Source organism: Medicago truncatula, chromosome 6, assembly GCF_003473485.1.
Source record: "Medicago truncatula cultivar Jemalong A17 chromosome 6, MtrunA17r5.0-ANR, whole genome shotgun sequence".
NCBI classification, from domain to species: domain Eukaryota; kingdom Viridiplantae; phylum Streptophyta; class Magnoliopsida; order Fabales; family Fabaceae; genus Medicago; species Medicago truncatula.
In genome coordinates this window covers 15,248,064-15,392,242 of record NC_053047.1, presented here as the reverse complement: position 1 = coordinate 15,392,242, position 144,179 = coordinate 15,248,064, and the positions used below count along the sequence as shown (strand labels likewise).

At 33.4% G+C, this 144,179-nt stretch overlaps 10 protein-coding genes, 3 long non-coding RNA genes and 1 other non-coding gene across 16 annotated transcripts in view; 5 read left to right on the top strand and 9 right to left on the bottom strand.

Annotated features, from left to right (window-relative positions):
• LOC120580841 (uncharacterized) overlaps positions 1-1,437 on the bottom strand; it is a 1,871-nt gene extending 434 nt beyond the window's left edge. The window contains exon 1 of the mRNA XM_039834995.1: positions 1,164-1,437. Coding sequence (XP_039690929.1) covers positions 1,164-1,248 — 85 coding nt within the window. The 5' untranslated portion in view covers positions 1,249-1,437. The remainder of the gene's footprint in view (positions 1-1,163) is intronic.
• A 434-nt stretch (positions 1,438-1,871) lies between these two features.
• LOC25481606 (uncharacterized) lies at positions 1,872-2,803 on the bottom strand. The gene is made up of 3 exons (XM_039826941.1): positions 2,747-2,803; positions 2,350-2,629; positions 1,872-1,921 (listed from the first exon to the last, which is right to left on the bottom strand). Exons 1-3 carry the CDS (start codon positions 2,801-2,803, stop codon positions 1,872-1,874), a joined length of 387 nt encoding a protein of 128 aa, XP_039682875.1.
• Positions 2,804-8,325: 5,522 nt separating this feature from the next.
• Positions 8,326-9,550, top strand: LOC25481575 (F-box protein At4g09920). Its single transcript, XM_024774035.2, has 2 exons — positions 8,326-9,030; positions 9,266-9,550. The coding sequence occupies exons 1-2, from the start codon at positions 8,326-8,328 to the stop codon at positions 9,548-9,550; spliced, it is 990 nt and encodes a 329-aa protein (XP_024629803.2).
• An 11,817-nt stretch (positions 9,551-21,367) lies between these two features.
• Positions 21,368-21,441, bottom strand: TRNAV-AAC (transfer RNA valine (anticodon AAC)). Its single transcript has one exon. It is a non-coding gene; the product is annotated as a tRNA-Val (tRNA).
• Positions 21,442-23,593: 2,152 nt separating this feature from the next.
• Positions 23,594-29,352, bottom strand: LOC120580863 (polyadenylate-binding protein 3). Its single transcript, XM_039835056.1, has 8 exons — positions 29,178-29,352; positions 28,820-29,074; positions 25,635-26,410; positions 25,430-25,507; positions 25,241-25,330; positions 24,582-24,875; positions 24,320-24,493; positions 23,594-24,152 (listed from the first exon to the last, which is right to left on the bottom strand). Exons 2-8 carry the CDS (start codon positions 29,052-29,054, stop codon positions 23,952-23,954), a joined length of 1,848 nt encoding a protein of 615 aa, XP_039690990.1. The 5' UTR covers positions 29,055-29,074; positions 29,178-29,352; the 3' UTR covers positions 23,594-23,951.
• A 21,349-nt stretch (positions 29,353-50,701) lies between these two features.
• On the top strand, positions 50,702-57,429 carry LOC120580833 (ras-related protein Rab7). The gene is made up of 7 exons (XM_039834980.1): positions 50,702-50,903; positions 50,977-51,003; positions 51,855-51,954; positions 52,029-52,175; positions 54,178-54,258; positions 54,334-54,476; positions 56,993-57,429. The coding sequence occupies exons 1-7, from the start codon at positions 50,851-50,853 to the stop codon at positions 57,123-57,125; spliced, it is 684 nt and encodes a 227-aa protein (XP_039690914.1). The 5' UTR covers positions 50,702-50,850; the 3' UTR covers positions 57,126-57,429.
• A 9,783-nt stretch (positions 57,430-67,212) lies between these two features.
• On the top strand, positions 67,213-67,848 carry LOC120580814 (uncharacterized). Its single transcript, XR_005646574.1, has 3 exons — positions 67,213-67,417; positions 67,536-67,614; positions 67,720-67,848. It is a non-coding gene; the product is annotated as an uncharacterized lncRNA (long non-coding RNA).
• A 10,689-nt stretch (positions 67,849-78,537) lies between these two features.
• LOC120580822 (uncharacterized) lies at positions 78,538-79,034 on the bottom strand. The gene is made up of 2 exons (XR_005646581.1): positions 78,874-79,034; positions 78,538-78,801 (listed from the first exon to the last, which is right to left on the bottom strand). It is a non-coding gene; the product is annotated as an uncharacterized lncRNA (long non-coding RNA).
• A 7,713-nt stretch (positions 79,035-86,747) lies between these two features.
• LOC120575993 (uncharacterized) lies at positions 86,748-87,664 on the bottom strand. The gene is made up of 2 exons (XM_039826940.1): positions 87,575-87,664; positions 86,748-87,380 (listed from the first exon to the last, which is right to left on the bottom strand). The coding sequence occupies exons 1-2, from the start codon at positions 87,662-87,664 to the stop codon at positions 86,748-86,750; spliced, it is 723 nt and encodes a 240-aa protein (XP_039682874.1).
• A 1,704-nt stretch (positions 87,665-89,368) lies between these two features.
• Positions 89,369-91,676, top strand: LOC25496266 (methylsterol monooxygenase 2-2). Of its 2 annotated transcripts, none has more exons than XM_013596541.3 (7): positions 89,369-89,398; positions 89,526-89,663; positions 90,349-90,494; positions 90,620-90,739; positions 90,833-91,045; positions 91,144-91,224; positions 91,550-91,676. In XM_013596541.3, the coding sequence occupies exons 1-7, from the start codon at positions 89,369-89,371 to the stop codon at positions 91,635-91,637; spliced, it is 816 nt and encodes a 271-aa protein (XP_013451995.2). In that variant the 3' UTR covers positions 91,638-91,676. The 2 variants fall into 2 exon arrangements, with proteins under 2 accessions (XP_013451995.2, XP_039682763.1); XM_039826829.1 differs by having other exon boundaries at positions 91,090-91,224.
• Positions 91,677-100,713: 9,037 nt separating this feature from the next.
• Positions 100,714-102,671, bottom strand: LOC120580869 (uncharacterized). Its single transcript, XR_005646641.1, has 4 exons — positions 102,433-102,671; positions 102,174-102,231; positions 101,090-101,261; positions 100,714-100,940 (listed from the first exon to the last, which is right to left on the bottom strand). It is a non-coding gene; the product is annotated as an uncharacterized lncRNA (long non-coding RNA).
• Positions 102,672-112,028: 9,357 nt separating this feature from the next.
• Positions 112,029-113,954, top strand: LOC120576136 (cytochrome P450 71D11). The gene is made up of 2 exons (XM_039827150.1): positions 112,029-112,928; positions 113,156-113,954. The coding sequence occupies exons 1-2, from the start codon at positions 112,029-112,031 to the stop codon at positions 113,777-113,779; spliced, it is 1,524 nt and encodes a 507-aa protein (XP_039683084.1). The 3' UTR covers positions 113,780-113,954.
• Positions 113,955-119,188: 5,234 nt separating this feature from the next.
• Positions 119,189-124,481, bottom strand: LOC120575844 (2-methylene-furan-3-one reductase). Its single transcript, XM_039834926.1, has 4 exons — positions 124,171-124,481; positions 122,209-122,532; positions 120,699-120,858; positions 119,189-119,728 (listed from the first exon to the last, which is right to left on the bottom strand). Exons 1-4 carry the CDS (start codon positions 124,405-124,407, stop codon positions 119,463-119,465), a joined length of 987 nt encoding a protein of 328 aa, XP_039690860.1. The 5' UTR covers positions 124,408-124,481; the 3' UTR covers positions 119,189-119,462.
• Positions 124,482-133,585: 9,104 nt separating this feature from the next.
• Positions 133,586-140,228, bottom strand: LOC25481755 (ras-related protein Rab7). 2 transcript variants are annotated; one of them, XM_039826735.1, is made up of 7 exons: positions 139,934-140,228; positions 139,824-139,850; positions 138,073-138,172; positions 137,813-137,959; positions 135,708-135,788; positions 135,500-135,632; positions 133,586-133,981 (listed from the first exon to the last, which is right to left on the bottom strand). In XM_039826735.1, exons 1-7 carry the CDS (start codon positions 139,984-139,986, stop codon positions 133,857-133,859), a joined length of 666 nt encoding a protein of 221 aa, XP_039682669.1. In that variant the 5' UTR covers positions 139,987-140,228; the 3' UTR covers positions 133,586-133,856. The 2 variants fall into 2 exon arrangements, with proteins under 2 accessions (XP_039682669.1, XP_039682668.1); XM_039826734.1 differs by having other exon boundaries at positions 135,487-135,632; positions 139,934-140,221.
• Positions 140,229-144,179: the final 3,951 nt, after the last annotated feature.

Here is a 144,179-nt window from a genome sequence, read left to right as displayed (position 1 = left end):
TACTGTTAATTCAGATCAGCCCATATATAATGTAAGATCTTATCTCTTAGTATAGTTTCTGCTATTACATATATCACAGATATATGTATTTTATAAAAGAAAATAATTTGGAAGCAAAATAATGTAGCAATACTGTGAAGATGATTACAGCTCTCAATGCACATAAAAAAATGAAAGCTAAACCAGAGAATGAAGATGAAGATTCATATGTAAATGACATCAAAGCAATGTTGTCAGTCGCGGATCACGGATAATAGTGGTTTGTTCAAATTGTGCTATGCTACAATGATCTAGAGCCGCTATAGGCGCTATTTGACAACAATTTGTACTAAATAGCTATCCCAGAACAATAGAGGTTTGTTTAAATTGTGCTACACTATACCACCTCTATTTGACAACACTGTCGAACAAAGTAATTGGCAAGATCAAGTTCCAAAGTTTGAAGGAAGTTCAGATATAGGTAGGAACTTGTTTGTAAAGATCATAAAATATGTGGAACACAATGGTTTTTCAATATATAACAATTTGTTTAACAAAGTTGCTGAATTAGATATTATGATCTAATCTTCAAGGATTTTGAAATGAGTTAGAGTTGTTTGAATCGATTATGGAAGAATTATAATCAATTATGCCCTTTCAATAATCAATTAATTAGCTTTAGGTAATAATTTATTATTGCAAGCTACTCGATCAATAATTATGTTTAAATCTGTTTGTTGAAAGTTCCCTTTTACTTCTGAGCTTCAGGGGCATATTTACGTGTCTCGGTATTGCGTGGGACAGTGGTGTCAACTGTGTATCGGCAAAAATTGCGGTTTATTCAAATTTGGAGATGCTATAGTGCTATAGCACCTCTACATCTGTTATTTGACGACACTGATTGGGACAAGAAATTCCAAATTGTGTGGAAGTGGGTGATAGTTCAATATGTTGTGGATGAGTGTTTGAATAATCATCCGTGTGCAACAAGAGTAATCTCTATTAAAGCTGTCTGTACGAGTATATTAGCCAAATAGATTTGTGTCATTTGTTTTGTATCTCTCTTTAACTAACTACAATTGGTAAAATCTGTTGTGTTCAATTCTTAGTATCATCAAAAACTAATCGAATAACTTGAATTATTGATTACCACCACATACACATAAGCAATAAGGAATATTCACCTTGAGAGTTTTGGAACAGTGGGCTTTTAAAACGCCTGCCACATCTTGAAGTTGAATTATCCACCGATTTGCGCTTCTTGAGCATGTTATTGGGCAACTCAGTCACTACCAAAGGCTCAAAGTCGTCTTCTGTTCAATTCAATCGATCCAAAATGCATCGAAACCAGCACTACTTATCAAAATGAAAGCAACCTAAAGCTGTGAAAATGAACTACTTCTGCTATATGCTACATGATTATAGTGTAACCCTTTTTCATACAGTATATATAATTACCCTAAACTGATAAACTAAAGTCTAAGACCATTCTATACCATCTTCTGTTCAGCTCAATCCATGGCTACGTCATACACTTCATGTTCAGGAAAATAATTTATTCCAGTCAAAGATTAACCCAATCACTTCACTTTACTTCATAAATCAAAACAGTTTGGTGAAATCAGGTGATCACATTCCAACATCAGCTAATAAAATTCCAAACACTTCCAACAACTTTGATTTACTATTTCATGTGTTCAGCATAACAAACCAGGGTCCTATATGCTTCTACAGTTCTATGTATATTGTATAATTGATCCTAAAATTAAACCATCATGCTCAACTAAACTCAACTCACATGACGTGATAACCAATATCCACACCCAATCAATCTACAATTTTTAAAATAACAAACTACGTGATCATGTTATAACCAATTCATGTGTATAAATCTATGTTGCACCGACACTACAAATCGAAGGTGTATCTGACACGTGCAAATCTAATATTGACACAACAGTTATGCACACAGTTATATTCAATCACTTCAATTTTCACAAATTAGTACCGATGTCTACATGTGAATGTTTGTGTCGTGTGAGGTGCCTGCTATGTAGCACCAAAATTACAAATTGAAGCCATGTTTGGTGTCTGACTCTGACACATGTTAGTGTCCAATAATAACACATTGTTATACTCACTGATAATTATTTGAAAAAATAAATAATTGAATGTAATCATATGTGTTAGTGTTGTGGCATGCCAGTGTCGGACATGCCTTCTATCAGAAATGTGGGTGTGTATGTATATGTGTCAATCATTCACAGATGCATACTTCAAGGTTTTACCTCAATTTAATTATTATCAAACATTAAAATTCTATAACAATAGATTCTATAATTGAAATTAAAAGAGTAAAAAGTAAATAACCATGTTGCTGTTGTCCGTCTCTCTCGGTAGCGCGATGAACGTCATTATCGAGATACAAACTCCAATCAGTTTTACACTTCTTCTTATTGGATAAATCAGCTGGAAAGTCAGAATCTCCGGGAACGTATTCCTCCTGTGCAGGATTTAGGGTTCCGGTGAGGAGCCACTGCTGTTGATCATCTTGTTCAATGGATTTTCTGGACATATTGACGGATTGAACGAAAGTGCGAATGTCTTTAGCTTTGTAACCTTGAGCGAATACTTTGCGAAGTGATTGTTTCTGATTACAAACAACGCAATTCCATTTGTTGCTGCTTTTCTTCTTTTGCTTTACCTGAATTTAATGAATTAGGGATTGGAAGAGAGAGAAAGGGAAAAAGAGAGAGAGAGTGATTACCTGCATGGTGGAGCAATTGAAGCATTGAAGAGCGATGAAAAGTGTTGATGTCGCCATTGTTGTGCAAGGAAGGAAAATTTTGGGGAAAGTGAGAAACTCTTTTGCGAAAGAAAGGTTTTTATGTTTAGCGCTTAACTTTTCAAATATGAAAATTAGGGAGGGAATTGAATTTTTTTAGGGAAAAAAATATATGTTTTTTGGAAAAAAAATCTAAAAGAAACGACCCAAAATTATCATATCGTCGTTTTTGTAACGTTTGGTTAAGACAATGACTAAATTGAAAACGTTTATAAACTTAAAAGGCATATGTGTGACTAAGTCTAATCGGTTACAAACATCTAATTTGAAGAACTTATATGTGACTAAAATAACTAAAAAGACGAATATATTATAAACCTCAAACTTAAAAGGACTCTAGTGTAATTTAGCCTATTCTTTATTCCAAGAAGTCGGTTATCATTATGTGTTTGATTTAGCGACCATTAAAACTGATTTATAACTTAAAAGGACCAAATGAAGAGAAAAAAACATAAAGGGCCAAAGTGAAATTTATAATTAACTTCGGGTTAACTATGTTTCTGGTCCCTATAAAATTGGAAATTTTTAAGTTTAGTCCTTACTTAATTTTAATAGTTTTTTAGTCCCTACAAAAAAAGTTACTTCTAATTTTAGTCCCTCTTACAAAAAAGTTTGTTTGATTATTCTTAAACTCTTAAATTTTTGAACGATTTTTTTTTAGATAAGTTTAGAACACTATAAAAGGTTCATTTACTAAAATTTAGAATTTTTTAAGATGAAACGAATTAAATATGAATTTTTTAAAATGAAAAAAGTTAAAGATAAAATTAACAAATTCTGGACTCAAAAATCAAATTTTGCGACAATTTGTGCAGATGAACTTTTAGTAATGTTCTTATCACGTCTGCAAAAAATTGTTCAAAAACTCAAGAGTTTAAACATAAATTAAACAAATTTGAATTGAAGAGGGACTAATACTGAGTGCAGAAAAAAAAATTAAGGACTAAAAGAACTATTAAAATTAAGTAAGGTCTAAATTTTAAAGATCTCAATTTTATATAGATCAAAAACATATTTAACCCATTAACTTAAGGGACCAAATATATAATTTTTAGCCTATATTATTTCACTTACAATAATTCATTTCAAGAGTCTCATATCTTCTTTTTTAAGGGGGTCTCATATCTTCTTATTAACAAGTTTTTTTTTTTTTTTCACAAGTTCTTATTAACAAGTTAAAAATGAATACATTTTTCTTTTAAGAAAAATGGTTCGTACATTTTCTGAAAAGAAAAAATTGATGAAAAAGGGGAGTGTAAAATAAGTATAACGGGTCTAAATAACATTTCAAGTGTAATTCCCATGGAATTCATGTTGTCCAATCAAACAAATCCAACACAAGCAAACTTAAAAACATAAAAAATAAATAGAAAGACATGAACCTTTCTTTGCAGCACCGAAACCTGAAACCAAAAATCACAAAGAGAAGCCATGAAAAGATTGTTTACTTAGTGTTTGTTTGGTTATGCGGTGACAAAAATTGATTTTGAATGGATTGGTCTTGTAAAGTTGATTTTAGTTTTAAGTGGGTTAGAATGTATATTCTCTTAAGCACGTACACTTTTGATTGAAAGCGTCTTTGGTGTTCGACATGTGTACTAACACATGTGATTGCATTAAATTATGTCATTTTCTCAAATTATTATCAGTGTCAATGTTTGAGTGTCAGTGTCGTGTCCAGTATTTGTATATGTTAAGAGTCCCACATCGGTTAGGAGTTGGCCTGACAATTTGTTTATAAGTGGGGGAAATCCTCACCTCACAAGCCGGTTTTGTGGGGTTGTGTTAGGCCCAACCACGATTTCTAATAGTATACATGTCTGTGTTAAACGCAATAAATCATAGTTTTAAGTTAGAATCGATTCTAGTTGCAAAATCAAATCTAATACTCATTGTCCTGACATGTCAAACTTAATTCGACATCTCTAGAATCTATTTTGTCTCCTCCAAGAGTGGAACCAAACATACACTTAAAAAACCATTTATATTTTTCATTTTCTGAAATTTGTGTCGATTTTAAAGTGATAATAAGGAGATGGAAGACTTGTTTGACGAATAATTATTATAGAGGCAATATAGAATAATAGCTTGGGAGAATGCATATCCAGAAAAAATGACAACAATGTTTTGACATGTAAAAATTTCTTAAATAAAAACAAAAAGCATTGTATCATGTTTTTTAGTTGAAGAGAAAGTGAAAACAGAAAACATGGAAAACAGATCCTGAATAAAGGTTTACGCCGGTGTTTTAAATTATGGTTCATGTCCATGGTTCGGAGTTTGAACTGTGACATAATAGTTTTTTATATTGCTAAAAATGCAGCAATGTAACGGCAATTAAACCTTAAACTACTACATGATTGCAAAATTAACATGATTTTTCCATTTAGTTGTATGAAATTGGGAATCAAAGAAGTTTAGGAGTAGAAACCATACTCATTTTACTTTGTTTGGAAAATTAAGCAGATTGTGTAAGGAAACAAAAGCTAAAGTTGGCACTTAGATGTTGCACTTTGATTATTCTAATGTCATTCTCTATGAAGCGGATTGAACGCGGGAATAAATTACAAAATAAGCTTCAATAATTAAGCTTTTATGAATTAGTCTGCGAAAACAAGACATACAGTACTGTCAGTGTAAATTAGTTTTACACTGACATCATATGTAAACTAATTAAATTGCCATGTCTGCCAGTTTTGTTCCTTCTACGTTCATTATTTCCTTGTCTAAAGATGGATTAAATCCGTTTACTTTTATAGCTGCTAAGATGGGATAGAGAGTTGCTTGGTTCGAATTCAAAGCATCCTCGAGCCGTTGTTCTTTGTGCTTTAGAGGAGAGAGTTGAACAGGTAACTCTATCCCTCTAAATACTATCATGATCTTGTCTGATTAGTTCTCTAGAGTATGCATTTAGAAGTTTTTAAGTGATTTTGATTTTTACTATTTTTTTGTTGGCATTGTAGTGCTTTAATGCTGCAAGATATATCATCGAAAATGCAGAATTGAAGTCTGCAAAGAATTCTACTTCATCAGAATTGAAGTCTCTGGATGTTCTTAAGAAAAAACTGGAAGAGGCCATGAATTCACTTTGGAAATAACACTTACATTTTGGTCTACAATTTCTCTAGGTTTGTGTACATGTTGTTAAAGGTAAAATAGATATGTATCTGTTACTTGTATAGCAAGTAACTATGTGTAATTGATCTAGCTTAACAAATGTAACTGAGTTAGTTATTCATGTCAGTTAGTTAAAGTTAGTTAAGTAACTATAGTTGAGTTAGTGTTGTGATTCTACACTCTATATATAGCTATAGTGATCCATTGTATCAGTTACACTTTCCACTAATAAATTTCCTTTTTCTCATTTTCTTTTCTTCTTCATAGTTTTGCACATTGCAAGCCTATTTGCTTGCTTTCACGGAGTTTGAGATTGCCTCTTAACACATGTGTTAAATTTAAATATTTAACTTAAAACTACGAGTAATATTTTACTCACATTGATATCGCGTCCAAAGTTGTTCAACACGGTGTGATGTATTTTAGTTTTGCACCTCTACCTAAATTACATGAGTGGCTCTAGCAAGTTTGTACAAGCTTTCATCTAGACGACCCCACCTCCAACACTCATAAAGGTAAATCCATAAAATCTACACTGCAATAAAGCACACCCGTACTCATTCATGAGCTATAGATTTGTTAAACGTATGCACACAACCTCCAATGCTGCAGTGTACACTATCCTACACAATAGGATGAACTGTCATAAATAATGGATAGTGTCTCAACAAATTGACAAGTGACTTGTTTTTACGAAGATAGCTTTGCAAATTTTCACAATTTGTTGGGTTATCATCACTTAATTTTTTATTAGACATGAATCCATCTTTTTGATGTGTTTGTGTACATATATTCATAATACAACTATATCACAAATAATACATTAACTAAGATCTCTCTTGATTTGTAAATCATATATATTGTCAAACCAACATTAATGATATAAAGGGAAAATTAAATATAGATTTAGATTTAGCAGACCTTTCTTTTATTCAAGTAGGAATTATAGGCAAGCTAGCAATTCTTCAAGTGAGAGTTTACATCCAGTGCTACATTTAGAGTTCCAATTCCAGGAAAGGGAAAGAGACTTAGAAGAGCCAGCAGGCGCCAGCAAGCTTGGTTTTAAATGAGCAATCTTGTGATTTCCTTGCCATCCAATTACAATTACAGTTGCTATCTAGTTTCAGTGCCTGTGAGTAAACCTGTTCAAGCAAGGGTAAAAGCATATTCCGATTCCGACTAGCTGATTATAGAGTCATATGCTAGGCCAGTTTCCAATCATCCATCCTGTTTTTAGTTTGTCGTGCCAGGCGAGCAAATGGGTTCCCTAGGCAGTAATTGGTTGCAGGGCATTTTCCTTGGATGTTTTTTCTGTCCTATAGATATAGAACAACAGGTAAAGCCTTAATGAAACCTTTGGGTGATCAAAGAAGAGAATCAAGGCTACTCTCCTTTTCCAGGAATCTACAACTCTCTTTACTGAGCGAGACTCTACCCAGATCTAAAGAATTCGCCAAAGAGCCTTCTTCTAACTAGGAGAGTAAGCAAGCTACTGGAAGCGAAGCTTCTGGCTCCCCTTTTTTTTTATTTCCAATTCCTTCTTTTCGTTCTACTTCCCCCTTTTTTTATAGATACATGTTGATTTAGAAATACTTCCAAGTGACAACTCCACCCACACCATGTAGAAATAAGTTCCTGTTTGGATTTTTATTGAAGTCAACTTGAATGATTTTCAAGTGGAGAACCCCTTCAATTCGAATAATGTGATTCTTCTCTGATCTTTTACTGGTTTCTGTGCATCTGTATGAATCAAGATACCGTTAATTAAAATCAACCTATAGATCAAGTAATGTCTTATCTCTTAGTATATTTTCTTCACTTGCATTTATCACAAAGATATATGTATTTTTTAAAAGAAAAATCTTTTTTTTTTTTTGTGTAAAGCTATGTTTGAACATCCTAAAGATTCCTAAAAAAAAAAAATCATCAAAAAAATTCAATCTTTAGATCACTTTTTTGGACAAATGTGTAAATTATGGGTCAAAAATAAGAAGAATTTCAAATTACAAGGTTAAAATATATATTTTTTTATTTTACAATGTCATTTTGTAGACATCACGTATTTTACATGGTCAATTTAAACAATTAGCCTTTTTTTATTTCTCATCGTTCGTTTAGCACGAGTTTGTTGATAGTTTTAATTGAAACCAATTTTTTTTTGGGTTTCTCAAAAAATTTGTGCTGTTTTTTTCATTTTGAAGGAAAAAAAAAATTGATGTTAATTTATTAATTTTTTTAAAGAAAAATTGGTGAACAAAATTTGTTAGCGGCTTTTACGAGTAAAATAAAATAAAAACGATAACCCTACTTTTGGTAAAGGACAAAAGTTATCTCCACCAACGCTCCACAAACCCTACTTTGCAACTTCTCTCTCTCTCTCAACGATGGAAGACTCAAAGAAGATGGATAGAATCAGTAACTTACCTGATGAATTATTATGTCACATACTCTCTTTTCTTCCCACCAAAATCGCTTTCACTACCACAGTTCTTTCGAAGCGGTGGACCCCACTTTTCCACTCACTCACCATTCTCCGCTTTGATGATGAAACCGTGCACAACTACGCAGCCTTTAATAGTGTATGTGGATTTATTGATACATTCATGCTCCCTCCTCGTCTCCCAAACCAATTCATCAAAACTTTTAGCCTTAAGTGTCGTTTTGTATTCAGTGATTCTAATTGCCATATCTTGGACGCATGGGTAGAAGCTGCTAAACAACGTTGTATTGAGGAATTTCATCTCTCCATGATTGCCAGAATCTCGAATGACACAATTTTCACATGTCAAACCCTAGTTGTTCTCAAACTTGAATGGTTACAAGTTGAAGTTGAAAATTTGTGTCGTGATCTTCCGTCCCTCAAAACCCTACAATTGAGATTTGTTCGTTTTAAAAATAAGAATGTTCTGCAACAACTTCTTAATGCTTCTCCTAACCTAGAGGATTTGAATGCTTATGGTACTTCCAAACATGATAAAAACAGTGCACCTGTAGGGGTTAAATCCTTGTCCCTGGCTAAGTTAGTTAGAGCTGAAATGCGGGCAATAGATGTTCCTTATAATGTAGTTAATAATGTTGAGTTTCTATGCGTATACCAAGCAGAAGATATTATTTTTAAAAGCTTTCCGGTGTTTCGAAACTTAATTCACATTAAACTACAGTTTTATTGCTTCTTTCATGGCTGGGATGGCATAGTACAATTGCTCCAACAATGTCCCAAGCTTCAAATTGTTTTTATTAGAAAGGTTTGTTGAGTAATATATTTGTTTGCTTGTTCTGTTTCAAATATATTTTGATAAATGTTGCTTTTCATCCCTTTGACAGTGGAGGTCCAGCTCATCCAAGGAATGGAAATGGCCAAATTCGGTTCTTGAATGTGTTTCGTCTCACCTCAGATCATGTACAATTTTAAACTTTGAAGGATCGGCTAATAACCTTCAATTTGCAACATATATTCTGCAGAATGCTAGGTTTTTACAAGATATGACAATCGACGTTACTACTCGCTCCTCAAATGAAATGCTTTTAGAAAGGAGTGAAATTATAGAAGAATTGTCCTCTTGTCCAAGGATTTCTCCAGCATGTAAACTTACATTTGAATATAAGTAGTAATTAGAAGTTTCAATTAAATTCTGTTTGGATGCTCTTAATTTTATTTTGCTCTATTGCATTGTCAGTGAGAATTGTTCCAAGTAATTTTATTATTTACTTCTTTACATCAGTGTAGGTTTACTCAACGAGTAGCTCTTCCATCGATGCATAAGAAATTCATGATTCCTGTTTTTGCATTTAGTATTATGTTTTTATGATTGTGTCATAAACTTCAACATAACTCTTATAGTTTTCTATGGTTTGCTTCCAATCTAGATTTAGAACTGCACAAACAATGTAACATATATGTCTGAATAGTTTTAATTTTCAGTTCCTGTTAACTTGCTTTTAATAATTGATTTTGAAACATAAAAACTGGAATCGTGCTTTAGAGTTGAAGAATTTTACTCTCTTTAAAAGAGAACAAATAATGTAACATATAAGTAGCAACATTTGAACACTCATGATCATGGTTTCCTGTATTGGTTGGTTTTTTTCATATTTAATTGGCTATGGTTCCTTAGGCCTTTGGATTCTTAGAATATGCGGTTGGTCCTAACACAATCCCACAAAACCAATGTGCCAGGTCGCTTCCATCTAAAAATCAATTATGTGCCTCTTGAATCAATTTTGGCTCATCTAAAAGTGGAATCAAACATACATGTAGCATTTGGAGCTGACTTGGACTTATCCATTATGTAGCTAAGAGGATCACATATCTTTTTCGAACACTCATTAACAATAAATTGAACTATCACCCACTTTCCACACAATTTGGAGTTTCTTTTGTTCGAAGCAAACTCCGAAGTAAAAGGGCACACTAACTTTGTACTAGACACTTTGTAGCATTTCCCAGACATTTCAATTTATTTTTATTTTTCAACCGAAACGTGCGAATTTCTTTATTTTTTTTCCGAGTAAACTCATACTCACGGATCAAATTACGTTCTCTAAATTTGTAAGCTTGGTTAGAACATCATAAGAACCTTCACCATGAAATATTGGAGTTTTGAAATGAGATACAAATTAATTATGAGTTGATTAAGAAATTCATAATTTTGAGGAATAAAAAGTCATAATAAATTCGTCTTAGTCGGAAATACATAATTCTTTGTGTAAAGCTATATGTTTGAACATGCTAAAGATTCCTAAAAAAATCATGAAAAATTCAATTTGTAGATCTCTTTTTTGAACCACATGTAAATTATATAGGGTCAAAAATAAGAAAAATTTCAAATTACAGGATTAAAATATGTATATTTTATTTTACGAAATCATTTTTTAGGGGGTCAATTTAAACAATTAACCTTTTTATTTTGATTTCTAATCGTTCGTTTAGCACATGTTTGTTGGTAGGTGTAGTTGAAAAAAAAAATATTCGGTTTCTCAAAATTAGTGTTTTTTTTTTTTTAAGAAAAAAAATTGGTGTTAATTGACAAGAAAATTTGTTTCCGGGTTTGTTGGTTAAAATAAAATAAAAGAGATAACCCTACTTTCGGTATAGGACAAAAGTTACCTCCACCACGCTTCGCAAACCCTACTTTGCAACTTCTCTCTCTCTCTCTCAGCGATGGAAGACAAGACGAAGATGGATAGGATCAGTGACTTACCTGATGAATTGCTATGTCACATACTTTCTTTTCTTCCCATCAAAATCGCTCTCACTACCACCGTTCTTTCGAAGCGGTGGATCCCACTTTGCCACTCACTCACTATTCTCCGCTTCGATGATGAAACCGTGTACTACGCAGCCTTTAATAGTGTATGTGGATTTATTGATACATTCATGCTCCCTCCTCGTCTTGCAAACCAATTCATCAAAACTTTTAGCATGCCTTAAGTGTCGTTTTGTATTAAGTGATCACATCTTGGATGCATGGATAGAAGCCGCTAAACGAGGTTGTATCGAGGAATTTCATTTCTTCATGAATAATCATATCTTGAATGATACAATTTTCACATGTGAAACCAGGGGTGGATCTAGACATTTCATATTAGTGTGGCAAAATTTCAAGTAAGCTTTACGTACCTCATCTTGGATGTCAGGATGATAGCTTGAAATTGGAGGCCTAAAATCCTAAAAAAGCAATTGTAGAATGAATGAGAAAGTAGAGAATCAATTGACTATTTGACTTACCTTGGTTTAGACTTAGAGTGAGAACTGAGAGATACACTAGATTTGAAGGAGTGAAGAGAGAAAATGATGCTGCTGACTCATGAGAGTGGAAGAAGGAGAGGTTTGTTTGTTTGTTGTGAGAAGAAAGACGATTGTGAATTGTATTTGTGAGAAGAGAAGAAGAAACCGATTGTTTGTGAGAGTAGAGAAGAGGAGAAGAAACAACGCGGTTTGTTTTGTTTTGTTTGTGTTGTGTGTGTTTTCCAATTTCCACTTTCCTTCCCGTGCCTTATGTTTATGCATATAAAAAAAAAATATAAAAAAAAATTGGCTAGAATCTGGTGTGGCAGCTGCCACACAATGTTTCACTCTACATCCACCCCTGTGTGAAACCCTAGTTGTTCTCAAACTTGAGATGTTACTAGTTGAAGCTGAAAATTTGTGTGGTGATCTTCCAGTCGCTCAAAACCCTACATTTGACATTTGTTCGTTTTAAAAATAAGAATGTTCTCCAACAACTTCTTAATGCTTCTCCTAACCTAGAGGATTTGAATGCTTATCGTACTTTCTATACCAAACATGATGAAAACAGTTCACCTGTAGGGGTTAAATCCTTGTCCCTGGCTAAGTTAGTTAGAGCTGAAATGGGTGCAATAGATGTTCCTTGTAATGTAGTTAGTAATGTTGAGTTTCTATGCATAGCAGACGCACAAAAGGCTAATTTGACAAGCATTCCAGTGTTTCCGAACTTAATTCACATTAAGTTATGGTTTTATGACTTCTTTCACGGCTGGGATGGCATAGTACAATTGCTCCAACATTGTCCCAAGCTTCAAACTCTTTTTATTATTAGAAAGGTTTGTTGAGTAATATATCTGTTCAATCACTTGTTCTATTTTACATATATTTTAAATGTTTATTTTCTTCTTTGACAGAGGAGCTCCAGGTTCTCCGAGGAATGGAAATACCTAAATTCGGTTCCTGAATGTGTTTCCTCTCACCTCAGATCCTGTACAATTTTAAACTTTGAAGGCTCGGCCAATAATCTTCGATTTGCAACATATATTTTGCAGAATGCGAGGCTTTTACAAGATATGACAATCGACCTAACTACTAAGTCCTCAATAAACATGCTTTAGGAAAGGAGTCAAATTAGTTTCATTGAAGTAAAAGTAGTAACTAGAAGTATCATTATTTTTCATTAGTTTCTATTCTTATGATATGCAACCATTTAGTTTGAAGAACATTTAGTTTTCTAGTAAAATTAATGAGGATGATGGTCTTTAGTATTGATGTATTCTAGGATGGACTACAATTGTGGATTGATAACAATTCGGTTTGGATGCTTTTATTTTTGTTATTTTTCTGTTTTGCATTGAAAATGAGAATTGTTCCAAGTAATTTTATTAGTTACTTCAGTACATCAGTGTAGGTTTACTCAATGAGTAGCTCTTTCATTGATGCATAAGAAATTCATGATTATGTGTCAGTTTGTGGTATAATATTGATATATCAAAGCTTCAACATAACTCTTATTGTTTTCTATGGTTTGCTACAAAACTAGATATAGAACTGCACAAATAATGTAACATACAAGTAGCAACATTTGAACACTCATGACCATGGTTTACTCTGTTTCCTGTATTGGTTAGTTTTATCATATTTAATTTGGCTTCTTAGAATTTGCGGTTGGGCCTAGCACAAGCCTACAATACCGACTTGTTGAAGCCATTTCGCTTCCAATGTAGAACTCTTAACAGTTTGTATCACTTGTCATCTGTCATGTTTTTAGTACTACTGGTCATACATCAGTTCGACTAAGTGAGGAATATTGCTTTATAAGCATGGATTTAAATATATAGTTTGTGATTTTTTATTTTTTATTTTCATGATTATTTTCTGATATTAAGCTTATTATTTTCCGATATTTTCACCACCAAGAGAAAACTCAATAAAAAAACCCCTCAAAACTAAGCCTATAAGAATGAAGACTTAAACAACAAAACCACCAACAGTACTACATCAAAAACTGGCCGGTCTCCTAGGACACCCCTGTTCCGCACCAAAGAGAAACCAGCATTGTTGGAATTACAAGTTTTTCAACTTGATGTCAAATCAGCCTTTTTGAATGGAGAACTAGAAGAAGAAGTTTATGTGAAGTAGCCACAAGGTTTTGAAGTTGAAGGAAAGGAAGGAAAAGTCTATAAGATACACAAGGCTCTTTACGGTTTAAAACAAGCGCTGAGAGCGCGGAACAGCAAAATTGATGCTTACTTTCTGCAAAATGGATTTGTTAAAAGTCCATCTGAACCAAGTAAGCTTCATTTTGCAGCAGCAAAGAGGATTTTTCACTATCTCCAAGGAACAAAGAAGCTTGGGATCAAGTATGTAAAGGAAGAAAACAATGAGTTGGTTGGCTATACCGATAGCGATTGGGCTGGTAGTTTCGATGACAGAAAAAGCACTTCAGCCTATGTTTTTTGTCTAGGATCCAAAGCTATTTCATGGAGTTCTAATAAGCAATACTTGGTTGCATTATCTTCGGTAGAGGCTGAATATATCTCAGCGAATGAAGCTACACGTGAAGTTGTTTGGTTGAGGAGAATTTTGATTGACTTGCAGCAAAAGGTAGAAGATCCAACTCCTATTTTCTGTGACATCCAATCAGCAATTTCAATGTCCAAGAATCCAGTTTTTCATGGAAGGTCAAAGAATATTGAGCTGCGCCACAACTACATTCCTGATATGGTTCAAAGGAAGGAAATCAACTTAGAATACATCAAGACCACGGAGCAGCCAGCAGATGTTCTCACCAAAGCAGTGCCCATTGAGAAGCTTGAAAAGTTCAAAGATAATATGAAAGTTACAAATTAAGAAAGGGTGTTAAATGATAATTTGTAATTTTCCATATTCCTAGGTTCCTTAATATATCTAAAAGTCTATTCATGTATCAGTAAGTTCCAGAGAATGTCATTTAATATTCCTAGGTGCATTCACTTATTTACTAGAACTTTCTATGCATCAATATAACTAGAGGTTCTATGTATTGACAAGGCACTGCAATGTCATAATTCTCACGTTTCTCTTCATTTCTTTCCCCAAGTGAATTCATTTGTGACCAGCTTCAAAATCCTTATGTTTCTTGTCATAAGAGACTCTTTGGAGTGTTGTTATTGCTGAAGGTCTCATGCAATTATACCATGTATCCATTTGTGAGCAGCTACAGCGACATGAGAATCACTGTGACTACAGCTACAGATACAATAATTAGAGCAAGCATTTAGCCGAGTATACAAAAATAAATAATTCTAGAATCTGTCATGAGTCCCAATATAACCTTCCAAACTAAACAAAGCTATATATCATGGTCAGGTGTTAGTTGTCTGGTAACTCGTCATCTGATAAACATACTCAATTGGGAGTCTCATCCGTAATAATAGATTCACTGCTAACATTCGTAACCAATTGAGAAGAAACAACGTTATCATTGCGATGAAACAAAAAATACATACTCTAGATCACGGACCTCCTGATGACTCGAATTGAGTTGCAGCAGTTGACCGTCATTTATCCTTTAATGTCCTTAAAGGATCTCATTGTATTGGTAACCTGCAGTTAAAAGGCCGTAAACAGAGGTGGATATTAAGATCCTCTAGGATAGTGGAATAGGAATAACTCGGTGCAAGATTTCAAGTTCATGCAATAGGAATTCTTGATGACTTATAGGTCATGTGTTTCATTTTCAGGTTTATATGCTTCCCATTTTAGGTGCCGACACTCTATTTGGTGCACCTTGTTGAAATTTTTATGTCCAAAGGGAGACTTAAAATGTTGAGCTGTGATCGTTTGCAAACAGTTTCTGCCACCGCTGAGAATGAATTCAAACCTACGTATCCTATCTGATTTGAGTATGGCTCTAAATGTCTCAGTGTTTTGTATACTGGGACGGCCAGTTGAGTGCTCATCTTTTCACCAGTTATTTACAATGTTTTTATGTATTTTTAGTCAACCAGTTTATAGTAGTATTTAATAACAATTATTTCAACTCCCCTAAAAATAAAATATTTCAATATCTATTATCATTAAATCATCTTTACCATTAGTATTTTTTTTATTTCTCGTCGTTTGTTTAACACAAGTTTCATGCGAATCATCTTTACCTAAATTGAAAACAATTATTTTTGTGTTAATTGAAAACAAAATTTGCTAGCGGCTTTGTTAGGATTTTTTCCACCAAACACCCCAAAAATATCCGGTTTCATCCGAATCTCTCTCAAATTTAACTATAATACCAATATTACCCTTTTTTACAACAATATCAATATTACCCTTGTTCATATATTTTTTCAGCTTTTAACTAGATCTTCATATGTCTCATAAACATTCATGAATGAGGATCAAGTTTGATGGAAGAGATGAAATTAAAGGAAAAGGTCTTCCAATAAAGTGATTTTCACCAAGGTTGTCAAAATTGCATTTTGCTTAAGGTCGAAAGGGAATAACAAAATCACAAATAGTAAAATTTCAATTAAAATTGAAGGACTTTAATTTACTCAAGGACTTTTGTAGAATAGATATAGGATAGCAAAATCGCAATTAAAATCGAGTGATGTTACTCGAGGACTTTTGTAGAATTGATATAGGATAGCGATCGCGAATCGTAAAATCGCAATCAAAATCGAGGATTCTACCAAAACAAAAATAATGCTAAATATATGATATAAATTGCATATAGTCATAAATGACTCAAAGTTCAAAGTGCACAAAATGCATATACATAAATGACTTCAAATATTCTTTGGTAGTCATAATAATGCTAAACAACCTAGACAAAATACTTAAAGTCAAAACCTATGTCTGACAACTTGATCATAAGTGAGTAAGTGGCTATAAAGATTTAAGGTAAAGACTAGATGCCTAACAAAATTCTTAAAGGCAACTGCTATATGCAATCATAAATCACAAAGAAATCGCCAATTATATGGATTATCCTCCGTCATATCAACACATTCATTTTCAACAATCTCTTCATTTCTCCATCGTCAATAGATGAACCTTGATGAGGAAGTGTGGTGTGTGAAGTGAAAAGATTGAAAAACTTTGTATTTTTTGTATTTATGGAACCGACGCATGGGTACAAATCAGGTCATTTGAAGAATCATGTAAAAAATTAACCTGTATAAAAAAATGGATAAAATCCTTCAATATCCTGTGATTTTGAACATTCACGATTTTGTGCGATTTTGCTATGATTTTTCCTATTTTGGGATTCTGCTATCGATTTGAGTTGTTGAAGATAAGTAAAGTCGCAAAATCATTCTTTGACAAAATGATTTTCACTTTAAGTGATTTTTTTTTTTTTTACAAACCTTTAAGTGATTTTTAGTGTTTCAACTTTTTCAAAATTACCTACTTTTTTTATGATCACGTATCAAAGGATGAGGGAGACGAGCCTTTGCAAAATAAAAAAAAATAAAAAAGGAATTTGGAATTTTCACTTTAAGTGATTTGGAATTTTCTTAGAGGCCATTACTTAATTTTGGTTGATATTTGTTTTTTAATGGAATGATTTGAATCTCTTCAAATCATTCCAAGCCCACTATCTCTTGAGGGTTTTCATGCTATGATTTTCTACTTTAAATATTATTTATCAATTTTTTTTGTTAAGTCCAAATTTTAGATCTTGTTCATGGTTTTTGAACCTGTATTTTTTAAATACATATTCAAACCTGTATTTGTCAACAAGAAATTACTCCATTCACCATTGTCTCAGAGAAGGGAACCAATGGGCTGATTTTTTAGCTAAACTCTGTGCCACATCGAATGAAATGATACTTCTCCAAGTCATCATAACTATATATTGCATTATTTCATGTATTCCTTTTATACATTTGGGAAATATTCAGTTGAATCCTAATTTAATTTTCATAGCAGGCTAAGAAAAAAGCAACAAAAGATGAGAAACAAATAGTTAAATAACAATGATGAATTTTGCATCAAGAAAATATTCAGTGATATTTTATTAATTAACAAAAACCCGCAATGAGTTACATACATGTGAACAAAAAGAATAGATTCACATTCATAAAAAAAAATAAAAAAAGAGCTTATGAGAAGTTGAACCAGTACAACCATAGCAATTACAAAGGTGACGAAGAGTTTTTTTTTCTAATCAATATATTTCCATATACTAGTCATGGTATAATTGTGTGCGAATTAATCAAGGAAATCACAGTTGTTGCGTCATATAAAATAAGGTTGATGAACGACCAATCTGAGATATCCGGAGTGATCTAACCATAAAGTATAAAGCCAATTAGTTCCATTAATGTATGAAATACTCTTGTAGGGAGCAGCTTCAATATCCTTATGATACAATTATACTATCAATCCGTTTGTCTGGTAACTCATCATCCGATAAACATACTAAATTCGGAGATGCAGCTAGATGCGACAAGTTAGCCACTACGTTACTGCTATTGGATCCAAATCTGGATAAGTTATTGGGAGCCACATCCGACAAACGTGAAATAACATTCGGTGGTGTTAAAGTAGATTGACTGCTAACATTCCCAAACCAGTGACAGGTAATAAGTTAGGAGTGGCTGAACTGCCTACATTGTCAAGCCGGCATCCCAATTGTACATCAGACCGATAGTTTGGCGGTCTTTGCTAGTGTGAGACAAGAGCATATGAGGAAGAAGTTGATCAAAGGTTACTAGGTTCCAGTGTGAGATCTTGAGCGTCTTGAAGAACAGAGGTGTGGTGTTCAAAACCTTAATGTTACCGCTAATAGTAATAAAAATGGCACCAATAATACTGATTTGAATGAGGATGATATAGAGATTAATCAAGGAAATTACACTCGGTGGAGACTGCAGACAGAAATTTAGCAGAGGTTAAAAGAAATAGACAAATCAAATTAACGAATAGATGCATCTACGTTTAAATTTGAAACAGATTGAAATTAATCAAATTAGAGAAACAAATCAAAGAATTTTCATACCTGTAGTCATGCCATCCAAGGTTATCAAAATCGGGACTTTACTTCAAGTCAAAAGGGAGTAGCAAAATCGGGACTCGTAAAATTGTAATTAAAATCGAAGGATTTTACTCAAGGACTTTGTAAAATTGATGTAGGATAGCAAAGTCGGGACTCGTAAAGTCGCAATCAAAATAGAGGATTCTACCAAAACAAAAATAATGTTAAATATATGTTATAAATTGCATAATGTCATAAATGACTAAAGTTCAAAGTCCAAAAAATACATATACATAGGGGAATTGAAGGAATGAAATTTTTTGGCCTTTTGGGTATTTATAGAACGGGTCATGGATTCAAATCGGGGCAATTTACGAACCGGTTCAAAAAGTGACCCTTTTAAAAAAAACAAAATCCATCAAAATCCTGCGATTTTGAATGGATTTCACGATTTTGTGCGATTTTGATAGGATTTTGCCTGTTTTTGGGACTTTGCTATGAATTTGAGTGGTTGAAGCTAGCCATGAGTCGCAAAAACCAGATTTTAAGACTTAAGTCGGGTTTTTGATAACATCAATACCATCTAAGTCTGAATTTAAAAGAGCGGCTCGATCGATTCTTTGGGAACGAAAGCATAAGGACCAAGGAGCACTGGCAACAGCTTAAAAATAGAACTTTGAACCCTAATTTTGACATTTAATTCAATGTTTAACGGCATCCCTTTTTCTTCCTCTTATATATAATATACTATAATAAATATAATAATATAATAATATTTCCTTAAAAAGAAAATAATATAATAATTTTTTATACATAATATATTTATAATATAATGAGACTAAAGATGCTTTTTTAGCTCATATCTTTGTTTTATTTGTTTTGTTTATATTCTAAAAGTTTTTAAAATATTTGTTTTATTTTATTTTAAGGTGTAAATATTTGGAATAAAAATAATTATCAATAAGGTTTGTTTTTGTTTTATTTATTTATTTAATATTCAAAAACTTCAAAAAGGTTCCTTTAAAAATTAAAAAAATAATAACTTCAAGAACATTTATGTGATATTTTAGTTAGTTTTTTTATTTTTCCATCGTATTTTTGTTTTGGTTGTATCCTCAAAATTTCTAAAAAGATTTTGCTTAGTTCTTTTAAGTCAAATATAGTTAAAATACCAAAAATTTATTTTGTTCTCTTTTAGTCAAATATTCTAAAACTTAAAAATAATGGTTTTTTTTTTGTTTTGTTTTTATTTCTCGGTCAAATGTTCTTAAAACCCCAAAGAAAATAGTTTTATCATATTAAAAAAAACAAAAACAATTACCCTCTTTCACTTTTAGATTAATCAATGCTATTAAGGTATTTTGTTTGTTGCGTATTCCAAGTTATGTCTAGGAAAACTTCGTGCTATGCATCCATATAATTGTTATCCTAGTGCCTACCCTCAAATGTGGGCGAGTTATTCTAACCCTTAGTATCCGGTGTGAGATGATCGGTCTCACTTCTAATGGAGGAGCAATCAAGGAATTTTTCACTAAGTTCTTGAAAGTGTTGTAAGAAAACATCGAGGCGTTGATATAAATTCAAGGAGATGTAAACCGGAACACTGGAGAAATTATCAAGGTCCTTGAAACAAATCTTGGACAACTCGTAACACAAGTAGCTAACTTGGCTAGAGATGGATTTTTAGGTAATATACTTGATAACCCCAACAATCATAGTTTTAAATAGAAGTAGTTGGGGAAGAAGTTGAAAATGAGTATGAATTTGAGAACAGAGGAGACACGGTATTGGAACTTATCGATATACACTTCATTTTCAGGATAACCAAACATCAACTACGAGATAGTGATAAACCTCAAGTACTTCCATACTATCTGTAGCTTCCTTATTTACCTTTGATAATGATTGAGGGAAATAAAAATGAGAACAATGACCGATTAAACAGAGAATAGGATTTAAATATTGAAGTTCTTTCAAAATGACGAATCATGTTTTAAAACTAGTTACTGTCATACCAGGACTGCTTTGAAGATAATCAATTATGCTCTAATCCACTGGAAAAGCTTTGGTAAGAACTTTTTCAGAAATAGGCGGATTAGATTTAAGAAAAGCATTTGCATTTGTGAACTTCTTCAGGTTTAACAAGTGCATGGTCTTTACAAAATTTTCCATTTACATATACTGCAAATTACCAAATCATGCTACGCTATTCTACTGAGTATTATTTTGCAATTTTTTTTCTGTGTTTAAGTAAACATAGGCTATTATTTTGTGAATGGCTTCTTCTCTGTGTATTTGGAATACTTTCAAATACAATTTATTAGATTAATTTGCAATGACGATAGTATATATAGTCCTTTATATATATTTTTCAAAATTTGGATTGATGTCAGAAAACAACTCGCATAAACGAATTAGAGGTGGGAAATGGAGTTGTGGCTAGAGATTTAATTAGTGTGGAATTGAGAAGAAGCAAGGAGGAAATCTAACTTAGAAAAGGTTGACTAATCCAATGATAGATATGGAATCATTCTACTCTTTCTTCACGCGTCCACTCTTGTTGCCCACACGGACATTTAAACCAATTGTTACTTCAACAGAAATGTAATGACAGTGTCTTGTTGTTAAGAAAAGACAATGACCAAAACAAGATCCATGAATAATTTCTTTCGACGGACAAAATAACTACGATACATAGCAATTATAAAAACAGAGAACAAAAACAAAACGAAAAATCTGGCTTCGCCCGGGTTCAAACTGGAGACCTTCAGTGTGTTAGACTGACGTGATAACCAACTACACCACAAAACCATCTTACTGCAATTATTCATCAAACATCACATGTACTAAATAGCTTAAAACAGTTCTTTTTTTATCAATTAATAGGTTAAGTTAAGTTTGCAAAAGGAATTTATATAAGGCTAATGCTATATACCATGAAACAAAAGGCCACGAATTCACACAGCATGCGGCAGTTTTTCTTTGATTAAATAATGGAATAAATATTAAATTGGTTTCTGGTGGAAAATATGGGTGGTGATAATCGAAATTCTTGGTTTTCGTGGATATATGGTTTGTAGGAAAAAGTATTTCCCTTTATATAATGGTGTGATATTACTTGCATAAAACAACAAGCTTGTTAAGTTCAGTTTGCAAAAGGAATTAATTGGTCTTTTTTGTTTTATATATATGTCTTTGTGTAAATGACTATAAATGTCAAGAAAATTACTCTTGCAGAAATGTAGTTGAGACGATATAGAAGGAACAACGTTATCATTGCGACGAGACAAGAACTACTTACTTTTTCAGGTAGAGGAAGATGAGTCACATACTCAGATCTCGGGCCTCTTGACGACTCATCATTTATCCTTAAAGGATCTCTCATGCCATGGAACAATGTTATCATTGCGACGAGACAAGAACTACTTATCCTGCGGGCTAGTAATTTCCTTCAAGCTTCTTATTCAACCTGCAAGATTTCAAGTTTCTTGTAAAAGGATTTCTTGATGACTTATAGGTGTTTGTGCAAGGTCACGTCTTGCACTTTCAAGTTTATATGCTTCCCATATTAGGTGCTGACATGCTATTGCGTTCTAAGTCCAAAGGAAGACTTAAAATGTTAAGGTCACGTCTTTACTTTCTCTATTTGATACAATCATATAATTTATCTCTTTCAAAAGCATGAGATAGTTTGGTGCTTTGACAGAAAAGGTATGTATACTACTAAGAATACATACCATCAGTGCGTTGATCGTATTATTAATAGAGATGAATGATGTGTTAAAGGTGATTTGAATAAACTTCGGTCTATACATTCTTCCAAAGGTAAAACATTTTATTTGGCATCTTGGGAGAGATTGTTTACTAAGTAGATCAAGGCTGCACAGAAAGCAAGTTGACTATCCATCTGATTTTGTCGTTTTTCAATCATACGTAGAATTGAATTAGCATTTATTTTTTGTATGTGCTGCAGGTGTGGAACGTTGGAGGAAATATGATCTTTGGCCTATTTTGGAGAATATTATGCATAATGCAGAAGGTTTTGGTGACTTTTTTATGCAAATTTTGCAGCATTTGACACAAGATCGGTTGATAAATTCTGCTATGGTTTCTTGAAGCATTTCGATGAAACGAAATGTGCACTAATGGGGCAGCAAAGATAGGTTTTGATCAAATAATGCAGCGTACCAGTGCAGTGTTTCAGGTAGCATCATCAGGCCCGCGGAGCACGAGTAACTTAGATGCTGCAATGTTTCCTGGCCAGCAATATGTAGTGATCAGTATGTGTGAGGGATGAATATGACAATTTCGTATTTGCTAAACAAGATTGGTGTTCTCCAGATATGAGTATTGTTGAAGTTGAGTCTTGGCGTTTACCACACGCTACAGCTTGGATTGTATGTTTGGGGTCCAAAAAGTTACTTCTGAGATAAACAAGATTGTCTTTGCCTTGTAGTGTTTGTTTACCTCGTAGTGTTTGTTAAGTTTTGCGGTGATAAAAATTGATTTGGTAAAATTGGTTGTTTAAAAGTGAGATGAATGTAAAAAAAAGTAAGAAATTATAGTTGAATACATTCATGGCTAACAATCAATAGTGACAAAAACTTCAACTTGTAACTTCAACTTAGAATCAATTGTAAAGGAAACATCCATTATAGCTGAGAACATTAAAACATGTCAAAATCAATTGTGCACCTCTTGAATCAATTTTGCCTCATCTAAAAGTAAAATCAAACATACATGTAGTATTTTAAGCACTTAAAAAAAACAAATAAAAAAAAAAATGATGTGACGGCAAATGATTGGATATATATGATTCACTGTTCTTTCTTATTGTCATATAATTCCTGCCTTTGATGAAATGGCACATGCTGCTAGTTTTCATAATCATAAAAGACACTATTCAATCAAATGCATGGCAGAAAGAATAGAGAAAATGCTGATAAAAAGAAAGCGAGCAATAAACAATAGTGTGCATTTACCTCACACATTTTGGAAGCAAATGAACTTGGGTTGAATTACCCAAAATAGATCAAATGGACCTTCAGAAAGCAAAAATAATTACAATCAACGGAAGGAATGCCAACAAAAATCCCAATCCAAATAATATATCTAAACAAAACGAAGGATTGTCGACAAAAATACCGTTTCAAAATCATGAACGTAAACCAACCCAAAATGAAATAAATTTATCAAACACATAAAAATTCTCAATACCCCTCTCTATTGGCTAACAAGTCAAAATCCTAACAGAAAGGGGAAAAAAATCCTGATCAATCTAAAGTTAAGGCTCCATAAACAATGATTAGGAGCCAAGCTGATCATGATCTGCAGGCAGGACCCGATGAAACAAAACGAAGGGCTTCCATTGCCTCGGACACTTTCATCTTCAATTCTTCAGGTGACTTAATCAGATGGATAACCTCTGACTTGTCCAATTCCAACAACATTCCTGTCACCTTGGCTGTCTGATTGTTTGGTGTAAGACAACCCACAAGAGGATATAATTGTTCACCCAACATCTGTTCAACCAACAAACTAAGGAAAGTTAGATTTAACATACCATGATAGGTTTAATTTTTTTTAAGGTCATGATATTGGCAATAATAAATTACAGAAATCCACACAGTATTGCAATTCTTAAAAGAAAATTCAAAGATGAACATATAACAAGCAAACTTTTACATACCCGGTTTTGATTTTCCAGAGTAACAGAAGCCAAAGTTGAGGGAAGTGAATTATTAGACAAGGCACCATGATTTTGTATGGATGGATCTATCATTTGACCTTCAGAAACAGCAGATGGATCCACACTATTTCGACCATTATATCTAAACCCTTGGTCCGAGTTGCGAGGTAGCACCTAGATTCAAAATGAATTTTTTTCAAGTGACGAATCAGCTCGTAATATTATTTACAAAAAATGAAGCATACACTTAATGAATAAATACCTGGTTCTGCTGCACTTGTTGGAAGTTACCAACTGGAGGCATCCTATGTCCGGTATGACCGTGCCTCTGAGGGTGGTATGGCATGATGTAATTTGGAGCAACTCCAGATTGCATACCGGGTATGAATTGTTGCTGGTATCCGTATCCAGCTGGTTGAGGCAGCATGAGACGAGGTGTACCTTGACCATAATACAATTGTTGAGGAGCAAGTCTTGGAGTACTTTGATGATATCCAGCAATTCTTGCAGGAAAAGATGTGATTCCACCCGAAACATTGATTTGAGAAAATTGAGCCTGCATTTATACAAGTTTATGAACGTAACAATTGAATTTATACAAAATACAAAGTAAGAAAGTTTAAATTTGTGCTTGAAAACAACGACAAAAAATGACATGTTTCTCGACGACTATCATATTAACAAAATTTCTACCCGCTAGCAAGGATATTAAAAAACTTATTTCTAAATCACTGTTACAATTTAAAACTACATAGAAAAAGTTAATTGGATATAATGACATGTTATATTGTATGTAACGAAAATGAACTTACACCCACTCTAATGAAAAATCAACGTAGTATATAAATCATTGATTTGTCCATAATTTAATTCTAAGGTTAACTTAAATAATAAATATACAAGATAAAATATAGGCTAAACCTGCAAACGAGTTTTCCTATCTTCTTTGCGTTGAGCCACAACAACGTACAACGGCTTCTGTCCAATTATCTTTCCACTCATTCCATTGATCTAGAAAAGAAAACAAAAAAATAAACTCATGCAGCTGATTGAAAAAGGTTTATATTTGGTTAAGCAAAATCTTTTTTAACAAATAATGAAATGACATACAGCTTTACTCGCTTCCTCTGATGTGGAAAATGCAACAAAACCGAAGCCCTTGCTATGGCCATGAGCATCAAACATTACCTGAAGAAACATGTTATACGTAGTCAATTTTTAAACACGTGCACGTATAATAAAGGGTTGTTCACTCACATGCACTAGAACAATAACTAAACAAAGTAAAAATACTCAAATATAAATTTTAATATACCTTGCAAGAAGTTATTGTTCCAAACTCAGAAAACATCTCCTTCAGTTTCTCATCGTTAATACTCTCATCAAGGTTTTTCAGGTATAAATTGGCACCTTGTAATTTTTCATATCTTTTTATCTTTTCTTGTTCAAACTTAGCTCTCAACTCTGCCTCCCTTTCACATTTCCTTTGAGCCCTTCCTACATATAAAACCTTCCCATCGTTGGTTGTAGTGCCATTCAACTTCTCAACTGCAGCAGCTGCTGAATCAGGGCTTTGAAAATTCACAAAACCAAAACATTTGGAGTTTCCATTCTCATCTTTCATGATCACAGCACTTGTTATTACACCATATGTGCTGAAAAGCTTTTTAAGATCCTCATCGGTATCTGTTTCTAAAAGGTTTTTCACATACACATTAGTGAACTTAGGTGATCCATTTTCCGACCTTTCTTGACGCCGAATAAAATACCCTACAAAAGCTTTCTTATCTTTTATCAGCATACCATCCAATTTTTCAATGGCACACTTTGCAGACTCGTGATTGTCATATTGTACAAAACCATATCCCAAAGATTTACCATTGCTATCAAGTGCCACCTTGCAAGAAAGTACGGTTCCAAATGTAGCAAAAGTATCATGCAACACCTTGTTATCTATTGACGTGTCAAGATTCTTAACGAACACATTTGCAAATCCAGTTTTCCTGATACTAGGATCTCGATGAGAAAACATGATACGAATTGGCTTCCCATTCAAAGGAGTGTAATTCAAATGTTCTATCGCATTAGCAGCTGCAATATAAATTTTGATGTCAGAGAAGAAAATATATGCAAAAGAGCTTTGTAAACTATTCACAGCATGGTAAGGAACAAAATGTTGACAATTTGTGCATGACAATAACAAGGAAAATGCAGTTTTGAAACTTGTGATAAAGTTCTATACATAAGGCCGTTTTATGCTACAATTAATCATTTGTAATTAAGTTGTGTTGTTAGATGGTACTTATATCAGCGCTTTAGAGCAATTGCATAGATTCCAAGATTCTTGCTTGCTACCATTCTTTTCTACGTTTGAACAAGAGCTTCCAAAACTAAAAGCTTTAAAAAAATATTACTTCCTACTTGAAGCATTGTTGTCAATTGTGGCTTGCGGAAAATAGAGGTTTGTTCAAATTCGACTACGCAATATCATTTATTCCAACATGTTCGACCAGATCTAATTACTTCACTACAACTTGAAATAAAACACATAAAAACAAATATATTGGATGAATAACATGATCTCAAAGAATCCGGACACAACCACGCCTAAAAAAACATGATTATAAATATTAGGGTTTTACTCTCTAAGAAAAGGAATGTACACACTCCATTAGTCATAAAAATCAATCAAGAATTGCAATAAGTTGTGAAAATCTAAACAACTTCGGTAGCTGCAACGCGAAGTAAAGTTTTATGATATTTTCACAATCACATCATTACCGCAATTGTAGCCGGATCAATTAGATTTGACACAACAACATTCTACAAAATAATTGATATTAAAATTTTTAATGTCTATAATCTATATCATTGTAATAAGGTTGCAATGATAGGTGAAATTTAAAACAAGGTTTTAAAAAAGGTCCAACAGAAAAATTAGTACAAATGCAATTGCAGCTTCTTCAGCCGTATTTGGTAGCGATTCTCCACAATATTAAAGAATCTCGATGCAACCATGACTTGTTTTTTCAGAAACAGTTATGTTTTATTAATAGCAGTACCCATCACAAATGTAATTAGGTAGCAAACAAAGATTAAAGAATAACGGGAGGAAAAAAAGAAGGACAGGGGTCCATGGTATAGGCACCGAGGCAGCAACCAATACCAGACCCCACAAGAGAACAAAACCTCAGTGAAACACTGTAAAAAATCAGCACACAAAGTCCCCCCTACTACACTAAATAGTGGAACCACTAAAACAGGAAAACTCAGCCCAAAAACACCAAAGTAACTGAGGATGAATACAGGTCTCAAAAACACCATATAAACCTAAACAATCTTTGTTTCCTTTCCTTATGTTGGCTCGCGCTTTGTGCTGTCTGTAGCATGGGGAGTTTTGTTTTTGTTTCCCTTTGGGACAGTCCCTGTATTTCCGTAGCGCTGGGGATTTTGTGTTGTTCCTTTGACAACAATTCCCTATTCTCAAGCGGTTTTTTGTTTTAATATATTGGCTGTTAAAAAAAAACAACCATTTGAAACCCCCCCCCCCTGTCGCCTCTGATAACACTAACAAACACTGTACCTGGAACCCCTAAAAACCATCTGCCACCTACACTATCGATTCATAGTTCATACAATCTCCGGGATCCCACACCCATTCGAACAATAGACAGCAAGGAGCCAACTATGAAGCACGGACACCTATATGATTAGGCGTGTCCCAGTGTCAACTCCTATGAGACTCGTACGACATGTGTCGGACAAGTGTCCTAAATAAGTCATTTTTTCTTTACTTCGACACTCTTTGGACAACTCAGACAAATATCTGGATTTTTTTTTCTGCTTCTACACACAGTAGATTCAAGGGTTAAAGATGTGTGAGAAATGTTGATCAACAATGGGTTATGGACATCAAAGTTGATTCCAACGTATTTCAATTTTCGATAGCAGATGGATAAATAAAGGTCAAATACTATTGTATCTTGTTATAGAATTTTTTTTAATGAAATAATTTGCTCAAGTTAGATGCATATTATGTATTTTGATTCTTAATTAAGATCTTTTATAAATAAATTAATATATAGATAGCGGTGTCGGTGTCCATGTCAGGTGTCCATGTTGGAGTGTGTGCTTCATAGGGATCCAATTTCAGCCTTGTGAGAAACCATCTCCACGACAACACTTTTACTTCCTCTACAAGTTCTTCAATCTCTTTTATGGTGTTCACGCAACCATGACTTAAAAACATGATTATAAATACTAGGGTTTTACTCTCTTAAATAAACGACTGTACTTTAGTAATAACATAGTCCTAAAAATTAATTAAGAATTGCAATAAGTTGTCAAAACCCTAAACCTTTTTTCTTTCTAACAAACAAAACAAATAACTTTTCGGAATACTATTCACACAATCACAATGCATTCAATCATCAAGAATATGTTATAATTCAAAATTCAATTCAAAAATCAATATAAAAGAACCAAAATCGAAACACGAACCATCACGAGCATTGGAGAAATTGACATAAGCATAGCCAAGAGACAACCGCATCGTCTGATCCCTACAAACCCTGATTGAAACAACCTGACCTATCTGATTGAACAATTCATAAAGCTGTGCCTCGTTCACGTTCCCTTCAAGATCACCAACATACAGAGAAGCATTCTCGAACAGTCCAGTTCCGTTCAACAATACAGCCGGAACAGCTGTCTTAGGTGATGAAACAATCGCCATTTTCTTCAAGGGAAAAAACTCTGAAAACGATGAAACAGTAGTCAGATTTTTTTATTTTTTGAGTGAATACAAAGAAAGAAAAAATCGATGAAAGAATAAGAAAAGAGAGGACAAAAACCTTACAATAATAGAGTACTAGTTTATGGTGTGATTGTGATTAGGGTTTATCCCTTCTATCATAAAAAATTTGGAGAATAATTTTCTCCTCTCTGACAGAGAAAACCCTGTGGAGAGTGAGAAAGCTGCGTGTATCGTAAGAGGTTTTTATATGTGGGGTTTCCAACCGCAGCGTTTTAGGTTTTTCTGTTTTTTTTTTTTTTTTGAAGGAAGGTTTTTTTTTTTTTTAAGGAAGGTTTGTTATTACTACTCCACACCCAACTATTTTGGTCCCTACAATTTTCTGCGATCCGTCTCGATAAAGAAAAAAGTAATCATAAAAAAAAAAAAAATTGGGAGTGATTTTTCCTTTGAATATAGATTAGGACTAATATTATTTCTTGTTAGTGTCAAAATTCAAGCCAAAAAAAATTAGACACTACAAATTTTATGTGTTTTAACCCTCTAACTTTTGTAAAATAAAAAAGAAATATATCTAACTCTTTATCGGTGGTTGGTGGATGGGGTTGTGTTTGAACAAGGGCTGGATAGAATTTGAAAAACCGGTCCAAACCGGCCGAACCGGATGGGCCAAAGCATGTCGGCTCGGGTCGAGCGGTTTAACTAATCCAGTTCAAATGGTTTTCTATGACTATGAGTGGTCGGTCTCGAATTGGGTAAATAGGCCCAGCGAAAACTGAACTGGACCGCCATATACATCAACACCATATGTTTATGAAGATTGCTTTTTAGGTCCCCCCAATATCTCTTTAGGCCCCCTAAAAATACAAAAATAACCTTTATAATACATCCGGTAGTTACATACCGGTAGTGCATTTTAAATTTTCACATTTTACACCTTCGGTATGTACATACCAGAGGCACATTTACAAATTTTCGCGTTTATCGCATTATGTTATTTAAATGTACATGATCTGCTATGTTGGAAAATTCACAAACTTTTGGTAGGGTGCATAAAATTTACAGAAATAAAAGGATCAAACTTTTCATTGAATATGACAGAACTCTAAAAAAATTATGCAGAAACAATACGAGAGAGGAAGAAGCAAGGTTACCTTCTAAATGATTGCAATTGAGTAAAGATTGACGCCATTTGTTCTATTAATTGTGATGAAAACACAACAAAAATTGGCCAAAAAACGCAAGGTATGGAACAATATTGAAGCTTAGAAAATAACTCTTAAAAAACTGCACCATTTTAAACAGATAACAACGTGGGTGGAGTACGGTATATATATACCGGATGTGTAATTGAGAAATCGCAAAATGAATGTTCCTCTAGAACATAACTACCGAATGCGATAAACGTGAAAATTTGTAAATGTGCCTCCGGTATGTACATACCGAAGGTGTAAAATGTGAAAATTTAAAATGCACATCCGGGATGTAACTACCGGATGTATTATAAAGGTTATTTTTGTATTTTTAGGGGGCCTAAAGAGATATTGGGGGGGCCTAAAAAGCAATCTTCTATGTTTATTGCATAAGTCCAGTCCAAACCAAATTAGTACAAGCCCATTTAACTAAGGTCCGACATATAAAAGTTTAACATGAGGAAATGAAACCCTATTTCCTCATCATATTGCGCCGCTGCTGTGAGTGAGAAGAAGAAAGAAACCATAGCTGCCTCATTGCTTCCTCCATTCTCCAGATAAACCATAAACATTTGCTACCTTTCATTGGTGCTTTTTTTCTTTCAAAAAGTAGAAACCATAACTGCCTTTGATTTTCGAGAATTTTGTTCCTGTTCTTAGATTTCTTTTTATCTTCATCTCTATCCTTGTTCTTAGATTTCTTTGTATCCCTAATTTTGTTTCTTAACCCACTGAATTGAAAGTGTTTGAAAATCTAAACAAGTTTTTCTATTTTGTTCTTCTAATTCTGTGTAGAACAAGTGAAAAAACTTGAACTTTAAAATTTTGTTTGGGTTTGATATCCAGTACGAAACCGTTAAAACCACCCGCATCAACCGACAAGCCGCCTTAACCGAAACCGACGACGAGAACGGTCGGAATTGGGTGGCAGTTTGGCACCCACGATAGACCGACTTATTATTTTTTTTTTGGACCGCCGCTGACCGAAACCGGCCGTTGTCCAGCCCTAGTTTGAACCATGCACCTTGCCTATACTGTCTATGGTGGAGCCAAAAAAAAAAGACTTGGGTGGGTCACTAAAATTAACTATAATATATATACACAAATTAAAGTTGTAATAAACATTAAGTAGAAAGTTGAAATGACGTAGTTTGACTAAAAAGTTTTTTTTTTTTTAAAGCTAAACTAGCCCACCTAAATTGGCACCGAGAGAATCGAGATCGAGGAGGAGCACACTCCCAGATCTCAAGCCAATACCAATATGCCAACCCAAGTGGATTAGTTTGACTAAAAAGTTAAGGTGGATACTTAAACATATTTAACAACTACTATAAATTATGAAATCTTTTTTTTACATTACAACCGTTAGCAGAGAAAATTTTCAATTGATAAGACAATATGCGAGAGATTTGAAACTCATGCAAATTCGAAGGTCTGTAAGCCTCCGCTAAGATGCCAAATATAAACTTCACAAAATTCACTTATGCTACTTTTGAAACCTCGGAAAACTATAACCATTGAAAAATTATTTAAAGTCTCACAAAATAGATATATAATTGAATTATTTCAATTTTTCGGGTGGACCACTACACTACTTTTCGGAAATTTAGATTCGCCGAAACTTAAAACTGACACAAAATTGTATAAAATCTTGTAAAATAGACCTATGGTCGTTAATTTTTTTATTTTTCTGGGTGGGTTTGTAGCTCTGCCACTATATATATATATATATATATATATATATATATAGGGTGTATCAAATGAGAGGAGTGTTATAATGAGAGAATGAGAGGAGTTATTTGTGTCCATTGGATCCAATTTAATGATTGAAATTAAAAGATCCCTTTTAGTGGAACACATGACTTCTTTTTCCAATAAAACATACCCTCACGCGCTTCCAACTTTTGTTGTTTTCAATAATGTCTTCCTCTTCCTTTTGTTGTCTTCTCTTAATTTCCCTTCCTCTCTTCTTTAATCAAGACGTCGAGTTTTTTTTTCTGAAGAACCCAGATAGACAACAACAATCATCTACCCCATAAAGACACAACCTTCAATTAAAATTTAATAAATCTTAAATCATTTTCAGAATTCAATCAAAAAGATATAGAAAATCATATTGAAGGAAACCGTAAAAATCAGCACTTATTTAAAACAAACAAAAATCTCCCAAATATTTATTTATTAATGAAGAAATCAGTAAGGGAAATTGAAAAAAATAGTAGTATATATTAGAAAGAGAGAGAGAAAGAGAGAGAGATGATGTAAAGAAAATGATTGCTGCAATTTTCAATTAGGAATTTAATATTTGACACAAGTTCTGAATTTTACATTTGTTGTAACCGACACGAGTTCTACTAGCACGTTGGGAAAATATGGGATTTAGGTATAATATTTAAGTCAGCCATTTTCAATAAATCATTTCCCTATCGCCCCTTGAAAGAAATCAAATAATGTGAGATTTCTGGAGTTAAGCACACGAGAGAGAAAAAATCGTAACTTTCCAATTTGAAGTTGTAATCTCATGTGTGAGTTTGATCTGGAAAACAAGGTAGATTTGTAACCAAAAAAGAAAACAAGGTAGATGAAGAGTAGTTGGGTCAATGGAGAAAGGAAACTGAAGGCGCGTGATTGTATTTCTTACTAAAAGATGCCGTCACATGTTTCATTAAATACAAGTTTTTAATCTCAACCATTAAATTAGATCCAATGGATACAGATGGCTCCTCTCATCCTCTTGTTATAACCTCTCCTCTAATTTAAAACATCCTATATATATATATATATATATATATATATATATATATATATACACTGAGTTAAACTCACCTGAGCGAGGGAAGAGCATCAGTAATTTGAAGTTCAACGGAGATAAATAAATTACGTTAAAATAATTGTTCCATCTATATGAACTACTATATGAACTAGGAAAAAGACAAGCTTTTTAATCGTGATTAATGTATATGTTTATATTATTGCCTTTGGTAAATAAGATTCAAATAAATTAATTTTATAGTGCAAATTGTTCATTTTGTTAATAAATATACTTTGCATATTGGGAAAGAATAATTAAAATAAGATTACAATAAATTAATTCTTTTAGTGCATATTGCAAATTATAGTGCAAATAGTTCCTTTTATCAATAATTTTGGTAAATAAGATCAAAATAAATTTGTTTATATGTAAATTGATCCTATTATGATGTGATTTAATTAGTTTTTCGACATGATTACTGAAAATTGCAATTTTAGTGGAACAACTCCTACTTTGATCAGGCGTATTCGACAACTTTTAAGTTTGAGTTGGACTGTCAAAATTACCTATACTTGGCGGGAAGGCAACAGAAGTGCAGATTGGCTTGCTAATTTCAGCATTTCGACGGATTTTCTAGATTTTCATATTCTGGAGACTCCTCCTAGTGAGCTTCAGAGTCTTTTGTTTGATGATATTTCCGGGACTTGCATGCCTAGGAACGTCCGTTTAATTTCTTAGTTTCCTTTCCTTTGGGCTTTGCCCTATTTTGTAACAAAAAAAAAAGAGTAATCAAATTTAATGTGGCTAGAAATCCGTCATAAGCTCACGAGGACATCACAAAAACATTTAGTAACTGTAACGCCTACTTTCGTTTAATTAATTATTTAATCGAGTTTATGCAATTATATTATATTTTTAGAATATATATGTGAGTTTTGTTGAATTAAGACGATTTAAGTTGATTTGGATGATGTGATGTGTTTTGATGATTTGATAAGATTATAAGACTTATTTTATTGTTAAATAAAATAAGATTTGATAAGAAAATAAAAATATTTAGTTAAGGGCTGTTTTGATATTTTAGACAGTTTTGGGGGAGAAAGTGAGATAAGATAAGTAATTAAGAGGAGATATAAAAGAGATAGACCTAGTTTTAGAAAAATTAGTACGTACGATTGTTTTTGGAGAAAAGGGAGAAAAAGCCATAGAAGGGAGAAGACCAAGAGAGGGCTGCGATTTTCTTCATACAAGGTAAGGGTGAGACTAATAATTCAGTAATGTTAATTGTTGTAATTCTGATGATTAATTGACAAAGTTAGGATCGATTTAGAAAAGTTTTGGAATTAGGTCAAAACCCTAAAAATTGATGATCAAACGGTAAAATTATGTTAGATTGATGTAGAAACCGTCCTATAACCTTAGAATATGTTTAGGATGAATTCTGGGATTGAAACTGAGCTTAGAACTTTGTTAGATGATGATTTTCGTGTAGAAAGTGCATTCTGTCCGAGCCAAAATTCATCGCTCGCCATAGCGAGCAATGATTCTCGCCTCGCGAGTGATGAACTTCATCGCTCGCCACGCGAGCCTTAACCTTTCGCCTCGCGAGTTACTTGGTGTAGCTCGCCACGGCGAACAACCCTACTCGCCATAGCGAGCTTGACCAGAGTGCTTGACATTTTCTGAGTTTTTGACTTCTGAGTTGAACCTTAGATGCCTTTGAGCACCTTTAGGTGCTTACTAATGATTAGAGAAGGATTTAGAATGAGATTGGACCTGGAACAACCTTAGTTGGGAAGCTGGCTTGTACTCGCCATGGCGAGCAGATAAAGATAATGATTATGAACTGTGAAGCTTTATGAATTGTTAAATGATTATGAAGTGAATTATGGATTGAATTATACTTACTTGAATTGTTGTTGAATGATCAAGAAACTACTGAGAATGATTGTTATTTAACTTGATGTGATTTGATTATGCTGCAATTGTTATTTAACTAAATTGCATGATTATGAATAAGTTGATGATGAACTCCAAATTATTGGAAGTATAAGTGATAAGTTGATTAAGTTGTTTTGTTGTTAAAGTCCATGCATTAGCATTCATTGAGCTTTGTCCTCACCATGTTTAGGAGTTTTGTCCTCCGCACGTTTAGGAGCTTTGTCCTCCGCACGATGAAAGTATATTAATACTTATGATGACGATTGGTACCACATGCATATAAGAGTCTGTCATACCCCAAATTTTGACCACTTTTCACTATTCTTACCCATTTTATTCGTATTTTTAAAGTCGGGAATTTTCGTCGTTTCAGACGAAATTTTGGCAAGGAGGTTACTTTGAAGTACCTCATTTTTTATTCCGAGTCGGACCCTCTTTTCTCTTTTTATTTTCTTTTATTAATTTTAATCTTAAGATTAGTTACTTTTTTTATATTTAATAATTTTTATTTTCGATCTTTTAATTTTATTTTTCTTTATATGATTTAGTTTAATTTGTTTTATTTTATTTCGTATTAGATTTATTTTATTTCTTTTTAATTAATTAGTGTCTAAAAAAAATAAAATAAAGTGTCAATAGGTCCAAAATAAAATGTACAAGGTCTAAAAAAAATTTCAAGTCAAGTGTCAACTTTAACATTTCTTTTTCAAAATTCACCATAATTGTCCATCATTTCCATTAAACCAATTTTCCATTTTTCATCAACCTCCTCACCTATAAATAGAGCCCTCATTCCACACAATTTCACACACCAAAAAGTTCTCTTGAGTTGTCAAAGAACTTTTCTCTCTTCTCCCTATTTAGCTTGTGTTAACGAGCTATTCTTTTCTTCTCCCTTTTTTTTCTGTCCCTTCGGAATAAGTCCCTTCGGAATTTTGTCCCTTCGGTAGTCCATTTCTTTTATTTTCTTGCATTTTTATTTCTTTTTAGCATTTTTACATTTTATTTTATTTCTATTTAGCATTTTAATTATTGTTATTTATTTTCCAGCAATTAGAATGTATTTAGGTCCAATGTAAATATAAATGAGAAAAGTGTGTGGGTGTGTGTGTCCTTTTATTTCCTTACCGCCTTAGATATATCCAAAAAATGCAAAAAAATTAGATTAGGGATTTTGTGGTGATCCAACATCACTACAAAAATCCACGCGCTTTTATTTTTATTGCTCCGTCAGTTTAATTTTCATTTATTATTCAAAAACAACAAAAACATGCAAAACTCCAAAAATATTTTCTTAATAAACCTTGGTTTGTAACCCAAGTGTTTTCCTTTTTATTTTCTTAATCAAATGCTTAATTGAATTAATATTCATAATAGACTTGATTTCTTTGTAATTAAAATTCGACCAACCTCACCTTATTTTATCTCATGCCTTGAGGCCTCTTTCCCTTCTAAAAACCCATTTTCAAAAAATCTTAAAATCAACCTAACCCACCAAAAAGAAATTTTTGAGGTGAACTACATTGGTTTTGATCCCTTTTCTTTAAGGGTATGTAGGCATAGGATTTTTATCCTTCCAAATCAAATAAAAATAACCAAAAACATACTTCTTCTTCCTCCATTCTTTCACTTAGATTTTTAGGTAATAATTTTCAAATAAGCAAATCAATTTAGCACAAGATAAATTAGGTAAGAGGTTCCTGCGGAATACCGTAGATGCTTAGGGTGCTAGCACCTTCCCTTCGCATAACCAACCCCCGAATCCAAAGTCTCGATAAGGGTTTTTACTCATTTTTTCCCTTCCCACGAATAAAAATCGAGAGTTCAAAGATTGACGATTCAAATCAATTAATGGTTTGATATCCGAAAATCACGAGCACAGAAATGGCGACTTCACTGGGGACTTAGATTCTACGCGGGTTAAACCCACCTTACTTTATTTATGTTGTGCTGTACTATTTGTTTATACTTTGTAAATATTTGCTTACATACCTTGTTACGTGAGTGGTGAGATAAGTCCTACACCCGGGCTTGAGTGAACTTAAGATAGGACGGTGGTATAATCATAGTTCCATGCCAAGAGTACTCTTCGGTATTGGCACATGTGATAACCCCACTCAACGGAGGGATCTTGGAAGTATATGTTGTCAACGTGAGTACTCGTGTTTGGCATGCTATTTTCAAGTGACCTTTGAAGTTGAGGACCTTTAGTCACCTTTAACCCATCTTGGCCTTTTAGGACGTAGTGCGGTGGCTAATCGAGAGTACTCTTGAATTAGTTGATACGCGATACTACACTCAAACGAGACTTTCCGATGAATATAATTGGAATGGGAGTACTCCCGTCACCCGATAAATATTCGGAGGTGGTCGAGGACTTTGGGAACCTTGGTAGAACCCGTAATACAGGTACAATTTGAAACCATAGTCCTTACCAAATGGCGTTGTTACCCTTGACTCCAACATTGTGGAACTTAACCTCACCGTGTATTCTTTGTACTTTAGCATAACCATGCATACATGCATTCATTCATAAACAACTTTTTTCCATCAAAAATTGAAGGACTTAGACAAGTTTTTGTAAACATCAAGGCTTTGGACTTTTTAAGAATGATCACCAAGAGATACAACTTCAAAAAAAATCTTAACTAAGCTTTAGTTGTTGTTAAGAACTTTTTCCTTGGTTTCGTTCTTAACTTTTGAAAAAGAACCTATTGCAATATCTTTACAATTTTCAAATGAAACTATGTTCCTCTACAATGTTTACAATTCACTTTGATAAGTCCTTCAAAAAAAAATTATCTATTTTTGCATAAGCATATCATGCATCGTTTTGCATTCATAGTTTTGTAGTTCATGTCTCATATTTTGTTTCTACCTACAAAAGGTCAATCCATCAGTAAAGTGGTCCAATGTCTTCATCCAAGTTCGGCACGCATATGCAGACACTCGTGCAAACAGGAAAAATGGATCGACTTGAGCAAGAGGTCCACGAGCTTCGTGGAGAGGTAACAACACTTCAGGCTGAGGTAGAGAAGTTAACTAGTCTAGTATCTTCATTGATGGCTACAAAGGATCCACCGCTTGTTCAGCAAAGGCCTCAGCTACTATGTCAGCCAACATGCATGAAACGGCCTCGACAACAGGGTTCTCAGCCGCTTATTCCTCAAAATCAGGTCCGAAAAGCATCTCAGTGTGACCCAATTTCGGTGAAATATGCGGATTTGCTTCCCATTTTGCTTAAGAAGAACCTTGTTCAAACCTTGCCACTTCCTCGGGTGCCGAATCCGCTGCCACCTTGGTACTGCCCTGACCTCAACTGTGCATCCCATCAAGGGGCACTAGGTCATGACACTGAGCAGTGATATCCTTTGAAAGAAGAAGTTCATAAGTTGATTGAAAATAACGTCTGGTCCCTCGAAGACCCAAATATAAAAGTGCTACTTCAATAACAACATCTGGCCACTCACTATGTTGCCATTGTTAGGCCCATCACCAATGTTGTTCAAGATCCGGGTTATAAACCCCAGTTTCGACCAAGTCAACAACAGTATATGGCTTCTCACTCTGTTGCCGCTGTTATGCCCATCATGAATGTTGTCTGAAATCCGGGATATCAGCCCCAGTTTTAGCAATATCAACAACAGCCTCGACAACAAGCTTCGGGACAACCACAGTTTGATCTGATTCCCATGAAATATGGAGTGTTGCTCCCCGATTTTCTTAGGAGGAAGCTTGTCCAGACCATACCACCTCCTTGTATGCCTAAGAAATTGCCAGCTGGGTATAGGCCCGACCTCTCTTGTGTCTTCCATCAAGGGGCACCTGGTCATGATGTTGAGCGTTGTTTTGCTTTTAGGAATGAAGTTCAGAAGTTGATCCAAGATAAGGTCTTACGCTTCTAAGATTGAACGCAGACATGCAAGTTAATCCGCTATCGGATCTTGAAGCCAAATGTTGATGCGTGGAATGTTTAGCTACAATTGGGTCTTTGCTGATGTTTATTTCTACTACTCATTTGTTCAATTAATATGTTTGTTTGTTGCTTTATGTTTTTCAAAAAAAAATTTAAAAAAAATCCTTCCGTCCCACCCGAGGCGAAAGTGAATTTGTTTAGGGCTTTTGCTTTATGTATTTTCATCATTAATGAAAGGTCGTCTTGATCCCGACCTTATTTTTATTTTTTGCTTTTTCTGGAAAAATGGTAATAAAAAAACCAAAAAAAATCTTTCCCTTTAATCATTTTCACATATCTGCATAATCATAATGTTTATATCAATAATCAAATCATGCATTAATAAACCCGTTGAACACTTAAACCTGGTACTCTCTCTCGACTTTGAGTTCCTTATATCTGAGGCTGAAGAAGAGGATGATGAAGAAGTTTCCACTAAGATTTCTCGCCTACTAGGGCATCTTGGCCGTCGTAGCTGCAAATATCAAGAAAGAATGTCCAGAAGAGGACTTTCATGTACAAAGATTGGCACGAGATGCTACCATCTGCCTTGCAGGGATATTGTACTTCATGCACATTTCAACAGGGGCAGCCCCCCCCGCCATCCCTCAGTATTCAATGTAAAGGCACTGTGCCACACGGAGGTCAAAGTCCTGTCAACGGAAGTTCCAATGAAAGCTAAGATTGATTGAACTTAAAAGTGTTATTGCCGGGTGCCATGGACAGTTATATCAAAAGGATAAAGCAAGTATTCGACAAAGAAGGCTTGTCCCAGTGAATGTCAAGAAAGTAGCTTTGTGCTCAAAAATATGCTACCCAATTCCAGGGGCAAATGTATGCCAAATTACAAAGAATGATGGTAAACTTGTATGTCATGTGAATACCGATGCAGTCAAGAAATACTTTGTTAAAATAAAAAGCTCGATAAGTCACAAACCTGAAAAGGCGGCTTAGGCAAAAAAGAGCGTCTCGATGGACTGAAAACCCGAAAGGGCGGTCCATGCAAAAGTTAGAGGCGTACAAAAAAAAATGAGTGAAAAATTGGTTATCCTGATAGGTTGAAACCCGTAAGGGCGACCTATGCAAAAGTTAAGGATTATGACAAAGTAACTGAATCTGGTCCGACATGACTCACCTGGGGCATTTCAGCTGTCAAAAGACCTCTGACTCATTGCAAGGTAATTGCACCAAATCAGATATGATTCATCTGAGGCATCTTAGCTGTTCAAGGGCTTCCGATCTGAAGCGTCTGCAAATCAAAGACTCAGAACAGTGGAATTCAAAGTTGGTAGAGGAAACAGTAGTTATTGTGTTCAATGTACCTTTTCCATATAATTATCATTTTCCAAACTCTTTTTAAAATCCGTGGAGCCAAGCCTTTGGCAGGCCACCACTCCATTTACATTAAGTTGAGCCTATGTCCATTTATTTGAAATTCTCATTTATTCTGTTTTGTAAATTTCTCTTCTATTTTTGATGTTAATACCTAAAGCAAAAAAAAAATCAAAAAAAATCTTTTAAAAAAAACTTTTTTCATGTCTTCTGAAAAGCATAAACAACAGGTACATCTTCTTTGAACTTATGAGTAGGTGAAACATGCATCAACATCCGTCTCAAGTACAGTTAAACTCTGCAAGGTAAGCATGACCAAAAGCTGTGAGATGACCTCTGTCAAAAAATATATACAAAAAAAAAAAAAAACTCGCTAAGTCGAAAACCCGAAAGGGCGGCTTAAGCCAAAAATGAGCGTCCTGGTGGACTGAAAACCCGAAAGGGCGGTCCAGGAAAAAATTAGGGGCATACAAAAAAAGAATATATTCTCGGTGGATTGAAAACCCGAAAGGGCGGTCCAGGTAAAAGTTAGGGATTCAAAAAAAACAAAAACAAAAAAAAATTGAAATGAAAAAAATGAAAAAGACAGAGGCATCACAGCTCAAGTGGGTCGATTGGAAGAATCACTTTGTACTGATTTACAAATGACAACTTCTGCCAAGTGGTTAGATGAACTGGTGTCTTCTGCCTATGGTTTAATTGTAGGCAACTTCTGTCTGTGCTTTGATTGATGGCGATTTCTGCCGGTGGTTTGAATAAATGACGATTTCTGCCATAATGATTGATTGATGGGTTTCATCCCGGGAAATGGCGACTTCTGTCTATGCTTTGATTGAGGGAAACTCATGCCAATAGTTTGTTTAAATGGCGACTTCTGCCTGTTCTTTGATTGATGGCAACTTCTGCCAGGTTTCTGATCGGTGGGCTTTATCCCCAAGGAATGATTACTTAACCATCAACTGAGACATTATGTCGGGTTGTTTCACCATCAACGGTCTGCTTATGGGGTCGTATCCCATCAAAGTTATGCCTAATGGGATGTTACCTCTTTAGTAGCCTGATTATGGAGTTTGTTACCTCTTTAGTGGTATGGTTATAAGACGTGACCCCGCCGTTGGTTTTGATTAGTGGGCAGTTACCCCTTCAATGGTTGAATTAATAGATTGTTACCTCTTCAGCGGTATGATTGAGGGGTCGTTACCCCTTTAGCGGTATGATTAGTGGGCAGTTACCCCTTCAGTGGTTGAATCAAGTTTTGTTACCTCTTCAATGGTATGGTTATAAGGCGTGACCCCGCCGTTGGTTTTGATTAGTGGGCAGTTACCCCTTCAGTGGTTGAGTAAATGGTTTGTTACCTTTGTTACCTCTTCGACGGTATGATTGATGGGCCGTTACCCCTTTAGCGGTATGATTAGTGGGCAGTTACCCGTTCAGTGGTTGGATTAACGTTTTGTTACCTCTTCAGTGGTATGGTTATAAGGCGTGACCCTGCCGTTGGTTTTGATTGTGGAGTTGTTACCCCTCCAGTGTTTGTTTCTTAGGGCCTTACCCCACCGGTTGGTTTGAATTTGGGTTTTTACCCCGTAAGTTGGTTTGGATATGGGTCGTATCCCATCAGTAGTTTGAACATGGATTTTACCCCATCAGTTGGGTGACTGTTGGGTCGTATCCCCATCAGCAGTTTGATTATTGGGTTGTATCCCTATCATTGGTTTGATTATTGGGTTGTGCCCCCATCATTAGTTTGATTATTGGTTTGTTCTCCTATCTCCAATGTGTTTGATTCAAGTTTGTCACCAATTGAAGTTTATTTCAAGTGGCAGGTCCCACCGATCAATCTTTGTGTCAATTCAGTTTAGCTCCCCAGTAACTTTTGTAAGCTATCCTCGTACCGGTAACAGGTGACTTTCATATTGTTGGTTGTTACCCAAGTAAAGGTAATTGACAATATCTTCTCTTTCGTATTTTGGTCGTTACCCGTGTTGAGGTAACTGACGGTATTTCCTTTTCGTAAGTTGGTCGTTATCCGAGTTGAGGTAACTGACGGTATTTCCTTTTCGTATGGTGGTCGTTACCCGTGTTGAGGTAACTGACGGTATTTCCTGTTTGTATGTTGGTCGTTATCCGAGTTGAGGTAACTGACAGTATTTCCTTTTTGTATGTTGGTCGTTATCCGAGTTGAGGTAACTGACGGTATTTCCTTTTGTTATGATCGTATGTTGGTCGTTACCCGAGTTGAGGTAACTGACGGTATTTCCTTTTCTTATCGTATGTTGGTCGTTACCCGTGTTGAGGTAACTGACGGTATTTCCTTTTTGAATGTTGGTCGTTATCCGAGTTGAGGTAACTGACGGTATTTCCGTTCCGTATGTTGGTCGTTATCCGAGTTGAGATAACTGACGGTATTTCCTTTTTGAATGTTGGTCGTTATCCGAGTTGAGGTAACTGACGGTATTTCCTTTCCGTATGTTGGTCGTTATCCGAGTTGAGGTAACTGACAATATTTCCTTTCCTTTTCGTATGTTGGTTTTTACCCCAGTAAAGGTAATTGACGGTATTTCGTTTCGTATGTGGGTCGTTACCCCTGTAAAGGTAACTGGCGGTTTTTCCTTTCCTATGTTGCTCGTTACCCCAGTAAAGGTAATAGACAGTATTTCATTTCGTATGTTCGTCTTTACCGCAGTAACGGTAATAAAATAATATTTCCTCCCCAGTGATATCTATCAGTTTTTTCCCCAGTCAATGTATTTTTTTCGTCCTTGCATTCATACTTGCATCGCAGACATTCATAAGCATTGCATTCTCAGCATTTCAACTGGTCAAAAATTGGTGTACTTAGTATTTAAGTCTCTTCGACCCGTTGATTTAAAATTTTCATTTTTTTAAATCTCCGTGACGGAGAAACTTAAATAGGGGCATCTGTCATACCCCAAATTTTGACCACTTTTCTCTATTCTTACCCATTTTATTCGTATTTTTAAAGTCGGGAATTTTCGTCGTTTCAGACGAAATTTTGGCAAGGAGGTTACTTTGAAGTACCTCATTTTTTATTCCGAGTCGGACCCTCTTTTCTCTTTTTATTTTCTTTTATTAATTTTAATCTTAAGATTAGTTACTTTTTTTATATTTAATAATTTTTATTTTCGATCTTTTAATTTTATTTTTCTTTACATGATTTAGTTTAATTTGTTTTATTTTATTTCGTATTAGATTTATTTTATTTCTTTTTAATTAATTAGTGTCTAAAAAAAAAAAAAACAAAGTGTCAATAGGTCCAAAATAAAATGTACAAGGTCTAAAAAAAAATTTCAAGTCAAGTGTCAACTTTAACATTTCTTTTTCAAAATTCACCATAATTGTCCATCATTTCCATTAAACCAATTTTCCATTTTTCATCAACCTCCTCACCTATAAATAGAGCCCTCATTCCACACAATTTCACACACCAAAAAGTTCTCTTGAGTTGTCAAAGAACTTTTCTCTCTTCTCCCTATTTAGCTTGTGTTAACGAGCTATTCTTTTCTTCTCCCTTTTTTTTCTGTCCCTTCGGAATAAGTCCCTTCGGAATTTTGTCCCTTCGGTAGTCCATTTCTTTTATTTTCTTGCATTTTTATTTCTTTTTAGCATTTTTACATTTTATTTTATTTCTATTTAGCATTTTAATTATTGTTATTTATTTTCCAGCAATTAGAATGTATTTAGGTCCAATGTAAATATAAATGAGAAAAGTGTGTGGGTGTGTGTGTCCTTTTATTTCCTTACCGCCTTAGATATATCCAAAAAATGCAAAAAAATTAGATTAGGGATTTTGTGGTGATCCAACATCACTACAAAAATCCACGCGCTTTTATTTTTATTGCTCCGTCAGTTTAATTTTCATTTATTATTCAAAAACAACAAAAACATGCAAAACTCCAAAAATATTTTCTTAATAAACCTTGGTTTGTAACCCAAGTGTTTTCCTTTTTATTTTCTTAATCAAATGCTTAATTGAATTAATATTCATAATAGACTTGATTTCTTTGTAATTAAAATTCGACCAACCTCACCTTATTTTATCTCATGCCTTGAGGCCTCTTTCCCTTCTAAAAACCCATTTTCAAAAAATCTTAAAATCAACCTAACCCACCAAAAAGAAATTTTTGAGGTGAACTACATTGGTTTTGATCCCTTTTCTTTAAGGGTATGTAGGCATAGGATTTTTATCCTTCCAAATCAAATAAAAATAACCAAAAACATACTTCTTCTTCCTCCATTCTTTCACTTAGATTTTTAGGTAATAATTTTCAAATAAGCAAATCAATTTAGCACAAGATAAATTAGGTAAGAGGTTCCTGCGGAATACCGTAGATGCTTAGGGTGCTAGCACCTTCCCTTCGCATAACCAACCCCCGAATCCAAAGTCTCGATAAGGGTTTTTACTCATTTTTTCCCTTCCCACGAATAAAAATCGAGAGTTCAAAGATTGACGATTCAAATCAATTAATGGTTTGATATCCGAAAATCACGAGCACAGAGTCTAAGTTGCATTGTTGCATTGTTGAGTTTAAAGTTGTCTATGCTATTGATGAAGATTGAAGTTGTGATTATGTGATAAATGTTTATCAAAGATGCTATGTTGATTAAGACTGATTAAGAAGTTGATTATGATTTGAAATTACATTGATTAATGTTATTGTGTTATGAAATCTCACCCCTTCTGCTTGAAAATGCTGCTCTTCGTATGAGTAACTTGCAGGTAATCGTGCTTAGTGTGCAATTGCTGTTTGTGAGTGGCCTTGCCTCACTGTGTCGTCTAGGTCTCTCTGATACGTAACAGGATGGGGTGTTTGATATGCATGCTTCATTCTCTTACGTGACTATTATGTTATTTTTATAATGTTATGGATTAACTGTTGAAATATTTTGATGGGGCCTACGTGCCAAAACGTTTTATGGATTATGAAATAATTTCCGCTGCAATGTTTAAGTTATTTGGTTAAATTGTTATTTAACTGGTTTGGATTATGTTAAATGTGATATCCCGTTTGTTTATGCTGTTTACTCTGATAATTGTTTAAGAAATTTTCATATTGGGAAAACGGGGTGTTACAATTGGTATCAGAGCAGGTCGGTCCGTCCGGTCAATTAGAAGAGTCTTGTCGAGTCTTAGTAATATTTATATTACTATCTTATGTTGTTGTTGTTGCTTGTTGTAGAATATCAGAAATGGCTGGAAGAAACGATGCTGCGATTGCTGCTGCACTAGAGACTGTAGCACAAGCTATTGGACATAAGCTGAATGCTGGTGTGACTGCTGAGACTAGGATGTTGGAGACTTTCATGAGGAATCATCCTCCAACTTTCAAAGGAAGATATGACCCCGATGGAGCCCAGACGTGGCATAAGGAGATTGAAAGGATATTCCGTGTGATGCAGTGCACTGAAGTCCAGAAGGTACGATTTGGTACTCATCAGCTAGCTGAGGAAGCTGATGACTGGTGGGTTAGTCTTCTACCTACCCTTGAGCAAGAAGGAGCTGTTGTGACTTGGGCTGTGTGCAGGAGAGAGTTCCTGAGAAGATACTTTCCGGAAGATGTCCACGGGAAGAAGGAGATTGAATTCCTTGAGCTGAAGCAAGGAAACATGTCTGTGACCGAGTATGCTGCCAAGTTCGTGGAGTTGGCAAAATTCTACCCCCACTATGCTGCTGAGACTGCTGAGTTCTCGAAATGCATCAAGTTCGAGAATGGTTTGAGGCCCGACATTAAGAGGGCGATCGAATACCAACAACTCCGAGTTTTCCCTGATTTAGTGTATAGCTGCAGAATCTACGAGGAGGATACTAAGGCTCATTACAAGGTTGTGAATGAGCGGAAGACCAAGGGCCAGCAGAGTCGCCCCAAGCCTTATAGTGCCCCTGCTGATAAGGGAAAACAGAGAATGGTCGATGATAGGCGGCCAAAGAAGAAGGATGCTCCTGCGGATATTGTTTGTTTCAACTGTGGCGGGAAAGGCCACAAGAGTAATGTTTGTCCTGAAGAGATCAAGAAATGTGTCCGGTGTGGCAAGAAGGGTCATATTGTAGTTGATTGCAAGCGTAATGATATTGTGTGCTTCAACTGTAATGAAGAGGTACAATTTGTCACTAAGAATATAAATACATCGTTTTTTTTTTTTTGACAAAATATAAATACATCCTTAGTTATCAAGTTTTGCTAAAATATTTTAAAGTGCAAACTAAAATATTTTGTTACACAATTTGAAATATTTTGATATGCAATCTAATATGTTTTGGTATCTAAAATATATTTTTGTAATCAATAATATATTTTTGTACTCAATATGATATATTTTAGTATTTAATTTGAGATTCCCTCAAAACAAAAAGTATTTAATTTGAGATATTTTTGTATTAGATCTAATATGATTTACTTACTCCCAAGGTACCACTACTAAAAAAAGGTCATTTTCGGACGGTTTTGGGACGGAATTTACGGAACTTTCCCACGGAATTCGGACGGAAATGCATTTTCGGACGGAATTCGGACAGATTGGGCGTTGTCTGAAAAAGCCGCGTCACAAATCGTATTTTCGTCCCAAATTCCGTCTGAAATATATTTCAGACGGATTTCGTACGGTTTTCGCACAAACACAATTGTGGGATATTGGACTAAATTTCAAACGGATTTCGGACGGAATTGAATTTAATTTCCTACGGATTTCGGACGGAACTGAATTTAATTTCCTACGAATTTCAGACGGAATTGAGTTATAATTTCCTACGGTTTTCAGACGGATTCAAGATAAAAAAAAATTGAATCTTTAACAAAACAGAAAAAAAAAAATATAAGTACTTGAAATTGAACAAAGAAATCGTGAAAGTTATTAAGCAGGCACAATAAAATTAAGCACAAAACCCACAATTATTGTCAACAGCAAACATGAATCTAAGTCTAGGTAGTTAAGCACACTAAAAACCCTAATAAGTAAAACAAAATAAACCCTAAAATTGAACAAGAATCAGGTACAAGTTTAAGGTAACATGCTACAATTGTTGAATAAAACACCGAGAAAATTAAAAAAAATACAGAGAATCCTCATATCTGAAGAGAAGAGAATCTAACCTTGGTGAGCTTGAGAAATTGATTGACGAGCTTGAGAAGATGTTGGAAGAAATTGATTGAAGAGAAGGACAAGAGAAGTTGATCGAAGAGCAGCACACTGAGAAATTGATTTTTGAGGGTTTTAGGGTTATGAGAGAGGGAGATGAAATTTTAGGATAAAGAGTAGAACACGCGAGGGAAATTTTGTGAGATAAGCAAGAGATGAAACTTTCCCAATTAAAACCCTCAAAAATATAAGCCGTCCGAAATCCGTCTCAATATTTCACACGGTTTTGGGACGAAATTGTTTTTTTAAAAGAAATCCGTGGGAAAAAACCCTGTTTGAACATGTCATGCAGTTTTCACACAATTTTGGGACGGAAATTTCGCTTCGTTAAAACTGTCCCAAATCCATCCAAAAAATTCAGACAAAATTGTATCCGTCTGAAAATTCCGTCCGAAAACGCTGTTTTTTTTAGTAGTGTACTACCATCAAGGTACTCCATCAACAGTAAGCACGCATTATTTGAATGGTTTAAATAATACTCCCTCTATTCCTTTTTAAGTGTCTTTCTAGAGTGAAGTTTTAGTTCCTATTTAACTGTCGTTTTGGTATTTTAAGGGTATGATAATATTTGTCAATTATAACCTTTATTAATTACTCTTATCTTTGTCAATAAAACTAATTAATGTTATCTATTTGAAAAATTAAAGATTGATTTTTTAAACAAAGTTTGTTTCTTGTTATTTTTAAATTGAAACAAAATTTCGTTGCTAACAATGGTTTCAAGAAGAGTTAAAATTCTATAAATAGCTGATGAGAGGTGAACAGGGAGCAATAGTTGAAGACTCATTTGAAAAGATATAAGAACAAGAACAAGATAACAATGAAGAGGAAGAAGTTTCATCAATATAATTTTTATATTGACATAATTATTATAAAGATGTGCACAATATTTAGAAAATTGACATTTTTTTTTTGTGTCCGAAGTTTGAACCCCGGACCATGCATATTTTATGCATTGTCCTTACCGACTGAGTTAAGCTCAGGAGGACAATCGTTTTTTATGAGAGAGAGAGAGTGCGCAATAAAATAGACGTTTGTTATGAGAAAAAGATAACATTAAATTTATTGGAAAGATAAAGTGTGTGAAAAAATAGGAATTTATCTGTGGATTAAAATGATGGTATAGTATGAAGAAAAATGTGCAAAAATACACATCGTTATTTTGGTGTTAATATTCTAAAAAGACACTTAAAAAGGAATTTATTTGTGGATTAAAATTAAAAAGGAATTTATTTGTGGATTAAAATGATGGTATAATTTATTGTTGAATTCTAATGTGGAACTTTACGTGTATAAATAAGACACCAATTTCCATCTAGCAACATTTGCATTTCATGAAAATATAGGAAAAGGGACAGAAAAACCCTACTTACTTCTCTCATATCTCTTTTACATTTGAAACATTCAAAATTGAAGGCTGGACCATACAATTCATCATCTGTTTGAAGAAAGGTAAATAATACTCTCGTATCTCTTGCGTCAATTATTTTCTGTATATGCATGCATTCTCTTGAAGATTTAATGTTTGATTTTATTATGAATAGTAATGGTAGAAATCGTTATTACATTGTTAGGAATCAGATCATTGTTATAGAGTTGTAAGGTTTAACAAGTCATTGAACTCAAGTTGTTAAAGAATTTACGTTTAAGAACTAATAGTTGAGGATAACACGAATTTGAATCGGGAATGAAACAATCTTTGATCACACTTTATTTATCTCACGGTTGAACTCCGAATTACCAAGCTTCTCTTTCTTCTCCTAAAATTGGAGGTTACGACCAAAAAGAAGAGTCACAAGTTTGAATTTTTTGGTCAGAAACATTTTCTACTACTATAAGAAATCCAAATAAGGATATATGTCTTTTCTAAGATAGCTTATGAAAACAGCTTATACATAAATTATTTAACTATTTTTTCTTTTGTTATAGAAATAACTTAATACATATATCCTTTATTATCATTAGTGTCTATGCTATAAGCTACAAATAAGCTGTTCATCCAAACGCGGCCTTAAACTAACGAGTCAAAGTAATACATTTTAGGGTAAATTGCAATTTTTGCCTCTTAAGTTGTTTTCAAGTTTTTTATTGGTCCCTTAAGTTTATATATTTTTTCTTTTCCTTTCTTTAAGTTACTTGTTTAGAAACTTTGGTCCAAGTTTTTTCGTTTCATTCTGGTCATTTAGGGTATGTTTGGATGGAGGATTTGAGTGGAAGGGAGGTGAGAACTTAGTTTTCTCTTTTACATTATGGAGAATATAAAATGTCAATTAAGTGTAATTGAAGTATTATATGATTATTCACCATGTTCTTCTTTAACTTTTTCTTCTTCTTTTAAATAACAAATATATTTGAAGATATAAAAATTAGCTCTCCAAAGTATTCCTCTCCAAAACCCTATCAAATCGCCCTCCCAAACAGATCCTTAAGGTACAATCGTTACATACTTTGGTCCACTAAGTCAATTAAACGACCAAAGTTTAAAATGTTTGTAACTTAAAGGATCAAAAGTGTTGCTTTTGATTATCCTATGATTTATTCCCATGTTGAATCTTCAGTGTACATGTAATATTTGTAGAAAAATAATCGTGTTTTCATGTAAATTGCAGACAAGTCCTAGTTTATCTTAAAACAGTTAAAGGTTACATACATTAAAAACACCTACAGTTGTTAGTATTGTTGATTCAGAAATAGTCACAACTCATGAATGTATGTATAATTTATATTGTTTTGCAGTGTTGATCATACTTGCTGTTTAAGGAACATGATCATCTTGTGTCATTGGCCAGAAATTACAATGCATACCTCTTTCCAGCGAGCGATGATTGATTCTACGGTTTTCTTTAACCTTCCCAAAACCCTGCACACAAAATTTTCACTCAATAATTTTTGCTCCCATCAGTGTTTTCCTCTACAGCCAGAATCACTTTAGGTCAAACAAATTCCGGATCATAACGAATCGCGGAAATATGTACTGTAATTTCAGCAAAAAAAAAGTTCTCGACGCTGTCACAACTTCTCTTTGTAATTGCCTCTCTGAAATTAACCAACAGTTTACAGTTCTGGCTCTCAAATCAAAAGCTTGTGGCCAAGTAAGTATACCATATTCCAGTTGTTGTTAATTCTATTTTTTATTTACTATTATTTACTTAGAATTCTGATAGGTTCGAGATATCTATGATATCGAGAAATATGTACTTAATGTGTAAAATTTAAAATCAATAAAAAAAACAAAAAGTCAAAGGGCGTTGAATGCGACACAAGTGTCTCTAGTTAAACAGTACAGGTGACAAAAAAGAAATGTATCGAATTTGGTGCCCCTTTTCCGTTACTTTTATCAGCTATCAATTTTATATTTCATCTATCAAAACTCTGAAACCTCGATCAACAATTCAATTCATCAATATATCAATCCCCCAACAAGTATTATTCTTCATAATACACAATCAATCAATGGCATTACGCAAACGAACCTTGCTCAAAGTCCTCGTTCTAGGTGACAGTAGGTATGTGCACTAACTTCATTTTAAGGGTTTTTCAATTCCCTTTTCTCTAACATTATTTTTTATTTTTTCTTAGGGTTGGAAAAACTGCCGTGATAAATCAGTATCCTTTGCAATTTCTGATTTGGTAACCGATTAAATTTTGAATACTATTACCTATTTGATTTTTTTCATGTGGTGTTATTTTGTTGCTTCGTTCGCATAATTTTGGTAATTGTACTTTTTATTTCAATTTGCAACTTTGAGGATCCTAAAATTTACTAGTTTAGAATGCCACTTTTACCTAAAATTAACTTATTTGACGTCGTGTTTTGATCGCGATCTTTGATAGTTTGGAGAATTGTTGTTAAATGCGGCCTCAACTGTGTTTACGGAGAAATCAAAATCCTTTATGTCGCTGCTCAGATTTTAGTTGTATACCTTTATTTAAAATGATGTGTCTCACTTCAAAGCAGTCGAATTGTGGTAATGGTTTATTGTTGTAAAAAAGAGGCCTAAATCACAAGCATATAGACATCGAAAACCCTAATGATGCAGCTCAGACCGTAGTGAGATACTTTTATTTAAAACTTCGTGTATCACATCAGAAAAGCCGAATCCATTATGATCTATTACAATTTGAAATAATATGTGGAAAATAATAGATGCTAAACTCGATGAATTGATATGGTTAATGACTATTGGAGGTAGGTAGGTTGAAGTTAGATACTACCATCCTTAAGTATTGGTAAATTATGGTTTTTCAACACTACTCTAAAATGTATTGTTATTTCTCTCTAGCATTGAATGTGGTTAGGCACATAATTAGGATGATACATATTTAATGTTGCTGAGTTTCGTTAAATATAATGCTTCTTTAAAACTTATTATTACTTGATTTGGATTCATTTAAGGTTATTCATGGATTTTCCTTTCTTGTGATCGGCATATGTGGTCTGTTAACTACTTTTATAGATATGTGCACAAGAAATTTGAAAAGGAATATAAAGGTACAATCGGTGCCGATTTCTTCACAAAAGAATTGAAGATTGGTGACCAACCCGTGACTCTACAAGTGAGTTTTCTACTTCATTGTATATTCTTACGTAGATTGTGTATATCTCATTGTTTTATGTGTCTGGATTGTAGATATGGGACACTGCTGGGAGGGAGCGATTTCAAAGTCGTGGTGTTTCATTTTATAGAGGGTCTGACTGCTGTGTACTTATCTACGATATTAATCACATGAAATCATTTGATGCACTTAAGAACTGGCACGCGGAGTTTGTAGAAAAGGTTTACTATGCCATCTCTATATTTCTGATTTTGTTAATTTGTGTGATTTGCCTGATAGGCTTGAGGCCTTGGCCCTCTTACAATTTTTCAATTGATAATTCAAAATGAGTATCAAGAATAGATTCTTTTGAGGTTTGTGCGACAAGTTATGACTTCTAAAATTATGATGGCAATAGGGAGCCTCATATTTTTGTGTATTATTTCAGATAGCATTCTAACAGTAATTATATTTGATTATGTAATAACTCGCGACCATTAGCGTCGCATCACTGACAGCTTGAACATCCTCTACACATTCCACATTTCTTAGAGGCCCAAGTCTTCTTATTATTGGTGGTGTTAGCTTATTTGTCTATCACATTTTACTGCTGTATCTCTTTTCTATACTTCACTGGTTGCCGTAGTCAGTTTCACTTTCTTCGTTCTCTTCATAACAGCTTCTTTCTGCCGGTTTTGTTCTCTGCTCCAGCGCTAAAGATCGTCATAAATTCGAACTAGAGATCTATGACAAGAAAAACAGAGAAAAAATGATAGAGAATTTTCATATATTTATTGATTCTCAAAAAACTGAACTTGATAGTTCGGGTTACAAGTATTTGTAAATTGGCTGATAATTCATCTAAGTTGATAGTAACCTTCAATCACTCTAAAATACCGAGACAGTTTAGAACTGTGAGAAACTAACCTGTAAGATGTGACACGTTACCAGCTGTCAAAGGCATAACTGACTGGTGCCTATGTGGCACTGAACAGGCTGTCATTTCTTTGAGACAAAAGAACCTTATACTCCCACATGCTTGGTTCACTATACTAATATAGTACATATTGTTACATTCATGGCTTCCAAAAATCATAGTTCAATGCTAGATTTTGCTTTTTTGCTTTATTATATATCAATGGCAGACCATGGCAGAGAGACAAAAAGCTGACATACCAGCCGATGTATGGTGCTGCCATATCTGAGTATGGCACCGTGGCACCACCGTCCTTCATAAAATTGGCCATGGCGGAAATCCAAAAACCTGCCACCGCCATCTGCCATGGTGCCACTATGGCCGATATTCTTATTCTTATTGAATAAAACAATTTTTCTAGATTGTAAAACCTGGACTTCTCTGCGTAGTAATTTTTCTGCTTGAAGATATTTGAGCCCACTAGATATTGGGAGTTCATTGAGCTAAAAAACTTGTTATTTTTAACTGTCGGAAACTAACTCATAACATGTGACGCGTTACAGGCTGTCGGAAACTAACTGGTGCCAATGTGGCACTAAACAGGATGTCATTGCATTCAGACAACATAACCTTATACTCACACATACTTGGCTCCCTATACTAAGATAGTGCATGTTGTTACATACATGGCTTCGAACAATCATAGTTTGATGCTAGTTTTTGGTTTTTTGTTGTATTGTATATCACTGTTATCGATGGCAGACCTTGGCAGAGAGCCAATGTTATCCTACATATAGCGCCACAATATCTGAGTATGGTTCCGTGGCGCTGCCATCCTTCACAAAATTGGCCATGGCAAAAAGCCAAAAACTAGCGATGATCTCTGCCATGGCGCCACTATGGCCGATATTTGGCAACACTATTATATAGCACTTCTGGATATCCTTTTCCTTTCTTGCCTTCTTTGAATTCCTGTAAGTAAATTATATAACCTGGATCATTGATTTTTTCTGTGTGAATGAAGCATTCAAATTCTTCTATTTGAATATATCACTGTTTGATTTGTTATGTAATTAGACTGCTCTGGTAATAGTTTTTCTCTTCGAAAAGGTTTGAATCCACATGATGTTCAAATTCGTTGATATGACAAATTTCTAACAGTTAGTTTAGTGACAGTGCATAGTGTCGAAACCTCAAGTCTCTACATTATTTTCATTCTTTGATTTCTCTATGGACATCCATGTTCCTCTTCAAAATATTACAAATTCTTCAGTTTGGGTTTTCCATTACAGGTAGGGATTGGTTAAGATTAATGTTTTGTGAAACAGGGAACCCCTGATGATTCTACGACTCCTCCAATTATACTACTTGGAAACAAAGTAGATGTTGATGGCGGGAGCAGTCGAGTGGTATGCAAAAGCTATTGCACTTATAATATATATTTCTTCATCTTCTGCACAAGGTTCTAATTATGTTCGGTACAGGTTTCTGATGAGAAAGCAAGGGCGTGGTGTGCTTCGAGAGGGAACATTCCTTACTTCGAGACATCCGCAAAAATGGACTTCAATCTTGATGCTGCATTCCTATCTATTGCCATGTCTGTTTTAGCCAAAGAGCGTGACGACGTGTAAGATTTTCTTTTGATTCGCATGCTGATATACAATATCACACACACACACACACACAGTTAACCGTTTCTTGCTTTTCTTGAATATTATTAATTAAGAGTTGACCTTGTAGTCATATTACATGACTTATCATATTTATAAGGAAATGATAATAGGTCGAAATGTTGATAACAAGCCATGTTAAAAGTATTCAACATGGTGTTTGAGATATAGTTATTTCGGTTAAACATTTCCATGTACTCATTGAAAAGAGCAAGTTGAAATGATCTTGCAATAAACATGAGTAATCTGAATCTTAGTTTTCTGAAAAATCATAATGTGGAAATCAAATTCTTCCCCTCAACTTTCTTTAAGTTCTCTCATTTAGCTTCTCCATAAAAATTTAAAAGTTTTGTCAAATAGCAGCGATAGCAATGTTGTTACGCTGCAGCATAACAGACTTTGATGAATCTGCTACGAATACTGTGAGGCTATCCTAGTTTTGCTATTATATTGCTTGGAAACAAAAACAAAAACAAAATCATATGTCGCAGTATTTTACAACTTCTCCAATTATACTGCGAGGCTATCCTATCCTAGCAGCCGCCATACCAGTTTCTAGTATATTCATCATTTCAATTATATTTTACTGCAACACTGTCTGTGATTAGTGTATATATTGAGTTATTGAACTGTAACTCTGCACATAGTTACTTTTCAAATAACTCGATCCCCTCCCCATTAATACTGCAGTTCTGAATCCTTATATGCATCCCACACCAGTAACCAACTAGTGTTTAAGAAAACTCTACGGTGTAGTATGTAGTCACTTCTGTTAAAGAATATATGTTGAGAGCTTAGTAAGTACTTTTTTTCTCCAAAACACCATCAAGGGCATGAAAAATTGTGGCACGTTTGAGAGCTTCTATTTGGGAAATCTCAACTTCACAGACCTCGAAACATTAGTCATTTAAGAGATTAAGAAGTACTTTAATTATATTCTATTCTCGCTTCAGATGTTTTATGGTTTTACCACGACTTGATATATTATGTTTTTAAATGATCCTTAGGAAATAATATAGAACTTTGTGATTATAATTTTATTTAAGTTCTTATTTTTTTTTTTATTTTGCATGAAGACATGTCTAGAAATCACATGGCTTCTTTGGCTCTTTGCATATGATTTTTTATGGTTTATCACATCGCTTCTGCTATTTTTGTAATATACACAGTATATTTGTATGGTTTTTTTGCATTATTTTTTGGTTTTATTTTTGGAAAAGGGTGATTGTGCCTCTTAACATTTTGGATTGTTTGATTCGACCTACTTCGTCAATATGCAATTTATTCATGTATTTGCTCAACTTTCTTCCCTCTTTCGGTTAGTAACCCAATCCAATATCCTCCATTAGTCAGGTTAGTAGCTCATACATAGTAAGAAGAACTCAAACCTGCACCTAAACATAAAAGAAGGGTTTTAGAATGACGACCCTCGAGAGACCAGAACATAGTTACATAAATACCATAGTTACATAAATCATTGACTTTCCCTATAAACTGTGAACCAACTCGCGGTAAGATTGCGAATTGGTTCGCGCAAATTCACTCAAAAACAAGTGCCAATGTACCAGCCCGGTTACCAATGAAAATTAACCAGTTTATTTAAGATTAATATAACTGGGCCTCAACAGTGATTATTACTTTCGAAAAGTAAAGATTTCTGCTGTCCACCCAGCATAAAATACTCGCGCCCTGCAGCCATGCCCAAAATGCCTCTGCCCTAGTTAAGTCACGCAAGTGTAAAAACTAAGTCCCGTTTTTTACTAGCGCACGGGCATTTTGGGCATGGCTGCAGCGCGCGAGTGTTTTGTGCTGGGTGGAGAGCAGAAATCAAAAGTAAAACATCATTGGCCCACCTGCATAATGAGTAAGGCATTGTATTAAGGTAGGTAGTTGATGAGACGGGTGGTAGACAGTTATTTATAGCATAAACTACTTCTCGATGTTTGATATACCTCCGATGGGGGACTTTCTATTTTTCTATGCTAGCCTAAACACATGTGCTATCGAGAATATACGTTTTTTTACTACTTTTGATAATACATACACATGCGTCGGTAGTTTATATTCAATTAATAGAGAAGCTTTATAGGTAACAAATTGTACTGGTGATGTGGTTTAGAAGCTAGCAGAGACAGTGCAAACAACAATCTGTGATTACATTAATAATAATGAAGGCTTTCTTTGTTAAGGGGTATTAAATAGTTCTAAGGTAATACATAGTTTTTTTATTCTTTGAGAGTTGTGTACCACGTACCTGAAACTGTACCATATACTGAAGCGAATTCCGAACCGTGTGACTATGGTGCAGACCCTTGAAGATCTGTTGTATCTTCTCATTCCAGAATTAGGGGAATTCTTCCCTTAATTTGCTAATAGAATACCATGTTCTTGTAGCATTTTTTCTATCAGACGAGATTTCAAAAGATGGCTGCTTAACTGACTTTTGAATTCAATATTTGATCATCCTTTGCAGATACTCTCAACCATTTCCAGAGCCTGCTGCCCCAGTTAATATACAGAGGGTTGGATGTGCATCCAGCTGGTGTGCATTTCTCTCTAATGCATTGGCAAAAATTCTTCGCATTCTTTCTCGAAGGAGAACATGAATTCTTGATGCTGCCATTGTAATCCTGTTTGACTTGTGGTCCATCTTCAGAATGTATCATTGGAAGGAAACTATTGTCGAATTGCTTTTGTTGTCAGGTGAATAATTGTTGGGAAAAAAACTCAAGACATCTATTTATCGATAAAAGTGGATAGATCGACACGTTAGTGCCGGTCTAAACACTAGTGCTTATTTTAAATTGATAACAAGGATATGAAATACTCATGTTATGAACAATTGTGATAGATAGAAGATGGACGACATGAAAGTTATGTAAAATGCATCTTAGAAATAATGAAATAATATTTTGGTATTTTCAAAATTTATGAAAATGAGAAATATGTTTTCAAAATATGTAAAAGAAAATGATGAAGAAAATATTAGATTTTTTCTTTATGTATATTCCCAATTTCTACATATATTAGTTATTTATAATGCTAAAATTACAGGTCCATAAACCTCAAATAATAGTTCATAGTTATCACAGCATCTTTTTCTTCTAAGTCATCGTCTTACCGAACAATTCAGCCTTGGACATGTTGTAGGGTTAAAATCTTTTTGGGAGAATTTCCGTCCATTTAGGGATTAGTCGCCGCAAGTTACACGCATAAGATTTACATATTTTTAATCTTTTAGTCCCGATTTTTAGAAACCATCTTATTAATCCCTCTATTTAGAAAACAACGAATTTTCAGGTCGCACTCATTTTTAAATGATGTTGTGCACTCTAAAACACTCAATTTTCAATCTACTTGAGCTATGTCTTTTAAAATAAATTTAGGCATTGGAGCTATATCAAAATAAGAATCATGAGAGTCAAGAGTCACTGCTTGTAAGTTGAACAAAATTATAATTTTTTGACTTCAACAATATTCTTGCACCAATCATAAGCAAACAAAGAATAGTGCATAATCTTGCAAAAGCACAAATGATACTAAATCTCCAACTTTGAATAAATTGAAAACTCTAACAATGAATTCACAACACAAATGTATTATAATAGTCCCAATTGTATAATGAATCAACCAATTTATCACAATTAGAGTCCTTTAAAAAAATATTATAAACGAGAAATATACTTTGATGTTATTATTCCCTGCACGGCACAGTGGTAGAGCCTGGAGATGCAGTAGTGATCATCACTACTATAAACTTTGATAGAAGCAACGTATGTCAATCAGAATTAGGGATTTGTTAATCCTATACTCCTACTACAAAATTAGGGTTGTTGATGGGTTATAAAGCTTGGAGCCGAGATACGTAATACAAATACGAGTGCCATGCGAATATGCTCTTTTTTGTCTTTTGAAAAAGAAAAAAAAAGGAATATGCACTTGTTAACCTGAAATCTAGTTCCTCTAGCATGCCATTCTCCAACTTAATTCCTTTACGTCGACCGGTATCACCGTCTTTGTCCCAAAGGTGAGCCGGAAATTGTCTCTCTGGTGGTTGAGTGTGGCGTGGTGCGGTATACCTACAAGACGTTCGGAAGCTCCTCGGGCCAGTTCCCCTTCGCTTCCTCTTCAACCCCTTAATATGATGTTTCTACTTGTCCGTTCATGGGTGTTCTGATGACAGGTCATTTTACGTTATTCTTAGCATGTTTTTCAGTTATTTTCAGCAGGTTTTAGTAATGTTTTCTATATTTGAGTCTGTAATCCGAGTTTTCCTGAAACATAACAATATTAGGGGTTTTTTGAAGTAATTCATGAAGAAATCATGCAAATCGGCAAATCAAAAACATTTGAAGAATTATGAAGACTTAGGAAGACCAAGAATGAAGATTCAAGATGCCTCAATTATACTAGTAACTATCCGTCTAGGAAGTAATTAGTTAGTAACTAGTGAAAGATATCGAAAGCGAGTTGACCCTAGTAGTAAGTACTTAGGAGGGGACGTTACTAAGACTGAGTAGTAACTCTGTTGAACGTAGGATGTAACTGGTTAGTAATTAAGGAAACAAGCGTGTTCAGGGAATAAACCTAGATATAACCATTGTCTTAAAACCCTTAGTAAGGTAGACGATATAGTGTTGCCCGTTTGTAGAACTACTAAGAGCGGAGAGAGGGTGTGTTATGAGTGTCCTAAGATTCATAGATGGGTTGAGCTAATGGAACATTGTCATTCATTACATTGGAAAAAAACAGGAATACCAATTTAAGTTTATGCTTTCAATTACCTTAGACACGGTAACACCCCACACGTAAGGATCACTGTGCGATCAGCAGGTGCAACCAGACTCGGGAGGGATAGACCTAGTTAACCGAGATTTATAGACCCCACACGTAAGGATCACCTTGTGATCAGCAGGTGCAGTTTTCAACCTTCTAGGTTAGTCACGTCCCAATGACCCCATCACTTGTATAGTCTACTTAAGATAAATAAATGTGACAAGACTGTTATTTGCTATCCAACAATATAAACAGAGGGGGTTCGAAGAATCCTAAACGCTGCTTACTTTTCTACAACCAAAAACAGGTATACTTGCTATGTTGCAAACAGATAAAAATTGCAAGATTTATAACCCTTAACTTTTATATCGTCAAACTTACAAAAATAATTAACACGAATTGTTTGGGCGAAACGATAATCTTTGTGGATACGATACTCTACTTATCAATTTATATCTTGGTAAACGATTTGGTACACTTGCATAATCCGCATATCAAGTTTTTGGCGCCGTTGTCGAGTATTGTTGATATTTTCAACTAAACAATTTAAATTACTTATTTTTTCTATCTTTATTTTTTCTGTCATTTATTTTTGCGCATTTTATTTTTCTGTTTTAAAAAATTCAAAAATACCAAAAAATTAAATAAATTAAAATACCAAAAATATTCAGTCCTAGTTGAGTTGTTTTATTTTTCAGAGTCTAGTTTATCATATAGTTTATTATTTTAGTCGCTACTAACATAGTTTATTTTTCTGTTTTGCATTTAGTTTATTGTTTCCATTTAGTCCTAACCATTTTTTTTTTCTTTTGGTTTTTACCATTTAGGAACTAACCCCATTCGTTTATTTTTCTTTTTATTTATAGAGTCTTAGTTTAGGTTAAATTCTTAATCGGTGCATTTTAGGGAGTTGTAGTAAAAATAACGGTTGTTATAATATCTACATTAGATAGAGTCTATGTTTAATTAGATTAATTAATTTTTAGAGTCGGTCATTAATTTTGCATTTAGAATAAGGATTAACATTTATTAATAATAGTCATAGAGTTTTAAGTTTAGTTAGTAATAATATTCGGTATTAACTATAATAATTAGTTTAGATCAAGTCTGCATTTAGAAAACAAATAGAGTCAAGTAACCAGGTAAGATTTGTCAAAAAAAAGTAACCACGTAAGAATTAACCCCAAACCTAACCAATATTTAAATCAATCGCAAAATTATTCTTGTTAGGAATTTTTCTCGAACTTGCAATTATTGCGTGAAATAGGTAATCATGGAATCAACCAAGAGTAAACAATGAATGGCAATTAAGGAGGAGACGGAAGAACATAATTTGGAGCAATTCATAAATTTGGAAGAATTTGGAGCAGGTTGGCCCCGATCTTGACTTTCCTGGTCGGGTTGTCGTCCAGATGGACGGATGTCAACTCTCCGTCAGGGGTAGGGTGCTCGAAAGGCATCTCCTGTCCTTTCTTGCCCAACAGAAAAGGCAACTCCTGTCCTTTCTCGCCCTTGGGGTATTTTTTCCTCCTGCTGGGCGTCTAGGTCGGCGTTGCTGCAATTCATAATGCGGCACCACAGGTTTCCTCCTGATGTCGATTGGGGTGCGGGTAGCTTTCCCCAGGCCTTGTGACATTTTTTCGGCCCATTTCAAGCCCGCATGGATCATGGCCTTGTCTCTGTTCCTGATACGATATTTCATCTTTAAATGGACCGTTGACGTACCTCCATGGGCGAGTGCTTCTTTCGTTGAAGCCATGGAGGTTGGTGTTGTCGTAGGACTCCAAATCTTCTTTCTTTAGGCCTAATTTCTTAAAGGCGTCTTGGTATTGAATGTCGACGGATTTTCCTTCGTCTACCAGGCGCCTAGCGACGTCATGGCCTCAAATTCCCATGATGATGACGTACAATAACTCTTCGTTAGGAACCCTGTTCACCTTTTCGCTGTCGGTGAACCCTAAAAGTGGCCTTTTCTTGGCTACTTAGGGGGGCGCTACATGTATCGCCTTTAGTTCAACCACCTTTCTTTTGGACAATCCCCTCGGCCCTTGGCTTGTTGCAAAGAATCCACCCATTATTGCTCCGAGAAAGATCCGATCTCCGTCTCCTTCTCCCTCGATGTCCATGTCTATCTGATCTCCATTGGTGGCGTTCCATGCAATTCTTTGCGGGGACTCGCCCCCTATGAGGAACGTTTCTTTTTTGGGGATTTCCGTGGGGGAGCTCTTCGGCGTCCGTCGTTCTTCGATCACCTCTTCGAGTTGGTAGCCGAGGTCAAACCTCCATCGGCACCAAAGGTTGTGATAAGCAGCGATTGAGCATTGTTCTGTATCATGGCCCCAAGTCTGGCGGTAGTAGAAATATTTGGTCATGTCGGTTCTCGATGACTCTTTCAACGATTGCAGAGCTTTGATACCTGCTTCCTTGAATTATGTGCTTAAAATTATCGGAGGATAGTTTATCACTATGCGTTCAACGGGGTGTAGTCTCTAGGGTGAAGGCGAGAGCCTCTAGCTTTTTCGTTGTTATTACGGCACCATTTATCGCCATCCTTGTTGGACTGTTTATTTCTAAGTTCTTATTTTCTTTGTAGTTAATGTATAGTTGGGCGCGCATTAGTAGGTCGTTCAATTCTTTGGCTGCCCAAAGTCCGAAATCTTCTTTTAATTTGCATTCATCGCGGAGGTTGCTCTCGAATATAAAACATTTCAAGCCGTCATGGGCGCCCAGTACATCTACGTCTGCCCGAGTGAAATTGTCAACACACTCCCTCAAAGTTTCTTTCTTGTCCTCGACGACGGCGTTCAAAGTCGTCATGGTCTTCGACCGCTTTCGCCTCGCTTTGAAGTGAGAGGTTAATTCGCTACAAAGCTCTCCCCATGAATCGATAGAGTTATCCTGTAGGCCCTTGAACCAAGTCATGGTGGTGCCCTTCAGTGTTAAGACGAACAATTTTCACTTAGCCGCGCCCCTCGTGCGATAGTAGTCAAGGATATTGTCTAGGTGCTCCACGTGCTCGTCCGGATTTGTAGTGTCGTCATAAGTATCTAGCTTTGGCGGTTTCACAAAAGCGTGGGGGACATGATATTATGATATCTTCCTAGTGAAAGGTCGTTTGTGGCAGCTTATGTGACGGTGTAACACCCCATTCCCAAATATAAATTATTTAATAAAATAAACACACATCAGAGTAATATTTCCAAATGGGCATGTCACACTTCATTTTCAAAACTTCTTAAATAGAAATATAAAACTATTTTAATAACTTTCAGCAATTAATATCATTAATCTGCAGCGGAATAATTGAATTTAAGCAACAACATTAACTGTTTTAAACTTCCAAAAACATCTCGGCATAAAAGCCTCATCCAGAATAATCCGACAATTATAGGGCTACAACAGCATTATCCAAAACTTGATACATAGGAATGAAAGAAAACAATAAAAATCCCATCCCACGTATCAGAGCCCTAGACACTTTGAGCCACCACCTACTACTCAGGATCACCTGCAAGTTACCCATAGGAAGGGCAACGTTTCCAAGCAGAAGGGGTGAGATTCTCAATCAATAAAAATAATATATAATAACATCAATTGAAAATCTAACACCTTACAACATCAATGATTATTCAATAAACATAGGTATTTCATAATCAACAACAATCATCCAAGTATAGAATTCAATCAACAAATGCAACTCATGATATGACACGCCACCCTCCCTTAATACTCCTCAATAATGCAATTATGCATGTGGTACCATAATTCAGGGCCGTGACCCACACCGCTGTCGAATGGTTAAAGCATTCTCAACAGGACCTAAGTCCTCATCGCTCCACACCGCTTTGAACAACTAGTGTTCCACCGCTTTGAACGACAAGGTGTTCCAGAGCCGAAGCTCTCCCATTTGATGTTTATGCAACTACCCAACCTGTGTATATCTACATACAACTCGACTATTACATATGTTTCATATGACTTACTACTCCCCAACTCAAACAATCCAGAACATACACAATTATTTATAATTATGCACATACATCAATCACATTCCACATGTTATATATATACATATTCACTTGTTTTCATACACAATCATCTCCAACATTTACTAACACCAATCATATCCAATCACCGGCTTGTTCTAATAGGTTTCGGTTACCTACACCAGGGTTATACTAGTCAAGGAGAAATTATAGAATGCTCAAGAAGTCCCTTCATGCACTAAGTAACAGTTCAGAAAAGCTGACTAAGACTCACTTCGCTTAAGCGACGGCTAGTTCACTTAAGCGACCAGCTTACAGTAGGTTTGGGTTCAGTTCGCTTACGGGTCGCTCACGGTTCGCTTGAGCGAACTTTGGACAGAATCAAAATTGTTTTTCGCTCACGGGGTCGCTTATCATTCGCTTAAGCGAATTCTTGGCAGAATCAAACTTAATTTTCGCTTACCAGTTCGCTCACGGTTCGCTTAAGCGAACGGGTAAAATCGCATTCTGGGCAATTTCCTTGAGTGCTCGCTTAAGCGACGGATGCTTCGCTTAAGCGACCAATCATCTGGGCAGTGCAAAACCTACGGTTTCAGACCTCTTCTCACTCCAAAAAAACCAATTTTAATCCCCCAATCACCCAAAATGTTTTCCAGCAGATGTTTACAGGTCCTATATACAACTAAGCATCTAAGGAAACACAGAGTAGCCATTAATAACAACAATCACAGATCATTCCACCATCATACACAAATTCATCAATTCATCCAATCACTCATAAATTTCAATCAGTTTATGATCACAGCAACAACAAGATTTAAGTTTTTATTCTAAACATTACATTACAACAGAATTAACATGATCAATACCCATTCCCCTCAGAATCATCATATAACCCTAACCCACAATTTATCTTCCAAAAACTATGCAATTAGGTCAATTTTCAGAAATTATAGATTATGATTATTGAGAGATAGTCTCACCCTTACCTTAGTTTTGCAGAAAATTAGACAGCAAGGATCGGTTCTAGGCTCTCCTCTCTTGTTCTTGCTCTTCTTCTCCCTTTTCTCCCCAAAGCTAGTTTCTTACGTAAAAACGTTTTGACTGTTTTTCTTTCTTTCTTAACTTCTTCTTAACTCCCTTCAATTCTATTAATTCCCCTTAATTTTAATAAATTCTAATTAACTCCCTAATTTCTAAAATAATACTAATTTCCACTTATTTTAATTATTATTATAATAAACTATATAATAAAATGCACACATCATATAAATCACCAAAATCATATAAAATCACATATGAGACTCTAAACAAATCAAAATAAAATAAAATAATAACTAGGGCGTTACAGACGGCGTTATGGAAAATATTTCCATTCCTTCAAACGACTTTAGCGTGTAGGAGAATCTTTCCTCTCGCGGTGCTTCGAAGGTTTATATCGTTCAGGACGGTGCGGAGGCCGATTGTTGCTTCTTGCCTCCTCTTTGGCAGTTCATTAGTATGCAGGTGGCATCGTCCAATACCAACGGAGTTTTCATTGTCGAGCTTCTTCGATTTTCCTGGCTACTACCTTTGAAATCTTTTCTTGATTCTTCTCCACTCGTTCGAGTCTATCGTTCTATTGATGAAGCAAATTCACCAGGTTAGCTAAGATCTCGTTCATCTCTAGCGGCGTTGGATCTTGAAGAGATGGTGGCAGAGGAGGAGGGACGTCCTCCAAATGGAGAGGAGTCGGAGGTAGAGTCGTTTCGTTCAACGAGGTTGTAGCGTGAGTGTCAGCTGTAATACCAAGGATAGCGTCGTCTTCCTCATGATTCATCGAAACCGTTCAACTTTGGAGAATTCAGATCATTGAACGCGATGCTTGAGAGGTGGAGGAACGGATCGCAGCGGTTCTCCTGTGTGTTCCAGCCATTACTTCGGAGAGAGGAGTAATAATTGTTAACTGTTGTGGTGGAGGAACGTGTAACTGAAAACGGTTAGAGAACGAACACCTCCTTCTAGCCCCAAATGATCCGTCTGCTGAGAACAGTTGAGTAGCAACGACGGTAGAGAATGCTTCGGTATGACGGTATTGACTTTCGGCATGGCAGCGATGAGTCTTCGCGATGGAACGAAAGCTGCCTATTGGCACGTTAGCACTTTGACGCTCAAGTAAGTGATGGAACTAATAAACAGTGTGTAAGAAGTGTTGTGAAAAGTGAGAATTTACCTTGAGGGTAAAGCAAGTTCACGCTTATATAGGCGCGCGTTGGTAATAATCGTATCCGAGTTATGCGGCGTGTGATTAGGGATGGAGCAGGACACGTATAGGGTGATCCTTGCGCGAATGTGCGCTCCTATGTGGCACGGTGCATACAAGCTAGCGTGCTCCCTTGGGTACGGAGTCATCACGATGCAAGTTAACGAATTTGAGTCTTCTGACCGATCCAAAACAGAGCGGAAACACAGTCACTCATGGTGGTTATGACTACGATAATCGCAATTGTCAAACATTACAATTTGGCAGTTATGGGGGCCGTTATGATTTTGTGTTTGGATAAGTGTCTCATATTTTTATGTACGCTCCCCCTTGCGGGAAGGGGGTGTGCATCAAGTAAATGTCCCAATTGTGAATTAGGCTTGTTTGTTATTGGGCTTCAACTCAAATGGGCATGTTCATTTGCGCAGTCCAGAACAAAAACCTAACTTAACCCTAACTCACAATTTAGTAAACTCTATATAAATGTATGATTTTACTTTGGTTGATAATACTGGAAAAGTTCAGATGCGCTTCGCCGAAGCTTGATTTCTCTCTTTCGATCTGGCTCACTGAAACCTCACTACCTTGTGTTCGCAAAGAATAATAAAGGTAGTCTTCCACTACCTGTCTATCTTTCATTGATGAAGAGAATATGTACGCATATATTAATGGATTATAATGATCAGTGTATGGTGAGGTAGAGATCTCAAATCATTTACATTTTTTAATATAAATTGAATTATTGCTTTGGATCATTTTGAATATTCTAATCTTATCTTGTTTTTTCTTCACCAGATCTACGAACATGGAAACAAAATTAACTTTAAAGATTATTATTATAGATCTGATCAAGTGGTTATCATCAAGATTTCATGTATTTCGAAACGTCGTTATAGTTTATCTTATTGTTTGCTTTGGTAATATCCAAGATAAAGTTCGTTCGAGTGTGATTTCTTTGATTAAACCTGGAACAAAAAAGACAAAATTTTGTCTTTTTGAAGAAGGTATGCCTATTATTTATTATAGCTTATTTTGATTTTTTTTTTTTTTTTGATATCAAAAGATTTATTATTTATTTTGACTTAATATCTTATTTACTCTCAAACAAGTACCATAAGAAATCAATATATTTTTCTTAAAAGTAATGATTATAATTTGAATGTTGATTTGATGTTTTCTTGTATGTATAAAATTAACCTTTGTTATAAATTGTGCATATTGATTCCTAAATCAATTTAATTACCAATGTAATAGATCCATTAGGAAATTGAATACGACCTCTTTAAAAAGATCCAAATATGGGTATAAAAGAAAACAATATTGAGTATCTATCCAAGTATCTCTTTCTGTGTTTGTTTTTCAATCTTCTCATCTTTATTGTGACATTTCAATACAAAACAATGTATGTTGTTTCTATTTAATCCATTTCTGCCACCACTACCCAAAACAAGGGGTTAGATGGGAAATCTTGTCATCAGCCAGATTTCTGAGCTACTATGCATGTTTGTTATTTTCTCCTTTTCATTTTCTATTTATTTGATTTAGAATATTAATGTACATAAGTTACATCTTTTAATTCTTATATTTATTGATTATTATATAGTATTTAATCGTGCATATTCGCTCACTTTAAATTTATGTAACACTAATATGTAATTACATTCAATTATTTCATCACCTAAGACAGTGGTTCCGCTAGTATTCTTGAACAGAACTGGAGGGTTTGAGAATGCTTCATTGTACGTTGGTGATCTTGAAAGGAAGGTGAATGAGGCCCAGCTTTATGAACCTCTCTATCAGATTGGCCACGTTATTTCCGTCAGGGTTTGTAGGGATCAGATGACGCAGTCATCTCTTGGTTATGGCTATGTCAACTTCTCCAACGCTCGTGATGGTTCGTGTTTTGATTTTGGTTCTTTTATTTTGATTTTTGAATTATAATATAGTCTTGATGATATCAAGCATTGCGATTGTGTGAATAGTTCTGAAAAGTTATTTGTTTCGTTTGTTAGGAAGAATAGTGTTGACAAAAAACAACGAATTTCGATGATAAACCTTGTGTCCTCAGATTCTGCTACAAATGCCTCTTGGGTAGGTTTGATTCACCTTTTTTTTTAATTAAGTTTCATTTTCAAAATTATTCTATTTTATTGTGTGCTTTTTGAAATGACAGTGATTTGTTTGTGTTGAATTCAGATACGGGGAGAAGGCATAAGAAGCTATGAAGCACGGACACTCCTTGGATAAGGCGTGTCTCCGTGTCAGACACGTGTCGTGTTGTGTCCGACATCGACACGATACCGACACATATAATTGTACTGCATTTTGTGATTTTCTAAAAAATTTAGCTGTGTCGGCGTGTCGGTGTCCGTGTCGTGCCCGGTGTCGGTGTCCGTATCCGTGCATACATGTTGAAGTATTTTATATGTCCAAAGTGTACAACGATTTACAACTGCAGAAGTTGCATGTAATTTATAGTTATAATGAAATTTGAGTTTGTGTTCTATTCATTTTGTATCATTTTATTTTTAGTTTGAAACAAGAGTAAAACTCATAGGTTAACAACCTACTAGGGCTCTATCTCGTACACAAAGGAATCTACTTTGAAAAAAGGTGGGTTACCTTTCACACATTTTATGTATTTAACATAAGAAGTTCAAATTGTTTCGTGATTATTAAGGCTTGTCCTCATGTATGCAATTCAAACTAATGATGAGAGAATCCAAAATGTGTTATATTTAATATTTTTTTTATAATACAGGAGTTCGTTGTAGATGAATCAGGGGAACCTGAGAAAAAAAATCTCTAAGTGAAAATCAAGGGTTAAAGGAAAATTTGATGGACATTCCACAAGTTTAAGCTAGAAATAAAGTAAAACATTTTTTCATTGATGCGACTACTTTTGCTTCGAATATTTTTTTGTCAATCTTATTGCATTGGGCGTTAATGGAATGCAGCATATAAATTCGTATGGCACTGTCGTTGTTGGTGATAGTAATAACAAGGCTAAACTACAGTTTTGACCCCCTAAGTATGCCAATGTTGCGATTTTGACCCCCTAATAAAAAAATGAATATTTTGCCCCCTATGTTTTAGCCCCTTTGCAAAAGTGACATTTTGGTCAATTTTGACCAAGTCAACGCCTAAGTGGCATGCCACCTGTGTAATTACTAAATTAAAAAAAAATTAAAAAATCCACATAATCATTTTCTAAATTAAATAAATTAAAAAAGAAATTGAAAAATTAAAAAAATAGAAAAGATAAAAAAAAACCAATAGTTCATCCTCAACTCTTCAACACTCACAAAATTGATCCAAATCCAGATAAATCATCAACACTAAATTTTTTTAAACTATGCTATAACAACTACTGCTACTGTTACAAAGAAGAGAGAAGATGAAGCAACAGTGGCTATGGCGGAAAGTCAAACAAGAAAGGCTCAGCAGAATAAATCTACGACAATTTCAAGGCTCATCAAATTTTTTTTGGAAGGAATGTTTCATCTCCCTTCTTTCACTATTTCGTGGATCTCTCAAAATTCATTCTCCATTTCAAAGATTCCCTCTTTCACATGAAACCGATTCAATCCAACGAATTTCACAATGACCGACAAACCCTAATCCCAAAGCAACAAGAAGATTCGGTAATGGAAGATTCAAGCGATTCTTTGTTCGATTCCACACATTTAAATTTACACATGTCCATTTTTTATTAGCGTTTACATATCTTCTTCATCTATATCGTGTTCTTCAGCAAAACCATGGATAAAGGGTTTGTGAATCAAAGGGTTTGAATCTAGAGATTTTCTGGGTTTTTTCTTAATCTTCATGATTTGAAAGTTGTGAATCGATAGAGAAGATGATAAGAAGCTGAAAAGAAAAACTGGAATTTACAAGAATTTGAAGCTTTGATGAAAGTGATAAAAGTGGAACGAATCTGAGGGTTTTTTTTTTTTTTTTGGTTACGAGGGTTTGGTTTTTCAATGTAGATGAACCACATTTTTTTTCTTCTTTTTTTCCTTTTCTATTTTTTTTTATTTTTCAATTTCTTTTTTAATTATTTAATTTAGAAAATGATTATGTAGATTTTTAATTTTTTTTAATTCAGTATTTACACATGTGACATGCCACATAATCGTTGACTGGGTCAAAATTGACCAAAATGTCACTTTTGCAAAGGGGCTAAAACATAGAGGGCAAAATATTCATTTTTTTTTTTATTAGGGGGTCAAAATCGCAACATTGGCAAACTTAAGGGGTCAAAACTGTAGTTTAGCCTAATAACAATGGTGTTAATTCACACATAGACACACTACCTTTTACATTAGTGAACTTCTTACATTCATGTTAATTTTGAATCAAAATTGTATGTAATTGGGTTATTTGAATTGTTCAATCCCATAGATTATTGCTCCAAATTGAGAAGTAATAATCGAAAAATAAGTTGGTCATCACGTTGCACTTAACCCCTATAATTAGACAAGTTATTGAGTGATTGCATTGCCTTTAACATTTAATCAGTGTCTATTTTAGGATTTTTTTGTTTTAAATGTTTTTAGTATTTGGGAACTAGTAATTATTGTTTATGTTGTTTAATGATGTAGGTTAATGAATGTCTCTGAAGATGTAAGAAGCTGCAACGTGTATTGAAGATGTATCGCTAATGATGTGGAAAGATGCAGCATTCTAGGACTCTAGCCGGGTCTTACATAATACGCATACGTGAGTCCAGTTTGCCCATTTCTGAATGAGGAAGAATAGGAGTTGTCCCCAATGATTGGAATCCTATGAAGTATAAAATAATATGCTAGTGGGTAGGTAGGATTGGATAAGGATGGATGGATAAGGGCAACCCATGTAAAATGACCAAAGGCTACAACTTGTAGTGGGTGGCCTTGTACTATAAAAGGACACCCGTGTGTTAGTGCCAAGGGTTGGAAAGTTCATCTTAGAATTGGAGAGGCCAGGTTACGGCTAGGGTTAGCAGTTTTAGAGATCTCATTCCATCTCATCATCTACCATATGAGCATGGTAGCTTGATTCTAGAGTTTTTAGAATAGATTACTTGGTGATGCTTTGGGTCACCTTATTCCTTCAAGGATTGTAATATATCTTGTGACAACTCTATCTATTCTACTAATTTAGTTTTCAATGTTTTCATTTATTTCCATATTCATTTCTATTTCCATGGTTGAGCCCACCATGAGCTAAACCCCTTTAAGTGGTTTAGACATGGTAAGGTTATGATTTATTAATTACTTGCGATATATAAAGCTATTGCATCGTGCTTTGCTCTGGTAAATAGTTTTTAATCCAAAACCATTAGAAATCATTCTTGATAAGTTTTACTTCTAGTGATATAGCTCGTTTCCCTAACAAAGTTAGGAGCTCAACATGTTTACTCAATACGAGTTTCCCATTAAGCACCAACATAGTGAAAGTGGAGAAGGGAACTGAATGTAAAACTAACGCTATAGGAAGCTATAGCTCGGTGAACCTCAGTTAGCTTAAGAGGTTATTAAATGACCATAGCGCTGAATCACGAGAGTTGTACCATGCTATAGTTTAGTATTACATTCTCTAATATACTATTGACGTATGGCAACAAGGATCTGAATTAAGCCACACATAAGCGTGAGAAAAGGCAAGACTCCTCAATTAAATAAGCCAGGAAGCCGGAGGTTAAAGGTATAGATCTTTGGGTGAGACATATTAGCTATATCAGGACATAACGTTTGGCACATCTTAGAGACTAAAGATGCTTTGAACCGGTTATAGCTTTGAGTAACTAATATGACTATATCCATCTACAACTCTCTAAAACGTAGTACTGTTTTATCATAATTGACCCTTGTTCGAAGCCACACCTTCCATCTTGAGATTTTCTAAAGACTTTAACTGCTTTCCTAAACTTAACCTTTTTACTTATATTGTTGTGACAAATAATGATTTATTTTATTTTTCTCCAAGTAAGTTTTCTACTGAAAAGTTATTTGAAGCTATAGCTCCACGGTCCCTATAGGATCGATATCTTTTTATATCATAACTTGGACAATATATAATTGCACTATTAACATGGAAAATGACAAGAGGATTTCCATCAGGGAGTATGCAGTGTTTGATCCAACAACACTCCACACTAGCATAGTGCGACCAGAAGTCACCACAACTCAATTCCAGTTCAAACTTATTATGTTCCAGATGCTGCAAACTATGGGCCAGTTTTCAGGAGCAGGTCACAGATGATCCTCATCTCCACCTGAAGCAATTCATTGAAGTAGCAAAAAATTTCAAGATTCCAAGCATTAAAGATGATGGTTTCAAGTTGAGGTTGTTCCCTTACTCTTTAATAGGGAGAGCTAAAGCTTGGTTAAACTCTCTTGAACCAAACTCTGTCACCTCATGGAGAGAACAATTTTGCATCGTTGATAGCACCTTTAATTTGCTCCATTTTAATGGTACAAACAAACAGCATGCCAGAATTTTTATATACAAAAATTAAAAATACAACAATTACAAACAATAATATTTCAAAAAAAAAAAAAAACAAAAACAATTAAAATAAAGTTTCAAATCTTTAGAAGGATCGTACACAAAAATTTATGAAGGATTATATCGTTATTTTGGTCTTATGTGAGAATTTTATGGCATACACGAGTGTAGCAATGTCATTATAGTGTGAGTGTGTCTTATTTTAGAATCGTATGGACTAAACTGACCGACTAACAAAAGACACATCTGAGAACTAAACTCACTAAGGATAGACATATTCAAGAGAGTTTACCTATTTTGAAAGATTATCTATTTTCATAACTCAAGATCAATAGAAAACGAAGACAGGATCAGTAGTTTACTGGCAGTTTGTTGATCCACATACTAGCTTTTCTCCCAACCAAAAACCTAAGCTACCAACCTTCTGTGACAATTTGCAGCTTCGCTATATTTTCGACTTCTCAGACGACTCGTTTTAGTTAAACAAGGAACTTATTGAATTCCAAGGTGTGTGATTCCAACTCTTCCGAACCTTGACCGTTTCCATAAACAATATGTTCAGTCTTGGTCTAATAAGAGCAGTTTATTGGACATAGCTTGGGAAATTGATCAACAAGACAAGTGAAAGCAAACCATGTTTCACAAACTAAAGACATGCCACATAACCAGAATGCATCGGTATTTTATGCGTGATTCTCCAATGCAAAAATAGTGCAAGAGCAACCAAACGGAATAAAATGATGAGACGATATGCGACGAGAAGTGCATAAGGTATCTTCGATTTTCGTGTAAGAGAGGCATGTACCATCAACACGGTTGTTGCATCATCTTTTTCATCCTTTGACCTCCATGATAACATAATATTTTTGAAGGGAATCATCATTTCAGCAATGGTTTGATATCATAACATGAACAGGAGCGAGTTATGTTAGGGTTGAAAGTGAAAGTGTATTGTGTTCTTTATATAATTTCTGAAAGACTTAAATGCATTTGTTTATCCCTCTATTTGTTGGCTTACGAGGGGAGCTCAGGTACCACCACACTTTTACCTAAAACATTAAGAAAATGGATTTGCGGTCATTTCACTTATAAAGTACTCAACCTCCACTTTTTTATCCGATATGAGACATATATATCTCACACTTTGCACACAACACTATTTCATGAGAATTTTTCCCTCTATTTAGAAAGTCAAGGTATTTTACTAGAAATATAGACATTAGTGCTATATCCACGTAAGAATTATCAAAGTCTAGAGTCACTACTTGAAGGTTGAACAAAATTATCAATTTTTGACTTAATCAATCTTCTTGCACCAATCATAAGAAAATAAAGAGTGCATTATCCTCCATCTGATCCTTAATGTATTATGTCAACTTGAAAGTAATGTTTCACTTTTTTTAACAGAAGTATGTTACACTTAAAGTATTGATTTGATTGTACTCAAACTTTTGGACATGTTTCCAAGCCAATAAATTAATCTTGCAATTTGAACTGAGAATAACATATTCCTACAATGGACTAACGTGTTAGTGGTTGCAAAATTCACTAACATAGTATTCCCTTAGTTCCCTCAAAAAAAAAACATAGTATTCCCTTAGTCTATAGCACAAAGAAAACCAAGGTTTGTTTATAAAGTGGTAGATAAATATGTTAAATTTAAGACCACTTGGCAAAATAAACGATTTTTTTTTTTTTTTGTAAACAAGATGAATGGATACATCATTGTGAATTTTGACCTCTCAATTAGGTTATCACCTCAAAAACTCACAAATCAGTTGACTCATTCATCGAATATTTTATCTATAACAAACGAAAATACAAAAAAAAAAAAAAATGGTGGACAATACCTTACCCAAAAAGAAAGAAAAAAACTAAGAAAATTGATAGTTTAGAAGGCCAAATTTATTTCTAAAAAGGAATTTCCTAATAGAATTAGGACTATAGTCCACCATTCAATATCTTTAAATGTTATTTTTGGTGTCACATTTTTGCATTTATGTTTTCAAAACTATATAGTAATGGAGAAAATGGAGATTATCTTAACTCAAAGATGTGACTGCGTTTGAATTGGATGATTTTGATGCATTGATGGATAAATCATTTGAGATTGTTTAAAAAATTAAAATTTAGGATAGTTACAAGTTGGCGTATGAGAAAAACCAAAAGCGTAACAAAATCTTTTTTTTTTTTAAAACTTGGTATCCTGCTCAAAAATTAAATAATACGAAGAATCTGATCTCAATGTATACTTGTGAGGGGTCTATTTAAAGACATAACAAGCTCCATGAAGAAAGATAACTTAAGAGAGAAGAATACAATATCTTTGAATTAAAGGTCATAGTAATATATCTGAAGTTGAGAACGAAGAAGACAATAATCTTTGATATCTTATTTCATTTCATTAACATAATATTAGAGTTCAAAGTCGTGGTGATGACAATCGTGTAGTTAGAAAAACTAAAAAAAAATAAAAAATCAAATTATTGCATGACAACACAATAAGTAAATGAAAGCTCATTGAATAATCCAGGAGAGCATTTGTATACTCTTTTGGGTCTTGTACTCTTGTAATATATATGAAATCATTTTAACACACACAATCACCTTCTACACACCTTGGTGGAAAATGAAATCCGCACTATTGCGTGGACAATGAGCATCAATGACACAATGGGAATGACTCACTATAATGAAAAAAGAGAAGAAAAAAATATTACTAAAATATGATAAAATATTGAGTATGAAGTAACCAAAAAAATTTAAAAGGATAGAAATGGTTTTACCTTTAACGAACATTGTAACAAAAAATATAAAAAGAAAAATGATCATAGGATAAACATTTGCTCTTGGTGGAATCATGTTTGTTCCTGTGTTTGTTGTTAGTAGCTTTTAGCAGTATCTTATATTGTAATTGGTCATATAATTGATCTCCTAAATTTTTATTATTGTTATAAAACATGGCATCCATGGAAGGAAAGAGAGAAAAGCTATGAAACTATTGTATTGATATGAAAGAGTGATATTACAAGTTGCCCACTGATAGGGTTGTTACAAGTTATTTATACTAATGCCTACCAGGACTAATATGCCACTCATATATATCTCTAATAGTCCCCTGCAAGAAATACAAAGTCATCAAACAAGTGCTTATCCAACAAGAAGAAACCACAACTCAAGGTTTAACCGCTTGAAGGATGAGGCATCAAAGCAACGCTTAACCACCATCCGACAGAAGCAATCATCAACAAAGCCAATTAAGGCACAACGCTTAACCATTCATGACGGAAGCTTATCAACATGGCTGATCCATCATGAACAGAAGCACAAAACAAGAAAAACAAGGATATCCAAAATCAATGATGATATCTGAAAGAAAAAGAAATGCAAGGAAGGGCCAAATTGTACAATGGAAGGAGGTCATATGTTGAACAAACTTCGTACCAAAGATACTATAAAGCAACAAGATCAAGGTTCCAAGATATATAAAAAGAGATGCCTTCCAATGCCGAGCCGAGACAAAAGGAACCAAATGCAACCTGTAAAAGGACTGCCCAAAATTTGACAACTAAATTTTATCTTCAAAGGGTGCTGCCACTTGCATGATGTGCCACTCATCTATATCTCTAATAATTATATTGGCTGTTATTTTGGCTTTAGCATAGGTGATTTTGCAAATTTCTTTCTGTATTGTGGTTAGTGTCGATTAAGACATTGTTTATCTTGTTTGGGTTAGCACCCCTTGTGTCTAACTTTTTATTTAATTAAATTTTCCGTTTAATATTTTTTAAATTTTAGTCATATTTTTCACCCTTTGCATATTTGAAATAGAATTATATTTTAAAGTTTCTAAAGTTTATGATCTCTTTACATCAAGTAAATAGATTTTAACCCTTATAGAGTTGTAAAAAAACTTCCAAAAAATTTAATAATTCCTCGAAAAAAATTAATAATTATTAAATGTTTCTTAATTACATCAATGAGTTGTTGTTGTTATCCCTTTTTTTTTTGGATAGTGGCCAAGGTTTTCAAACTCTGAACTTGCATATTTTATGCATTGTTTCAACCAACTGAGTTAAGCTCACGAGGACTGTTGTTACCCCTTTACCACGCTTAATAAGGAGGTCATATAAAAACTTACCATTCCAAAGAGTTCCTTCTACTTTTTTTTACCAAATTTTTATTATTTTGTGAGAAAATGATGTGGTGGATGAATTTCGGACCCCAAACAACCCTTTTATTCATCTTAAGAGATACGATTCTAACCACTAAATTATTTTACAAAAAAGGGAAAACGATAAAACAATAATAATAATGTTATAATTACTAAATATCTCTTAGATATGCAAGGTCCGAAGTTCGAACCTCGGACACCAAAAAAAAAAATATCTCTGAGGTACATCAATATGTTGTATTTGTCCACTTAATAAGAATGTCACATAAAAAACTTACAAATCATAATTTTTTTATTTTTTTATCAAATTTTCATTATTTTATAGACTTTCATGAAAGAAAAGGGGGAAATCTCAAAATAAGAATAATATTAATAGACAATACAACACCCCAATTTTCATAGTCTTGCTTGTGATCGATGTTTATTGTGTTTATGATGATATTGAATTATAGGATTAAGTGTAGGATATATTCTATGAGCTTAGAACCTCTTTAGAATGAGATAACATTTTTGTCACAATTTTTTATTATCTCACATTGTGAGGGTATCAAGCTGGAATGCATTTGAAAATTTGTGAAGGAATTGATTAAGAAAAGATTGGATTGTAAGGATGAATTATTGAGTTGAGATTAATTAGGAGAAATGGAATTGAAATCCATTCTCTTCGGTAGCCATAGCCATTGAGATAACACAAGAACAAACTATTCCTTTCTCCAAAACGGAAAAGGTTAGAATAATTGAGAGAGTTGGCAATGGCGAGGAGAGTTGGTGAAGGTGGTGACAATGGAGCAATTACATTTTAGAAGAAAAACATGAATTCTCTCTCTTATTTTTTATTTTTACAAAAAATAACGTGTTTTAAACCATATCTTGAAAACGCAGAGATTCGGCCACGGCTCCGCCTCTCCTATGATGGAGAGTTACTAATGACCTAACATAGTAAAATGTTGCATGTTAAAGTACCATGATCGTAACCTAAAAAATGTGTCTTTCCATGCTTAACATGATGACTAAGTTGAAAAACTTCTACGGCCACTAGGTTGCCCATAAGCTATATAGCTCTCTACATCATTCTATCGATGTACGAAGCTATAACTTTCATAACTCAGAGTTGTAACTTTTTAAATCTTGCAAACCTCTATTTTTCATGTGAATCTCTAAATCCTTGTTATATGCTTTGTTTACTTCTGCATTCTATTTTAGTATCTTAGAATCTTATAATTGTATTTGTGTTGTTTGTCATTTTGGATCTTAAATAACTAAACTTGGTATTTGGAAATACTTAAAACTAATCCACTTCAATCCTCGTTGGATCGATACTTTACTTACTTTTTATTACTTCTTGCGATAGTGTATATTTGGACTAGATATGCATTCAAAATAATCAACTTTTCTAAGCATCAATAGTTGCTCTGAATCAGTGCCTAGTATTTTGTTTCTGCATTTTATTTTATTGTTTCAAGTTTATATCCACTGTCCATTTTATCTGATGGTTGGGGATGGAGCATCGGAGAGCACTGCATGAATTTGGGTTGTCGAAGATCCAAATTGTTGTGTTTGTTTGTTTTTTTTAAGGGTCATGTTAACCAGTGCCGAATGAAACAAATATAATAATATTTACATTGAAAGATGTGTAATTAATGCATTAAAACATTAATAAATGTCTTTTTTTACTTTCACTTTCTTCTTTTGCCTTCCTTAACAAATGCCCTGCTCCCGGTTAACATTTCCCTTTTTTTAAATAACTAAGATAGGGAAAAGTTTGTACTACTATTAATTAAAATGGCACAAATGCTCGTTTTACAGTCATCCTTGAAAATACTTGAACTTTATATTGAGGTTAAAAGGATAAACTTGTAAAGTGAGCTAGCACTTCAAGTGTTTCACTATGGCACAAATGGCACAAGTGCTTTGTGTTTCACTATGACAAAAATCTTACAAAAGAAGAGGATGTAGCCAACTCGCTCACCATGCTTTCCGCTACCTAGGTTACATCTTTTTTTGGGAACTGCCCTCTTGTGACAATAATAATCTTGCATTTCTTAATTATTTTCATATATAGAATTAAGATTGAGAAATTTAAGTTGAAGTGTGGGAAAAACCAAAAGTGTAACAAGATTATGGTTCCTAAATATAAAATTATAAGCTTAGAAATAACATAAAATTATTTTTCACTTTTACTATTAAAGATATTTTGGTAGTCGGTAGGGTTAGAAAGTAAACGTAATATGCTTAAATTGAAGGTCATGATGATATCTCTAAAGTTACGAGGGAAGAAGACAATCTAGATAATATTTTTTTTGTTGTCTTCTTTCATTTCTCAATCACAACCATGTAATTAGAATAACTAAAAGAAAATTGAATTATTGCAAGAGAACTCTTTAGAGTACAAAATCATAACTACAACAGTGTAATTAGAAAAAACTAAGAAAAAATCAAATTTTTGCATGACAACAAAATAAGTAAATGAAAGCTCATTGAATACAAAATAAGGTCTTGTATTCTGTAATATATGAAATCATTCTAACACTCACAATAACGTCCTACACACTTTGGTATAATACCAGGTCCGCACATGAACCTTGGACAAGTACCATCCCTGCCACATAGAACTATAAAAAAAAAATGTTAATATATTAAGTATGAAGTAACAAAGAATGTTGAAAAGGAAAAAATTGTTTTACCTTTCATGCTCATTGTAACAATAAGTGGAGAAAGAAAGATGATCATATCAAAAACATTTTTTGTTAGTAGATTCATGTTTGTTCCTCTGTGTTTCTTGTCAGTAGCTCTTAGCAGTATCTCATCTTATATTGTTATATATATGCTTCGAATAATTTTAATTGATCTCGTACCACTTTATTACATTGGCTGTTATTTTGGCCTTTAGAATAGGTGATTTTGCAAAATTCTTTTTGTATTGTGGTTGGTGTGTCGATTAAGACATTGTTTATCTTGCTTGGGTTAGCACCCCTTGTGTCTAACTCTTAACCTTTTTATTTATTTTAATTTTAGCCATATTTTCATCTTTCGTATGTATGAAAGTAGGCATGGCAACAAAACCCATACCCGTGGTTACCCGCCCGAACCAAACCCAATTTGACGGGTTTTCCCTATTTTGACTGGGTTTGGGTATGGGTTTGGGTTTTCCCCGATCTCGAAACACGGGTATGGGACGGGTAACGGGTATATAGGTACCCACCCCGAACCCATACCCAAACCCGTCCAAAATGTAAAAAACTACTTTATGTTGATATGTTATGTTATTTTGTTTGATAATTGTCATGTTAATAAAAACTATCATTGATATTTAAAGGATCAACTAAATAATTTTGTCTAACAAATGTGAAAGTGAGCTTATTGTTGGATAATGTATTACAACATTGCTCTTGGGGATGCAAAAAAAACTTATATTTTTTATTAAAATAATTACTCAATGCGGGGACGGGGATGGGGCGGGGATACCCGAACCCGTCGGGGACGGGGATGAGATTCAATTTCTCATCCTCGTTGGATATGGGTAGGGTAACGGGTAAGTATATGAGAATCGGGTATGGGGACGGGGAAGGTAAAACCCGTCCCCACCCTGCCCCATTGCCATGCCTATATGAAAGAATAATTATTCTTTAAAGATTTAAATGCATTTTTTATTTCCTTACTTAAACTTAATCTAAATTGTAGTCTTTCCATTTTTAAAACCACTATTTTGGTCTTCCTATTTTACAATTCTTGATTATCTTTAGTCCCTCATCATTTTTTGGTGATTTGTCGATCTCCTTAATGACATAGCAATGATATGACATGTGTATGTTGGGTTTTTCATTTTTCTATGTCCTTATTGGTTCGTTTTCCATGCTTGTCAGTATGGTTAATGGTTGACGTAAATCAAATGATGGAGAATTTACGTTCATGTCGATGAACGTGGCTTAGTTATAGGAGTAGCTAGCGTTGAAGTGTCAATAGGGAGGTGAAGATTGCTATAGGTATTTCAACAACTTGTTGGGGGTTTCTATTGGAAAAGAATAGGTTAACCTAAGACAAACAAATCCTAACGGTTAGTAAGAAGTTAGTTGAAGAGGAAGCAACAAATCCACCTTTATGGACTTAAACCTTTACATTTTATAAGTCTGTTGTGTGTTAGGATCAACTACAATTCATTGACAGTTTCAAGAGGTTACGTAGGGCATTAGGGTGCTTACACATAAGTACTTGGGAGTTTAGTGAGAATTGGAGGGATACAAGCAAGTGATTTTAGTGATAGATATTTTACTTCAAGTAGATTTTACCCTTATTTAGGGTTTTGATTTAATGAATTGATATTGTGCATGTTTAGGATGTGATTTCAATTGGATTCTCTAAGCTTCCTCGATTTGTTCAATTTCAATCGTATAAGCTAGGTAATATTTATTTTTTAAGCTTCATTTTCCCGTTGAAGATTTTCCCTTACACTATGTTTGAGAACGTGAAAAATATGTTGGAACTTGCTGAATATATTAGATTTCAACTTTGGTAAACACTTTGGAAGATGATTCCTCTTGGTCGGGGTTTCTACGATTTTTTATTTGAACATCAGGTTGATTTCAGTCGGACTTGGACAGCGGGTATGGTTTCACTACAACCAGGACTCCTTCGCCTCTCCCAATGGACGAAGGATTTTAACCACAAACCCACGCCTCTTTATGGATCAGACTTGTAGCTTTGCCTCAGGAGTATTGGCACGAAAGAACATTGAAAGAAATTGCGAGTGCGGTGGGTACCCCTATTTCTATTGATGGACCGACACGTAATAGAGCTTTCGGACACTATGCACGCATTCTTGTGGACATTGACTTATCGAAGCGGGTTTATGATGAAATCCTTGTTGAACGGGAGGGGTTTGCTTTTAACGTAGAAGTGCAATATGAAAGACGTCCTTTGTTTTGTCATCATTGTTATGTCATTGTACATAATGTCATGAATTGTAAGAGGTTGAACCCAGAGGTTATTAAGGTCCCTGACCGTGGAAAGAAGTAGGTTACTGATGCAGCTACCAATCCACCGCGTGTTGGGAAGGGAGCTTCTTCATCATGCACACTATGTTACGTTCCCTCACCAACAGCTGCTGAGACACATGTTGTTGTTCCCACACCAACTGCTGATGCACACACTACTGTCCCCCCACCAACAACTAAGACATGTGTTGTTGTCCCCCACCAACTGCTGAGACATGCGATGTTGTTCCCCCAACAGCAGCTGCCATCCCCAATAATATTGCAACATCTGTTGTCCCTCTGCCATCAGCTGCAGCCGGTGATGCAACAGGTACCACTTGCAGCAACTTGCAAGGTTTTTCTGAACCTATTCCTCAAGGTAATCTACCTCAGCCTAATACACATGTTTTGGAGCTAGCAGAATTCGTAATGAATGATGACGTGCAACTTTCATCCGAGACACTTCCGGTTAATCAAAATAATTTTTCTGTCGAACACGACGAAGAATAGGATGATCATGATGACGTTGTTTTTTTTTATTGATGAAGATGGTACTGCAACAGTTGTGCCCAAGAATACTACTACTTCCATCCCTCTAGATTTGGCAGCAGTCCAAATACCTACTCAAGCCACACCTTTGTCTGTACCTGATCCTTTGGTGGCTGCCTCTACGATTGGGTCTCAGGATAATAACACTTTATCCATTATCGTTCCGGAGAAACACAACAACGATAGAGTTCGACATGATATGGAACTTTGGGAAAAAGAGTGTGATAAGCAAGTTGAAACTCTTTCTGGGTCACGCCCTTCCTTGGCGTCACCGGTTGTTGTAAAGAGGTGTCTTGAAGCTAGCGCTAGCATGACAATACCAGAAGCTCAAGAGGTTGTAGTTTTACAACAACAACATGTACATCCCAGCAAGTGTAACACCCTGTTACCCAAAACAATTAAATAATAAATAAACATGCATCAGAGTAATTCCCAAACGGACATGTCACACTACTAATTCAAAATTTCTTAAATAGTATATAAAACTATTTAATAAACAACCAACTTTAATCATTTCATTAAAACCTTGCAGCGGAATATTTTCAACATTTAAATAACATCAACATCCAACATATTAATTCTCCAATAATTAAATCTTGGCATAAAAGCCTTAACAACATAAATTCAACAACCATAGGGCTACATCAGCAATATTCAAAAATTGATACATAGGAATAAAGGTGACATTAAATCCCATCCCACGTATCAGAGCCCTAGACACTTTGAGCCACCACCTACTACTCAGGATCACCTGCAAGTTACCCATAGGAAGAGCAACATTTTCAAGCAGAAGGGGTGAGATTCACAACAAAAATATAGATAAATAATTCATCAACTTGAATCTAACACCCTATCATAATAATATTTTCATCAACATATATAATAACATCATTTATCAACATCAACAACATTCGGTAATTAAAACCAACAACTGCAACTCATGCAACACTTGACACCTCCATTAAGACTCCTCTACAATGCATGTGGTACCATAATCAGGGCCGAAGCCCTCACCGCTAATTGAATGGTTAAAGGATTCATTTTCATGACATAAGTCCTCACCGCTAAACACCGCTTTGAACAACTAGTGTTCCACCGCTTTGAACGACAAGGCGTTCCAGGGCCGAAGCCCTCCCGCTTTTATGCTTATGCAACTAACTCCACTGGTGTATATCTACATACAACTCCAACAATGCATATGTATTTATATGACTCACCACTCCTTAATGCAACATCATGTATAACTTAATTAAATAGAAGCATACATCCCAGTCAACAACAAACCATTATAATCAATTCAATCATTCCAGAAAATGCACAATTTAATCATAATCATGCTTAAACACCAATACCAATCAACATTAATCAATTAAACACAAACTGCTCAGAAAACTGGGCAACTCGTGTAACACCCCGGTTTCCCAATATACAAATTTCTTGAACATTTATCAGAGTAAAAACCATAAACGGGATATCACATAGAAACGTAATCCAAAAACAGTTAAATAATAATTTAACTTTCACATAATATCTTAACATAGCAGCGGAATATTAGTTCAGAAATCATAAATCATTTTGGCACGCAGGCCCCAACAAAGTATCTCAAAAGAGTTAATCAAAACAGAAATTATCATAGAAGTTCACGTAAAAGAATGAAGCATGTTATAGCATATAACCCCATCCCGTTACGTATCAGAGCGACCTAGACGACACAGAGAAGGCAAGACCACTCACGACGGCAACTGCACACTAAGCACGATCACCTGCAAGTTACCCATACGAAGGGCAACATTTTCAAGCAGAAGGGGTGAGATTTCATAACAAAATAACATTAATCAATGTAATTACGAATCATAAATTAACATCATAATCATTTCTTTAACAACATTGCATAATTGCTAAACAGTTATCACGTAATCATATATCCAATTATCATGAACAACATAACATAATTGACAAACACTTATCACGTAATCACATATTCAATCATTATCAACAAGACATCTTAATCATGACAATGTGACAATGCTCTTAGACTCCTTATATGCATGTGGTACCAATCGTCATCATAAGTATTAATATACTTTAATCGTGCGGAGGACAAGGCTCCTATAAAACGTGCGGAGGACAAAGCTCCTAATAAACGTGGTGAGGACTAAGCTCAATGATATGCTATGCATGGACTCTTAGCAACAAAACACCGTAATCAACATATCAACATGCATCCAACAATTTGGAGCTAAACTTCATCATATATCATATGCACTTAGTTAAATAATGGAAGCAGCATAAACAAGTCACATAACAAGATGATATCATTATATCAATAGCAAATCCTTTGCATCATAATTAACTTTCATATCTTACATGATTGTACAATACATTAATCATGCTCAATTAACGACAACATGTCTTAAAGGCTTTACAGATTGCATTAAACGTCATCATTATGTTTCATTACCAATTAGAGGTTCACTCTTGATCAACACGTGCGACACAGATCGCACAAACACTCAAGCATCTAAATTCTGGTTGTGCTCGCGAGGCGAGAGTTCTTACTCGCCATGGCGAGTACCACTCATCTCCCAAACTAGTGTTGTTCTGGGTTCAATCTGATCCTACATTCATTCCTACACCATACTAGGTATGTTCAGGCACTCAAAGACACTCAAGGTCCAACTAAAAAGGTCGAAACACAAAATATGACATGCTCTCTGCCTAAGCTCGCGAGGCGAGGAAGGGTTGTTCGCCGTGGCGAGCGATGCCAGAAACGCTCGCGAGGCGAAAGGAAAGGGCTCGCGAGGCGAGCGATGAATGTCGCTACGGCCAGGTTTCCTAAAATCACAAAATCCTTCGATCCACATGGTTCTAAGCTTGTTTTTGATTCCAAAGTTCGTCCTAAACATTATCTAAGGTCTAGAAACACTTTCTACATCAATTAAACCAATTCTCACCGTTTGATCATCAATTCTAAGGTTTTGACCTAGTCTTTGTTTTCTCCAATTAATCCCAATTCTTGCTAATTATTCATCAGAATTACAACAACTAATATTACTGAGTTATTAGTCTCACCCTTACCTTAAATTTGCAGAAAATCGCAGCCCTCTTGGTCTTTTGCTCCTCTCTAAGCTTTTTCTCCCTTTTTCCAAAAGTTTTCACGTACAATTAGTTTTTCTAAAAATTAGGTCTTCCCTATTTATATCTTTTCTTAATTACTTATCTTATCTCACTTTCTCCCCTAAAACTATCTAAAATATCAAAACAGCCCTCAACTAAATATTTTATATTATTTTCAAATCTTTATTTTATTTAACAATAAAATAATTCTCATATCCTTATCAAATCTTCCAAAACTCATAACTTATCACGTCATCGTTCAAATCATCAAAACATATCAAAATCATGCATATATTATATAATTATAATATAATCACCTAAACTCGATTAAATAAACGATTAAACAAAAGTGGGCGTTACAACTCGCCTCGGGAGTACTTCTACTCGCTAGGGCGAGCACAAGAAAAAGGCTGCTCGCCGTGGCGAATTTAAAACAGGTGCTCTCGGGAGTTTTGACATTTTTCTCACTAAAACCTCATTTTTAAGTTCCCTATTCATCTTTTTAATCTGAAAATTGTCTCAGACCTCTCTAAAATCATCTAGGTACTTAAAACTATCCATTTTACAGCTTATAACGACACTTCAAAAATCATGATCTCACATGCACTTGCTCGCCGTGGCGAGTGGTTCTGCTCGCAAGGCGAGCCATGAAGATTGCTCACTCATGAGGAGGGAAGGTCTACTCGCCTAGGTGAGCGATGAATATCAGCACGACCAGAACCCAGAATTTTATCCAATTTTCTCAATTCCACTCCCCAAATCAGTTTACAGATATGAAACTAAATTTTGTATGCAACCAGAACCTATTTCTAACATCAAAACAACAGTCTCTGCACTCAAACCCACTAATTCAACATAAACCTAAAATTCCCAATTTTCTACCAAAACCTGTTAAACTCAAAAATCAGAATTTAGAATCTATACTAATGAAGCAAACCTCACCCTTACCTTAGAATTGCAGAAAGAAATGCACATGAATTGATGAACTTTGCTCTACTTGCTCTTCTCTCCCTTTTTCCCAAAACTGACAGTTTTCACGTAAAAACGTTTTCTGACTTTTTCTCTTTTCTTAACTCCCAAAAAGTAACTTCCCTTTTCTTTTCATTAAACTCCCCTTAATTCTATTAAATATTAATTAACTTCCCACACTCCAAAATAATACTAATTTCTCACTTAATCTAATTATTATTAAAATAAACTATATAATAAAATATATCACACCACATAAATCACCAATATTATTTAAAATCATATAAAAGACTCTAAATAAATCCAAAATAAATAAATTAACGACTAGGGCGTTACAGCAAGAACATTCAACATGGCCTAGATCTATGGGACAGAGTTCGTGAATATGATGCAAGGTCAGCTGCTGAAGACTTCACATCGGTCCTTACAAGGAAGCAGAAACAGAAAATTAAAGTGCAACAAGTCTTGGCTAAGCAACCCCCTAAAACCCGTGCTCGGGGTGATAATCATCATACTGCTCAATGAATTTCCTCCATTGGAATGTTAGAGGTATCGGTAATTATGATACTCAGATTTCTTTAAAAATTTATATATGTCTCATAAACTTGTTCTGATTTTTTTGCGGACCTAGCATGGGTCATTCAGTGCAAGGATTGGTTTAGCTGTCTTCTCTCCCTAATGAGTGAATACTTTAGGGATAGATGTGGTTTACCCAATTACAGATTACCATAATCTGTTTTATGGTGTTTTTTGTTGTTTTTTTTTTCTTGCTTTCTGTTTTCTCTTTGGAGGGTTTTGGCCTAGTCCCCCCTCCTTTGTATTTATTTTTCCCCTTTTTTTTTTTTGAACAAGCCAAAATGAAATATATATTACCACAAACGTAATTATTACAGCACAAGGCGTGCTAAACAATCACGGAAGAAAACAAAACCCTGTCAAGAATACACAAGTTATCAATCGATGCCCATACAAACCAAAGGGCTCGACCACCAATTATGAGTACCATAGCGAAAAACAACATTACTAGCTTTTAACCACCACAAAGAAGATGATTTTACTTTGTCTAACATTTGTGATAAAGAACTCTGCATGTTTCTAAAAACTCTATCATTCCGCTCATTCCATAAAACCCAAATACACTGAAGCCAAATCAAATGGAAGAATGATCGACGTGATTTCAAACTACCAGCATACTGAATAAATTGCAAAAAATGATCCGTCATAGACTGAGAATCAACGCCTACAACCCCCAACCACTCCCGCACCAAAGACCATAAGGCACCAAAAAATGGACAAGACAAAAACAAATGATTTACATCTTCATCATGCCCACAACCGGAAACACACAACCGCCTCTCCATAGAAATAATGCCACGGTTTGCCAAATTTCCTTTCGTAGGTAAGCCGTTCCTCAAAAGCCGCCAAGCAAGAATAGATACTTTTAGAGGTACCTGTTTATGCCAAATTAAATCCATAGAAGAATGTAACTGAGGCTGTTCCTGGGATGTCAGCATGTCATACACCCCACGGACTGAGTAACCACCTCCCTGATCCGGTAACCACAACCATCTATCGGAAACAGATTCCTGCAAAGAAACTGTCAGTAATAAAGCCCTACACTCCTCTACTAGGTCCTCGTCCCACGCCCATAACCGACGACGCCACTACCACGCCTCACCACCAACCTCCACCCCCAATAAAAACATATTTCTAACCGTGATTACTTTGTTGACGGCCAAATCATATAACCGTCTAAAGTGCTCACGAAACGGAACATTACCACACCAACAATCCCGCCAAAAATCAGTATCGGAACCATCCCCCACCCTCCTCCTGACACAACCCGAAAACCAACCCTCCCCACCCTCATCTATCCCGTCTCTAATCCTGACTATCTCCCTCCACCAAGAAGAACAACTCCGGCCCCCATCCTCCAAACTTTCGTCCGCCACACCATACCTAGCCACCAACACCTTACGCCATAACCCTTCCCTCTCCACTAACAAACGCCTACACCATTTTCCTAACAAGGCTAAATTAAACTCTCTCAACCTTCTAACACCCAACCCTCCATACTCCTTTTTGAGACTCAAAGAATTCCAACCAATCCAAACTATTTTTCTTTTATCCTCACTCCCCCCCCCCCAAAAAAAAAAAATTTAATTAATAGAGATTCAATGGAAGAGATTATACCTGGCGGAGCTTTGAAAAAGGAAATTTTCCCATTTTTTTAATAAAATTTTTAGAGTTTGGCGGCATAGGATGGAGATTTCTCGGAGTGCCAACCTAGTTGGGATGTCGATGTTGCCTCTTGATGTCTGTCAATTCTCCTTGCTTATAAAAAAAATAAAAATACTTCTGCACTGTAAAAAAAAAAAATATATTAAGATTTTTGTTCTAAAATAAAAAATTCCGAAATTAGAAAAATATTCAGATTTTTTTCCAAAAATTTTTAAATAGATAAAAATTCAGATTTTTATCCAAATATGTTTTCTAAAATAAAAACTTTGAAAAAATATTAAAAATTTTCCAAAATTAAAAAATATTTAGATTTTTTTCCAAAATTTTATAAATCGAAAAAAAATTAAGATTTTTCTTCTAAAATTAAAATTCATAAAAAAATTAAAAAATTTCCGAAATTAGAAAAATATTCAGATTTTTTTCCAAATATTGATTTCTAAAATAAAAAATTTCCGAAATTAAAAAATTAGTAAAATATTCAGATTTTTTTCCAAAAATTTTAAAATAGATAAAAATTCAGATTTTTATCCAAATATTGTTTTCTAAAATAAAATTTTCTGAAAAAACATTAAAAATTGTTCAGATTTTTTTCCAAAATTTTTTAAATCGAAAAAAAAAATTAAGATTTTTCTTCTGAAATAAAAATTAAAAAATTTCCAAAATTAGAAAATTATTCAGATTTTTTTCCAAATATTGATTTCTAGAATAAAAAAATTAAGAAAATCGTTGAAAAAATACCAAAATTAAAAATAATTCAGATTTTTTTCTTAAATAAGAAAGATTCAGAAAAAAAATTTCCAAAATTTTTAAAATTGAAAAAATTCAATAGAATAGATGAGTTGGATGGAAAATTTTGATATAAAAAAAAAATCTAAAAAAATTATTTTTACATTTAATGGTTTAAAATAATTAAGATTTTTGTTCCATGTCTTTTTGATCATATTAATTAAAAAAATTGTTTTAACATGCAGAATAATTTTCAACTTGAATGTAGCTTCCGAAATTAAAAAAATTGCTAAATTATTTATATCAAAATTACTTTTATTTAATTTTTTTTTGCTATCAGTTATCACAAAGTTTTATTTCTTTTTTAACAAAAGATAATATTATATTTATTATAAAAAAAAAGATATAATCTTACTATAATTACAATTTCTAGTCTCTCTTTTTATAGAAAAAGAAAAAAGTGCATATGAACTAAATCTGAGATATTATTATTTTTGACCAAAAACCATAGATTCAGAATTATAAATACAATAGAATAAAATAATGTTTGTATCGATCTGAAACTCAGTGTAACTTGGCAGTGGCACTTCTCTCCTATCCTCTCGCTATGCCGTTCATCATCGAATCTGCATGGCAGGTTCTCTTCCTTATTTCCAAATCACTACATGCATTTTATTTTTATTATTATTCTTTTTTTTTCTTTATTATTCATTTTGATGAAATGGAATTTGGATTATTTTATTATTTGGTTTTTTTTTCTGCAGTACCTGATTATAAATTTCAGTGACTTTCAATTGGCATGTTTCGGGACTTTCTTTCTGCATGAAATTGTTTTCTTTTTATCTGGGCTTCCATTTATTTGGCTTGAGAGGGCAGGATGGCTCTCAAACTACAAAATTCAGGTTTGTTCAAATTCCACAATGCTACAATGATATAGTGCCGATATTTGACAACACTTAGTATTAAATGAACAATAGTGATTTGCTCAAATTCCGCTACGCTATAGCGGTTATTTGACAATACTAGGTTAGCCACTTTACGTTTTCTTCCCCATCTTTCCTTTTAAAGGACTTATGGCACGTTTGAAGGACAAACTTATCGTCATGCTTTTATAATCATTAGAGCAATTCCATTTCCTTGATATCAATCATTCAACTTTTCCTTTCCATTTGTGTTATACTAAAACGATTATAAACGATGTTTCATGGTATTTAAAAGTGAAAATTATAGGGATATTCCTTTTTAAACAGTAATAGATGTTTTTGTAATCCTGCAAAACATATATCAATTTATTTTCATCATCATATCAAGCAATTTTATATAAAAGTTATATAGCAATTTTTTTTTGTTTGTTTATTTGATATGTAATCGTCTACACTGTAACAGAAGTATTTGAATTTTGTCTTATATTTTTGTGCGACTAAATCTTGTTTCTGCTTGTGTCTGAGATCTGGTACGATACGAGTATTGCTCCTGCAGCTTAATTTTTTTTTTCAGTCATCGATTTAGAGCATAGTATCATTATACTATATGAGTATAGTATGATCATTATGTAAGATTTTATTGCTAATTCTCACTTTCATGTAGACAAAAATTAACAGCCCTGAATCTAAGGAGAGATGTATTATTCGCTTATTGGTGTTACATTTTGGAGTCAATCTACCTGCGATGATTTTTTCATATCCTGTTTTCAAATACATGGGCATGCATAGTAGCCTTCCTCTGCCGTCCTGGTACTTTCAGGTTTCTTTAGAAACTAGTTCGCTTATGAGTTTCATGATGGGAACTTTTGCTATAAACATTTAGAATACATCTTTCTATGAAGATTTCTTAGAAAGACTTGCTTTCGATTTCGCAGGAGAGTAGTTTTAACGCAGATAATATTTTACTTCATTTTGGAGGATTTTTTATTCTACTGGGAACATAGGATAATGCACACAAAATGGTTGTACAAACACGTACATAGAGTTCATCACGAGTAAGTTTTATACATGTTCTACAATTATCAATGAGCTGTGAAGTGGTTTTGGGTTTTTCTTGAAGTTCAAAGATTTTTAACTATGTTGTGAAGGTATGCCACACCATTTGGACTGACTTCTGAATATGGTCATCCTGCGGAGATTTTATTCCTTGGATTTCCGACCATGCTTGGTCCTGCTATCACTGGTCCTCACTTGATTACTCTTTGGCTATATACGGTTCTTAGAGTCCTCGAGACAGTTGAGGCACATTGCGGTTATCATTTCCCATGGAGCCCCTCAAACTTCTTACCACTTTATGGAGGGTGAGTTTCCTTTTCCTTTACTTTACTTGACATCAACCTATTAGTTTCGGTTATTTTGATTATTTCTCTATAGTTAAAATTTATATCTCCATTTCCAGAGCCGATTTTCATGACTATCATCATCGTGTGTTGTACACCAAGTCTGGAAACTATTCATCAACCTTTACATACATGGACCGGTAAGTTTTTTTTATCATATTCCTCTTAATAAGATCAGCTAAGTAACATTGGACTGGACTCACTACTGTTGTTATAACCTCATATTCACAGTCATGTGATCTCAGCCTTCCTGATCTTAATCTGACGGTTTGTATTTTGACTTTACAAAACATATCCAAAAATAAAGTCACAACATAAACTGTCAGATCGAAATCATACTGTCTAGGTCAGCAGCATGAATGCACGATGACTCGTAATCTATTTCCTAGTAACGTGGGTTTATAAATTGGATATCCCGCTTGTTAAACAGACACTGATATGTGATATTTTTGTCCATTATAATAGGATATTTGGAACTGATATAGGATACAGAAAGTTGAAAGCATTAAAGAACACTGGAGTTGAATACAGTAGCGAACAAAAGAAGCAGTGAGGAAGGGAACAAATTGTAGATATCTAGAACCATTGAAAAGGTTGATTACCAAACTTTAAGGGAAGTTTTGAAAATTGTCTTGTCTTGTTGTGTAATTTGGTAGCTGTTATTGTCGACAGCATATGGATTGTTTTGGACATGCATGCCCTGTAATCTAGAAAAGTTTATTGTGCATCTATTTTGTTGATTCCAATTCTTTCTTGGCAATCAATGACTATTTTGGATTTAAACCAGTTGAATGAAATGAAAGAGACGATTCATATGCATGTTAGATACCTCTCCCAATTTGAGCTTTAATTTTGTTCTGTGACCTACCAGAAACTGGCTAACGTGCCTCTAGATTTGCATTGTAAGAAGAGAATATATTTATTTTAGAATTGACATTCTTTTGAGAGTACTACATTTAAGGGTCTGTTTGGGAGAGGATTTTGGAAGGGTTTTGTCATCATATAATACTTCGACCACACTTAATTGATTTTAAACATAATAAATGATCATATAATACTTCGACCACACTTAATTGATTTTAAATAAGCATTTTATAATGTCTATAATTTAAAAGAGAAAAGTAAGATCTCTCCGAAACTAAAATCAACAAACCAATTTTTTTTTTTTTTTTTGAGGAATCAACAAACCAATTTCTTTCGGTTTAAAATGACAAATTGGACCAAGCCAAGAACAAGTTAATTTCCAGTGCCACTTCGTCTCATGTGAACAACCTCAGCACTACTATTTTGAGAGTTCATATTTAAACCTAGTTTTTTCTATGCAGCGTTAAGGGTAACAAGTTGGTTTGATTTAAGTTTGTGATGGAAAATAATCCAAACCACTAGAAAAAGATCGGTTTTGTTTGATTTAAAAATATTTTCTCTCATGAATTTCAAACTAAATTGATGAAGAACATGTTGGTTTGATATGATTCTTTTGTTTTTACATTTTGTTTAATTTTGATTTTGTTCGAATCCGAACGTAGAAAATAATTGAGCCAACTTAATTGGTTTGAATTTGTTCATTGAAACATTAGTTTGATTCTTGTACACCTATTCAGCACGATAAACACATGTAACAAACCTAAGATATCTGGTAGTTTGTCTTAACGCCTATACATATAAGAGAAATTCGGTGTTCCAAAAATAGGTACAATATTTTCTCCTCCATACCCGCATATTTTTATAAACTTCTAGATTAATAAATCCGATTGAAGGGAAGATGGTGAAGATACATATATTAAAAGTTACAGAATGAGACATTTCGTTTGAACAATGAAGCACAATAGATTATTGACATTGCTCCACTTGCAAGATTGGAAGCAATCAGGTTACTTCTATTCTATGCAGTAAATCATGGCATAAAGAGTGTATTTCTCAATGGAGTGATATCGGAAGAAGTATTTTTCAAGCAACCACCTGGTTTTGAGGATCTGAAGCAACCTCACCATGTTTATAAGCTTAAGAAATCATTATATGGTCTTAAACAAGATCCTAGAGCCTAGTATGATAGACTAAGTAATTTGTTAAATTGAATAAGTTATTTTAGTTTATTCAAATAAAAGTTAATGACTAATAATATATAATCCTACTATCGAAGTGTTCCACATCGGGCTAGGGCCCATTATGGTTAGACTCAAGTATGATATAAGACCCGAGATCAGACAATACCATAGGATGAACACGCTCTACATCCCACTAGATAATGATCCGGACCAGCAGATCCTGAGCTTCCAATCTAGGTCCAATGATAGAAGACCACCTAGTTGGTCGCATATGTCCATCAAGGACAACTTTTCCACATGAATACTTGACAACCAAAACCCTAGTTAAACTGAATTTTTAGCCGCACTCTCTTTTGAACCATTTACCGACTTAACCTAATATTATAAAATACTATATGAAAATTATGACATTTATCTAAACTATTTTGTTTTCTATTACCATCAAATATTGCCTTCGATATGATCCGTTCGTCGATGGTCTAGTTAATATAAATATTATGGAATATTCTTTTGTTGATAGAATATCATGAAATATATTGACCAAGTAGTAAATCTAACAACTAATTAACTCATCAATAATGGCAAAACTACTTTTATTTTATATATAAAAAAATATAAAGTTGAATGTCTTGTGTAAGAAAACAATGATGCAAGCTATAAAATTAAACACGACAAAAGTTTTATTTTAAATACACAAGTGTTAATAAATTAGTTGTTAGGTTAATCAGTGATCGAATTCAATCTCTTTTCTATATATATCTTTTTAGTGTCGCTTAGCTCACTAAATACTCCAATCATGTTTTATATATTAACTAACCCTAAAATCAGAGTCTATATAATTGTCCACATTCATGATTCATATCTATCACTTGAGCACTAGAGGGTCACTCCCCTTCCTTTTTCACTCTTCCAAATAACTCATCAATATGGCCACAGAAGTTTCAAGAAATGATCCTACTAATATTACTATTCCAACTCATACAAATGCTTGGTTCTACTCTGAACATGGAAAGCCATTAGATATTCTAAAGTTACATCCAAATGCTAATTTTTTTTCTTTAATTAAAAGTTAAGTTTAGAAGGGTTAAATAAGTAAATGGTCCCAGTAAATATATCAACATTTGATTTTAGTCCATCTAAAATATTTCTTAGAATTTTGGTCCCTCTAAGGAAAAAGCCTAAGAAATATTTTAGGAGAAAAGTAATTTATTATATATGTCTATACAATATGACCAGTAAAAGAAGTTTTTCTGTCTTTGATTTTATTTTTCAAAATTGGGATTAGTTAAATTTTGACAAAATCATTTTTTTTTAAGGAGACATGATTTTTCTTAAGATTTTTAAGTTTTTTTTACCATTTAATTTTTTAGTTATTTAACTATAAAAGTTTGGGGAATTTCAGATATTAAAAATGTAAGTTTTTTTTTAAACAAGATATTAAAAATGTAAGTTATTTGGTGTTTAAATTTAACAATTAAATAACTTAAATGATCTAAGTAGTATGAAAAGAAACATAAAACTAACTTGTGACAATTAAATATCTTCAAAAACGAAATTTAGCCTGGTGTAATTTAAATGTAATTTACATAACTAACTTATTAATTATTAAATAACTTAAAGGATCTCTGGTATAATTTAGCTTAAATATATTTTACTATTTAAACGACTATACAAATTGGATTTTGACCCCAAGACTCCTATACCATTTTCAGAGGTCATTGAAGCTTTTTCCTACTTAGAGACTTCAAGAGCCACCGGAAAAGTGGTCATTTATTCCATTCCATGAAACCAATGATCTATTGTGAAAAGTGATAGTAATGGTCACTTTAACACATATTATCTCGGATCACTATTATGAGTAAATATTTCTTTTTGACTTTTATTAAATAATTGATATATCTCGTTTGTAATATAAATAAGATACATTACATATTTAATGAATCTGAAGAAGGAAAAAAAAAAATGTTTCTCGTAATGGCGACAGGAGGGAGTATTTTTCAACATTCTCTTATATTGAGTAGAATATTTATGTATCTCACAACAAACTTGAGACTATAATACGTTTTTAAAATAGTTTAAATTACACATATGATTCATCATGCATCAATTTATTGACTCTCTCCTCAGCAAGAGTCGCAAACTAAAATGTTATTGCTCTAACATCAAAAACTCTTTGCAAAGTAAGTATACCATATTCCAATCAATTTATATTCTATTTTTCATCGACTATTATGTACTTAGGATTCAGTAGCAACTTATTGCAATGTTGGCTGGTTCTAGATATTATGATAGCGACAAATATGTACTTAATGTGTAAATTCAAAAATCCTTAATTATTTCACTGCACTGAAACAAAAAAAAATAAAAATAAATAAGAGGGTGTTGAAAGCAATTCAAGTGTGTAGCTAAACAGTGTAGGTGAACAAAAAAATCAAATTTATCGAAATTGGTGCCCCCTTTCTCTTATTTTTATCATATATCCATTTTCTCTCTCATCTCTCAAAACTCTCAAACCTCGATCCACAATTCAACTCCGCAACTATATATAAATCCATCAAGTATAATCCTTAATAATCCAGAATCAATCAATGGCATTACACAGAGGAACATTGGTCAGAGTCATCGTTCTAGGGGACAGTGGGTACGTATGTAATCTTCACTTAGGGTTTTTGTTCCCTCTTTTCGTTTTCTCTAATTTAATTTTTTCTTTTTTCTTGGGGTCGGAAAAACTTCATTGATGAGTCAGTATCCTTTGCAATTTCTCATTTCGTACCTTATTTAATTATTACTTATCTGATTTTTTTCAAGCGGTGTTTATTTTCTTTGCTTAATTTGCAAGATTTTGGTATACGTAGTTTTTATTTAAATTAAGATATAAATTATTTACTGAAAAAATAATTATTTATTGATATAGTGGCCATCCTTCCATTCTTATATCAGACGTTGTTCGGGTTTGACAACTATGATGAAGATATTTATAAAATACCATGTTCCATAACACTTTTTTCAATCTGACTTATGAATTCAATATTTAATGATCCTTTGCATGTTCTCAACCTATTCCAGAAGATGTTATTCCAACGGATGAACAGAGGGTTGGATGTGCATTTTGGTCCGAGTTTCTCTCTAAGGCATGGCATTGTCAAAAGACGCATGGGTCTTATGTTTTATTATATATCATTGTAAATTTTAAGATATACACATATGAATGAGTGTTTAGAGAATCAAATTGAATCATTAATCAATAAAAAAACAGTACCAAACAAATGCCAAATAACACTTGTTGTGAAACTTGTGTTATTAACAAACAAATTATGATTGTATCTCATAAAAAAAAATACAAATACACTAAATATTGTAATCTTCAATAAAATAAATAATCTTAAATTATTGGGTGAAAAAAGTTTCATTTCTCATAATAAAAGGGTCATGCATTGTTAAGATGTAAAAGAAATATATAAATTTTATGGATAACGAAAAATATTACAAAGTCTCATGGCAAGAAAAGCAAGAATGAACCATCTATAAAGCTTAGCCGAAGTGATTTCCGTCAAACCGAATTGTGTGACCATCGGCTTAATGGTTTAAACAAATGATCATTTGTTATTCTTGCAATTCTTGCTAATCCACATTCATAAAATTTCGCAACTCCCAAACCCGTCATGAATGTAGAAAATTAATTTATTACCCATTTTATATAAATAGAAACTCAAATCTTAAATCATTTCACTCACGTGGTCAAAGTCTCATTCTTTAAGATGACAATCACTTATCATAATTCTCTTTTTCTCCTTTCATATCTCACACTCTCCTCCTCTCTCTTCTCCATCAACATATTCATTGATCGTCGTCATCTCTTTATTGAATATTGCATTACAACATTGCACTCAAGGCTGAAAAATACTTTTATTTTTATTAAAAATATATATCCACTCTGGGATGAAAATGGGGCGGGGAGACCTGAATCTATCGGGGACAGGAATGAGATTCAATTTCTCATCTCCGTTGAATATGGGTAGCGTAACGGGTAAATAAATAAGTGTAGGATATGGGGACGGAGAAGGTGAAACTCGTTTCTACCCTGCCTCATTGCCATGCCTAGAGTCTAGTCTCAGTGGGCCATTTGATCTCCATTAAGCTATTTAAGAAAAAAGTAAAATAAAAGACAGGTTACCACTGGATCAAGCTAAGAGAGAAGCAAAGGTTACACGTGAATAAATTATTAGTAAGATCAAGTGATTTTTTTTAAGAAGCTAAAACAAAATTATATATATCCAAATGATTACAAACACTTAAGAGTTTAGTTTGTTAGTTTGGATAAACTTCACTTTAGTTAGTTACAAGAGACTTACTCTATAAGTCATTGTATATATACTTGCTTGCAACTCAATCATTTGTGTGTGAATAAAATTTTCAATTCAATACTCTCTCTCCCCAACTAACTTCAACCACCATAACCAACTTCATCTTCTCCATTTAAACCCTAATTTTGTTTTGCTTGCACCACAAGAAACCTAACGCTGCGCTAATAGGGAGTTACTCTAAGCCTATGTATATTGAAAATAGAAGAAATCCACTCAAAATTACATGATGCTTTAACTAATGCCAAATCAATTCTTTTATCAAATTAATAGGCAATAGTGGTTATAAGGTATCCACAAAATAAATTTCCAACCGTGACTGTATTTTGGTCAAAATTATTTAATTTATTATTACTGATACTCATAATCTAATAAAATAGATCCTCACAAATATAAATTCCATGGTCTTATAATATTACTTGTCAAAAAAAAAAAAAATGGTCTTATAATATTGAGTAAATAGTTTTATCTTTTTTAAAAACCCTTCATAAAATTATAAAATTATAGAATTATTATCTTTTTTAAACATAAATTTGTCTTGTTCATAACAAAACCTATGAATACGATGAAAATTCATTTATTTTTTGAAAAAGGATTGCACAACATGTCCTAGGATTGATTTTTAGTTTGATCCTTCTTGTAATAACCAAAACTAGATTTGCAGTTTATCAAAAAAACTTGTAAACACTTATATCATTTCATTTCCACCATCTTGTAGTACAAAATAATAATTTGAAGAACTATGAACTAGGAAGAAAAAAACAATTATTCAGTGCAAGAACAAAGACTAAACTGCAGCAAGTAAATTATTCCAAGATAAGCACTATTGTATAATTCTTTTCCAAGTACAAGAGGTACTTCATCTCAGTGGTATGTTTCAAATCACTGTACAAAAACCTTTACGACACCTAATATTCACCCCATGTACTTTTTGACAATCTTTATCAGATATACAAGCCCAAGGGTTATTGTTTTTAGGATTATTGTTCTGGTTAGAATTAAATATTGTTATGAGAAGAAATATGGAAAGAAAAAGTAAAAATATCATAAACTTTAGAGTTTTATCCATATATTTCTCTCTTTGCATCTAATCAATAACATAAGATTTGATCTCTTTATAGTGTATAAATTTCATGGTCTTATAATAATGACTAAGTAGTTTTATCTTTTAAAAAAAAAAAAACCTTCAAAGAATTATAGAATCGTTATCAAATATCTCTTAAATATAACAGTGTGTTATGTTTGTCCTTCCAACCCACATAAGAAGTATGTTATATCATAAAGTTAACATTCATATGAATATTACTTATTTATCTATTAATAACTTTGTTCTTTAAATAAACTATAAAAATATCGTAAACTTTAGAGTTTTACCTATATTTTTATCACTTTGCATCTAAACAATAGCATATGACTTGATGTCTTTATTGTGTATAAATTCCATTGTCTTGTAATATTGACTAAATAGTTTTTTCATTTTTAAAAACCCTTCGTAATATTATAGAATGATTATTAAATGTCTCTTGAGTATATCAGTTATGTTTGTCCCTCCAGCCCACATAAGATGTATGTCATATGGTAAACTTAACAGTCATATGAATATTATTTATTTATCTTTTAATAACTTTGTCCTTCAAGTAAACTCTAAAAATATCGTAACCTTTAGAGTTTTATCCATACATTTCTCTCTTTGCATCTAAACAATAGCATATGATTTGATCTCTTTATAGTGTATAAATTTCATGGTCTTATAATATTGACTAAATTGTTTTATCTTTTTTTAAAAACCTTTCATAAAATTATAGAATCATTATCAAATGTCTCTTAAGTGTATCAATGTGTTATATAAACTAAATATAGTGAACAACTAGATATATTTCTTTTTAGAATCATTATCAAATTCCATGGTCTTATAATATTGACTAAATATATTTCTTAATGTGTGTGAAATGCTCAAAACATCATACAATTTAGGATGGAGAGAGTATTTATCAATATAAACGGAAAGACAAACACATTATTGTTCGTTCTGACCCTAGTGTTTATTTTAAATTGGCAACATGGGTATGGAATACTTATGTAGTTAACAACTAGATCGTCGACATGTGCGACACATGGGTCTTATGTTTTATTATATATCATTATAAATTTTAAGATATACACAAGTGAATGAGTGTTTAGAGAAACGAATTGAATCATTAATCAATAAAAAAAACAGTCCCAAACAAATGCCGAATTGAATCATTGTAAATTTTTTATTATCTTTTTCAACTCTTTACTTTATAATTTTTTTTTACATAAAAAAAAAAAAACCAATGAGAAAGGATACGGTGGTCACCCTAGGTTTTCAAGGTGGCAACCGCGCCGGAGCTTATCTCCGGCAGAGAGATACACTGGGGGATCGAGGTCCAGCCTAGGTGGCAGAAAATGGGGGGGATCGGGGAGATTGGTTTGTAGTTAGGTCAAGAAAGAGGAAAGCGACGCAATTGGAGGATCGAGGACAGAACAGTTCAAGGTTTTCAAGGCGGCATGGAGATTCAGCATGGGATAAGGGTTACACACTGCATTCAGAGATGGTGGAAAATAAGGTTTCGAGACACGACAACAAGGTTTGGAGTGATCCGCATAGTGCAGACGTGATTCATGGTGCGACAGTCAGGCATGGTAATGGTTTGAACAGAGCAGATGCGAGGAATAGGGATTGGAGCGGGCAACATGGTGTTCACGAGAATTCTGATTTGAAAGGCAAGCATGGTACTGGTTCGAATAAAACAGATGTGGATAACAACTTATGTCGTTATTCCGTTTACGTCAATATTTTGAAGTGTGTGGCATTTTGTCTGATGTCACTACTAGAAAAATTCAATACAGAGACGGGCTAAATCTGTCTCGAAAAAGCTAAAAATCCGTCTCTAACCACTTTGGTGACGGAATTAGAGACGGAAATAGATCCGTGGCTGTTTTACTCGTCTCTAAAGCAATTAGAGACGGATTTAGTGATTCCGTCTCTAATAGAGACAGAAACATTCCGTCACAACATTATTAATTCCGTCTCTAAAGTTGGATTATGAGAAACAAAATTCCGTCTCTGTGGCTTGGATTATTCCGTGACAATAGAGACAGATTATAAATTCCGTCTCTAATTTAATTATTTTAAAAAAAAGACTGAATTTAGTATTTTATGCTATTCACTATTTGAAAAGACACAAATTTTGATCTACATATTAATGTTAGTTAACAGTCATGAGAAAAGTTCTCGAAAAAAAATACACGCAGTTTGCAACTAACCATTACCTAATAATAATATTAATACGATAATAAATCTAAAACTTTCCAAACTCCAAATTTGTGTTATTGTGTCCCCTCCTTCATTGTCATTATCATTATCTCAAGCTCTTGACATATGCTTCAGAATAACACCTAAGCTGAAAAGGTATAACTTCCACCAACCTGCAAAATTTAAAATATATGTTGGTCTCATACCACAATAATAGAGTTAATATCATACACTAAAAAGCATAAATTACAAAATTATATAGTTATACCTAGAAGCATAAATTAGAAAGACAAAGGTACAAAATTATACTTAAACACTAAACCTGTACTTGTAACCTCAATTCCTTCTATTTGTATGTTAGCTTTTTATCCTCCTTCAACAGTTATAACTTAAAAGATGGTTGAGGGGGACCATTCTTAAAATCTGTGGGTTGAATCAATCCTCCATATTCAAGAGGAATATTCTCTGGCCTTATAAATCTGAACAAAAAAAGCCTGCACCAATTAAGGTAGTTTAGAGGGAACAAATATATAGAGAAAAAATAAGGAAATTCAAAGAATTGAACAAAGACAACTAGCACACGTATGAATATGGTAAGGCTCTAGAAGTTAGGTTGCTGATGCATGCACCAACATCATCATTATGCATCCATTCACTTTAAAAATTTAAAATTGAACTAGAAAAATAAGACAGAAAAATCTGATAATTGAACTAGAAAAATCTCATTCCCTTACTTGAAACATAAAATGTTCTTCCTTCAGTTTTCTCCTAATATTTGCAATCTCTTTCCTTAGCTATTCAATTATCAAAGAATGTGCTTCTTGATTTTTTATAAGTCTAAACCGTTAAAAAAAAAAAATTAATCCTTCAATACACATTGCCAACAGGCCACAACTACCGGTTGATATAAGCTTGGTGTGTTATTAGAGGGAACATAGACAATAATGTTGAACTTAAAGGGTCTGTACCTCTCTAGCCTATAAACACCAACATGACAAGACAATCTCCCTATTAAACAACATGCCTTATTTCTTCTAACTATGTTGATCCAACTAACCAAATTAACTAACTCTCTCATTAACAATAATTATTTAATGGTAATTCTAGTAGAGACTTAAGAGTAATGGTTTCCCCCTTGCATCATATTCACAAATGGTAAGTAAAGTGTGTCTAAACCACTGTACAAGAAAGGAAGCAAATATATGTAATTTTAACTGATATCTTTCTCAACTATAACATTAAATTTTCTTTGATAAAGACAATATTGGTTTGATGAAGTAAGATCCCCATCAGAGATTCAGTGTAAGTAGACACATAAAAAGTATCAAGCCTATTTAAAGTGGAAAAATAACTATGTTGATCTAAAATAGAGGAGCAAACCATTACATTTATGAGTTTTAGCTTACCCCGTGAACCTTCATAAGGAGGCAGAGTGTGTCTCTATTTATTTTACCACTAATTGCCCTGAATGAAAAAATAAACCAAAACCAGAACATTTTCAGATTAAATTATGATAACATGTAAGATAGAAATGTGGTAAACAAAATATTAGAATCACAAAATTTTTACCCTCCCTAATATTATTTGGTAACCAAGTAAAAACCAAAAAATGAGGAGACTATGAGAAAAAGGTAGAACATATAACTACAGAGAAAGAAGAGTTACACAAATGAGAATCATAAAATATCACAGCCTTAGAAAAGACACATAGTGCAAAGCTATGTCTACTCCGTCGAACTTGTAGGGATGCGAAATAATGTCGTTAATATAGCCATTGCTGAAGCAATAGTCTGCAACATGTAAATATGAAATACCAATTTATAGTAAGTACTAGTACTAAGGAAAAAAACCATAGGAGTAACATAGTGATTTGTACAATGAATATTAATTTGAGTTAAACTTAGAAGTTATATGAAAAATGGGATTATATGAAAACAGTAGATTCCATAGAAAGAACTTAATCTTAGGATAGATATTACCTTCAAAAAAATTTATCTCCTTGCTAGAACAAAGCCATGCCTTTTCTATCTCCTTGGGAGAATGAAGTCAATGTCAATTGCCAACAATTCCATTGAAACATAAAAAGAAATACCTACAAGATGTGAAAGAATCACAAATAAAAATGGAACCATTATTAAAAATTTCAGAGCATATCACAAAGGAGAACTCATATATGGAACATTATAGCAGCCACTTACCTCAAAAAATCAATATGCAAGGAAAGTTTCTCAAATTTACCAAACATGACTAAAAGATTGTAACTTCGCGGCAAATGCAAGAGGCAAAGATGCCATCTTGAAATCATTCCCTTACCCGCTTCATGTAAAAGGCAAGTAATCAATATATGTAATTTGCAATATAAAAAAGATTGGAATTAAGTATGAAATTAAATTATAACAATGCATAATAATTACAAAAGAATAATGATTAAACTAAATCTTAAGAGGTGGTCTGAATGCCTAGTTCAGCCATGTATCCACTCTTCTCTTGTTCACCAATTTAAGTCACAAGACGCATTTACTCTTTTACAATAAGCAAGTATAGAAAACTTTGAATTAACAATCATTGACCAACTTCCGCAATCAAATATGAATCATTTTCACTGCATAAATGTAGGTTTGTTCAAACTACGAATTATAGTTCTAATCTTGCAATAACAAAGATTCATCCTAAAGGGGTATATCTATCAATCGATCTGTGTTCAACAAACAACAAATCAAATAATCACTTAGAGAACATTTATCAAACAGTTTGTGTTCAACCAACAACAAATCAAATAAATGTAAACCAGATAACAGAATATGAGAATGGTGAAACCATGTGTCGTGAGACGAAACAGAATATGAGATCTAGTTGATTTAGAGAGATAGACTTTGACAATCAATCAATAACAAACAAGATCCATTTGTTCTTAGTCACCAATCTAGTTAACAATTAGTCAACAATCTAGTTAAGCTTAGGGTTTCTTTTCCTCAAAACCCACAAAAGGGACTCCTCAAGCTTGATTGCTGAAATGATTATCTAGGTTATATGAATGAAAATCATATAAAAATAGGGATAATCGATGAAAAGAAATTGAGTGAAATTTTTAAGAAACTAACCTCAACCATAAGAACTTCAGAACGATATAAAGGGATTGAAATGAGCAGAACTGAGATGAACACGAACCGGGATTTGAACTTAGATGTGCGGATCTATTGCAGGGCGTGTAATTGGAGATGAAGGGATTCGAAATTGCCATTTTAGGGCTTTTGTGAAATTGGTGATGAAGTGATTCTAATTTTTAGTTTGATTATTTTAAGGCTTTGCAGAAATTTGAAGTTGAGGGATGAAAAAATTGGGGGTTTTGGGTTGGAGCCAAGTGAAATTCGATTTTGGAGCCTGTGAAAATGAGATATGGCCCCTGTGAAAATGAGATATGGCCCCAGCGAATGGATAAAAAGTTATTTTTAATTAATTAAAAAAAGAAATTTGACCTGTTTGAGACGGAATTGGAGACAGAATAATTTTGTGACGGTACAATCCGTCTCTAAAGTCCGTCTCTGATGTTAAAAATATAATTCCGTCTCTGTTCATTATATTCGGTCTCAACTTCCGTCTCTATCAGAGACAGAATAAAATCTGTCTCTAAATTCCGTCAGTATATGAAACTTTTCTAGTAGTGTGTATACGTGGCTAGACAACTCAATTCACGTGGTCAGGTTTATGGCTTTGTTCGATTTTTGAATGTTAGGAACAGAGAAAAACTGACCCAGGCTTTGAACAATGTTTGGATTGGTGATAGGAAGGTGTGGGTCGTGAGGCACGTTTCGATAGGTTTGCGCAATATGATGTCGAGAATAGGGCTGATGTTAATGAGGTAAGGAGGGACAGAACGGAAAGGGAGGTCAGACCTATGGTGATTACACACCGTGAGGGAGTAAAAAATGTGAGGGTTAGAAGGTTGGAGGAGGAGGCGCGGGAAGGCAAGGGAGAAAAAAAAATACTGAAGGTAGGGACGGTGGAGGTTAATGTAGAGAAGAAAAAAAAAACGAGTTGAAAAAAAAGAAGGAAGAAAAAAAAGAGAGAAGGAAGGTGTTGAGGGAGTTGGAGGTGTGGTGGAGGATGGAGGTGAAGGGAAGGGGAAGGTGGTGGTGGTAGGGAAGAAGAAGGAGAGGGTGGCGGATGGAGAGAGGGGGTGGAAACCGAAGGGGAGAAAGGTGGAGGAGACAGATGCTGCGCAGACCAACGATGGTTTATTCGAGGGTGTTTTGGTGTATACTTCAACGTCGGAGAATCGTTTGTGGGCTAAGGGTGGGATGGTAGCGAAGGTAGTGTCAGGAGATTCAGCGTTGTCTATTCAACCGAGATTGGAGGATGCAGGATTTAATAATGTTGTGGTGACGCCGATGGGAAGTGATAGGTTTTTCCTCTATTGTACGGGGGATGCCGACATTTGGAATAATGTCTTCAAATTTTCTTATGCCTCAGATGTTCTTATATATGGTTCGAATTTGAAAAAAAATATATGGTCATGCAAACTTGAACACATATTAGCATATTCAATTGTTTTTTCAATAGTTTGTTATCATCAAAACTTCAAAGACATTGTACAAAAGTCATTTTGTTTCAACACGGTAGATTATGCGGAAAGAAAATTAGATCAAATAGATGCGAGTTAGATGACTAGAGGTAGGGGTAGACCTAGAAAAATATTAAATAAACTATTACGAAGGATCTAAAGATAAATGATTTAGAGAAAGACATGCTTTTTGATTGAATATTATGTCGTCGTTTGATACATGTAGTCACCCTATTTACTAAGATATGGCTTGGTTGTTGTTGTTTCGCTAACATCCGATTCTCAGGGAAATGACCATCATCATCCTGAGTTCGTTTGATAGATAGGTAAATTATTAAATAAATTAATCTCAACATAAAAATTCTTTTATGGATGTCTGTGGCTACGAGGTCGATCCATGAATTAGGTCCCTTATATCAAGTACATTTCATTTTAAACCAATCCAATTAAAGTTCAACCAGAATCCATCTATTTAAATTTAGAGAGTTTCTTTTTCCACTATTTATTTTTCTCGTGTGCTCATGAAAATTTCAATTTTATCTTGATTCGAATATAATCTTAACACAAAAAGCAGGATTTGGATTACATAATCCAGAATATGCAAATATATAAGTAAGAATCACAATATGCAGAGTTTGTATTTTTCATCAAGTTTGCGGCTCTTGATATAGTGAAGGATATGAGAGACGTGGGAGAGGAGTCAGTGAAATATCATGTCTCTATCCTTTTCTAACCATCATACGGACCCTTAATGACACGATCTTTCAGATAGATAATGGAGGACAAACAACTTCATAGAATAGTGGTCAATAATTAGAATTTTAATAAAACAAAAAAAATAAAAGGGTTTATTATGTAGGAATTGCAGGAATTTTGCATGAAATAAAGATCTTGAATGAGGCTTGATGTACACTTGAGATGAGGTTGTGATAGTGAAGGTATTGGAGTTTGTAGTTTGCGAAATGTTTGAGTGAAGTTAGGAAGTGCTAAGTGAGCGTTGATGACACTCAATTGTATCATATTTTTATAGTCTCTTTAATTAAGTTTTTGGTCTAATTATATTATTTTCTTATTTAATTTAGAGTCTTTTTAAATAAATTATGGTTTTTTAATTATTGAGTCAAACAACGTATTATTATTATTAGAGTAAATTACACTCTCCTCCCCTCAAAGATGCTTGAATTACACTCCCTTCCCCTCTTATGTTAAAATATACAATCCCCTCCCCTCTTATTCAAAACATATTAGAAAATATTACATTTCCCTCCAAGCTTGAATTACATTCCCCTCCCCTCTTAAGTTAAAATCTACACTTTAGTCCCTCACTAATTTTTTTTATTTATAATAATCTAGCCAAAAACATAATCTAACACACTTCAAAGAAAAATAGCACTACGGGTTCTTTTTAATATAATCAAATTTTGAATACATATCTTTCTCTATTTTTTATTCACAATTTCATTAACATATAGTTTTAAAGTCTATTATAAAATATGAAAAACCCAAAATAAAATTAAAATATTTATAAAATTACTAAAGTAGATTAAGTATGATTATTTAAAAGTGAATTTTATACTCTAAATTATAAAATTAATAACAAAAGATTTAAATTTAATTGTCGTTGACATTTAGATTATAATAAACGAATTTATATTTTTTAAATGGTATTTCAAAATTAAAATATATTATAAAAATATTTATTTATGTTAAAATAGATTAAAGTGTAGTCCATATTTAATTATTAAGGGAGTGAGATGTAATTCAAGCATCTTATAGGGGAGGGGAGTGTAAATTTTATTTTTCAAGGGAGGGAAGTGTATATTTTAACATAAAAGGGGAGAGGAATGTAATTCAAGCATCTTTGAGGGGAGGGGAGTGTAATTTACTCTTATTATTATTGGTGAATTAGTAAAACATGTTTTCAAGACTGAAGAGAATACGAAGAATTGAGTGAAATTAAGTTCACAGTGACTAGGCTCAGTTGGCCAATTGAACCTAAATGAGGTGAGATCTTATCTTGTGAAGAAATAACATGTAAAAGGATGAATTGGATTCAAAAACAAGATGCTCCCTTAATATGTGAGTTATTTGAAAAAAAATATGAAAATTGTTTTTTTTAACTTTCAGATATTCCTAATAACACATGAAAAGGTCTAAAATACCTCCGGCGGCGGTTAACTACCGTTGAGTTTTTTTGGTCATTTCCATATGTTATTAAAAACTTCTGGAAGTCAGAAAAACAAGCGTAAAAAAATAATGTCCCAAAAATATTGACCAATTTTACTTTTTTATACACCATTAATTACTTTTTTTTCAAATATAACTCTAATTAATAATATGTTCATCACTCTCAATTCAATACATTTCACTTTACATTTATGATAATGGAGAATGCACCAATACTTAACAAAAACACTTAAAACCATTTTTCTATGTCCTTCATTTATGCATTTTTATTAATACTTATGAAATAAGCAAATGACACAGTTAATCTGGGATGGACCGAGTATGAGTAACATCATCATGAGACATAGAAATATAAATTTAAGGGTAAATTGCATCAACCTCCTCTGAGTTTTGCAAAAATGTCACTCACACCCCCTTTATTTTGCAAAATGACAGAACCTCCCTTATTTTATTTTGAATGTGACGCATACATCCCTTGAAGGTTAACGACGTTAGATCTTTGTGAAAACAAACCAAAAATTGTAAGGTTCTTATCCTAATTTTACTGAGCAATCGTTCTCCTTCCTTTGCAACTATAATGCTTCAAGGTTATACTCATACTTTGTTGTTTGACCAGTTTCTCATATTTCCATTCATAAGTAGATCCATGGCATTAAAAAACAGTAGGAATAACCTGTTATTGTTGTTTCAAGAACACCCAAAATTTGATTAATATCACAACCTCAATAAATTTGATTTTAAAACACACATATATTAATAATAGTCCCAATGGTAATAAATCACCCAGTATTTTTTTTAAGAAATCAAAATGAATTATATTAACAAAAACAAACCATCCTTTCAGCACAACGTGTGTCAGAGTAAATAGATCAAAGTTTACAACAACTAGAGATCAAACAAAAAGATAACAATAATTAAGCAACACCCAATTAAGCATAACAATGGATTTTGGCACCAATCGCGAAATCACTCAGTTAATCATGATTAGAGTCATTTAAAAAAATTCAATTCACATAATTGTGAAGGTTCAAAAGAGCTGGAATCATACCCTGTGGAACGAGTGGCTAGAGAAGTCCAGAACAAAGAGATGTTGTCAAATGTAACAACACCATCTTCGAGATAGAAGGCTGATGGTAACGCAGGTTTTGGGTGGGAGAAAATATAGAACGTGGCTTAGTGGACGATCCAGTAAACTACGGATCATGTCTATCGAATTCCACATTCTATCTTTTCTCCCAAACGAAACATGCTGCTAATTTTTGTAGTTCAAAGATCGAGTCTGACATCATTGATGGTGGAGCCGCGGAGGCAAGATTCAGTTTTATTAAAAGACTTCAATAGAGGCAGCGTGTATCAAAATCAAAATAAACATTTTAAATCTAGGGTTGTTTATCTTTTTCTGGAATTTTGCCATTTATTTCATCTAAAACTCACTCTTACATGCTTCAATCAAATATTCTTCAAAGCTGCTTCAGACATAAGTATGCTTCAAGTTCTCATAATTCAAAAAGATAAGTTACATTTGAAAAACTTCCATAAACTTTTCGTTTTGAATTATGAGAACTTGAAGCAGTCTAAAGCTAGCTTAGAAGAATTTCAAGTTGAATCGTGAGTGATTTTAGATGAATTAAACTGCAACGTTGGGGTTTGTATTGTGATGAAGAAGAAGTGTAAGTGGCTTTATTTATGACATGATGGTGGTAGACCCTTGGAGTAAATCAAGAAGGTATCTTTTGTCATGCTATTTTGTCTCCCTATGGCCACGTGATGTGTTTTGGAAAATGTCTCCTTTGAATTGGTCATAATAATGGTTTTCTTTGTTTTGGCAATTAAGTAGCTTGATAGATTATACTCTCTCCGTTCCAAATTGTATGACGTTTTGGGCATTTAACACATATTAAGAAATGTAATTAATATTGTGTGGGAAAGAGATATTATGAGTTGTTTTACAAAATTATCCTCAATAAATGATATGAGAAAGATAAATGAAGGAATTGAAAGAAGAGAGAGTAATAAATAATTAAGGATATAATAGAAAAAGTAACATTAATTTTTCATTGGTATTGTAAAACGACATATAATTTGGAACAAATATTTTTTCTAAAGTGACATACAATTTGGAACGGAAGGAGTAGAATAATGTTAATTATTTGGAATTAGTCTTTACTAGTTATTATTGTATATTAATGTATATTGATATAAGCTGACTAGTATATTAATGTACACATTAATATAGGTTCTTGAGGAGTTATAGATTATAGAATAATCTTAATTATTTGTAATTAGTATTTACTAGTTATTATTGTAATTAGCATAAACTCTTCCCATCCTCTTCCATTATCTTGTGGTATGATACATAAGGAAGAAAGAAAGAAAAAAGAGCTATTATTAGAGAGATAAAAATAATGGATCAGAATGATATTCATATGAGAGCCATCCAACCTGCAAATCATCCAGATATGAGATAGCAATAGTATATTCAAGATATTGAGATTGAACATGATAATGGCACATCGACATCAAAAAATGACTTTATAAAATGAATGAAATAAATGTAATCACACACTCCTTCCATTGTAACAAAAAAAAAAAACACTCCTTCCATGAGAAGTATCAATGCTACAAATTATTGACGATCCAAAAGCATGCCATATATATACTGTTTTAAAGGCATCTGAAGTTCGAATGTATCATCTACATAACTTAGAAGAAGACATAGTCTTTAAAGCAAATGTGTACGTTGATTGTTGTATTATGCATGTGAATGCTCTAAGCCTTGTTAGTTCTCTTCTCCCATATGTTTTCCACTGTAATAACCATGTGATTCTTCAAAATCAAATTTAAAGACTGCAACCTAAACATGGAAAATCAATCGATGGCAAAGGATTATAGACAAAACATAAAGGGAGAAGATAGAAACTAACCATTTTGCTTATGCATCGCTGCCGCAACAACTCCGTTTTTCAACGGTGCGATGTTCGCTCTTTCCTTATTTCTTCCTCTTGAATCTCTCGTGCTGATGTTTTAAATTAAAAAGACAGTTATGTTCTGATTTTGCTGATTTTTAATATGAAAAAGAAGTTATGTTTTGAGTTTGAAATACGATAACCGACGTCCATTTCAAACAGTTAATTGTTTTGGAATTTTTGCAATTAGTGAAGGGTATAATGGGTTAAAAAATAGGCTACACCAAAAAAAAATGTATTGCCTTTATTAATACTAGTGTCCAGACGGGCACTCCCGTCTGTCCGCTTTTTAATTAATAGGTATATATAAATCTATGATTTTTGGTCAAAAATAATAATATCTCAGATTTAGTTCACATGCACTTTTTTCTTTTCTATAAAAAGAGAGACCAGAAATTGTAATTATAGTATGATTATATCTTTTTTTTTATAATAAATATAATATTATCTTTTGTTAAAAAAGAAATAAAACTTTGTGATTATGATAAAAAAAAAAAAAATTAAATAAAAGTAATTTTGATATAAACAATTTAGAAATTATTTTTTAAAGACTTTAAGAAAAAGCTATAAATCAAGGATGAAAAAACATTCAAGTTGAAAATAATTCTGCATGTTAAAACAATTTTTTTAATTAATATGGTCAAAAAGATATGGAACAAAAATCTTAATTATTTTAAACCATTAAATGTAAAAAAAAAAAAAAAACTTAGAATTTTTTTATTATAAAATGAATTTTTTTCTATTCTATTGAATTTTTTTTCTAAATTTTTCTTATTTAAGAAAAAAATCTGAATAATTAAAAAACAATTTCAATTTTTTTCTGAATTTTTATTTCAAAAGAAAAATCTTAATTTTTTTTCCGAATTAAAAAATTTTGGAAAAAAAATCTGAATATTTTTTTTTAATGTTTTTTTAAAAAAAAATTATTTTAGAAAACAATATTTGGATAAAAATATGAAATTTTATCTATTTTAAAATTTTAGGAAAAAAATCTGAATATTTTTCTAATATTGGAAATTTTTTTATTTTTTTATCAATTTTTATTTTAGAAGAAAATTCTTAATTTTTTTTCGATTTATAAAATTTGGAAAAAAATATGAATATTTTTTAATGTTTTTTTAAAAAATTTTATTTTAGAATACAATATTTGGATAAAAATCTGAATTTATATCTATTTTAAAATTTTTGGAAAAAAATCTGAATATTTTTCAAATTTCAGAAATTTTTTAATGTTTTTTGAATTTTTTAATTTAGAAGAAAAATCTTAATTTATTTTAAATTTAAAATATTTTTGGAAAAAATCTGAATATTTTTCTAATTTTTTAAATTTCAGAATTGTTTTTGTGAATTTTTTTATTTAAGAAAAAAATCTGAATTTTTTTAATTTTAAAATTTTTGGAAAAAAATCTGAATATTTTTTTAATTTCGGAAATATTTTAATTTTTTTTCTGATTTAAAAAAAAAAAAAAACAGAATACGTACAAAAATATTAACTATATATATTAGTTTTTCCGGTGTTAGTCCATCTCACATTAGTTTTCATCTCCATGGCTTTTCAAATTCTAAGTTTTTTCACTATTTTTATGTTCATGATAATTGCACTCAAAATTAGGAATCATTACAAAAAATATGACTTCGGTAAAAATATACCTCCAGGGCCATGGAAGCTACCCATTTTAGGAAATATTCTCCATCTTGTTGCAACAAACCCACCTAGAAGATTAAGAGATTTAGCCAAAAAATATGGACCCTTGATGCATCTTCAACTTGGTGAGATCTTTTTCATTGTTATTTCTTCACCGGAAGTTGCAAAGGAGGTTTTAAAAACACATGATATTATCTTTGCATCAAGGCCTCATCTTCTTGCCACAGACATAGCATCTTACAATTCAATGGATATAGCTTTTTCACCTTATGGTGATTATTGGAGACAACTTAGAAAGATTTGTGCTATTGAGCTATTAAGCACAAGAAGAGTCAAATCTCTTTGGCCAGTAAGACAAAAAGAGATCAATTCTCTCCTAAAGAAGATTGCTTCAAATGAAGGATCAGAGTTCAATCTCACTGAAGAAGTTATGTCAACGATGTATACATTCACTTCAAAGGCTGCATTTGGTAAGAAATATTTGGAACAAGAAGAGTTCATATCAGTTGTAAAACAACTTATAAAACTTGCTGGAGGGTTCTATATTGGTGACTTGTTTCCTTCAGCTCAATGGATTCAAAATATATCTGGATTGAAGCCTAAGCTTGAGAAGTTAAGCCAACAAGTAGACAGGATACTGGGCCATATCATCACTGACCATAAAGAGAAAATTTCAAGAAGAGAAAACGAAGGTTTGCCTGAAGCTGAGGAAGATCTGATTGATTGTCTCCTAAAATTTGTGGAAAGTGGCAGTGACATGGATTTTGAATTAACTATTGATAATGTCAAGGCTATAATTCTGGTATTCACATTAAATATCTCTTTAATTTTTTTATGTATTAAGTGATTTTAAATTGTTGTTGCGGTAAATAAACTCCCCAAAGAACAAATTGTTCATCACCTGATTTCGATTCATGGATAGAACAATTCTTGGACGGACTTTATTTACCTGGTCAAACTCCGGATTATCAGGGACACTTATCCCCGAGAACCAGAGGGTTATTAAAATTGTGAACTTGTATATTTCAGGATGTGTTCTCTGCGGGAAGTGAGACTGCAGCAACTACTGTTAATTGGGCAATGGCTGAGATGATAAAGGATCCAAGAATTTTGAAGAAAGCACAAGCTGAAGTAAGAAATGGATTTGATAGGAGAGGAATGGTTGATGAAGCTACGATTGCTGAGTTCAAATATTTAAAATCAATCATCAAAGAGTCATTAAGATTACACCCTTCCGTTCCTCTCCTTCTTCCAAGGGAAAGTCGAGAAGCTTGTGAGATTAATGGCTATCGTATACCTGTAAAAAGTAGAGTCCTAATAAATGCTTGGGCAATGGGAAGGGATCCTAAATATTGGAATGACCCAGATAAGTTTTATCCTGAAAGGTTTATTGATAGCTCTATTGATTTCTCAGGAACTAATTTTGAGTTCATTCCATTTGGTGCTGGTAGGAGAATTTGTCCCGGCATGAACTATGGTTTGGCTAATGTAGAGCAGGTCCTTGCACTTTTATTGTATCATTTTGATTGGAAACTTCCCAATGGAATGAAAAACGAGGAATTAGAGTTGGGAGAAGAGTTTGGAGTTACTATGGCAAGAAAGGGTGACCTTTACTTGATTCCCATTACATCTCATCAGTCGCTTGTAATCTAAAAAGAAGGAGGTTTTATAAAAGTTGTACTACCTGAAGATTGAAATGTTATGTTAGCTGTTGTTTAGAGTGAAATGTTATGCTACATTCTGGATTTACCATAAGTAGCTTATTTATACTTGTTGTTTATTGTTTAAAGTGAAATGTTATCTTATTTTCATTTTAGTGGGTAAAGAAAAGTTTAGAGGCTAGCAGACACCCTGCTACTTCTTATTTTCATCTGAGGGTCTTGGCCCAGTCCCCCCCTCTTTTGTTTGTTTCCTCTTTTTCTTTTAATAAAGTTTAGAGGCTAGCAGACACCCTGCTACCTCTTTTTGCCAAAAAAAAAAAAAAAAATCATTTTAGTCGATTACTACAATTTCTTCTTTTTTTGAAAGAGCCCATTACTTCATTTTCCTTTTCACAATACTGCATGCTTTGTTAATTTGAATGTAGTCGCTTTAATCTTGTAGAACTCATATGTGATTTTTCTGTAATATGTGGTTTTGGACGGGAGTGTAACACCCCGAAAATTACATGTAATGATTTAATGAAGTTAATTAGAAGAATTCTTGATTTTTTTTATAATAATGGTGTTATGATGCTAGAATATTATGTTAGCTATGAAGAAATATGCATATGATGATTAATGACGTGCTATGAGGATTATTATGATGAAAGGGAAAAATAAATAAAGTAATATAGAGGCGGGAGGTGTAGAATAGAAGTTTTAATTAAGTGGGGGAGGAAGAAGTAAAAAATAATATAAAATAGAATGACAGGAATAATATTATGAGGTTAGCCCATATATAAATAGAGAATTAACAATCAAGGTTGCCACTTTTGCTGAAACGTAGAAGCGAGAGAAGAAGAGAGAAGAGGAGGAGAAAACCCTAGTTTTGGAGAAGAGAGCCGGGAAGTTGTGACTTCGAAGATTCGAGGTAAGGGGGAGATTCTTTGCACTTTAGGGTATCTTAATCCATGATGGGAGGGTTGTATTAAATTTTAATATATTGTTGTTGTTATGGTGTTAATTTGAATGAGTTAACAAAGAGGAATGAATTAAAAGATGAGGTTGAAAGATGAGAATTGAGGGAGAACTAGTTTAGGTTTTGAATTGAGTTTTTAGTCCTAAAAAGGGTGGATAATCTGGTAGGTTAATGAAGAATTAATGTTCTAATGATAGGGTAATAATATGGTGAAGATTAGGTATGATTTTGGTGAATTTATAGTAGAAAAATGGAGCCAAGGAGGCTCCCATGGTAGAAAATCGCAGAAAAATCTGTGATTTCAGCATGTCTAATGCTGTCGAAATCATGAGGCGATTCCAATGATCATGAGGCGATTTTGACAGAAAATCTGTAATTTTAGTACGCCTGATTCTGTCAAAATCATGAAGCGATTTCACAAATCATGAGGCGATTTTGATAGCAAGTGTCAAAATGTGATGCTTTCAAAACATAAGTTAAAATAAAAGAAGTGATCCTTAGTTGGGAGGACTTTAATTAAGGGCCATGAGAGTAGTTTCATAAGCCATAATGTATTTTAAATAAGACGAGTATCAAGAGTATTAGAGGAGAACTAAAGTAAGGATATGGGTTATTCGATTACTGTAATGATAGAAAATATTTGATGAGCCTTAAACATAGTTTAGGGAGAGGGAGACATGACTATTATACGGGAGAATACGGAAGGATAGTTGTGGTAGTCGTCAATGACAAATGAATTTCCAATGTAAAGGTAAGAGTCGTAAACTATTAAATCTAAATGAGAGAGTATTCTTAAGTGTCATTAGGATTGATTATCTCAAAAATCAAAAGAGATTAGGTAGTGAAACGATGAAGGACTTAGAAGCAAAGTAGAGAGAGTTGTGAGAGGGTAATTCAAGAACTAATGAAGATGAAAATAGTAGTCAATTAGAGTAAAGGATAGATGCAACGATGAGACTATATGAAGAGTAAGAACTAAGGTAAATTAAAGAGACACGATGGTAAGGGAATAAGGTAATAAATGACGTTAATGAAGTGACAAAGTATGAAGTAAGGTACAAGATATGAATGGGTTAAAGAAGTGAAATTACGATGATAAGAGGGATTAATCGAGTAGATGGTTATGGGTAGTTGATGAGGTTAAACATAATAGCCTTAAATACTAATGAGCGTAGGAAAGTTGTTAGGTTGTAGGGAATAAGAGTTAATATAAGCGGTAATGTTAAAGAGTTGATGAGGTGCATATAAACGAGGAGAAAGATAGGTGGGTTAAAAGAACGGATAAGATGAAGGACTGATGAAGATATGAATATCTACTTTATTATTCATGTATCCAAATATATGTTATGATGTGAATTCTCACCCCTTTGTTGTTGTTTGTGTATTTTGTTGTCTGTACCCTTGGGGTACAGATATTCAGGACGAGGAACTTTAGATTTGCGAGATGCTTAGAAAGTGACGATGGGGGACATACCGCCGTAGCTATTATTTGGGATATTAAGTAGTCGAATATAATAGATACGTGCTTTGATCTGTAACACTTGGTTCGGTTAAGCGTTGAATGTCCTTAAATTATAAAGTTGATTTAAGCACTATGATGTTTTAAGCTATTTTTCCTAAATAATGTTAAAGACAAGACATTTATAATTATGAAATTTTATGAAGTATCTTCCGTTGTTGTATCTGATTCTCTATTATTTTATTAGTTGAAATATGAATGAATGTGTGACATCCTTTTTCATTAAAAGCATGATTATTATTATTATATAAAATTACCGTCGGAAATTAGGGTGTTACAGGGAGCCCCTAATACTACCCAAAAATAAGGGTCCATTGCAAATGACCTACTATATCTTCTTACCCTAAATTATTCCTTTTCCAAATCCATGTGTCCAAGGGATTTTAATGACTTTTTAAGATTTTACAGACTTTCAAGATTTGTAATTTGAATTTCAAGGGATTTATATTCTAAGATTTTAAAAGACTGTCAAGATTTCAAAGGGTTTATATTAAGAAGTTAATTGTGTTTTTCCTAGATACTTATGGGATGTTTTTATTTTTTTCCAACATTGTACTATACTATTATATTCATTTCTAAAATGTATCGTAATAAATTTCTGCCAATTTTTTTTTTTAAGACGACTCTATGTGTAGAATTTAGTTTGAAGTAGAACCAATAAATGATTAAATCATTAACTTCGCCCCTGAATTCGTACGGATCGGCCAAATTCGTCCCCTAATTTTACGAAATATCAAAATAGTCCTTAAATTTGTAAAATGTCAGTCAATTTCGTCCCTCCGTCCAAATGAAGTGTTAACTCTAACAACCTGTTGTTCGCTAGATTTATTTTATTAATAGTTATAGGTGTGCATGTGTGTTGTTTATATGTGATTATTTGCTTCCTTGTGTATTTGATGCAGGATTAATGGATTTTTAGCATAAAAGGGTATTTTGGTATATTTAGACTAAGGCGTATTTTTATTATTCAGCGTGTGTGGGTAAAATAGTCATTTTTTAAGAAGATTATTTTTAGCGTTTTCGTGAGAATTATTATTTTTACTAAGTTATTAGTAAGTTGGGGTAATTAATTAGAGACGGTAATTATATTTGTGAGGAACATACATACCTAGACGGTCGTGCCTATTAGGGCCGTCATAAGGTTATACGTTGAAGGTGAGAAAAGGGGCGCAATTTAGAGGGAGAACATTTCTGATTTTATAAACTTAGAGAGAGAAAGATCATAAGGAAAGGAAATGATGGGGACATGACACACTTATATACCCTCTGCGTGCAAGTACCAAAATACACTTTTGTCTTATACGTGCTTGACTTGATACCGATAACTGAACCTGCTTTACTGACACTGCATGATAATATCCTTCGTTATATTTATCGCTCATGGACACCTGTCCTCTGACACGTCCGACTGATAAAGTTCAAATATTGACGAGTGGGATGCTACAAATCTTCCCTTCAATCGGATTGATTAATCTAGAAGTTTATAAAAATATGCGGGTATGGAGTATAAAATATTGTACCTATTTTTGGAAGACCGGATGTCTCTTATATATATAGGCATCAAAACAAACTACCAGATATCTTAGGTTGGTTCCATATGTTTATTGTGCTGAATAGGTGTACAAGAACCAAACCAATTGGCTCGATTATTTTTTACGTTCGGATTCAAACAAAATCAAAATTAAACACAATGTAAAAACAAAAGAACCAAATCAAACCAACATATTATTCATCAATTTAGTTTGAAATTCATGAGAGAAAATATTTTTGAATCAAACAAAACCGATGATTTTTTAGTGGTTTGGATTTTTTTCCATCACAAACTTAAACCAAATCAACTTGTTACCCTTAACGCTGCATAAAAAAAACTAGGTTTAAATATGAACTCTTAAAATATTAGTGCTGAGGTTGTTCACGTGAGACGAAGTGGCACTGGCAATTAACTTGTTCTTGGTTTGGTCCAATTTGTCATTTCAAACCGAAAGAAAATTTGATTTGTTGATTCCTAAAAAAAAAAATTGGTTTGTTGATTTTAGTTTCGGAGACATCTTACTTTTCTCTTTTAAATTATAGACATTATAAAATGCTTATTTAAAATCAATTAAGTGTGGTCGAAGTATTATATCATCATTTATTATATTTAAAATCAATTAAGTATGGTGGAAGTATTATATGATCACAACCAGACATTTAAAATCAAGTATTATACGATGTAGTACTCTCAAAAGAATGTCAATTCTAAAATAAATTTATTCTCTTCTTACAATGCAAATCTAGAACAATATTAAAGCTCAAATTGGGAGAGGTATCTAACATGCATATGAATCGTCTCTTTCATTTCATTCAACTGGTTTAAATCCAAAATAGTCACTGTTTGCCAAGAAAGAATTGTAATCAACAAAATAGATGCACAATAAACTTTTCTAGATTAAAGGGCATGCATGTCCAAAACAATCCATATGTTGTCGACAATAACAGCTACCAAATTACACAACAAGACAAGACAATTTTCAAAATTTCCCTTAAAGTTTGGTAATCAACCTTTTCAATGGTTCTAGATATCTACAATTTGTTCCCTTCCTCACTGTTTCCTTTGTTCGCTACTGTATTCAACTCCAGTGTTCTTTAATGCTTTCAACTTTTTGCAACTCATGGGTTAGGGTTAAAACGTTGAAATTTATTTTCCATTTGAGTTAGAGTCTTGTGAGACTCTTGTTATTTCCATTGTTGATGTCAAAGACATGAATATTTTTTACAATTGAGATAAGTTGAATTATTTCCGCTGCTGAAGTATAAATTACTATTGCATTATCGAATGATATATGATGAGTTTTGTAACATCCTTTAATTAAATCTATTCTTGTTATTAATTAAATCAAAGTCGGGATTTAAGGTGTTATATTGACCCTCTAATCTAAAACAAGTTCTTAGAATGTCTTCTTTCAACCTAATTAATTTTAACGGTGTGTCCATCAATAGATAACGGTGTGTCCTGACAACATTCACTCTAACATCTTTTTTATTCACTCTAACATCTTTTTTATTGAGTGAAATTTATGTAATTCAAACTATTTTAAGTCTCGCATTAACCGGTGAGATATACATAATTTTTTCTCGATAAGAGAAAATGTTGAAAAACAGTGTTAAAGTGATTGTTGCTATCACTTTTCTCACTAGATAAATACTAGGCCATGGATTTCAAGGAATGGGATAAATGACTACTTTTCCAGTAGCTCTTGAGGTTTCTAAGTAGGAATAAGCTTCAATGACCTCAGAAAATGGCACAGGAGTCTTGGAGTCAAGAATTGGCTTCAGTTGACCACTTTCAAAGTAAGGTCTCAACTTCTCTAAGATAGATCCTTTAGAAGTGAGCACAAAGAAAATAGCTGGTGGAAATCCAGGAGGTACTATTGTCACTACTTTGCCACCTTCCTTAATTGCCTTCATAGCCCTATCAACTTCCCCTACATCACATAGTATCAAAATGGATGAACATTTTAAAATGGGAAATGTTAACGAGTCCTCTAGGACACTCTTTAAATATTTAAAGTGGTAATATTTTATGAAAGTTTGTGCATTTATTGCATTGGAAATTGAAGTCTTTACTTTTTTTAAATAATACTCTCTCCGTTCTTTTTAATTGTCACTTTTGGGTTCTTTACACAAACAAAGACAACAATTACATTTTATTACTTTTGATACAACAATTTATCTTTTTCCTATAATAACCTTCATCATTTATCTTTTTCTCTCTCTGCAATAAATAACCAAGAATAATAAAGGCAAAACAACATTTAATGTTGTATTGAACTTTGAAAGTGACAGTTAATTAGAAACAAAAAAATTCTACAAAAGTGATAATTAAAAAGGAACGGAGGGAATAATTTTTCATTGGGAATACTTAAAGAGTACTCAGGAACACTCATTAACAAAACTATTTTAAAATATTACTCTAGTATTGTGGATTATTAAATCCGTATAGTCCAACAATGTAGAAAATTAAATTAAATATTTAATGAATGCAAAGATAGAGAAAAGGAAACATGGATAATCTTTATAAGTGGACCATAAGTGGTCCACTGTGGATCAATACTTAAAAATTATTTAAAACTTTAATGACATTAGATGTTGTCTCTTGATAAATTGATCTTCTCTAGTTTAGAATTGAAATAACAACTTAATCGGTATATATTTGATTAAAAAAAAGTGAAAAATAAATATGTAATTAGTATCAAAACCGACATCGATTAAGTCATTATGTTAATCGTAAATATAAGAAGGATCATAAGTTTTTATTTTCAAATAGTATCATCGACCATCGTTAGAATTTATGTTGATTTCCTGTACTAATCCACACGGGACCACTTATGAAAGAAAAAAAAAACTAAAGAAGATGTCTGTAGAGACATGTATGTACAAATAAATAAATCTTACCTACTCCATCATACACTACATCAAACTTTTCTGGGAGATCTTCAAAGTTCTCCTTTGTATAATCAATTGGCAAGTCAACTCCCAACTTCCTCAAAAACTCGATTTTTCCAGTGCTAGAAGTTGCTGCTATTTTAGATGCACCATAAACATGTTTGGCAAGCTGCAGCCAAATATATTAAATATATTTTTTGTTCCACAATTTATTCTAATTTTCAGTTTTGCTCCTTAAAACATACCTTTTCACTCAATTATTAATACATACTACAATTGATATATCTTAATCTCTATCATAAGTTTTTTGTTTGTGGTCCTCTAATACTTGATGAATATAATACTTTATTTATGTTCAATTAGTCATCTTCATATGATATGGAATAAAACAGAGAATATTGTATAGCTTTTAGTGTGGAAGATTTGGGTACCTTTTAAAGTTCAGCTTTTTTCTTGGCAACTTTTGCTAGATAGGATCCCTTCTCGTCTTAATCTTTTTAAGCGCTACGTGATTATTGATTTAACGAGTATTTCTTGCGAGGTGTGTGTGTGGGTGGGGTGGGGGGGTGTGAGGGAGTCGGTGGTTCACTTGTAGAGTTGCATCTATGATCTGGTACTTTGTTTGTAGGTGGTTAGGGTGGGAATGGGTCCTCCCGAATAGTTTGTTGGGTTTGTTTCAGGTCTTTGTGTCTTTAGGGGTGGGTAGACAGTCGATGATAAGTTTTACTTTAATCTGACATTCAACTGTGTGGTCAATCTAGAAAGCCCGTAATGATCTAATTTTTGCTGGTAAGCCACAATAATTGTTGATCAACTGTTTGAAAGGATACAATTCCAATCTTGGAAGTGGTTCTTTTGTAAACACATGAGACATCGATGTTCTTTCTATGAGTGATAGGTGGAGCCGATCCTCTGTCTACGCCAGTAGTGTCCATGGTGGTGGACAGAGTTGGATATGATCTGTGCTTTGGTAGTTCGGGGCCTAGTCTTCTGAGCTATTTTGTACGGTGTTTGGATCCTTCATTTTCTGTTTGCTTTTGATTTTTCTCCGATGTTTTTGTGGTGTTGTTTGGTGTTTTATCCTCTCGCTAGGGATTTGTTTCCTCTTTTATATTTTTGTTGTTTGGTGACCCTCTATGGTCGTTGTATCAGGAGCTTTCTGGGTGTTCGGTGTTTTGGCGTTTTGCCATACTCGTTTTTTTATATGTGTATATATACTATTTGCCATTTAAAAAAATATATGTTGTCAAAAGTGTTATTTCTTTTGGAGATCCAAGTCGCAATTTTTGCAAAGTTAGAATGCATTTAGACCAATATATTTTTTCAACTTTAAATATCAAATCTAATATGAACTTAAGTCAAAGAATAATAAGTAATGCAAACTCTCCATAATAAAATATAAGAGAAAGGTACATGTATTTGGCTCAAATTTAGATCAAATACATATAGCTTTTTGTTTATATTTATTTCTAGAGAAAATGTTAAATTCAATTTGATTATACATCAATTAAATACAAACCTGAATAGCAAAGCTTCCAACTCCACCAGCACCTCCCAAGACAAGGATAGATTTGCCAGCAGAAAGCTGAGCTCTCTCAAGTCCTTCATAAGCTGTCTCCATAGCTAAAGGAATGCTAGCAGCTTCAATGAAACTTAGATTTTTTGGCTTATGAGCCAATAATCTCTCTTCAGCTATTGTATACTCAGACAAAGTGCCAAGAATCTTTAGGTTTGAAAGTCCTTCCTCATTGATGTCACCATATATTTCATCACCAACCTTAAATTTCACCACTTCACTTCCCACTTTGATTACTATGCCAGCAACATCAAAGCCTGGTACAATCTTCTCACACAACAAAATAATTCATAAAGAAAAATATGAATGTTTTTTAAGAAAATGGCATGAGGAGAATTATTATTAAATGAAGTGGCATTAGTTATGTTTTTAAAAAGTTATTATGATTCTTATAAACAATTAAATGATGTTATTTCTTATGAACTGTTGTTCTATAAAATATAAATATTGACAAATAGCTATTTACTACATAAAAAATGATCGTTCATTTATAAAATTAAGAAGCAGGAGTACCAATACACCTCATTTTGTGAGTGTACCGTAGAAGTTCCCATAATATAATGGTTCTAAAGGAATTTTTAACATTCGTCCTTGAGATTATAATGCCAAATTCTCATCACTTAATTGACCCTTCATATTCAATTTTTATAAAAAAAAAATATCACTATCTTGAAATATAAAATTAATGACAAAAGTTTTAGACAAAAGAATTACTAATTATCGCGTCACTTTCTTTTTTATGAATTGGACATCAAGGCATTGCAAATGGGCGGGGTGGGGAAGGGTTTTACCTTCCCCGTCTCATATCCTACTCTCATATACTTATCCGTTGCACTATCCATACTCAGTGGAGATGAGAAATCGAATCTCATCCTCGTCTGCAATGTGTTCGGGTATCCTCACCCCATCTCCATCCCCGCAGCGGATAATTTTTTTTTAATAAGAATAAAAGTATTTTTCAACCCCGGGCACAATGTTCTAATGCATTATCCGCAAAGAGATGATGATGATATCGATGACTACGGTGAAGAAGAAGAGAGAGAGGCCGAGAGTGTGAGATATGAAATTAGAAAAAAGAGAACTGTGATAAGTGAGTGTCATCTGAAAGACTAAGACTATGATTGTGTGAGTGAAATGATTTAGGGTTTGAGTTTCTATTTATATAAAAGGGATAATAAATTGATTTTTTTTTTATTCGGGATGGGTTTGGGTATGGGTTCAGGGTGGGTATCTACTCTCCGTTACTCGTCCCGTACTCGTGTTTTAAAATAAGGGAAAACTCAAACCTAGTCAAAGCAGGAAAACCCCATCAAATTGAGTTTGGTTCAGATCGGTACCTGCAGGTATGAGTTTTGTTGTCATACCTATTTGTGATAGCTACAAATATTAATTCCTCAAACTCGATAGAACCTATATGGGTGACAAAATTCACCCTCAAGAGAGGTATTAATAATTTTCCTCACAATTGTCTTATTAATTTACTTTTAGTAGTGAATCTCAAAATACTCTTCAAGGTTCCCTGAAAAAAAAAACCTTTAAGGTTGTTTTTTTTTCTTTTCTCGCTTTTTTAGTATGTAGAAAAAAAATATAGTTGCCAATAACAAAATCTCATATATTGCTTCAAAAAGAAAAACAAAATCTCATACAAGTGTCATTAAACATGTAATTTTGACTGTCTAACATATAAAGTGTGTTTAGGCATATAATAACTTACCAAAATAAGCTGAATTTTCCTTCAAAAAATAAAAATAAAATAAGCTGAATTTTCTTAATAGGCATATAATAAGTGATTTTAATAAAGATAACCAAATACTAACATAGAGTTGTTATGACATAAAACAAATAAATTCTAAATTAAACTTTTACAAACACTCATGATTTCAATTAAAGAGAAAATTAACATACAGGTAGATGAGGATCAGTCTCCTTGAACAAGGCATGCATCCTCTTGTAATCCACAGGATTAAGGGAAGCAGCAACAACCTTGATGAGGACTTGATCATCTTTGAGTTGAGGTATGGACCAATTTGGATGTAACTTTAGAATATCTGAAGCCTTTCCATGTTCAGAGTAGAACCAAGCTTTTGTATGAGTTGGAATAGTAATATTAGTAGGATCATTTCTTGAAACTTCTGTGGCCATATTGATGAGTTATTTGGAAGAGTGAAAAAGGAAGGAGAGTGGCCCTCTAGTGCTCAAGTGATAGATATGGAATCATGAATGTGGACATTATATAGACTCTTGGGTTAATTAATATATAAAGCATTATTGTACTCTAATGGTCTAATGTAACTATAGTTTATAGTTTGGTTGATGAGTTAAAGGATATTGAGACTCGGAATTCGAGCTCTAAAAACTAATCTAACCACTAACTTATCAACATTTATTTATCCAAAGTAAAACTTTTGTCATGTTTCATTTTTATAGCTAACATCATTCTTTTTCTCTCAAAAAAAAAAATCATTATTTTCTTTTACTTCCTTTGAAATTTTAAATATTTGTTTAGTGACATATATAAGACATTCAACTTTATCTTTTTATATGTAAAAGTAGGTCTGCATTATTGATAAGTTAATTATTTATTAGATTTTACTTGGTCAATATTTTCCATGATATTCTATCAACCGAAAAAAATATTCCATGATATTTGCATTAATTATATACTAATTTTTTATATGAGGATTATATTTTATTTTTTAATCTCCGTGCGCATAATTCAGTTGGTAGATGTCAGAATTCCAATCTAAAATCTCTCACTTATTCATTTTAAAGGGTGAAATTCTGACCAATATTAGACTACTTGACCAATATATATTATGAAATAAATAGAAGATTCATTGCTACTTAATTTTTAATTTTTATACTTCAGAAAGGTTTTTACTTAATCATTATTAATAGTAATTTTTTTTAAATATTATAAATATTTAAAATTAATATTTTTTGGTTACGTTTTCTTTGGTACATATATAAAATTAAGATTAAACATACAGCAGCCAAGACAAAGGATAAATATTTTAAAATACTACCCACTACCCAATTTTAATGCTGAATTATTAACCTGCTACTATTCAATTGTATTATTTTTATTTTTTTTGGTCAGGCAATTGTATTATATTTATTCCTTCAAAAAAGTTGTATTATATATTTTATCTATAATAAACATTTAAGTGCGTTCAATTTTTATAGTAGTTCTTTAAAAAAAAATTATAATGGTTGTGGAGTGTTACCCATCCTTTTTTTTTTTTTTTTAAGGAAGTGTTACCCATACTTGTCCACTCTAGTATTTGTTTTTTTTTTTGTGCAAGATGCATTTAAATCATTTATGGTGTGTTTGGTTGGCGAGAAAGAGAGTTATAAGGAGAGAAATTGAAGAGAAATACCTCATTTCTCTTGCGAGCAGCAAAGAAATAGAATAGAGAGAAAAAAATAGGAATGGGACCCACCTGTTTTTCTTGCTCTCTCCTCTCTTCCATAATATAGTTTATTTTATTTTATAACATATTTTTCAATTTAAGGATATTTTTGTACTTTTAAAACAATCAACACTTCTCTCTTCTCTGTTTCTCTTCTTATTTCTCTTGTACCAAACAATACGTCAAATCTACTTTATTTCTTACTTATTTATCTCTTCTCTTACTCTCTCTCACATATTTCTCTCTTCACAATTTCTCTTCCAAACCAAACAAACCATTAGACAACATAGCTTTTGATCACCTCACTCACGTTCAAATAAGTTAGTATTTGATGAGAAAGAAGGCTTTTGATCTTTTAACACACTAGGGTCACATCCATAACACTCTCTTTTAACACATCCAATGATAATATGTCATGTCATCCATATTACAAACCGGTTTGTGTTTCCTTTATTTTATTTTTATGATTAAATTAGATTTAAATTTTCATCTTCTCCACTCAACTTCCCACAAACCTGGTTTCTTCATAGAAAGTCAAAAATTGTTTGCTTTCATATAACAAAATAAAATATGCATACACAGGAAAAAAAAAATGGAACGTAACTATACTTTTTCAATCTCAGTCTTTGTATAAGTTTTTCCCCTTTAATACAACGTGCAATGGACAGATCAGATGAAAAGGAAGACATGGAGAAATGAGTAAGAGAAGAAGAAGGAGCCATGAATGTTTTAGAGAACCATGGTGTGTGTTCACATGGGAAAGGTTAATTTTTTCCCACCATGGGAAAGTTGGATTCAATGATTAGATTAAGTGAAGAACATATTCTTAACATGTTCTCTCAACACTAGATTTTTCTTCACACTAACTACCAACAATTTAAAAATTCTGAAAATTAATTTTCAGAAATTAAAAAAATCGAAAAAATATAAAAAAAATTCAGATAATTTTTTTTTTAAATTCTGTAATTCATTTATTGAATGTTAAATTTTTTTTTTTTGAATTTTTTTTATTTCAATAAAAATAAAATTTTGGAAACTAAGATAAGTTCTTATTTTTCTAAAAAGAATATATTTTTTAATTTCATAATAAAATAAGATATTCTGAAAAATAAAATAAAAATCTTAAAAAAAATATTTTGAAATTAAACTTTTTTATTTTTCTAAGAAAATAAAATTCTGGAAAATAAGGTTTTTGAAAAAAAATTCTGGAATTTTTTTTTCATTTTTAAAAAAAAAAATTCTAACGTTCAATAAATGAATTACAGAATTTAAAAAAAAAATTATCTGAATTTTTTTCGATTTTTTTAATTTCTGAAAATTAATTTTCAAAATTTTTAAATTGTTGGAAGATAGTGTGAAGAAAAATCTAGTGTTGAGAGAGCATGGTAAGAATATGTTCTTCACTTAATCTAATCATTGAATCCAACTTTCCCATGGTGGGAAAGGATTAACCTTTTCCATGTGAAATGCCACCGTTTGAAATAGTTTTTTTTTTTTTTTTTTTTTTCTTCAGTTTTTGAAATATACAAGTCCTCTTCTCACAATAGTTATTATTTTACATGTTTTAGTTTTAGTCCCCAAAACTAAAAATTCAAAACAGTTTCCAAATCTGTAATTTTAAAAATAATTTAGCAAAAAAGTTTTTAATTTTCAAGTTTTTAAAAACTAAAAAAGAGTTTTTGGGAAGTGTTTCAAATAATTTTTTTTTTTTAATTCAAATTTCCAGAGCCTTAGAGTTCAAGTAAAATTAACAAAAAATGTGATTTAGCAACTTTTAGTATCGGTTGCCACTCAAGGAATTAAAATAAGTGGATGATGTATCTAATAATCATTGGAGTGTGTTGAAAGAAAGTGTTAAAATGAGTGATTCTAACATTTCTCTACTGTGCTTTATACAATTATTCTTTCAAGGGATGTACTTGTGTTATGATCATGGCGAACACCTAGTGAGGTTTTCTTTTCACTTTAATTACCTAACATCCAGTTATAGACAACATTATGTTTATTATATATGTGTGCTAAAAGAATTATTTGATCTTAGCAACACTTAAATCATTACGCATAAATAATTAAAGTTAGAAAAAATGTTGGAAAAAAAACAAATTTAAAGGTAAAAACAAACATTTTCAGCACAACGGGTGAAACCACCGTAACGGTAACCAGAGTCGGGGTCGACTCTACAATAGATGAACGAACAACTTGTAGTGTTGGAGGGGAGATGATTGTAACTGTAATTGAAGGTTGGGGAGCAACCGCAAACATTACTGTCATTGGAACTAGAAGCAATGAGGATTTTAGACATGCATTACCATAATGTTTGAATCCTTAACGCTTCCAGCTCCAATGATGGTTACATTCACGGTTGCTCCCAAATCTCCAAGTACAATGACGGTAACCGCTCCTCCAACCTTGCGGGTTGTTCGTATTGTCTCTGGCTCTAGTGACGGTTACAAGACTTCATCCGTTGTGCAGAAAAGATATGGATTTGCATTTAAATTTGTTTTTATATCACCGTTTTTTTCTCATATTAATTAGGCTTAAATGCAATTAATTTTTTTCTCATATTAAAGGTATTATATTTTTTTGACAAATTGTAAAATTTAGTATTTATCGATTATAGTTACAAGATGCAGTAGATTATGAGTATCTAAAGGCAAAAGAATAATATAAAGAAAAAATAAAATAAATTAAAAACAATAATCATGATCTATTATGTAACTGAGATACATAATCTGTATTTTAGCTTAGTAACACTTCTCTGTAAAACAAATTCAGAACGATCATTTTTATTAGCACTTCTCTTGTGGAAAAAAAATTAAAAGTAAGCAAAACGTAAGAAAAATAAAAGGAAACGATAAAAATTAATAAAAAGCTAGTTAGTCTAAGCATAATTGTTCAGTCCATAGCATAGAAAAGAATGGTGCCCTATGAGATGAAAGAGATTGACTTGGGGTCAGGGATGTAAATTGAAAAAAGTATTGATATTTTTAACAATAAGTTGAACAAATTACGAGACAACTTATAAAATCACACTAAAAACAAATGTTAATTTGGTTGAGAGAGAGCCTTAAAAAAAAAAAAATTGGTTGAGAGAGAGCTATTATAAATTTTTTGTGTGATTTTTTATAATATGTCCGATTGATTATCCAATTTTTCATGTGCAAATATCAATACTCATATATTAATAAAAAAAAATAACTTGTGCAAATTTAAAAAATTAATGTTGTGCAGGTACAACCTCGTACCTGAAAAGACCCACCTATGATCACGATGTTGAAGAGGAAGGAAGCTTGCGCTTATCATCAATAGCTTCTTGGAAAAAGGGAGATAAAGTATTTTTATCTTCTGATTTCCATGAAACCATTGGTGACAAGTGCAAGCACAGTCAATTAAGAAGGAAGATGAGTTGTATGATACATTTAATGCAACATGGAAATTGGAAGGAGTAGTGCTATATAGAACAATACAAAATGCAACCAAGCCGAAATCATGGAAATCATATGGTGGAAAATAATACATGGGAGAGTGAAAAGAATTTGTCAATGAAAAAAAATAGATATGTTTGATAGGCTTATGGAATGCTTAAGAGATTGAAATGTGTGATGAGGAGAATGTAATGCCTATAAGTGAGGAATAGTTTGAAAGGTGGAGATTAAGTATTACATTACGATATAATTAATCAACAATAGTTAATTGATAGGTTAACTAAAGTTACTGGCTTCGTTAAGAGTTAGTTGGAATTAGTTACTCCAACTAATCTATTTATAGAAACACTCATGTACTATTTCGTTCATCTTTTATTTAATTGTCAAAATGTATGTCAAACAAAAATATAAAATGTGTTTTTTATGACTTAACAATAAACTGTATTTGAAAAATAGTTTTAAACAAAAACTCATTAAAAAACATGGCAACTCATTAAAAAACATGGCAGTTGATATGTTATCGCATGAAATCAGTGATTAACAAAGATTAATTTATTATATGGATATACGGTACGAGATGTCTATCGCTTTATTACCAACTCGGATGTTCAAATGGATAGAAATTTTGTTGATGATGTCTGGCATAGGTATCTACCGGTGAAGGTGTCTCTGTTTGCCTAGCGTTTACTTCGCAATAGATTACCGACTCGCAACAACTTCGTAAGACGTAATATCATTCAACATATCGATTCATTGTGTTCTGACGGTTGTAATGTATTGGAATCAGCTAGACACCTCTTTTTGGATTGCGGTACTTCAAACTCTTTATGGACCCGGGTTCGAAATTGGTTGGGCATATCTACGGTGTTTCCTAGTGATCTATGTGAGTATCTGCATCAGTTTTTAAAGGTATCTGATTTGCATGTGTTTGGATTATATGGAAGGATCGGAATGACCGCATCTTTAATAATGTGGATTCACATCCTTATGCTCTTTTTGAGAAAGTAAAGTTACACTCTTTTTTATGGGTGAAGGCAAAGCATCCATATTTTAGTTATTGCTATTATGATTGGTGGACACATCCATTGCTATGTATCGGTGTTCACCACTAATTATTATAAATATGTAACCTTGGATTGGTGATTTACTTTTTGCACACCTTGTGCAGGGTATATCACCGTTGTTATTAATATTCATCATTTTTGTTTGTGAAAAAAAAAAACAAAGATTAATTTATAATCCTTCAAAAAAAAAACTTAATTTATAATCTTCCATTAAGGTACCGTTTGACTCGGGTTTTTTGCAGCTTCTCCGCATTTTTAAGGAGAAGTTAGACCAAACACAATATCAATAAAGTACCTTCCAAAAAAAGTACTTTTTTTAAAATGCATAAAATTGAATGAAATGAGTTTTGGCCAAAAGTTGTTGAATGCTACTTCAAAAAACTACTTCTCAGCAATTTATTTCACAAGTACCTCTCTTCAACTCACGTTGGGAACCTTTTCTTTTATTTTTTAATATTATATTTCAATATTTTTTTTTTCTTCCATTTTATTTTATTGAACCGGTCAATTTTTTTTTTGAAGGAGGGTCCATTTAATTTTATTATCTTTTTTTTAAGAAATTTTATTTTTTTATCACTTAGATATTTAATTTCAATATCATTTAATTATCACAATCTCACAAATATTTTTATTTACGTTGTCATTGAATGACACAAAAAAATTTTATTCCCTTTCTTCAACCTCGCAAATATACAGACACACATTAGTATTTAGAGTAATATTTTATGTTTGTGTGTTTGTTACGCTATTGCCTAATTTTTTTTAGTGTTGAATAATGCGTATTATTATTTTGTGTATATATAAAGAATATATTTATAATATGTATATGTGCGTGTATATATAAAGAGAATAGTTGGTTTTTTATTTTCCAATTATACTTTATAACAAATTTTGTTATAAGAATACCATATTTTTGGTGTCATTAAAAAATATAAGAATTTATATTATATGATATTTTATTTGTTACATTATTATTGTCATTGAAAAAGATATTTTTAATTTTTTTTAATAAGAAAAAGATATGCATAGTTTGTTACAATATAAAGATGCAAAATATATATAAGCATAATTTTTTTAGGCATCTATACTTGTACTTTTAATTAAATAAAAAATTTATAAAAACAATTATACGCATTATGCAACACTAAAAAAAATTAAATTGAATTTTAATATTAAAAAATAAAATTGCTAAGAAGTAAGTTTTGTAAAATATTTTGCCAAACATCTTTTAACCTTAAAATAGTTTTTAAATTAAAAAAAAAATTAAGGAACCAAACAGCTTTAACTTCTTTCTTAAAGAGTTTTATTTTAACTTTGTTTTAAAGTAACTTTTAGACCGTAAAAAAGTCTGGCCACACGGTAGTAGCTTAGTACGGTAGAAAGAAAATAGAATGTGGATATTTTTAAGTAAAGATCGGCATTACTAACACTTAGGGCCCGTTTGGCGCACATGATAGGATAGACACATGATAGGATAAAAAAATGGATAAGGATAGGATATGGTAGTGACATGATAACATCTATCCTATCATGTGTTTGGTGCACACATGATAGCAAACATTATCACATTATATATATATATATATATATATATATATATATATATATATATATATATATATATATATATATATAAAATTAAATTAACACTACATGTGAAACAAATACATTTTATGTTCTTTCAAAAATTGCATATATTTTTTTAAAGGATTAATAGTGTCATTTATGGGTTCAGTTCAGCCCCTGTAATTTTTTGTTTTTGTCCTTGTTTTTTTTTATAATACCCTTTAGTAGGCCATTTTTAGAAAAAAATTTCAGAAATTTTGGTTTTTGAATGACCTATTAAGGGAGTATTTCGAAAAAAAATAATATTACAAAGACGAAATCAAAAATAAAATGTACATAGATAAACTCGAAAATGACCTATATTACACAGAATAAAACACTATTAACCCTTTTTTAAATTAAATTATATATATATATATATATTTTTTTTGAACAAATCAAAATGGGATATATTGCACAAAAGAGCGGAGTTTCACCCTGCACAAGATGTGCAAAAAAAATGAAGCCCGCTAAGTCAGATACAACCAAAGGCACCTACAAAAGGATGCCTGCACCTAACAGAAATAAAACAAAACAATCACCTGATACCCATACAAAGTAGTGGATACCTCCACCAATCATTAAAACCAAACGAACAAGAAACAACATTAGACCGAAGCCATAAAAAAGAGTTCAGCTTCACTTTTTCAACAATTCTAAGAGGATCGACAGGCTCATTATATATATATTCATCCATGGCAAAATCAATACTAAGCAAAATTCATTAACAGGCACGTCAGCACCACCAACAGAATCATCCATGGCAAAATCAATATATAAAATATATAAATTGAGAAAGCCTCAAACATTTTCATTCGGAAGCAAATGCAAATTTATTAATAAAAAACACACATAAAGGACACGATATCAATATTACTGCTACTCGCAGCAGAAAATATGGAGAAAAGTGGGATTAAATTACAAAGTGGGAGTCATGGGAATCGAAGAGGGTAAGCGCGTGTTTATGCTATCCTATTTGTAACCCAACTAAAACAAATGATTAGAATAATGAAGGATGAATAGGATAGGATAGGTAATAGGATTATTTTATCAATCTTATTGGTGCACTAAATAAAGGATTTGTCTCCTTATCATGCGTGCCAAACAAACCGTTATGGTCTAATGTAACTTTAATCAACATTTGTTTCGACTAATAGCTCGGTAGATGAGTTAAATGATACAAATGAGATATAAGAAGGTGTAAAATTCGATCCGTAAAAATTAATTTATTAACATTTGTCTATCTATAGTAAAACTTTTGTCTTCGTCCATTTTATAGCTTGCATGCTTGCTTTGAAATTTTAATAATGTGTTTAGTGATATATAAGACATTCAACTTTATATTTTTATATATAAAAGTAGGTCTTTATTTAAAAAATATATAAAAGTAAGTCTGCATTATTGATGAGTTAATCAATTATTAGATTTATTACTTGGTCAATACACCAATACAAGGATAACACTTTGACTTGATCCACCATTTCATCCACTCCCCAAATTTTATTGTTGAAGAACCTATCATTCCTCATCTTCTAAATAATCCAAATAACCGCATGCCAAATGATCCAAGCCCCTTTCCTCAATTTTTTCGAGTTCAAAGAACTAGACCAACCCAAAATATGAATAGTCTTCCTAATTTTGTTTTTCTCATTATAATCTTCCCAACTTTGTTTTTCTAATTGTTACCTAATTATATATTTTTCATGCTAAAATTATAATATATATAGTCTTGATTCTTGAAGTATGTGTTTGTAGGGAATAAAATGTTACCCACCTGTCTTTCAAATAGGAGAAAAACCAAATTTGTGTTCAATTAGGAGAAAAATGTCATCCATTGAAAGGTTTGGTTTTTCATCAAGAACTTTCAATACACTTAATTTTGCTATCACTGCCAACGATTACGATCTCTTGTTTCACCAAAACAGTATGCTCATGTAAATTTCAAAAATTATATATTCTTCCCTACAAATGCAACATTCTAAAGTTGAACCACAAGTAAACAGAACTCTAATGGCATCATCAAGGGCAGACATGATTTACTCAAGCATCTCATGTTGAGTGTACAAAAAGGGGGAGGGAGTGATCTAATGAGACAAAAAAGAATTGAAGAATTTGAGCCAACGCATTGGAGAGAAATTCCGGTCAGCATGCGCACCCACCCCTCTGCTCATTCTCCGGAACAACAGGCTCCGGAATAGGTTGAAAATATCTGCAAGGAATAATGAAATATTGAATTCAGAAGTCAGTTAGGCAAGCATTTGTTCGAATCTCTTATCTGATACAAAGAACTGACAGTAACATGGTATTTTATTAGGAAAAATAAAGTGAATAATTCCTCTATTTATGGATTATTGAAACATACGAAATCTTCAACATAATTGTCAATCCCAGACAACCCGGGATAACATGTAGCAGGATGCCCTCTCCTTCACTAAATAATTTATATCTAACTCTAAATACTTTCACTATACATCTACATATATTTATACCATATATATACAGGTAACTATTTTACTATAAGTTTATCTTATTATTTTGCTATTCACCGCACGCCCGCACCCTTAATGCATGACGTCCTTGTCTCACCATGATGAATGCTCCGTGCTGCAAGCCCGTAACGGCTCAATCGCAGCATAAAACACAGCAATCAACTACCTTGATTTCCGAGGGTCTGCACCATGCCAAAAGACACCAGTTTCCTCTTAAATTCTTAGGCACCTCTCCCTTTTCATTCTAAAACCCTTCTAACTATGTCTGACCAACTAACCTAACTGATGGATTTAGAGTTGGTTACTAACAAAAAGTCAATGCGACTATTATTATAGACCTCAAAAGAAGGAAGAAAATCGAGAAAGTGCATGAATAAATTCCACATCATTGAATTAGATGAATTAGATTAAACCAACGATCAAATTTATAAGATTTAATGGGGAAAAGTTTAAAATCTAACTCTGGAAGCTGAGTCATTCACTCTGAAGTGCTTATTCCTACTGTCCCAAGTGGGAGTCCCCTATGTTAACTACCAGCTTCACCAATCAACTTTTTCACAAGTAGTGAGAAATGGGCAGCTGCATAAAGCCCTAACTGGCAGTTCCCTATGTTAAATCCTACTGTCCCAAGTGGGAGTCCCCTATGTTAACTGGCAGCTTCGTTACAAGTTACAATTTGATACACGACACTTCTTGCCAAGAGATAGTTTATGCAAACAATTGGTTAGTAACAACAGAAGTTCAGACTAAATGTTAAGAGGCACAATCACATTTTCCCAAAACTAAAACCTAAAAATAACGCAAAACTACATAAGTATTTTGTGTCAATCACAAAAATAGCAGAAACAATGATTATCTGTATTTATAATCTTTTGCTTTGGGCAAGCAGACTCAGGCAAAGAGCCAAAGAAGCCATGTGATTTATAGCTGTGTATTCAGGGAAAGTAAAAAAATAAAAAACATTACAGATAAAAAGATAGCCAGGAAGTCCTATACTCTATCTGCTACACAACACTACTAACTGGTGTGTGATGCATATAATGATTCACCATTTCAGTATTTGTCTACAACAACAACCAAGACTTCTCCCACTAAGTGGAGTTGGCTCCATGGATCAAATGCCACATTAATGTTTTATCATAGACACTAAAGAAAAATGTCTAGGAACTAAACATAATTGGACAAAAATAAGCAAAATTTAAATTTAAAACAATTAAAATCTTACATGTCTTGCTCACGTTCATTGGCTAATGCAGTCTTGGCAATACGTAGGAATGCAGCATCAACATTGAGGTCTTCCTTTGCAGATGTCTCAAAGTAAGGAACATTCCCTTTTGAGGCACACCAGTCCTTTGCTTTCTTATCAGAAACCTGTATAGAAGATAATTAGACCCTTGAGCAGGAGATGAAGAAATATATAACATAAGTGCAATAGCATCTGCCTACCACTCGACTATTCCCGCCATCAATATCAACTTTGTTTCCAAGCAATATAAATGGAAAAGTGCTTGGATTAGAAGGGTTTGCCTGTGACACAACATTAAAACGGTAATTAATGAACCGGAAAAGTATGTATCCACACTGAACAGATCATAAAATTTGTCAGCTCAACGAACTTCAACATCCGGTAGGCTCAAATGCCTTTAAACAGAAAAATTACTACCCATAGCAGTTCAATTACATGACAAATCATGGTGTGGTATGTTTGATTCAATAAGAATTTGAATGCTTCATTCACACCAAAAATATCCATGATCCGGGGTATATAATTTACTTCATAGAAATTCAAGGAAGACAAAAAAGGACATCCAAAGGACAGAATCTTAGTAAAAAGCCAAAAACTAGCAGCAAACTCTGATTCTTGGAATCTAGGAACATAATAACATATATCTTAGTAAAGAGAACCAAGTATGTATGAGAGTATAGAAAATAGTTCATCTAAGGTACTGCTGTCTCGAAGCACTAAAACCCTGTTTGGTGATATTGGCACCAGTCAGTAAAGCCTTGACAGCATGTAATGTGTTATAAGGCACTGGTTAGTTTCTGACAGTTTTAAATTGTTCAGAGTTAGTTAAAGTGAGTGCAGGTTAGTATCAATCTAAGTGAAGGATAAGCCAATGTACAAACAGCTAATCTGAACTATCAAGGTCAATCTTGAGAACCAATAAATATATGAAAATTCCCTATCATTTTCTTATCTTTAATATAGCCATAGAGCTCTAGTTCAAATTTACGAGGATTTTCACAGGCCATTAATTTTCACTTGATGGCTTGTGCAGAGAGCAAGGGCCCTTAGTTTATATAGAATCTGGCCCTTCAGCCACTAGCAAAACTGCCGGGTACAAGCTGTCATGCAGAGAATGGAAAAAAGGAAGCTGACTAAGGCAACAGTGAATGATGGAATAAAGATAACGGTGAAATCTGATGGGTACCAACTGGGCCCTGTTCCAAAGCAAATGGGCCAAAACCACCAACAATGGGAAAACTTGGCCTCTAAGAGTGCAGTGAGTCTGATTACTAGTCCAATCAAATTGTACGTAGAGGAAGCCCAAGCTGTCCATGAAATGAAGTTATAGTATTAATGGACTAGGTACAGTTTAGCAGAGAGTCAGGATGCTGGAAAGGCAGATGTTTCTCTGCATTATGCTGCTGGACGGGAAGATTTTGGTCCAGCCCATAAGCAAAAGGCATTCTTTGGTGAAATGGGCAGAGTCCGTATCAAACAGTGGGACCATGCTAGCTTATTGGATTTAGTCATCATTAACATTGAGGACAAGGTGAAACTTGTTGGGGGAAGTATTTATAGGCACATTAATAATGTGCAGGGAGGATAAAACTTAATCTGGGGGAAGTAACACTTATTCAGAGGGAGGCAACGGATTGGGGAGTTATGCAATTCCTGAGTGGGTTTCTGGGTTCTGTAGAGTAAGGAGTTGACCCTTCTCTGTGGTTCATCACTGTTTTCCATTTTGTTTGTTAGGTTATTCATCCAATTTGGTTTCCTTCACTGTTTTCTCCGTTGATTCATTCATAACCATTGTAAGAGGAAATGTAGAACCAATCCTCCTCTTTGATGGTAATAGAGGTCCAAGACAAGTAAGAACTAAATACTGGAGAATTAAGCTGTGTTTTTGTTATCGTTTAACGTCACAAGAAACATTCAGATGCAACAATTGTCTCAACAAACTATTGGAGAAGGTGCTATACAGCATAACCATGGTTACGAGTTACTACATATATAATTAACATATGAAAGCTATATGAAATAATCAAAATCAATTTCTGCTGCAATAAATAATTATAATGCCAAGTTTAAAATCCGTATTCACACTAATCCTCTACACATGAAGAAATGAGGTTCTCCAGTGTCATCATAATTTCAAAACAGCTTATATTCAGAATTTATCTCACAAACCTCAAATGCACTCAAAGGAATCTATTTGTTTTATATGTATAGCCTATAATTTATTTGGACTCAACATTTAAAAGAGTGTTATCATGCAAATCACCGAGAGTAAAAAAATTAGAAAAATAGAGGAGACATAGTAAACCTGTTTCAGAAACTCCTCGTGCCAGTTATCAAGTGTGTCAAATGACTTCATCACATTAACATCATAAACGAGAACACAGCAATCGGCCCCTCTATAAAATGCAACACCAAGACTTTGAAATCTCTCCTGCCCTGCAGTGTCCCATATCTACAACACATACACATAAATCATTAAAATATATATAATTTATATTATAATTATAATAATCTTAAACACAATAAAAAAATAATACTGAAATAACAATGAACTAGAAAACCCACTTGTAGAGTCACTAGTCGGTCATCGATCTGCAATTCTTTGGTGACAAAGTCAGCACCGATTGTAGCTTTATATTGCTGACTGAACTTCTTGTGCACATATCTATACAAGTAGTTAATGGCCCACATATGCCGATATTCGAAAAATAAAATAGTCCTTGAATAACCTTAAATCGATCTAAATCAAATAATCATAAGTTTTACAGAAGCGTAATATTTAAAGAAACTCAGCAAAATTAAATGTGTATCACCCTAATTATGTGCCCAACCACATTCAATGCTAGAGAGAAACAACAATACATTTTAGAATAGTGCTAAAGAGCCATAATTTACCAATGATTCAGAGAAAATAGTAAGGACCACTTCTACCTACCAATCTCCAATATTCATTAAGCATGCCAATTCATTGAGTATGCCAAATAGTATTTGCCCTCTGTTATTTTTAATTTTAATGGCTCATTAATGTATTTAGCTGCTCTGAAGTGATGCAGTTATAAATAAAGATCGAGGACTACAGTCTAAGATGCAACAATAGGTTTTTTATTTTTTATTTCTCCGCGATATTGATTGAAACCGCCATTAAACTCCATGCATTAACCTACAATTTCAGCAATATCAAAGATCACGATGAACTATTACAACAATTCAGCTGCTTTGAAATGAGACACGGTTTCAAATAGATCTGCAACATTATGGCTTATGATTTCTAAACAACTGCAATTGAGGCTCCGTTTGACTAGAATTCTCAGCAATATCAAAGATCGCGAGGAACCATTGCCATGATCCAGATTCTTTAAAGTGACATACATAGTTTTAAATAAAGGTCTGCAACTACAACATTAGGGTTTTTGATTTCTCTGCGATTTAAACACAATTTTCCATAATATAAAAGATTGTGACAACCCATTACCACAATTCGGCTACTCTGAAGTAAGATATAGAGTTTCAAACAACATTGCACAACTACGATCTAAACTACAACATTAGAGTCGATTTCTCCGAGATCATGATCGTGATCGAGACCGTATTTTACCCCAATTCTCATCAATATGAAAAATCGTGATGAACCACTAAATAAAGTTTTGTGACTAAATCCTAAGCTACGACATTAGGGTTTTTGGTTTCCCGGCGATTGCAATCGTGGCCACAAATCTCCGCGGTATCGAAAATCGCGATAAAAACCATCCCTCAACACGATATTGAAAATTGCGATAAAATCTACAATACAACCACAACTCTCCACGATATTGAAATTCACGATAAAACCATGATACGATTACCGCGATTCAAAATCTCGGTGAGATGTGCATTCGGATATAGTAAAAATTAAATTCAACTCAAATTCTCAACCACAATTATAAATTCAAATCTCCAAAAATGCATCCCTATGCGATATTAAAAATTGCGATAAAATCTACGATACAGCCACAACTCCCCACGATATTGAAAATCACGATAAAACCACAATACGATTACCGCGATTCAAAATCTCGGCAAGATGTGCATTCGGATATAGTAAAAATTAAATTAAACACAGATTCTCAACCACAATCATAAATTCCACTCTCCAAAAATGCATCTAAATTGAAATAAAAACTACAAATACCCAAAATCATGCAAATGAAGCAATAAACTAAAATCATAAACAAAATCATGCAAATGAAGCAATAAACTAAAATCAAATGAGTAATAATAATAATAAAAATGAAAATAAAATGAATCAAATTATCAAATCAGAAATTCGCAGAGGATACTGATTCATCAACGAAGTTTTTCCAACCCTAACAAAAATGAAAACAAAATCACGTTAGAGAAAAAGGAAAAAAAAAAAACTAAAAATGAAGTTTATAGATTACGAACGTACCCACTGTCTCCAAGAACGATAACTTTGAGTAAAGTTCTTCTGCGTAAGGCCATGTTTGGGTGTGATAATCGATTAATTTATGGATTAGTATTATGAGATTTAGGGATTGTGATATTGTTTTGTGTGAGGTTTTGATTTATATAGTTGCGGAAATGGTTCGTGGATGGATCGAGAGAAAGTAGAGAGAGAGAGATGAATGTGATGTGAATGTTAGAAAGGGAAAAAGGAGCGCCAATTTCGATCTATTTGTTTTTGTCGCCTGCACTGTTTATCTATACTAGACACTTCCATCGCTTTCAACACCCTTTCATTCTTTTTCTTAAAAAAAAAAAAAAAAAAACATAATTACATTTTGGTCTTTTTGTTGCATTTTTCATCCTACACCCATTTTATCCTCAAAAAACGCGCAGGTGGCAAGTAAACGCCTATGGCGCATTGTGAGTTTGAAAAATGTCATTTACATATCATTAAAACAATTTTTAATTTTAAAAAACAATTTAAACATTCATAAATTAAAACAAAAAAAATTGTAATTAAAAGAATTTCATCCATTTTCAATTCATTTTTCCATAGATTCATCATCCCTCTTCATCATACCAACACCATCATCATCAACACCCAACATACCATTTCCATATCCATATTTTCAGAATCATGATACCACTATTTTGGCATTTCTATCCCCTGTGTGGTGTTGTATTTTTCAGGCTTTGTTTATGGACAAGCCACTCAAGAAGCGCATAAGGGGGAAAACAACAACACACAACAGCTCCTAACAGTAGCAGAGTGGGGGAAACACAAATCCATACATCATTGATTGGAACAAAATTAAGTTGTTTCAAACTAGAAGGGATCTAAAAACGCAGAGCAAACCCAGTAACCAACCAAATCTAGATCTCGCCGGAAAAGAACATCTGCATCTTAGTTGAAGATTCTTCTTTCTCTATTTAAATATTATACTATGAATGAACGAAAAAAGAAAAATAAAATAAAAGGAAAAGGGTTGTGAGGGACATGACATGGAAACGGGAAGGAAGTGGGAACACAACACAACAAATACAACACTGTTACTACAACTCGTTCAAATCAAATCGGCAAACAACATATAACCAGCCTCTTTCTTTGTTTGTTTATGAATTGAGAAAATAGAAGAAGAATTAGATTTGATAAAGAAAGTATGTCAAGAGGGAGATCTGATTCATCATCATCATGGTTAAGATGGAGTTTGGTTTTGTTTGCAATGATATCAGCTTTAATGGTGTGTGGTACTTCTCTTTACTGGAGATTCAAGAATGGTATCACTCTTAATTTCAAACTTCACAACTTAATCTCTATTTGGCATTAACACCAGCCTTGTTTGAAGAAAAAAGAAAAAGAAGAAGAAAACGAAAATGAAAATGAAGGATTGGACGAAAATGAAGATGGGGAAGAAGACAACAACAAAATAAGAAGAACTAGATGGAAGGAATTGAAGATGGAAAGGATTTGGGAATTAGAGTTCTTATGGAATTAGAATTAGGGTTCTTATGCTTGGATTTTGATTTAGAACATAGGTTTTTTATTTTATTTTAAGCATTTTATATTTTTTAATTGTTTTCTAAATTTATTACTTAATTGATTTAAATGACATTTTCCAAGTGGGAATTGCCACATAGGTGTTTTTTTTGTCACATCAGTTAAAAATCTGATACATGTGCGTTTTTGGAGGATCAAATGGGAGGTGAGACGAAAAATACAACAAAAATGATAATTGAAGGACAGTTTTGTTCTGTTTTAAAAGGGCATGATCATTTTCGTGAGTAGGCCAAAACACGAGGATCAAAAGTGTAATTAAGCAAAAAAAAAAAAGAATATCTAAAGAGTATCTTGGGCATTAATTAAGGATGGATTATACGGTGAGAGTCCAATTAAGTCCATCACCGGTGGACCACTATTAAGAGGTATCAAATTAATCAAATTAAATACATCTTGTTCTACACCGTCTACACCGGATCACAAATATTTTCTTCTCTTGCCGGTAAAAATCATGGCTCTAGGGTCAGGGTAATTCACAACCATTGCCCGGGTTAAAAATTGATGTAAAACATAATCCCTCGTCCATGCATCCACACAAACGGAAATTCAGTCCTTCATTCCATGGCAAAATTTTAGAAATTTCAGATTTTTCCATTATGCTTCAATGGTAAAATTGAAAACTTGTATCTTTAATATCAAGCATGCAATGGAAAATTAAAGTTATAAAAGTTTTTTTACTTCAGAAAATAATAATGTAAGTGTTTTTTCTCAACTATACTTTTTCATTTTCTTTTTGTGAATGGTGATATTTATTGAGGGTTGTTATAGTTATAGATCTTGACATGAGAAAGACTTCAATGTAGGCTTTGATATCAACACAATTCTAGCAGGTTTTTTTCTTTTAGCCATCGAGTACTTACATTGGAAAGGTAGGAAGAAAATAAATCAAAAAGTTATGGCGTGTCTTTGATCGTACCTGATCAGAAGGTGGCTGTCAGTGCTTGGTTAAATGCGGTGGTGAAAGTACTCCAGTGAGCGTTAAACCGAAAGGGGTGTGTGTACCTGCAGACACTCCGACGCTCAAATAAGTAGAGTTTCAGAATGGGAGTTTGAGAGTGAAAGAGATTCTACCTTGGAGGTTGCGAGGAGCCTCCTATTTATAGAGGTAGGTGAATGCAGAGCCGTTGTAAGCCGTTGCGAGGAGCCTCCTATTTAATGAGGCCTTTTGCGTTTAGAATTTGGTTTGGAATCCTAAGTGTTTTTAGAGCGACCTTTACCCTTGTATAATAAGAATAACGATGTATGTGCTCGTACTTTTCCCTAACTTAGATGTATGCTTTGTAGGATTTTTATGATAAATCCGAGCAATAAATCAAAAGTAGGTTTGATATCGCGATGGTGAGGGTATGCCCCCGACAGTCGTTGCTTTATTGTTTGGAATAAAGAGATGACTGGGGTGCTTGCCATAATCATTTCCGCCTGTTTAAGACCTTTAATTTGTTGTTTTGTGACTTAAAGGTGTGCCCTTCCTCCCTTGAGTGTTGATTTGTTTGTTTAAAATTGAACACTTGTGCGTTGTTGTGCGAGGGGATCCGAGCGTGATAGTTCTAACACTTACGCTGGGTATTTTATGTTAGAAGTCTTTTTCACTTCCAAGAGTTGTTTATCTGAACGTGTGTCCGGAGTTGTGTTCTGAACGTGTAACGGAGGATGAACGAAAAATAATTTTAAGTTCAACGCCCCGAGGCGTGAATTGTAACGCCCTACTTCTTTTAAAGCGATAAAACACTCTAATAATGCAATTATTGAAGAAATACACATTACGTTCTCCAAAAATCTCCAAACATGCATATTAAAATTTCTCAAAAACTTCGCAGCGGATAAATAGCATACATCACCAAGTAGCCATAGTATAAATATCAAATACAACATCCAATAAAATAAATACAGACCGACGACCTACATCAGAGCCTATACTAAGACTCTAAAACAATAAACAGAGGAAGCTCCAGCTATCCTTAAGTAATTCACCAAGCAAGCTAAAAGATTAATCATGTTTGCCATCTACCCATTCATACAAATAGGTAGGCGGTCCACCACAGACCACTGGGGGTTATCTTCACATCAATCATAATCAAATATAAACAACCATAAACATTCAAGGATTTCATGCATGACACATATGCATAACCATCCCTCTGAGAATATTAACATCACATAAATATTGTCCCCCATTCCATACATTTCAGAGCATTTCAGAGCATAAGCAAGAAATTCATCATCACCAATCATAAAATCACATTCATATACATTACACTTCATTATTTCCACTGAAATAAACTTCATCAATTAAAATCATCAAATGTACAAGTTTCACCATTAACAACAAACATCAACAAGTACACATCTTCACATATTCACCAAATATCACCAAGTGTACAATTCACCAAACTCACCAATGCACATAAATCACCAAAATTCACCAAACACATGATCAAATATAATGCATTTAACATTTTCATCAAATGTATGTAATGCGCCTAGACACGACTCCTACATGGACATGGTACCATCACCAACAACAGGTCGTCACCTCATGATGCAACAAAAACATCATATAACCATTGAATACAAAGTATTCAAATCACTCCACTTGATGTAAACGTCCTAAGACTCATGATGCATGAACATATGATACATTATGCACATGTTTAACAGCAACTCACCAACA

Bases quoted from the DNA above. Each gene is read 5' to 3' on its own strand.
- LOC120575993 (XM_039826940.1), bottom strand. From the start codon at position 87,664: ATGAGGGTGGGGAGGGTTGGTTTTCGGGTTGTGTCAGGAGGAGGGTGG. The intron at 87,381-87,574 runs GTAATGTTCCGT...GTTTCTTTGCAG, and splicing joins TTGGCGGGATTGTTGGTGTG to GAATCTGTTTCCGATAGATG.
- LOC25481606 (XM_039826941.1), bottom strand. From the start codon at position 2,803: ATGGCGACATCAACACTTTTCATCGCTCTTCAATGCTTCAATTGCTCC. The intron at 2,630-2,746 runs GTAATCACTCTC...GTTTGTAATCAG, and splicing joins TCAATTGCTCCACCATGCAG to AAACAATCACTTCGCAAAGT. The intron at 1,922-2,349 runs GTTATTTACTTT...TGTCAATATTAG, and splicing joins AGACGGACAACAGCAACATG to ATTTGCACGTGTCAGATACA.
- LOC25481575 (XM_024774035.2), top strand. From the start codon at position 8,326: ATGGAAGACTCAAAGAAGATGGATAGAATCAGTAACTTACCTGATGAA. The intron at 9,031-9,265 runs GTATACCAAGCA...TCCCTTTGACAG, and splicing joins ATAATGTTGAGTTTCTATGC to TGGAGGTCCAGCTCATCCAA.
- LOC120576136 (XM_039827150.1), top strand. From the start codon at position 112,029: ATGGCTTTTCAAATTCTAAGTTTTTTCACTATTTTTATGTTCATGATA. The intron at 112,929-113,155 runs GTATTCACATTA...TGTATATTTCAG, and splicing joins ATGTCAAGGCTATAATTCTG to GATGTGTTCTCTGCGGGAAG.
- LOC120580863 (XM_039835056.1), bottom strand. From the start codon at position 29,054: ATGGCGATTGTTTCATCACCTAAGACAGCTGTTCCGGCTGTATTGTTG. The intron at 25,508-25,634 runs GTATATTAAAAT...ATGTTTCTTCAG, and splicing joins GAACAATAACTTCTTGCAAG to GTAATGTTTGATGCTCATGG. The intron at 24,494-24,581 runs GTATTTATTCAT...TTTTGAATCTAG, and splicing joins AACAAGTGCAGCAGAACCAG to GTGCTACCTCGCAACTCGGA.
- LOC25481755 (XM_039826735.1), bottom strand. From the start codon at position 139,986: ATGGCCTTACGCAGAAGAACTTTACTCAAAGTTATCGTTCTTGGAGAC. The intron at 137,960-138,072 runs GTGGGTTTTCTA...TATGTGTTGTAG, and splicing joins ACCGACTAGTGACTCTACAA to ATATGGGACACTGCAGGGCA. The intron at 135,633-135,707 runs GTAGGCAGATGC...TCTTCTATACAG, and splicing joins ATGGCGGGAATAGTCGAGTG to GTTTCTGATAAGAAAGCAAA.
- LOC120575844 (XM_039834926.1), bottom strand. From the start codon at position 124,407: ATGGCCACAGAAGTTTCAAGAAATGATCCTACTAATATTACTATTCCA. The intron at 122,533-124,170 runs GTATGTTAATTT...TTGTGTGAGAAG, and splicing joins AGACTGATCCTCATCTACCT to ATTGTACCAGGCTTTGATGT. The intron at 120,859-122,208 runs GTTTGTATTTAA...ATTTGGCTGCAG, and splicing joins TTGGAAGCTTTGCTATTCAG to CTTGCCAAACATGTTTATGG.
- LOC120580833 (XM_039834980.1), top strand. From the start codon at position 50,851: ATGGCATTACGCAAACGAACCTTGCTCAAAGTCCTCGTTCTAGGTGAC. The intron at 50,904-50,976 runs GTATGTGCACTA...ATTTTTTCTTAG, and splicing joins CTCGTTCTAGGTGACAGTAG to GGTTGGAAAAACTGCCGTGA. The intron at 51,004-51,854 runs GTATCCTTTGCA...CTACTTTTATAG, and splicing joins AAAACTGCCGTGATAAATCA to ATATGTGCACAAGAAATTTG.
- LOC25496266 (XM_039826829.1), top strand. From the start codon at position 89,369: ATGCCGTTCATCATCGAATCTGCATGGCAG. The intron at 89,399-89,525 runs GTTCTCTTCCTT...TTTTTTCTGCAG, and splicing joins TCATCGAATCTGCATGGCAG to TACCTGATTATAAATTTCAG. The intron at 90,740-90,832 runs GTAAGTTTTATA...TATGTTGTGAAG, and splicing joins GTACATAGAGTTCATCACGA to GTATGCCACACCATTTGGAC.